Raw genomic sequence first — 129716 nt, 5'->3', positions numbered from 1 at the left:
CAAATAATGCACCAAAGGCCCAGCCACAGTCTTCCTGCCTACTGCCCAGAGAAAGACCGGGTGGGGTAAAGCAAACATACTGGCCTCTTATTCCCTAGATTGGCCACCTCATACGAGACCCTCACTCAGGCTTCAGCCCCGGACGTGCCCCAGAACCCTAGCTGACCTTGGCAGGAAGTCCTCATGACCCCATAGGGAACTCCCACCCAGAGTTCAGCCAGTCAGAGGTCTACAGGAGCCTCATTCCTGATAGGTGGGCCTGCCCGGAAGTCTGTTCTCAGACCACCCTGTTCCCTCAACAGAAGCCGGGTCCTTTGTCCCTCTGCCCGCTGCTCCAGGAGCTCCCCGCACAGTGGCAATAGCCCGCCACCCGCTCTGCCTTGCCCCCAGCCCCAGGCAGCAAGGGGGTTAATCCTACTGGCTCCTGAGCAGGTGGGTCCCAATAGAATTGGCTTCAAGTGCAGCTGCCCTGGGTGCCCCATTCGTGCCCAGATCCCGTTGCTGACCCAGGTCAGGGAGCATCGTCACAGGAGCGAGAGATCACTCGGGAGTCGGACGGAAATGAGAACACTTCACACGGTTCGGCCATTTATTGCCTTCATGGGTCAGGAAAAGAAGGGGAAGAGGTGGCGTGAAAGAGGGGTGCCCTGGCCAACTTTCTCCTCCCAGAGCTGGCCCAAAAGGAGCAGGGGAGGGGGGCTGAGGACTGAAGAGCAGAACCGCCATGGGCCCCACCCCGACCTTCCTCCAGCACCCCTGCTGGCCTGAGAGGTGGGAGAGGCAGCGTCCACCCTCTCTAATCACACCTGGGGTGGGTCCTGGCTGTAGGGCCTGAAGGTGAGGAGGATGGGCTTGTCGGGCATCAGGATGAGGTTGAATGTGGTGCCCACATCACTGAGATGTTGCATTTCAACTCTGAAGTTCTCCAGAATCTGAGAAAGAGGGGTGGTGGGCTTAGGGGAGAGGTGGGGAGGGGCTGTCTCCCCCGGGGCCAGGCTCATTCACCTGTAGGTGTCACCTGTCGTGAGTGACTGGAGGAACTCACCGCCAGCTCCTGTTTGGCCCTGCACAGCGCCTGAAAATGCACTAGTACCTCGTCCCCTCGATCAGCCTTATAGCTTCAACGAAACCTTGTCCCCCCCACCCCCGTACCCGTCCCATCCCGCTTGGGGGAGAACAGATGGCCAGGGGACACCGATGGGCCATAAGAAGATTAGCCCGAAACTGTCAGGGAGGAGGAAGGCAAATAATGGGAGACAGATGTCCCCAGCCCTGTACTCCCTGGGCTCTGGGCAGAGATGAGAGTAGGAGGGTCACTGCCTTCATTAGGGCCATGGCCAGCCCAGGGTGGGCAGATGCCCCCAGCCGGACTCACATGGATGAGGAAGAGGGTCATCTCGAGCTCAGCGATCCGCCGGCCCACACACTGCCGCACACCCCAGCCAAAGCCCAGGTTCCGGAAGTGGATGAGTTCCTTGTCGTTACTCAGCCATCGGGTTGGGTCAAACTTGCCCGGATTGAGGAAGAAGGTGGGGTCTTGGCCCAAGGCATAGGTGGACACCTGCACCAACGTCTGGGGACAAGGTGGGCAGAGGCCTGAGAGGCTTCATCTACTCCCAGCCGGGAGCATTAACTCAGCTTCCCCACCCCCGCTCCCCAGCCAGGCTGCCCAGTGTTCCAGCACGGGACCCTGCCCACCGTGTGATGTTGAAAAAGTTCCCACCCCCTCCCCTGAGCCTCACCCATCAGACGGGCAGGACTGAAGACTCAAGGCCAGGGATGGCTCAAGGGATTGTCCAGCCCTTTCCTCAACCCCAGAGGGCTCCCGAGACCCAGTGGGGCCTCCCTCCTAACCCTGGGCTCCAGCAACATTCCAGGGACCATCACCCACTATGCCCAGTACTCCTGCCCTTCATTCCTACTTGGACTGCTGCACCAGCCAGCTCCAGGAAGAAAGAGGGGACAGAAACCCTCGTCGCCACCCATCTGTGTGCAGCTGCAGTCTGTCCCCAGCCTCCTCTGTCTGACTGGCAGAGCCGCCAGCCCCCCCTGCTGCACCCACCTTGGCAGGAATCATGTAATTTCGAAGAACCAAGTCATTTTCAAGGTATCTCTGCAGGGTCACGGAGATGGGGTGGAGTCTGCCGGAGGAAGGCATTCAGAAGCTGATGCCCCAGGGCACCCGGGTGGCTCAGTCAGTTAAGCGTCCAACTCTTGATTTCGGCTCAGGTCACGATCTCACGGTTCATGACTTCGAACCCCACGTCGGGCTCCACGCTGTCAGCTGTCAGCGCGGAGCCTGCTTGGGATCTCCCTCTCGCTCTCTGCCCCTCCCCCGCTTGCGCTCATTCTCTCTCTCTCTCTCTCTCTCTCAAAATAAATAAATCAACCTTAAAACAACAGAAAAGGAAGCCGATGCCCTGAGGCCTGGACGGAGCCTGTACACCCAGCAAGGCATCTCAGCCCCAGTGCCCCGGGGGGATCTGGGGACGGGATGTACTCTTCTCTCCTCCCTCGCCATTCCCAGCTGTCTCCCCGGACTTCTCACTTCCTACCAACGCCCTCCCTTCGGCCCTGCCCAGGGATGTGGGGGACGAGGTGGGTGGGCCTGGGAGGGTTGGGCTTGCCTCAGTGTCTCCTTGATGCTGGCTTTGAGGAGCGGGACGTGCTGCAACATCATGCTGATGTCTCCCCGGGCCTGGCGCCGGGCAGCCCGGACCTCCTCCCGCAGCATCTCCTGCACCTTCAGGCTGCGTGCCATCTCGTACAAGTGCCACTGCAATGTCATGGACGTCTGGCAGGGAGTGTGCGGTGTGGAAGACAAGGAGGACCCGTCACTCCTGAGGCATCTAAACCCATGCTAAATTCTCACTTCCAAGGATCTTTGCCCACTCTCATCCCTGCATCCAGAGGCCACCGTCCACGAAAGCAAAACACGGTTTGATAGGCAAACGTCCAGAGCGCCTGCCTCACCCCCCAGGCAGGAATGTTTGGGGCAGCAGTTGTCCCTGCCCTCGTCCCCGATGTCACCAGCGCCCACCTGTTTCCCCAGCCAGCAGAGTCACCCATACAGCTGGTGCCTTCTTCCAGAGGACTCCAGAGGCCTTTGGAAGCCAAATCCTACTACTGTAAGGGCTGTACTCCCCAACGACTGCCATCCCACCCCTCTCCCGTTAGACCTTCCCCAAACATTAGCCCTTGCCTGTGGGAACAGAAAAGAAAGTGAGGCCCAAAGATACTGAAACCAGAGCCACCAGACCCGTTTTCCATCCGTGTTGCAATTAGCAATGCGGTCTATCCTGGGATGGACCAGCCCATCTCAGTATTAGCCGGAGGCAGTGACCAGTAGCCCTTCACTGAAGCGTGAGTGACACTCGTCAAGCCCCACAGTCCAAGATTCTTCACGGGGGGGACCCCAGGCTGAAGCAGCCCTCCCTCCTGGGGCCAGGACATGCTGCTATCTGACCAAGGGTCATATTTTGGTCTCCTCCTTCCTCCCAGGAGGAGCACTCCGGAAAAAATGTCATGAGTCCACTTCCCAGCTCCAAATCCTCACCTGGCCCCAGAAGCTTTTGCCTGACCCGTGAGGCTCCCCCCAACACTTGCCTACCGCTCCCAGGCCCCCTGCCCCCTAATGTTCTAGCTACACACAGCTCCCGAAGCCCAGAAATCTTCCTCATGCTGTTTGCTCATTCTAGAATTACCGCCCCCACCCCCGCCACCCCCCCCGCCAAACCTAGGAGGCAACGATGTACTCCTTTAAGGCTCAGATCAAATGTGTGTAATGGGTCTTATCGCCTCCAAGGCCTGACACAAACTAGGTACTTGAGAGATATTGAATACGATAGTCAACTAAGTTACCAACTGTGTGACCTTGAGTAAGTTACTTAACCTCTCTGTGCGCCAGTTTCCTCATCTAAAACAGAGGGATAATAGTAACATACCTCATAGTGTTGTTTGTGAATACTAAATGAGTTAATACATGTGAAAAGCTTAGGAGCCTGCCTGCCATCTAGGACAGGCTTAATTTTTAAATTTTTTTTAATACTTATTTTATTTTTGAGAGAGAGAAAGAGACAGAGCATGAGCTGGGGAGGGGAGGGGCAGAGAGAGGGGGAGACGGAATCCAAAGCAGGCTCCGGGCTCTGAGCTGCCAGCACGGAGTCCGACATGGGGCTCGAACTCGCTGTGAGATCATGACCTGAGCTGAAGTGGGACGCTCAACCGACTGCGCCACCCAGGCGCCCCTAGGACAGGCTTAAAAGATGTTACCCAAGAATAGGTAAGCGGTTTTGTCTTCTACATAACTGACAATGAACTAGGTTTAAAATATGCTCAAAGGCTCGGCTGCATCCTGTCCCAGAGACCAACAATCTGCTGTTAGAGGCAAACAGAAATCCGATACGAGGAAAGAAAGTTACTAACCCGAGGGCTTTGGCACGTGTCTCCCTAGTCCTGAAATTTCTGTTTCTCCCTCCTCCCAGCAGCAGCCTTCAAGACACAAGCTGAATGTCGGCTCCTCTATGGGGCGCTGTCCCTGTCCTACAAGGCCACTGTTTTCTCTCCCTCCTCTGGGCACCGGCAGTGCTCGGCACATGCCTGGTCGGCGGACCCTACAACACGGCGTGGTGGTCATCGGCGCCCACGCAGCCTCCTCGTCGTGGAACGAGCCAAATTCACAGGCTGAAGTCCTGACCCCCCAGTACCTCACCGTGGGACACTGAGGGCCGTGGGGCCTTTCAAGAGCGAACTAGGGTGAAATGAGGTCACGTGGGTGGGGCCTAATCTAACAGGACTGCTGTGCTTCTAAGAAGAGGAGGTTAGGCCACAGACACACGTGCGCATGCGTGCACAGACCCTGTGAAGACACAGGGAGAGGACAGCTATCTACAAGCCAAGTAGAGGCCGCAGAAGAAACCAACCCAGCCACCTGGCTCTTGGACTTCTAGCTCCAACTGTGAGAAGATAAATTTCTGTGTTTTAAGCCACCCGGTCTGTGGTACTTTGTTCTAACAGCCCCGGCACGCTGATATGCCCTTCCTTCCCGGGCCCTTTGGGACATTTGGGGTCTATAGCATTCACCTTTATAGTCTCGATGCCTGAATCACAACTAACACTCCATAAACACTAAATAATGAGCCCTCACCATCACAGCGGCCTGGGAAGCTTCAAGATAGTGGTAAAAGGGACCGCACACAGGCCAGAGACATGTTGACAGTCAAGAAGTTTCTGGGGTATTGTACCGCCTGTGCAGAGGGCCTGAGGGAGACACCGCAGAGCATGCCTCCAGACACAGGGGGGCACCATGGGGGACTGACGTCTGGAAGGTGGAGGATGTTCTACTGGCTCCCAGATCTTCTGCGGTCCTGCCTGCCTTCCTGAATCGAGCGAGCTGTGTCCTCCACCTTTGATTGGAGCAGCCCTCCCTCCCTCAAGGGCTCCAGGCACGAACCTGGGCCCGCCACCTATGCCCGGTTGCTCTGTTCTCACAGGCCAAGCAAACCTGGCAGATCAGCCTCAAGTTATGCACCGTGGGTGACCATGTGACCTGGCCCTTCCTCATCCTAGAGGATTAGGATTTAAGAAATGCAGCCGGAGAAAGGGAGGTCCACCCCACGTGGGTAGGGTTTCAGGCAACGAGGCGGATTGGTGGGGAAGGGGCACGGGGCACAGGAAGGGACAGGATGTGCCTTCGGCCACCTCACCGTGTCCACACCCCCTGCCAACATCTCTGTTATGTTGGCCTTGACATCCTCAAAGAGCAGCTTGTGACTTCTTAGGAGGCGTTGGAGGATGCAGGGGTGATTGCTGAAATCTCTCTTGTGCCTCAGGTCCCAGTAGAAGCTCTGGGTGTATGCCTCCGCTGTGCAGGAGGAGAAAGGAAGAGTGAGCTCTCTGCAGGTGGGAGGGCAGGGGAGGGCAGGCACCAAGGGCCTGGGGGTTCAAGAGCCCAGCTTGCTCGGCTGCCACTTTACTGAGCACACACTCTCTGCTAAGCCCTTCATATCCATTTAATTCTTGACCACAGCTCCAGGGGGGGAGGTGAGATCATCCCCATTTTACAGATTAGGAAACAGAAGCCCTAAAGGGGAGTGGCTTGCCCAAGGTCACGAGAGTGTCGGGGGTGGGGGGGCAGAGCTGGGATATGGTTCTAGGTCTGAGGTCCACACCACACCCCCATCTGCCTTCTCCACCCTACCTTACCAATCTCGCTCACCAAAGTCCTAATATGTCACCAAGCACAGCTGTGTCTGGAGCACCAGTCCTTAACTCTCGGGAGATCCTGGACTCTTGGGAAGAATATGATGTCTTTGATCCTCTTTCTAACCATCTCCAACAGCCAGCCTTTAGGCCACCATGGACAGGAGTTCCGGGGCCTTCCTGCCCCTCTCCCTGCCCACCAGAGAGCAGAGATTTCTTACCTTTCCCTGCCCCCCCACCCGCCCCATCTCAGGCCTGGGTTTCCCACCCTCTGGGGTAGACAGGGCTCTCCTGGCCCCCAGACATGGCTAACCAGCCTTCACCTTTATTGAAAATCACATCCCACGCAGCCACATGGTCCCTCCAGGTCTTGGTCTTGAATAGACGGAACAGGTCTGGGGGGAAGCTGAGCATGGGGACACTGGTGTGGAACATCTGGTAGACAGCGTCGATGAACCGCTGGGCGTCAGGGTCCACCACCTCCTCCAGCATCCCCAGGCGCTCCCCGAACATGACGTTGGTGATGGCTGCAGGGGGAGGCAGAAAAGCCCCTTTCAACCTGGCCATCTGAGGGTGTCAGCCCCCAGGAACCCCACCCCCGCCAACCCAGAGGATCTCCTGCACCCAACCTCAGGCTCCTTCAGTAAAGAAACTGAGGCCTGAGTCCCAAACAGTGGAAATGGCAGGACTGAGGGAAAGCTACCCTCCGGGAGCCACTCGGGTCCTTCAGAGGGGCGAGTAGAAGACCCTGCAAAGGGTGGCAGGAAGCAGTCTCCAGCAGGGAAAGTGCCCAGGCGGGGCTGAAACTGCGCCTCCCACCCTCCAACAGCACCCCAAGCAGCCTCTGGGCTTTCCTCCTGGGAAGGGAGATCAATTTCTCATCTGGAAGTGACCAAATTGGCTATCTCCTGAAACAGGTCATATGGGAAAGTGGATTGGCCATCCAAGACCCACTCTGGCTGGACCTAAAAACTCCCAACCGCCCCAAGTGTTTCCTGCCTACTTGGTCAGGAATTTGAATGTTGACTTCATACCAAACTCTGGACACCCCGAATCTCCTGCAATGACCACATGATCGCCATCAAGCCACAGGCCTTTGCATGCACCATTCCCTCTTCCCATACTGCCTGACTCCTTACCCCATCTATAAAACTCCTACATATCCTCAAATACCCCATTTAGATTAACCACCCAACTGTCCCTTCTCCTCCCAGACCTCGAAGGTCAGTGTCCCAGGAGAGAGAGAGGTAGAGGATGAGTCTAGCAGTTCATCCCAGAAGCCAATCCCAATGCTTCTTCAGGATCTGTGCTGGGTCTCAAGGTAGGAGGCTGGGTTCTCCCACCCACAGGACCACTGCCAGGCAGTCTCCTTACACTCAAAGGCAAAGCGAAACAGGTCGTCACTGATGTCCCCTGAGAACTTTCCGGAGCCCTGCAGCTTGATGCGCCTGTGCAGGACTTTCACAAAGTCCTGAGACACTGGGTCCAGCAGGGGAATGAAGTTCTTTATGGCCTCTGGAGACATCACCTCCTGGTTCAGGGCCAGTCGGTCTTTCTTCCAAGCTCCTGACTTCCTGAGAAAACACAGGCCCTCAGGCCCTGATGGTCACAAACCCCAGGCCTGGCAGACACAGAGGGGGCTGACTCGACTTTTCCAGGAGGGTGAGCCACAGCTCAGAGCCCAGCACTCACTTCCACCCCCATCACTCTGGGCCTCCCATCTCCCAGCTTCTGCCTGGCATGGAGGCAGGAAGAAAGAGGGTGGGGGAGAACAAAACCCCGACCTCCCCCCACCGCCTCTACCCGCTGCTGCTGTGGCCAAGAACTCCTATTCTTAGAACCTCAAAGTAACTTTCAAATCCTCTAGTGTTTGCCTCAGAGCCACACATGCTTTCCTCTTGGCTGATGCTCACCTCCTGCCATTCAAGTGCCCCTCGACTTCACCTTTTCTGGCCCCTGCACAGACACAACTGGCCAATCTCTCCTCCTCTGCACCCCCGATATGTCCCACCAGCGCCACTGGTGGGGGATCTCAGGTGCCCTGAATTGGGTCAATGATAGACCTCAGCTTACGGCCCATACTTGGAAAGAGATCCACACAAAGCCCTTTTAGTAGTTTGAGGGCTTCGCTTGTTTATAAGGATATTATTACAAACTCACCAGGCAACACGAAAACTAGGAACTTGACAGTAACTTACATAGGCCGACCTGGTCCTCCCACTTCCTGCCTCCCTGGCCAAGGGGATCACCCTGACTCCTCTGCTTGTTTTTGTATATAGTTTGATCTATAATTATTCTAAAAATGTATACTTGATGAATGGATAAAGATGTGGTATATATATACAATGGAGTATTACTCAGCAATCAAAAAGAATGAAATCTTGCCATTTGCAACTATGTGGATGGAACTAGCAGGTATTAGGTTAAGCGAAATTAGAGAAAAGACAGGTATCATATGACCTCACTCATATGAGGAATCTAAGGTACAAAATAGATGAACATAAGGGAAGGGAAGCAAAAATAATATAAAAACAAGGAGGGAGACAAAACATAAGAGGCTCTTAAATACAGAGAACAAACTAAGGGTTGCTAAGGGGTTGTGGGGAGGGGGATGGGCTAAAATGGGTAAGGGGCGTTACGGAAGACACTTGCTGGGGTGAGCACTGGGTGTCATACATAGGGGATGAATCACTGGAATCTACTCCTGAAACCATTATTGCACTATATGCTAACTAACTTGGATGTAAATTAAAAAATAAAAAAATAAATTTAAAAAAGGGGCGGTGCCTGGGTGGCTCAGTCAGTGGAGCATTGGACTTCAGCTCAGGTCACGATCTCACAGTTCATGGGTTCGAGCCCCACGTCGGACTCTGTGCTGACAGCTCAGAGCCTGCAGCCTGCTTCGGATTCTGTGTCTCCCTTTCTCTGCCCCTCCCCTGCTCACGCTCTGTCTCTGTCTCTCAAAAATAAATAAATGTTAATAATAATAATAATAAATGTATTCTTGTTTTCAGCATTTTAAAAAAAAATTTTAATATTTATTTTTAAGAGAGAGAGAGAGACAGACAGACAGAGTACAAGCCGGGGAGGGGCAGAGAGAGAGGGAGACACAGCACCTGAAGCGGGCTCCAGGCTCTGAGCTGTCAGCACAGAGCCCGAGGTGGGGCTCAACTCACGGACCGCGAGATCTTGACCTGAGCCAAAGTCGGTGCTTAGCCGACTAAGCCACCCGAGTGCCCCTGTTTTTAACTTTTTTAAAGAACTGTCATGACTTGCTTTTTTCCCTCAGTTTTACACTTCTAAGTATCATCTGGATGGTTGCGGGCCACTGAGTCCATTCACTTTGACTGGCGTGTGCCACCACTCACTCATTCTCGCTCCTGTCGGGCATTTAGGTGGTTTCCTGGGCTTTGCCGTTATGACCAGCCCTGCTCAAACACTCTAGCTCACGTCCCCTGGGGACCCGTGCTTTGGCGTCTATTCCTGAGCGCAGACCTGCTGTCTTGTAGGCGTGTGAACACTCAGCCACAGGAGGCGATGCCCAACCGTTTTCCAAAGTGGCGGCACCAGCTTTCACTCCCACGAGCAAGCCACGAGAACTCTCATCTCTCTGTATCCTCAGCAACACTTGACATGGTCACATGTCAACGTTTGATGAGCGATTTGGTGGACAACTGTGTCCGTTACACTTACATACACCGACTTGTCCGCGATTCTCACTGCCCCTTTAGACTCACGGTGGCGGGGCCCTGCCCTCCTTGTCACTGTACCCCAGAGCCCGGCACACAGCAGGTGCTCAAAAAGATGGGTCTTAAAGCGTGAACCAATAAATGAGAACTGTTCTAGATCTTTATTTACTCATTACAATCTTCAGCCTGAGCACTTCCCTGAAGGCTGGCAGAGCAGTTCACCATCAGCGGCTTTATGGTGACAGGAAGATGCCAGGGATTTGCCCAGAGGCCCCATGCCACAGCTGCCCATCATCTCCCACCAGCTCCCCGGAGATGGCCCAGGACTCACTTCAACAGGACGCCGAGGGGTCTCTGGCAATGCTGGTGATAGGCCACCCACGGTGGGATGGAAAATCGTTCTGGAGTGGGACCCTCGAACTTAAAGAGAAGGGCCACATCTTCAGGGTCGATGATATAAACCGACTCCATGCTGCCCAGCTTCTCCCTGGGGGAACAGAGGGGACGAGCTAGGGTGGGTTCCCGGAGAGCCATGCAGACTCGGGGCAATCAGGATGGGGCCCAGCTCACATATAACCGCCTCGTGGCCAAGACTGCAGAGCAAACAGTCCTGGGAGTGGACCCCGATCCCACAGCACTCCTTGCTGTGTGACCCGAGGCAAGGCGCTCACCCCTTCTGAGTCCATTTCCTTCTTTATAAAATGGAGATATAGTACCTGTCTCACAGGGTTGCTGAAGGACAAGATGATACAGTCTATGGAAGTGACTCCAGTCAGGCATTGGATAAGTGACAGCTTTATGTTCCTCTTGCCATCACGGTAGCTGCTGCCTGGCCCCAGGACGAGCCTGCCCCCACCCAGGGTCTACCGTGGACCATCAGGTCCTCGCTCCCACGCCCTTCTTCCTGGGCGTCCAAAGCCTCAGCACCCTCCCTGCCTCGCACCCACCACAGAGCTCAGAAACAGCGTGGTCCTGTCACCACTGGAGGGACTCGGTGTAGCTTTCTAGGTAGTCCATAGGCCCGGCCAGCCAGTCCCTTCTAGGCTCTAGGATTGCAATTCTGGGAGTAGCTACCCTGCCTCTCCTCAGACTCCAACAAAGCACTTTGTCTCTATACAAACAAAACCCTGGTAAAATATCAGGCCTCGGGCATAGATACCTGTCACAAAGCACTTTACAGTCTCTATTAAAACACCACCACAGGGGCGCCTGGGTGGCTCAGTCGGTTAAGCGTCCGACTTCGGCTCAGGTCATGGTCTCACGGTCCGTGAGTTCGAGCCCCGCGTCGGGCTCTGTGCTGACCGCTCAGAGCCTGGAGCCTCTTTCAGATTCTGTGTCTCCCTCTCTCTCTGACCCACCCCCGTTCATGCTCTGTCTCTCTCTGTCTCAAAAATAAATAAACGTTAAAAAAAAAAAATTGAAAAAATAAATAAATAAAACACCACCACAAAAGACTCTTAAAGATAGAGAACAAACTGAGGGTTGATGGTGGGAGAGGCACCGGCTAGATGGGTGATGGGCATTAAGGGGGGCACTTGGGATGAGCACGTGATGAACCCCTCAAGTCTACTCCTGAAACCAATATTGCACTGCGTGCTGACTAACATTTAAATAAAAAATTGAAAAACATAAACCACAACTGTGGGGAAACAGCAGAAAAGTCCACTTCTTACTTGCATCTGCCTTTTGCCTAAGAAACTTAATTCAAGATGCCCTATAAGACAACATATAAAAACACACAGGTCCAAGCCAAGTTCTCTCCCCTCCCCCTTCCTCAAAGAGATGGGGGGAGGGGGGAGGAGGGGGAGAAAGAGGAAGAGGGGAGAGGGTGCGGTCCCTCATTAACCACTGACCCGTTGCACCCCAGCCTACCTTCCCAGGTCCCCTTGGGCTTTGTCGGTGGCCTCCCGGAAAATCCCCTCCGTGTTTTTCCAGCTACCAAGCGACCTCACACCACTAGCCCCATCCCCCCACCCAGCTCAGCAAAATCCTTGAACTGCCATTGTTATCAATTCCAACTCTGGGAATCTAGCCCGAGGCAGTGATCTGAAGCGTGACAATGATGCCTGATGGATAAGCCTCGTGTCTAATAGCAAAAAATCCCAGAGAGGGCTGGATGTCCACTTTAAAGAACTGGCTACCATCATAAGGCTTATCCACACTACGGACTACCGTGCTGCCTTTTAAAATTATATTAAAGAGAGAAAAGAGGAAAGAAGTCCTCCATATGTCGTTGTGGGACCCCAACAAACAGCATACATAATATATTCACATTCTTAATGTTACATAAATATTATCAAAATTGAGAGGCGCCTGGGTGGCTCAGTAGGTTGAGCGTCCGACTCTTGACTTCCACTTGGGTCATGATCCAAGTTGTGGGATCGAGCCCTGCATCTTTGGGCCCTCTGAATGCAGAACCTACTTGAGATTCTCTCTACTCTCTCTGCCTCTCTCCCCCTACATCGTGCACTCTCTCTCTCTCAAATAAAAAATATACATATTATCAAAATTGAGATTGTGCCTGATTGCAATTTTCCATTGTGCTTGTCTATATTTTCTGAATTGTTTATTCTCATTTATTCACAAATGTATCATTTCTGGGCCATAAGTTACAACATAACAGTGACACTGAACTAGAAGTCAGACAATTGGGGTTCCAAAGATAGCCCTGGCTTTGCCCTGACAAGCTGTGTGACCTTGGCAAGACGCAGGAATGACCTTCTCCTTCCTGGCTCAGTTTCTCCATCTGTAAAATGTGAATAGTAACATCAAATACAAGGATGCGTCGAGAGGCTCAGATGATAGTGACTCAGAAAACAGAAGGGGCTTGATAAAATACGAGTTCCTAGGTTCCTACCCGTTCCTACCCGAGGGAGAAGCAGCAGGGAAGGAGGAGGAGCCAAGGGAGCAGGAAGCAGGGAGTATGGAAATATGGAAAGATCTACCCGAAGGAAGGAGCCATCTTCTCCACGCTGGGCAATGGGGGGGGGGGGGGGGGGAGGAACCCTGACCCATGAGCAGCTGCACCCCTCCACAAACACGCCTGCCCTGCCTGCCCTCCCGTCCCGACCCCCCCTTCAAGACAGCCAACATATCCTATCAATGCCCTTTCCCCATCCTGACCCTTTCACTTAAAGGAAAATGCACCGTCCCTCCCGGAGTCCCCTCCCTGCCCCCAACCCGCACCTCCACCACCTCCAGTCTCTTAAGTATCTGCTCAGAACAGAGCCCAGGTGTACCTGGAAGGTGCGTAGCTAAATCAGAACAAGTGAGGCCTCCCACCAAGGGCAGCCCGCAGACCCCGTCCCTCGGAATAGGGGAAAGGGGGTGGGGAAGCACATTCAGAGGCTAAAAGACCAAAGGCCCCTTCTTTGAGGCAGAAATCAAGGCAGATGCCTGGGGAAAAGGAGCTGTGGCCCAGCAGAGGGGAAGGGACAAAATCAGCTGCTCCAGAGCCGCGCAGGGCTGAGGGGTGAGGCCGGCACCCCAGCAGGAGATCAGGGCAAGAATCCTTACCTCTCCAGCTTCAGTTTCCTCCCACAGTGGGATGACAAACTTACCTTCCAAGCTGTCTTAAGGACGGCGGAGGCAGGGAGGCAGTTAACAGGGCTTAGGCCCTGATCACCTCCCCCCAGTCAATTTCAAAGCGCGTAGGACCTGGGGCCTCAGGGCTGGGAACTGAACCCATTGTCTGGGAAGCCTTCTCCCTTCTCCTGCCACCAACCCCAGGCAAGGAACAAACAAGTCAGAAGTAGACCAGAGCCTGGAATGGAGGGCAGGACTTTTGGGGGAGGGGACCCCCCCCCCCACCGGCCGGCCTAAACCAGCGGTGCGATGTCTGGTATTTCCTGTTTCACATAACCTTGAGTTGCTGGCTGTTTTTTCCAGCCTATAAGCAGATTTATCATCCTAAATTTCTTGACTTTAAGTTCATGTTAATGGCTTTATGTTTGAGACCTCTCTCTTGAACAGTTTTTCCTAACGGAGCCCTGTTATACCTAGGATGGGCAGCCCTCTACCCTATCCCATGAGCCCCACAATCTGCCAGGCTTACCTGTAAATGGGGCCATACTTCTGGAAGTTCTGGAGTTGGTGATAGTGGATTTTCTGTGAGCCCATCTCCCTCCAGAAATTGTACAAGTTTAGCCAGCCGTTGTTTCCCGGGGAGGGGATCTCGCTGAAGGGGCGGGGAATCTGAGTGGAGATCCCAGCCCCCTCCCCAGTGGGCACCCTGGGATGCCCTGGACCCTCCCGTGCGGTGTTCAGGAGGGGCTGGCAGCCTTTGACCAGGACTGAGCGAAGAGGGAACCCCTTGGCCAGCATGCTGTCCCAGGGTGACTCTGGCCCTGGGCCCCTGCGGCCCAGCTTATAAGCAGCAAGTCAAGGCTAAACGAGCTGACAAAGCCGTCAGCCTCCCTCCTTGGCCTGTTGGCTCCAGCCCACATACAGCCCCTCCCAGACTTGGGGTGACTTGGGAAACTTGGGAGACTCAGTCTGGGATTTCTGCAGCCAGAAAGGCTTCCTGAAGCACAGGAAGACCCCTCTGCCTCTGTCCTCACTACAGCTCCAGCAGATCCCTGAAATGGTACAGGTTTGTGCCTTTCCTCTGCTGGGGTGTTGGGGCCTCCGGCTGAACCCTGCTGTAGGGACCCAGCCACTGGCAGACATCCCTCAGCATACACGGACAACCTGGGGCCCAGGAGGAGGAGGTCAGAGCCACCCTGCAGCTTTGGGCCAGCCTGCATCTTAGTTGCGGCCCCATTGCTGATTGAGAGAGAGAGAGAGAGAGAGAGAGAGAAAGAGAGGTAATTATAAACTGTTTTATGTATAGTTCGCTGATTTTTAAAATTCTACTTTTTCTGCTTGGAAAAAAAAAATCTATATTTTCTGAAAATGGCAGGTGTTATCATTATTTTTTTAATGTTTATTTATTTGGGGGAGAGAGAGAGCGTAAGCAAGGGAGGGGCAGAGAGAGAGAGGGAGAGAGAACCCAAGCAGGCTCTGCGTTGTCAGCACAGAGCGGGCCTCGAACCCACGAACCGTGAGATCATGACCTGAGCTGAAATCAAGAGTGGGTCGCTCAACCAACTGAGCCACCCAGGGGCCCCAGGACTTATCATTTATTTTTAAAGATACTATCTATAAAAAATAAACTAGGAGCGGGGCTCCCGGGGGCTCAGTTGTTTGAGCATCCGACCTCAGCTCAGGTCATGATCTCACAGATTGTGAGTTCAAGCCCAGCGTCAGGCTCTGTGCTGACAGTTCAGAGCCTGGAGCCTGCTTCAGATTCTGTGTCTCCCTCTCTCTCTGCTCCTCCCCTGCTCACACTCTGTCTCTCTCTCAAAAATAAATACATATATAAAAAAAAAATTTTTTTTTTTTTAATAAATAAATAAACTAGGGGCGCCTGGGTGGCTCAGTCAGTTAAGCATCCAACTTCGGTACAGGTCATGATCTCACAATTCACGAGTTCAAGGCCTGAGTCAGGCTCTGTGCTGACAGCTCAGGGCCTGGAGCCTGCTTCTGATTCTGTCTCCCTGTCTCTGCCCCTCCCCCACTTGTGCTCTGTCTCTGTCTCTCACGCTCTCTCTCTCTCTCAAAAAAATAAATAAAAACATTTAAAAATGTTTCTAAAATAAAAAAATAAACTAAGTTACAGTTGTGTTTGTTCCTTGTAGAACACTGAGGAAAAGGAGAAACAAGAAAAATTAGAATCTCCTGAGTCTTTAATGTTGAGTGAAAAAAGCCGGACCCAGAAGACTCCATGCTGTCGGACTCCACTCGAGTCAAGCACAAGAATCGGCTAAATGAACGTGTGGTGTTAGAAGTGGTTCTTTTGTGGGGTAATGACTGGGAGAAGGCATGAGAGAACTTTCTGGGGTGCTAGAAATGTTCTCTGTCCTGATCTGTGTGTTCACACATGTGAAAATTCACCTGAGCCATGAATTTGTGATATTTGCGTTTTAGGGAATATAAGTTACCGTGATAAAAATGTAAAGGAAAAAAAAAAAGTCGTCTTTTTCTAACAGATTCTTTTTCCTATAAAAAACAACAGGCCTTTACAAAGAGGACACAGCCTCACTAAGTAGGAGTTAAACCTGACTCAAGCTAGGTGCTGCTCCCTGCTCCTAAGGTGGAGGGAGAAGGAAGTCCCTGGGTCAAGGGACAGCGCATAGTCACTGGGGCACAGCATGGGCCACCCTGACCCCACACCGAGAATGGGGAGGAGTACTGGAAGCCTGGGCCCCCCAGAAACTGTGCGGGGCACTGCCACCTGGCAGGGAAGAGGCCGCAGTTCCCTCAGCGGGTCCCAGCAGTGGTGACAGCATCGCCACACCCAAACATCTGTCCGGCTGGCTCTGGTGGCAGCCGGAAGACTCTCACTGTAGTCGGGACTGCTGAATGTGGTCCTGGCTTTTATCAAAACCTGCTGGGTATCCAGGGTGGGGCTGCCCAGGCACAAATGCTCACAGATTGGGTTTTTTTGGAGATTCTCCAACTAAGGACTCCACACGCAAGGCAGAAACCGGAAACTCACTTTTCCAGCGTCCCTGGAATGCAGGGCACCCTGCCTGGGATGCAAGCAGATAGCTGGGGCTCCCCAGTCAGGCGTCCCCTCATGAAATTTTGGTTGAGCAGGTAGTGACACGAAGAGGGGAGGGCCACATGAAACCCGCTATGGCACGTGATGGCAGAGACCCTCAGCCAGGGCCAGCTGCAGCACGGGAGACCCGTGCGGGTCAGGGGGTGGCCACCGAGGCAGCTCTGGGATGGGATTCGGGTGACGTTCCTGACACCCGATTCTCCACCCTCCCCGAGAGTCTGTGAACTACGTAGTATCTCTTGATAAACTCTCCCCTAGGAAATATTAGCCGGAGTGAATTCTGTTCTTAAATTTTTTTTTTTTAACGTTTTTTAATTTATTTTTGAGACAGAGAGAGAGCATGAATGGGGAGGGGCAGGGAGAGAGGGAGACACAGAATCAGAAGCAGGCTCCAGGCTCTGAGCCATCAGCCCAGAGCCCGACACGGGGCTCGAACTCACGGACCATGAGATCGTGACCTGAGCCGAAGTCGGACGCTTAACCGACTGAGCCACCCAGGCGCCCCTGAATTCTGTTCTTGATAACTAGGAACTCTGAATGATACAATAATATACAATGATATTGCTAAAAGTCTGAAATCCACAGGTGGTGCCTTTAGAAGCGCAGGCGGGACTCTGCACCAGCGGAAGCTGCAGCCCACGGGTGGAATTTCTTCCCCTTCAGGGGCATCTCAGCTCTTAAGGCCCTTCAACTGGTTGAACCAGGTCCACCCAGATTGTCTAGGGTGATCTTCTTTACTTAAAGTCAACCGATTATGGATCTGAATCACATCTACAAACTGCCTTCACAGCAGCACCTACATTCGTGCTTGAATAACTGAGGACGGCAGCCTCACTAGGCTAACATCTGCAACTGACCATCATGTTACCACAAAGCTTATAGGGGAAAATAGCAGTCCTCTGCTCCGGCCCTCGCAACTTTTGATGCCATTTCCCAGAGGGGAATGGAACTCTCTTCTCAACACAGTCAAACTCATCGGGTCCGGGCTGGGTACTTGGTAAGCCCTCCTAATCTGGAGACTCGCATCCTCAAATTTCTGGACACGTTCTTGTACGGTTTATTTAAGAATTTCCCCCTCCATTTCCTCCCTTCTCTATTTCTGGAACTCCCGTTCATCATATAGGAACTTCCTGGATTTACCTGCTGCTGATTTTTTCTTTTCTCTTCCATGTCTTCTCATCCCACCTAATGAGAGATTCCCTGCTCTCGCTTCCAACCCCTCCACTGGATTATGGACACAATATGGACATAACAGAGTCTTAAAACTCTCTAAAGATATTAATCATACAGTTGTTGTTTAGTTGTTTGGGGTTTTTGTGTGTTTGGGGGTTTTTGTTTTCTTTTGCTCTCTGTATTGTCCCTGTTTCCTCTGGGTTCCTTTTTCTGTTTGTTTTGGACCCTGTCTTTCATGTTAGAAGTTTCCTGAAATGCCTACCAATTTGGGGCAGTCTGCTAGAAGTCCTGCAGAACCCAGAAGGCTGGCGAGTTTGGAGCGCGTTAGTGGCACTCGTCCCGCTGTGGCAGCCTCATCAGGAAGGACTCTGACAGATCTCCAAAGTCAGCGGCTACATGACTCTTCACTTAGGCTGGTCATTTGCCCTGAGGAACAATCTTCCACGTTTTCGGTATGGAACCTCTCACGTGCCTCGCCATGGCTGATGTCGCCAGAGAGCAAACCTCACCACACTCACCCAGAAGCCCTTCAGGGGGGTCTGTGCGCATAGCTATGGTCATCGGGTTTGCACAGTTTCGTGTCCTACTGCATTTGCACCAAAACTGGCATTCGTACTTTCCATGTATTATTCAATGCTCCTGAACTATCTCTTAGAAAAGCCACATCACACACTGTGATTGGGCTTATCTGTGCCTTACTCTTTTAAGTTCAAAACTCTAAGGTTCGAGGTCAACTTGGGTGGTCGGGTGGGACCAGACCGTGGTGGGGACAGGTGTATTGATTTGTTCCCACACCTGTAGCGTTCCACTCCTCTATTCCAGGCACTGGGCTAGGTGATGACACAGAGGGGAGGGACACACGGGCGCTGTCCTCATGGAGGGTACAGTCCAGGGGAGCAGCACGAAATCGAGGCCGCAGGGAGGCTTCCAGCCTCCGAGGAGAAGGATGAAGTTCAGGGGCCCCCAAGGGTGGGAGTGGGAGAAGATGAGAACCCCAGGAAGAGGACAAAGAAGGAGCATGTACAGAAGGCTGGCAAGAGGCAGGAGAGGGCCACATCTCCAGGGGAGAGCGGATAGGCTCAGCCAGAGCTGGCACTTCTCATTCCTGTCAGTTTTTGTGCCGTCTGTGTCCTGTACCCCGAACTGCCTTACTGAGGCCAGCTGAGGGCACCATCCACAGTCTGCTGGGCTCTTGTCCATCGTGCACTCTCCAAGGCAGCCGTCGAAGAATCATTCTAGAGAACAAATGACACATGGAACAGAGGGAGTTAGATCGCAGCTCGGAATGAAACCGGCCCGGACTAGGGCGCCACCTCTTACCGACTGAGACACGGATGCATCTCTGAGGGTCCACCTCTGTCCAATGAGTTGGACCCCCGATAGGGTCCAACTGGAAGTCGGGGGACACTGTCTTTGGAACCCTGCCCACAGGCCTTGCACTCCATGACTCCTGGGTGTGGACCTCCCCCAGGAGGAGCGCGTCCATGGGGAAAGGGCACCTGGACAGGGCCTGGATGGGGCAGCACCCTCCTCAGCTGATCTCAGGGTGCCTGGGCCAACTAAGGGGAACCTGCTCAGGTGGCGAGCAGCAGAGGGAAGAGAGCCCAGGTAGGAGATAGGGCCAGGAGAGCGGGGAGCAGGCCCAGAGCCTGGGTGGAGGGGACTGAGGGAGTGGGGAAAGGCCAGTGGGGACAAGAGGGAAATGGGCTCCACAGAAAGTTCCACACTATGCCTGGCAATGATGAGCAGGGCTCGGGACGACAGTGGGGAGAGACAGTTGCGAGAAGGAAAGTGACGCCCTAGGCACCGTGTCTCACCACACTGCACTCCTATAAGAGTGAAGAACTTGGCCCCCCGTGAGCAGGATATGGCCTTGTCCAACTACCTACAGCTCACTCCCCAGGCCACCCACATCCCTCGCATCCCAGTACCCTGGCCCACTGCTCCAGAATCTCCCACGGCCCCTGTCAACACACTGCCAAGGGGAAACAAACAAGACCAGTGCCCAACAGAAGTAGAGAGGTGTGCTCCCAGGCCCCCTGCCTCACAAGCATCTGGATTTGGGAACATTGAGAAGATCCTGGTTTTCCATTTCTACCCCTGGGCAAGCCCCATAACTTTCCACATGCGTGTCCTAGAACATATTGGACATTTCCTGTGTGCAGAGTACCTTACGTGCATTATTCCGCTTATTCGTCATCTCACCACGAGGTAGGTCCTAATAGTTTCCCTGTGTTAGAGATGAGGAAACCAAAGCGTAGACAGGATGGGTATCTGCCTGAAGTTACAACACTAACCAGAGGCACAGCTGAGATCAAAACCCAGGTGGTCCCTTGGGGAGCTCCGTCCTTGGGGAGGGACTCCCTTGGGGAGACTGGTCCCTTGGCTCCGTGACCTCAAGGTTGTGAGTTCAAGCCCCACATTGGGTGTGGAGCCTACTTTAAAAAAAATCCCAGGGGGTCCTTCTCCCAGACCTGGACTCTCAGTCCCCTTGCCATGCTGCTGAGAAGGCCTAAGGGAACCAAATGAAGGCAAATGATAAGCACTCTGTGACTCTGTGTCACTCTGTGCCTGTAGGCCAGTGACCAGTGCCCCTAAACTGAACAGGCTGAGACCTGTGAGAAAGGCCCTTAGGTATCATTTCTTTGGTCTCCCCTTATAGAGAGAAGAATACCGAGATCCAGAGAGGGGCAGAGACCTGCCCTGAGTCACTAGAACAAAGCAGAAACAGAGGCAGGCCTGAAGCCAGGCCTTGAGCCCACCCACCCAACCGCAAAGCTACAGGGACCCAAATCAAGAGTGGCCATTTGGAGAGGCATGGCTGGTTCCTACCCCCAGCCTGTGTGAGGCTAACTCAGCGATCACTGCAGACTTTCACATAGTAGGCACCTGGCTGATGACAGATGGGAAGTCCGGAGAGGAAGAGGAGGTTTGAGAAGGCCTTCATGCACTAGGCCTTGAAGAAACTCAAAACAAAAGAATTTCACCTTGAACCCCAGTCCTCGTCATTCCTCCTCAGCTGGCCCTGATCTGGAGCCAAGATTCAACATGGCTGACTCAGAAGGAGCCCTGGGTCTCTTGAGTGAGGTCTGTGGTCAGGCCACTCTGGACTCACTCCAAGATCTTGGCAAATCAGGTCACCACCCAACCCGGAATGTCAACTTCTCCCTGTCCCCACACAAGCTCTCTGGACTGCCTTGACAACCCCTACCACTATACCACACCACAAGGTCTATCCCAGCCAAGGCCAGCACCCCCCACATATCCCCACCCTGCACCCAACACCTTCCCAGATGACAAAAATCAATCATAATAGATTTCAACAAAACTACAGCCCATTGGATAAAAATGTATATGTCAGAAAGCACACACATGCCATGGAGAACATTTCATGACAACAATCTACGCTGTATCTTATATTTTACATTGGACAATATAACTTCTCTCCGTTTTTTTCAGAATCTTATCTGCTGGCAAACGAAAGATATATTTAAAACACACCAACAAGAGACAGAAAGTAGAGGGGATAATATCTACAAGGTATGAAGTTTCTTTTTGGGGTGATGAACATGAAAATGTTCTAGAATTGATTATGGTGGTTGTTGTATAACTCTGCAAATATACTAAAAAATGCTGGGTTATGCCTTTTAAGTGGATGAATTGTGTGGTATGTGAATTATATCTCAATAAAGCTGTTACCACACACACGCAAACTGTTGTCCTCCTGACCCCTTCTGTTACGTTTGGCAGCCCATAGATCACCCATGACAGTGAATGTTGTCCCTATACAGTCACTTGACCCAGGATTCACATAGTGTTGGACCATTTTCAACAAACTTAGAGCAGTAGGGGCGCCTGGGTGGCTCAGTCGACTGGGCGTCCGACTTCCACTCAGGTCATGACCTCACGGTTTGGTTTGTGAGTTCGAGCCCCGTGTTGGGCTCTGTGCTGACAGCTCAGAGCCTGGGGCCTCCTTTGGATTCTGTGTCTCCCTCTCTCTCTGCCTCTCCCCCACTCATGCTCTGTCTCTGTCTCAAAAATAAATAAAAACTTAAAAAAAAAAAACTTAGAGCAGTAGTTTTTTAGCAAAATAAATAAATAAATAAATAAAATACATATATCTACACGCACACACACACACACATGTGTATATACATATATATTTGCACTTATCAAGAGTGGTTACTGCTCTCCCAGGAGGAGGGACCACTGCCCCATCCAGGCATGAACTTTCTGATAAAGAGAGTTTAGAGGGAGCTGTTTTGCCTCACTGATGACCTTGAGCCTGGAATGACATCAGTCGGGGAAGGTCATGTCTCACAGGCAGCACTGGGGCAATGAGCTTCCACAAAAAAAAAAAAAAAGAACAGAACAGAAAAGAAAAGCAATCAACTTGTTTTCCTTCACAGAATTGCAGAACCAAGGTAAAATTCACGAATTCCTGACTTAGAGCCAAGTACTTTGAGTGGCCCCCACATTCCTCTATGAGGAAGGTTTTGCTGGAGGCTTCTGAGACAGAAGCTTCTTCTCTTTCCTGAACAAACTTCTAGAAGCACATCGTCTTCCCTGGACAAGCTGAATATGTTGTCTATTGCTGCTTAACCAACTGTTCCAAAACTGTGGCTTAAAACAACAAATGTTTGTTACCTCAGTTTCCATGGGCCGGGGATCCAGGAGTAGCTTCTGCTGGGTGGCTGCAGCTCAGGGTCTCTCACGAGGGGCTGCTGTCACCTGAGGTCCGGCCGGGGCTGAGGACCAACTGCCAAGCTCATTGGATTAAAGTGGCCCTGCTTCAAGACCTTTCAGTGGCCACTGGCAAGGGGCACGGTTCTCCCTGGCTGTTGGTCAGAGGCCTCCGTTGTCCACCTCGTGGGCCTCTTCCTGGGCTTTTAGGGCCTACTCACTTCTGCTTTTTTCTAGGTGTTGGAAGAGCACTCAAGGAGAAGGGAACTTGGCTCCACCTTTTAAAGGAAGTGTCAGGGCACTCGTGGGCATATTTGAATCTGCACGGAGGAAGCCTGCAGCCCCGGAGATGTTTGGCAACCATCCTGGAATTACAACGGGGGGTTTCATAGAAAGGTGTCGAGAAGCCAGACCTACTTTGAGACTTTCCAGGACGTAAGCTGATGAGTCCTCTTATACTTTCAGCCGGTTTGAGTTGGGGTTTCTGCTGTTTGGAATCGAATAGCTCCTGATGGCCTTGTAGAAACGGAGAAGACAGTACAGAGTCATAGGGTCCACAAGGGCAAGCACGCCCACGGCCTAGAAGGGACCCAGGATATTGCCCACCCACTCACAAGGCTGCCCTGAGCAGAGGGGCCGGCGGGCTCTTACCTAAGTGACAACTAGCCCAGGAGGAGGCTGATGAGGAGACTCGGTTCAGGAGAAACTCTGGGACAGTCACACAGACGGCATTTTCTCATTTTGCTTCCCTATGAGAATGCTTAAATGTCAGATTTTTGAGCTCAAACCAAAGCCCGGAAGACACACTAATCAGGCCCCAGAAATGAGACAGGTTCGTGCATTCAGGTTTGCATGGGTCTCACACCCTCCGCACTACACCAGGTCGCTCTGGACGTGCCTCCCTACGCCTTCGACCTCCGACTCAGACAAACACCCACAAGTAGCGGGAAAAGCGTCAACAATTTTAAGAGTCTGCCAAATATGTGGTCAAGTTTCATATCTACCCCCTACCAGCTCTGGGGCCCTTGGCAAATGCTCAGGCCCCTCATCTGCTCATGGAAAAATCAGCACCCACCTCACCCCCGACTTCTCTGATGGGTGAGGCTGGACCAGTGAGCGGGAGCCAGAGTCCTTCCTGGCTCTCTCGGGAGGGCTGGCCGGCGCTTACAAAGCCCACATCCCCTCCTCCCCCTCCTGCTTCCCGCATTCCGTAGCCTCCCTGTAGTCCTCAGAGTGGAGCTAGTACACATTTAGATCCATCTAGAATGTTGTCTGTGACCAAGATGGTGATTATATCGACTGGGATCAGATTCAGATGGATAAGCAGCAAATCCAAAGTACAGGCTTACCCAAGATAGGAGCATATTCTCTCCCACAGAAAGGGAGCCTCGAGGTACCACACAAGTCCAAGTACATCTCATTGGCTGCACCTGACCGCACGAGTGCACCTAGCTACGGGGAGGCTGGGAAATGCAGTTTTCCCTTTGGTGACAACATGGCCAGCTAGCAGTCTTGGTCACAGTAAGGCCAAGTCAGGAAAGAACGGGAAGGGAGCCTGGTCCTTCTACCCACTTTCTCCAAGAGTGAAGCCAAGAACCTGACCCTGTCTGACATCTGGGTCTATTGTTCAATCCCTGCAAAATCTGCAGGGAGCAAGAATGCTCCTGGAACCCCAGATGGCCCCCAGCGCGGGGTCTGAGACAGACTAGCTGACCAATACTCGCACTCCTGTGGAAGACACTTTTGTAAGGGGGCTCCCCGTCTCATGAGAAGCCCCTCTCCTCTGGAAAAGACCCTCAAAACAGAGGTGAGTCCCAAGTAACCCTCCCCTCTGGTCACAGATGACAGTTCTCCTTGAGTATCAGTTGACACAGACCGGGCCATTCATGAACATTCTGAAGTTCAAGTGAGGAAACAGCATCAGTCTTCCGATAGTGGCCAAATGCTGAGATAGAAGGCCATGTTCTGTCCACCCAGAGGGGAAAAAGCCAACAGGCAGGACGAAGCCAGAGCCAGAGCAACTCAGAGAATAGCACCACAGAGAACACTAGTCACAGCCGGGACTTGGCTCCTGTTCCCAGGGCCCTAGAGGCCCAGCTACTCCTCTGGCCTTCTGGTAAACCCCCAGTCTGCATCATCTAACTCCAGCTGGCTTTCTGTCACTTGCCATCAAGGACTGTGACTACCCCAGTCACCTTTCCCTTTCCAGCAGGGAAGAGCTCCGTGTCCGTACCACATTTAATTGTAGAATAGTATTAGCTAGAATTCTTGCAGTAGCAAGTGGCAAAAATCCAGCTCAAACAGGCTTCAACAAAAATAAATACACAAATAAATAAAAATTCATTGACATAAATTTGAAAAGTCAAGGTAAAAAGCTGGTGATCCAATAGTACTCCAGGGCTCATACACTCTCTAACTCTCTTCCTGTCTCTCACCTCTCCTTTCATGCATCCTGGCCACAGGCTAAATCAAGAGTTGGATGCTGAACCAACTGAGCCACCCAGACGCCCCAGTAATACACGTGTGCGTCGTGAAACGGGCAAAGGCTTTGGAGCCGGATGAATGTGGGTTCCAATCCAAGTGTGGCCTTGAGCAAGCTACTTGAGCCTTAACTTTCTTATCTTTAAAATGGGGAATCATATCTGCTTTTGGGATTGTTGCAAGGATTAAAATAATGAAACATTCAGAAGCAGGTCCACCTCGTGGGCCTCTTCCTGGGCTTTTATGGCCTACTCACTTCTGCTTCTTTCTAGGTGTTGGAAGAGCACATTCAGAAACTGTGTAGGTTCTCGGAGTAGCCAAGCTAACGTCACTGAATTTAATACCCCCCTCCCACTGTCTTGTGGCTTCGGTTAGGATATAAACACCACACATGAACACTATGCTTCTTTCCTTGTTTCTTTACTCATGCACAGCTCCAGGCTGCATCAGGCCACCCCGAGGTCAAGCCGCACCCTCCCCACTCCCTTCTCAGAGGGAGGGAGTTTCTTCTACATTCTCATGCCACGACCCGCACTCCAAACAAAGGGTCTGGGGTGGGGAGTAGGCAGGACCCAAACAGTTTGGAGAGAAACCAGCCCAGTGACAGGCCACAAGGTTGTGACATATCTAATTTTAAGTAGCATGGGGCGCCTGGGTGGCTCAGTCGGTTAAGCGTCCGACTTCGGCTCAGGTCATGATCTCGCGGTCCGTGAGTTCGAGCCCCGCGTCGGGCTCTGTGCTGACCACTCAGAGCCTGGAGCCTGTTTCAGATTCTGTGTCTCCCTCTCTCTCTGACCCTCCCCCGTTCATGCTCTGTCTCTCTCTGTCTCAAAAATAAAGAAACGTTAAAAAAAAAAATTTAAGTAGCAAAATGCAACTCAAAACTTTATTATTGTTAACACTAAATTCCTTTTGCTGTTCACTGTTCTTTATTCTCCTCACCCCCCCCTTTTTTTTTTTTTTTTTGGCCTTGGGAGGGGTCATGTGGCCATTTGTGGGTCATGAGATCTTCCCAGGAAGAAATGACAACATCTGTCCTCCCCACCCAGGCTGGCCATCACATAACCAGGGTTTATAAAGACTGAGTGTTTGTGCCCTGAAGGAAAGGGGATCCCACTTGGGGAACTTTTGGTGGATCCTGGGCTAGTCCTTCTAACCAGAGAGGATGAAATGAAGGAAAATATGGGACTGACTTGACAGAACTTTTGAGGTGGCAGTAAAGTAGGGTGGGGGTGGGAGGAAGACAGGACCCGGAAGCCAAGGGCCCAGAGCCCTTAGCAAAGGAGGGTTCCCAGTTTGGGGGTCCCTGCAAAAGGCACCTCTGAGGGCTGGCCCCAGATGCCTCTCATCACAACCCTCCTAGAAGAACTTATTCCTCTTGGGCTGAGGACTGGGCACATGGACTCCCCGTGGGTGAGCTCAAGCCTGAACCCTAATCTTCACTCAGCGACAGTGTGGCCCTTCCCTGCTCCTATAAGACCCCATGACCCCACAAGTCCAGAGGAGCCCCTGCACCCCAACTTAAGGGGTTGAGTAACACTTCCTGAAGAAGTAAAAGAAGACATAAAAAATAAAATTAAAAAAAAGGAAGTAAAAGAAGACACTATACCTCCCTCCCCCTGTCACCATCACTGTCTCCATCCTGTCCCCTGAGACTTTCCTGTGCCCCATCACCACCCCCACCCCCTCATCCTCACTGACGCCTGCCTCCTGCTTCACCCTAAGACAAAAAGCTGTTTGTAGGACCTCTGCAAGCCCTGGCATTTCTGTTTCTGACAGCTCTGCCCTATATCAGTGCAAACATATTAAAACATTAAAAACCTGCTGTAATATTTTTGAAAGGATATTTATAATTTTGCTCTTGAAACCATTTGGCTAGGAGTAACTGATTTAAATTACAATTGGGAATTCTCGTAAAACCCAGCCCACACATTCCTTCAAATGTAATAAAAATTTTATGCATACTAAATTTAACAATTAATGAGGTTGATATAATGTTACAGTTGGACATTTGATTAAGAATTTATTGATTTCAATTTTGCAGTATTCTTATTTTAGAGCCAATCTTTTTTTTTTTTTTTTTTTCCTGTCAAATATTCAAATGGTCCCTTTGGAGGCTCGGACCATGGGTTCCTCTGACGGGCAACATTGAAGTAACCTGGGCCGGCGGGTCTTCCCTAACTTCCACCCAAAGCATACAACCCTTCACATGCACACACACACACACACACACACACACACACACACGCCCTAAGGACAAACATCGCCTTGGCTGGACTGTGGAGGCAGGGTCCAGCTCCAGATCAGGAAGACAACGGAACCAATTAAGAGCAGGGCAGGAAGCAATGTCATGTCCCATCATGCCCTGTCATGTGAGAAAGGACTTCTTTACTGCCACCAGCGGCTGGAGCTGCTGAGGGCACAGAGGCTGACACAAGCCAGCCTCAGAGGGTGGCACAGGCACTTTGTCCCTCCTGAGGGTGGTGGGTACTGGAGGCAAACGAATTTGGGGACTACAGAGACAGGTGGATGCAGGGGCCAGAGGGCTGTGAGAAGCTTCTCCATGGCACCAGGGCAGCGCACCACCAGCAGGGCGGGAAATGTAGACACAGTGACACAGACAGAGGGTGATGAGATAGGGCAGAGAGCAAATGGCTGAGAAGAAGCCAGCATGAAGGCAGGGAGAAAAGTGGAAAGAGGGCTGGTTTGAGTGCCAGTACTCAGGGGAACAGAAGCAGGATCTCTTAGAATTGTGGGAGCCCTGGGACAGCAGCAGCAGCAGCCAGGTGTCAGGGCCAGCCCAGAGATGGGGGGCAGGGGCACCAATTCCTCTGAGAGTCCTTGCTTGTTAGGTCACCAAAGCCTTCTGGGGGCAGAGGGGACTGAAGGGGCATCTGTGCTTGGCAAGAACCTCCCGCAGCACCCCTGCCTCCCCTCGGAAGCGGAGGGAGGGGATGGGCTGAGGCAGAGAAAGGCCACTTCGGGCTCACTCCGCTGTCACCGGGCCGTGTCCAGGTATCCCCTGCATACCAGCCGCCGCCACCTTCGCCCCAGCCTGTCAGTGCCTCTGAAGTTACACTTTGTGCCACTAGGTGGAGCCAAAGCCCATGGCAAGGGCCTTGGGCTGGGCTGGGACACCCAAGCTGCCTGGGTTTACGACGATGATGGGCTCGGGAGGCAGAGGACCGAGAGAAAGGGGCTAAGTCTGGACCCTGCAGCGGGGCCAGCGAGGGGACGGGACAGCCAGCCCCAGCCCAGGGTGGACTTATTGGGGCTACAAAGTCTGCCTCAGCAGTAAAGGCTAAATAGTCCCAGAGCGGACAGGGAGGAGGGCGCACGTGAAGAAGGTGCCGCCCCCAGATAGGGTGATCTCGAGAGCGGGCACTGACCGGGTACACGCTTGGCTCTGCGTCAGGCACCCAGGTCGCCATCCCTTCCAGCACCCACAAGAGCGGAGGAGAGGCCCAGGATTCCGCGAACAAGCGCAGGTGACCCAGCATCGCAAAGTGTCCACTGCCGCGGCTGCAGGTGGAGGCGGGGCGGGGCTTGGGCCGAGAGGCTCCGCATTGGACGTGGGGGTTGCTGGGGCTCTCCGATTGGCTGGGGGTGAGGGGCGGAGCTGAGAGACAAAAAACCTGGATAAAGACTGCGTGGGGAAGGGCAACAGACCTGGCGCAGGTGTTGCGCGTTCCTTTTTTAGGCCAGGGCCCGAGCTGCAGAGCTGATCCGGCATCCGGGGTAAGCATTGGCCATGTTGTCCCCAGGCACAGGTGTGCCGCGGGAGACCAAGTTCCAGGCTCCCTCGGGTAGCCTTGGCAGCTCCATAACTCAGACTCCCCCTATTGGGGGGCCTCCGGGACAGCCTGAGTTCAGAACTCTTGCTGCCCCTTCCCGTGGTCTAACCTCCCACCAGCCAAACCAGGTCGGTGTCCAGACCTTCTCCAACCCACTCGCCCCCTCTCACCAACAGCCAAGCCCTCCCTTTACTTTCATCTTTCCTTTTAAATAAGTCTCTTCCCAGATTCCATCAGCGCTCAGCACAGGGCCTCCCCTCCCCCAGTAATGCCTCAGAAGATCCCCCCACCCTTGTGTGGTGGCCCCTTCAACAGGAGGAAAGCGGGGCAGGGAGCAACAAGGCCACGTGGTTGCCATGAGTGCCTTACCCATTTCACAGACAGGAACTGAACATCGACCATGTGCCAGACCCTGCCACGGGCACCAGGGATAGAGCGGTGAGCAAAACAGACATGGTCTCTGCTGCTCCCCACTTTCCACACCCAACTGTAGGAGGAAGAGGAAGAGACAGAATCTGAGGAAATGAACAAGTTATCCTCACGCTGGGGGTGTGGGTGATCACGTTTGGCTTCAACAGTCGAATGAGGAAGTTTGCAGAAATGTGTTGGGGTTAAAGGTAATCACACCTGCAAAAACTAAAAATGATCAATTAACGTCAATGTCAAGAAGCACCCCCCCCCTTGTAGCTTTTCCACTACAACAGGGTGCTGCTTCAAGCAAACCAATATGTGAACACCAACTCCAAGTGACTTCTACTTGGGAGGAAGGGGAAGTAATTAGTTGTTTGACTGTATCCAAGAATCAATCATAACGTTTCCTTCAATGACCGATTTCCTTTGAAATTTGAAGGAAGAAATTACCTATGTGGACACAACCAAGCGCCCCTCAGGACAGTGCAGCCAGCGTCCACTAGAGGGCAGCAGAGAGACGGAGATGCTAGAGAGAACTATGGATTAGATTAGTTCACAGCCACTCCAGAGGACACGAGTAGCTTAAAAAAAACAATACCAATAATAGTTCACGTTTATTGAGTGATTACTCTAAGGCATCCTAAGGGCTTTATAAAGAAATTACGTCATTTGATCCTTCCACCAACCCTATCAATGAGGGGGGGGGGTGCAATGGTGTTAGCCCCATTCTACAGATGAGGAAACAGAGAGGCTGAATAACTTGCCTAAGGACACACAGCCAGTAAATAAATGCCAGATATGAACCCTGAAGTGGAGCTATAGAGCCTGTGTGCCCACACTATGCAATTCTGCTTCCTGTGAAGATGGTGGGCAGGATGGAGAATGGAGGAGGCAGCTGGGGTCCCCGCAGACATAACTCCAGTTCCAGAAGCAGGCACCAGACAAGGGCTTTTAGCTAATCAAGGACCTCGAGTCATCTGTCGAGTAAGGTCGGAAAATCTGACCTTCCCACCATAGATACCCCACGTGCCTTGCTGGGGACATAGCCGTGGGGAGGTGGCTATATCCGCCCCATCACCACCTGAAACTGGACCCAGCCCTCCAGTGCCCACTGCCATGGCATACCCTGCCAACCGCTGTGGCTTCTCTGGCTTAGATGTGTGAAGTTGGCTTCAAGCCACCCCCTCCCTTGTCCCTTTGGCAGCCCCGCCCACCCTCAGCCTGGCTCAGGCCTCCTCACTGCAGTCAAGAAGGGGCTGCTCAGGGGCTGTGCCGGCTGTGGGAAGGTTGGGGTCCAACAAGGATGAAGAAGACATAGATGAGGGTCCCGCCCAGGAAGACCTTGAGGAGTTTTAGGCCAGAACCCAGTCCTTTCCTGGCCTTCTTCCCTACTGAGCTGCTGCTGTGTGCAGGTGCTGTGCTCACTGCACAGGCTGTAAGGGGTTCTTGCTGGGTGACCTTGAACCAGCCATGTATCCACTCTGCCTTCTGTGCATTCCTCTTCTACAAATTAAGAGGTTGGAGACCAGGGTTCTTAACTGGGGACTGACATTGCACGGGTGTGTCTGAGTACATCTTTCCAGATCCAGGTTTCTCAGCCTCAACACTGTTGATGTTTTGGCCTGAACCATCCTTTCTTGGGAGGGGGGCGGGGGGCGGCTGGGCATTGTAGGATGTTTAATAACAACATCCATGGCCTTTACACGCTAGATGCCAGTACCGTCCCCCTCCCAGTTGTGACAATAAAATAATGTCTCCAGGTGTTGCCAAATGTGCCCTGGGGGGCAACATTGCCCCTGGTTCGGAAACATTGTAGAAGAGCTGCAGGAAACCCCTGGGCTAGATGAGCTGCAAGTTCATGGGTGTCCCCTTCTGTATGATGAGGGGAGAGCAGGACTGTTAGATGAGGCAATGGGTAGAAAGTGCTCCGCCTGTCTTCTTCCTCATCCCTGACTTTCTGGGATGTTAAAGGGTCTGCTGCCCAAAGGGTGGGCTTTTTTTTTTTTTTAATGTTTATTTATTTTGAGAGAGAGAGAAAGAGCGCGCACGTGCGAGTGGGAGAGGGGCAGAGAAAGAGGGAGAGAGTCCACGCTGCCAGGGCAGAGCCCCACACAGGGCTCGATCGCACGACCCTGGGATCACGACCTGAGGCAAAACCAAGAGTCAGCCGCTCCACCCACTGAGCCACCCAGGCGCCCCTCGTGTTCTTTTTTTTTCTCCCCCAGGTTCTTTCTTAAAAGTGGCACCCCCTCAGGATCACCTGGGTGGCTCAGTCAGTTGAGCATCTGACTCGATTTCAGCTCAGGTCATGATCCCAGGGTCGTGGGATTGAACCCTGTGTGGGGCTCTGTGCTGACACTACAAAGCCCAGCCTGCTTGGGATTCTCTCTCCCCTTCTCTCTCTGCCCCTCCCCTCCCCTTGCACATGCATGTTGTCTCTAAAAAAGAAAAGAAAAGAAAAGAAAAGAAAAGAAAAGAAAAGAAAAGAAAAGAAAAGAAAAGAGAAAGAACCCGAAAAGGCCAGTTCTTACCCACAGTCCTAAGGGAGGGCAGCACTTCAGGCACCCTCTCTGAACCCACCCAGCCACATGGCCTTTCTGCCCTCCCCTTCTGCCGCGGCCAGGCTGGGAGGGGTGCAAGAAGGTGGCAAACTGCCATGGACCGTTTGGGAGGGGAAGCAGCGGGACCTCCTCTGGGCTCTGCTCTCTGTGCACCCTGCCAAGGCCGCCCACACCTACCGCCTCTCTGGGGCCCCTCGGTCCTGGCCTGGGAAAGCTGACTCCCCTGCACCCCAGTACCCACAGATACAGGCCCCAGCCATAAGCCTGACCTGTGTCCCCGTGAAAGCCCCAGGAAGAAAACAGGGCAAGGGCTAGAGCCAGCACTTGGCGCAGATGTTGGAAGCCTATAATGCTGCTTCCCAAGGCAAAGGGTACGTTCTTTGTCTTGTCTTGTCTCATCTCACTCGGCACTGCGGGAAGGGCCGGGAGGTCAGAGGTGAATTCAGCGGTGCACTGAGAAATGTCTGACAGCCAGCTCTCTGGGATGGGGTGAAGGGCCCCGATACGTGGCATTTGCTCGTTCCTAGCATGGCAGGTATCAAGGCACCAATGTGATGTTGCTGAACGCCAAGTTGGTCCACACCTTTGTAACGTGTGTGTCCACACGCGACACGATAGCCATAAATAACCTTAGTTAAAAATTTTTTTTTCTAATGTTTTATTTATTTTTTGAGAGCGAGAGACAGAGTGTGAGTGGGGAAGGGGCAGAGAGAGAGGGAGACGCAGAATCCGAAGCAGGCTCCAGGCTCCGAACTGTCAGCACAGAGCCTGACACGAGGCTCTAACCCACAAGAACTGTAAGATCATGACCTGAGCCAAAGTCTGACGCTTAACTGACGAGTCACCCGGGCGCCCCTAAATAACCTTAGTTTAGATATCAGGAAGATAATTGGGAAATGGTGAGTTTTTAGCATGCATTTCCCTTTTGAAGAGACTGGTTTTAATTGTGAGTTTGTAAAATGTAATTATTAACAATGGCCGAGCTTAACAACCCGTTCACAAAATTCCTAAAAATTTAGCCAGCTCTCGAAAGCCACTGCCACCCAGCTCCAGTCCCCCACTAGGAATCGAGTGTGGTCCGTGACCCCGAGATCATACTAGCTGAGTAAGGAAGGCAGGCCCACCCAGGGTGGGGTCGTCAGGGAGGGACAAAGGGACACAGTGGGGCCATGGAGAACCTGAGGAGGCACTGGCCCTACCCAGAGGTTCAAGGAAGCCTTCCTGGAGGAGGTGGTGCCACACGGAACCTGAGGGAAGATTTCAGAGGATCCCAGAGAGGGGTGGGAAGTGTGCCAGGCTGAAGGGAGTGCCAGGGAAAGACCAGGAGAGGAGAGAGTGCTTGGCATGGACCAGAAACCTGGGGGGGGGGGGGTGCTCTGTGCTGGTTCTGCTGTTGGCACCCCTGTCACTTGGGGCAAGTCCCTTCCCTTCTCCAGGCTTCTCCCTTCTGTCAGACTGGGGCTTTGAACCAGATGGCCTCCAGGCCTGTTGGCTGTCTGGAGCCCCCAGGGGTCTGTGGAGGGGCCTGGGCAGTGTGTGTGTGTGTGTGTGGGGGGGGTGTCTGGCCCACGGCCGACCCTGTGCACCCAAGCCATCCCCTCCCTTCCCCTCTGCCTTTCACCCCAGTTCCCCCAGGTGATGCCCGAAACTCCTGGTTTGGCTGCAGAAAGTAGCAATAATTACAGTCATTTACAGAAGAGTGTGCTCCTTCTAATTACCAAGCCATGCAATCCCAATTACACATCTAAGGAAGCATCTCGGGAGCCCCCTTCCCACGGCCAGCCTGTCAGCTGCAGCCCCAGGCCATCCAGAATTGGGGAGGCGGGCCGGCAGCTGCTGCCAGACCTCCCTCCATGTCTCCCTTCATGCCCGACCATGCAGGAAACACTGGCTCAGAGGCCTGCCCTGGAAGGGGTGTGGGGGGAAGGGCGTGGGAGGAAGGGAGGCAGCCCCCAAGACGCGGGGCTTGAGACCCAGGAAGGGACAGAGGCTCTCTCTGGCAACGCAGGAGGCCTCCATGTACACGGCAGGTGCGCGGGCCCGACCGCAGCATGAGTCAGAGCCGGAGCCAGCGAGAGGCCGTTTCACATTTAGGAAGCAGTGGCCACCCGACTAGATGCAGATTCTCTGGTCTCACGTCCGTCACCACCTACTGCAAAACCCCCTCAGAAACAGCCCTCAGCCTGCGTCACATGCCTCCTGTGACAGGGAACCCAGGACCCCAAGTCTGTCTTCTCCATGAGGGCTCCATTTATGAGAAAGAGAAGCCTACCCAGGGGGTCCCATCTCAGCCCTCTTGAGCTACTCTTCCCTATGTCCGTGGGTCCCAACGGCTGCTGCTGCCCACCGGTCCTCTCCCAGGCAGGTGTCTGGCCCCCAGACCTTGCCTGGCTCCTCAGCCAAACCACTTTCTGAGAGGACCCTGACTTGTGGCTTCCTGGAGCTTCCCTTGTACACGTGCTCCTGGGTGCCCACGGCCAGTCCCAGGGCTGACAACTCCTGAGGGGCTCCCATCCTGAGCCCCTGACCATCGCCTCCTACCCCCTCCCACAACCCGGCCATCCTGAGCAGCCCCCTGGCCCACCCCCACCCCATGCCCAACCCAACCCCATGAGCTTCCTCTGCCCTGTCCCCTTGACCTCCGGGCTTCAAAGCCTCAAACTCCAGCACTTCCTCCTCCCAAGTATATCCCAATTCCATCCCTCTTCAAGAACCCTGGTCCTGCCCCACTCAGGCCACCATCCTCTGTCACCTAGAACACCGCAAGACCCCTAGCTGGTCTCCCCGCTGAGTTCCACGAGGCAGCGGAGCCTGGAGATCGGGTGCAAGGCTTAGTGGGTTCCATTCTTGGCTCCTCAGCTCCAGGTCATGAGTGAGCTACTGAACATCTCTGTGCTACATTGTCGTCGTATTAGCACCTGCCTCCCAGGGTGCCTGGGAACGGTATGGTTCCCAAGGAATTCAGAGCGGCCGATAGGGGCTGGGGGCAAAGGGGATAAAACGAGGCAGAAAGGGGCACAGGAGCGAGGGCTCTGAGAACTTCTGTGTCCAACGAAGGCTCGTGAACTTGCTCCTGAGATGATTGGAGAGCCTTCAGGATAAAATCTTCCACCAATGTTGCATCCTAGCTGGTGCCCAAGGGACGTCCTACCTCCTCTCCCGCAGAGCTGAGAGTCTGCTCTGCCCCAGGGAGGGTCTGGCCGCAGCCCCCACAACGGGTCTAGAGCTCTGCCGGTCACAGGCCTGTCCTGTCACCAGGCTTCAGGCCTCTCTCACCACGAGGGGCCGGGACGAGACAACCAGGGGTCCGACTTGACTCCCAACCTGGGAGGGTGTGCCCGTGGCCAGCGAGTGCCACTTGTGCCGGCACGGCCCTAGGGGCAGGAGTCTGGGGACAGTATCCTCCCAGAGTTACTCACCGCCCCTCCTCTGACACATATCAGCCACCTACGAAACTCTTCTGTAAACATATTGTTAGCCTGTTTAATTCTCATGGCAGTTCCGGGAGTTGGGCGTGTTTATCCCATTTTACTACGGGTACACTGAGCAGTGGTGCTGTTACACACCCGTCGAGGGCCCGCTCGAATAGTTGGTGCTGGGGTAGGAGGGAGGCTGAGGGTTGCTCCTGAAGCCAGCGAGGCCTGGAGGAGAGCATGGAGGCCGGCAGGTGGGAGAGGGGTCACAGAGACTCAGAGGGGTTGCCCAGGGCTGAGGCCTGTCAGACACCAAGAAGAGGGGTAGGCAGAGAGAGGGCTCTCAAGCTGTGGTCTGGGGTAACCTCCCTGAGCCACTCTGATGATTGTACAGATCGAGAAACTGAGGTCTAGGCAGGAACAGAAACTTGCATAATAAGGTCACTCAGCCTGCCAGAGGCCAAGCTGGGACCTGTCTCTTGGCTGTGGCTCTACCCCTACCCAGTGTATCCTGAACTGGCCAGGGTTGGGGGGATGCTGGTGGGGAGGGAGGCCTGGCTGAGGCCGGGGTCCCAGGGCACACCCAGCTTGGCCTTGGGGACAACCGGGGATCCAGCCTCTCTTGAGGCCCCAGCAGCTCGCACTGGGCTGCCCAGCAGGCACTGATGAAATCTCTGGCCTTTCTGGACGGCCAGCAGAGGGTGGTGCTGACCCAGAGTGAAAGCTCCCAGGTGCCCAGCCACCTCCCCAACGACCATCCCCAGGTCCCAGAGCAGGTGTAGGGGAGGGGCAAACAGAGGGGGAACCGAGTTCCCAGGAGCAAGAAGAACTTGCAGGGCTGAAAATCAGGACCGATGCAGTCCCCTCCTCCTGCCTAAGGGTCCGGTTTGCCCAACTGAGCACTGGAGAAAATCGGCCCTTCTCCCCCTCCTTACATGCCCACGGCTTAGAGAACATTTTGGATATGCACCCAGCTCCATCCAACCTCTGCTCCCTGGAAAAGAGAATGCATCCTAGGCTGCAGCCCTACATAGAAAGTTGTTTTGCAAAGGAGGCTGGACTTAAGGAGGAACTTCCCAAGATCTCCACAGAGTGTCCCTGATGGATTCCAGGATTGTCCTTGTACCGAAAGCCTGCTCTGGGGGGCCAGGAAGATGGTCAGACTGCTGTGGGGCGAGAAGGGTCGGATGTCTCTGTACTGTCTCAGTTCCCCCTTAGGTGAAGGGAGACAATTTTCCCCAGGACAGCGAGAGTGGGGAGTGGGGTGATGAACCGTTCCGGGCCCCAGAAGAGATCCCAGCACAGGGCAGTTGGCCCATTGTGGGAGAGCTCCACGTCGCCGCTAACAGCCCAAGACCCTTCCCACTGGTGAGGTTTCCTATTCCCAGTCTTCTAGAATCTGGTCACAGCAGGAATCCCTGCTCTGACTGAGCGCTCACTATATCCCCTGAGGCCTCCTCTCAAAGTCCCAGATGTCCAGCTTCTAGGGACAAAAGTCCCGGGACAGGAGGCAATGCAGGGTCTGAGGCACTGAGGGTACTGAGATCCCCGGGGTCAGAAAGAACCACCGGCCCTGCCCCTGCCGAGACTTAAAATGCCCAGGAGGCTGGAGGCTGCCATCCAGGTGTTCTGTGCTTTGCTGTGCAAGTCGTACCCTCTCTGGTCCTCAGCACCCAGCCTGGCTGTGCTTTGTCGGGGACAGACCATATGGTCTTCCAGGGGCCCCTTCCAGCATCACGGCCCTAGAGATTCCCACCGATGCCCCCACATCCCCACATCCAGGCGAAGTCTGCGGGAAAGCCCCCCTGTAAAGGCCAGTTGTCCTACACTTAACCCTGCGGTCCTCACAAGCTGACGGGCTCCTCTGCCCAAGAAAGCAGACCAGGTGGGCAGGGAGCTGGGTGTCCCAGCGGGCACCCCGGAGACCGCGAAGCAAGGACAACGGAGATGGGGACACACAGGAGGGATAGCATCCTGGCAGGTGGCAGGCTGTACTGCCTAGAGGGGTGTGTGACTCACGGGATAGGAGGACAAAGGGGCATTTCCTCCCAAAGCCGAAACCAGACAGGGAGGAAAGAATACACATCCTGAAGCCTTTGTTCTCCCAGGTGCACTTCCAGGTCGGCCCTGCCATGAATCACTGTGACTCTCCTGCCCTGCTGCCTCATGCTATCGTCAGAGTCTGGGGCTCTCGATTCCACAGTCAGAATACCCCACCCCCTTCCACTGCCACGAGCACCCCGGGTCAGCCACCACCACCTCTGTCCTGGACCACGGTAAGAGCTTCTTCCAACCATTCCGCTCATGACTCTCCGCTCCCTTCGGGGGCTTTTTCATCCCTCAAATGGCAAAGGTGGGCCTCCTGAGGCCCCCATCCCCTCCCCAGCCACCGGGCTCTTCCTCAGCCCCTCCCACCGACGCCCCCTCTGTTCCCTCTGCCTGGAATCCCCCTCCCACTCATTTTTGCCTAATTGGTACCTACTCTTCAGGTTCAAGCTAAGTCATCTCCTAGAAGCTTTCCCTGCCCCCCCAACTAAGTCAAATCCCCCATGACGTGTGCCCCTGGCACCACACACCCCTCTCTAGCCCTTGTGGGAGCTGCGTGTATCTTATGAGGTTTACCACTAGGTCAAAACCGTGTCTAGTTTGCCCTCTGTCGTCTCCACAGCATGTGGCACGGGGCCAGGCCCTCGGTAAACAGGCGCTGAATGGATGGATGTCCTGTGGTGGGTCTGCAGCCCCTCACCTCCCACCCTGCCGGGCCCCAGCTCCTCCCTGTAACGCTTGTCATCTGCAGTCCGTGGAGCCTCCTACTGGTTGGGCTCTGTGCTAGAGACTGGGCAGCGCCCCCAGACCCCAAGACCAAGGCCAGACTGAAGACCCTTGCAAGTTCCCCAAAGGGCACCAAGGATAGCCCCCGTGACACTAATTGCCATGACCTAGTGACTCGGAGGAAGCCAGTCCTCCGGAACCCAGCCCCCCAACTGGAGGAGCCCGAACTAGAACCAGATGCCCAGAGACAGCCAGGGCCTAGCCCAAGGTCACACAGCAAGGCCGCCACAAAGCTATACCAAGAATCCAGGGCGCCAGCTCCAGCTTAGGGTTCTCCCCGCGCTATATAAATGTGGCTATTTTTAGGAAGCTAATTAGCAAGTCAAATATGACTCCTGCTAATAATAATACCACCTTTATGCTTTTCAGTCTCTGCATCACCTCATTTGCTCCTGCAGCAGCGGAAGGACCAAGCAGTGAAGTAGGAGGTGATCTCATCAGAAAGGTGTGGTCAGGAAGGAGGAAGTGACTGGTCCTTCAGCCTGTCCCACCAGCTCAGTTTAGCGATGCTCCCTGAGGCCACAATGTCCCAGAGGCTCCTACGTCTGTCTGTCTGTCTGTCTGTCCGGGGCCTGGCTCAGAGTGTCTCAGGTGGCCTGCTGTCCTTGTAGGGCCCCCAACTCCACCCACCCAGCTGAAGTCAGCTTCCCGCCCCTGGGAGTCCCCACTCCATGCTGGTTTCAGTCCCAAACCTGCCTCCTCATGCCTACTGGGCTTCAGGTGGCTTTGAGGGCTGGTATCCACTGGGTAGATTTTTTTTTTTTCCCTGCGAATCTGTAGCACATGTAAAGGATAGTTCTGGGAAAAGAGGCATGGGCAGCCTAGTTTGATAGCCTGGGCTGCCCCCCATCTCAGGACCCCAGCTAGAATGAAGGACAGCTTTGGGGTGCCCGGGTGGTTCAGTGGGTTATGCATCCAACTTCGGCTCAGGTCACGATCTCACAGTTCGTGAGTTCCAGCCCCACATTGCGCTCTCTTCTGTCAGCACAGAGACTGCTTCGGATCCTCTGTCCCTCTCTCCCTGCCCTTCAAGCGCGCTCTCTCTCTCTCAAAAATAAAATAAACATTTTTTAAAAAAGAATGGAGGACAGCCTTGTCCCAAGAAGGGATAGAAAGTCAGGTCCAACCTCTTGTCCTACAGCCCCATCTCCTGCCCGCTCCCTCCTCCCCTGCAGAAGCTCCTGGGACATCCGGTGGCACCAGACAGGGCTGGGCTCAAACATGATGTCAGATCCTCGATTGCTTCCTGTGACCTTCCTGGAGGAGAGGGGTGCGTCCCACTGGGATGCAGCCGGGCTATTCTGTCAGGAAATGGGTCGGGGCAGAGCCCCTGTTTCTCAAATGGGCAACTGAAGCACAGGCCAGAATGCTGTGCCCCTCACCTCCAGTAAGAGCCTGCACCGAGGGTGCCTGGGTGGCTCAGTCGGTTAAGCCCCTGACTCTTGATCTCACAGTTCCTGAGTTCCCGCCCTGTGTCAGGCTCCTCACTGACAGTGCTGAGCCTGCTTGGGAGTCTCTCTCTCTCCCTCTCTCTCTTTGCCTTCCCTTTGCTCTCATTCTTGCTCTCTCACACTCAAAATGAATAAACTCAGCATGCACTGAGCCCCCAGGGGCCCAGAACCCGCCCAGGAGGGTGGTGGGTGAGACAAGAGTACCCCTGGGCTGGTTTCCAGGACTCTCAGCTCACAGGACAAGGACCCTCTGTGGTAGGTCCTTCACCCAGACTCAGGCTGGGGAGCTCTGCCGTCAGGAGGGCTTCTCAGAAAGGGGGCACCGTGGGGCAGTGAGACAGGGCAGAGCAGGTGCAAAGGCGTGGAGGGGAGGATGGGCTCAGGGATCCCCGCTGAGATGAACGCCCGTGGCCTCGCAGGCCTCAGCTGGCTAGACTAGCCTGCAGGGGAAGACTCTGGGCTCCCGGCCCACCACAGTTTTGACACGAGTGGGCCCCCAGGTGTGGTAACTGTCCCGGGAACTGCCCCCTGGAGTCTCTTCACTGATAAGTCAGGCTCTGGCTCTCGGTCCCTGTGGGGCAGGCAGGGAGGGACTGCTTCCAGGAGGAAGACAAAGGCCATCCCAGTGAGAGAGAAGTAGAGGCCTCCTGGGGTGGCTCATGGGTGCCCAGGGGCGATGGGTGCCCCTCCCTCCCTCCATTGCCTGGGCACCCCCTTCACCCAGTCCCAGACCTGGTCCTCACCCACAGGAGGCCCCCCACCCCAGGGGCTCTCTTGGCACGGGTCAACGATGATGCGGACACAGAAAGAACAGAGCTATCAGTGAACAAAGGGAGAGGGGAAAAGGCGCTGCCTGTGCGGGAGTCGTTCCTGAGGTGGCGGCGGGCATCACGGGCTGCGTGTCTGAGGGAGGAAGCATGAGATCGCCTCTCCGCCAAGTGTAGAGTTCCTGACCAGAGACTCGGCCTCACGGCCGCAGCTCAGGACATACGTCAGCCTTCCCGGGAAATCCCTGTTACCCCCTGCCAGGGGCCTTTCTATCCTAATGGAAAAGGTCTCTGAATTGCCTCCGAACCCTGGTAGCAGGGACCCCCAATCCCCCTGGTCCCCTCTGGGATGGGAGGGGGAACGTACATTAGGGGACCCAGCAGGGGCCATGCTGAGCCCAAAGGCAGGCGGCAGCAACGTGGAGGGGGGTTTAGACACCGACAGCCTTGTGGCAGGGGCCGTGCCCCCTCCCCGAGGTGAGGGAGGCACCCGGCAGCGGGGCGGCAGGACAGGTGCAGGAGTCCCGAGGTCAGGCCTGTCACACAGCATCAGGGAAGGAGCGGCCAGTACCCAGGGAGGAGCCTCAGGGCAGCTGTAGCTTTTCAGCTGAGTGAGCGAGAAACATGGGCTAAAGTGGAGTTAGTGCCCCACTTTCCCGGCACGAGCTAGGGAGGGCTGCCCATCGCCCGCGGGGTCGGGGACTGCGTGGTCCGCAGAGTCAGAAGAGGCAGCGTGAGATCAGGGCTCAGAGAGGGGGGCGGGCGTGTGGCAGCAGACATCCCTCCCCCATCCCACATGAGGAGAATGAGGTTCACTAGGTAGGAAGGAAGGGATCCCTGATGTCCGGGGTGGGGGGGGACGCTCCTTAGACTGTGAGCTCAGCAAGGCACAGTGGCCTGCGCCTCCCTGGTCCAGTGGGGCTCAAGTTCTGGATGCAAACAGGGCAGGCACTGGACTCTGGAGCTAGGTCCTGGGAGTACCCCAAGAGTAGCTTCAAACTTAGACCCAGGCAGGAAGGGCTCCTGTCCTGGGCCCTGCACATTAGAGGAATCCACTCTGACCCTCCTCTGGTTTCACCCCCACAATCGAGGGGCAAAATGCCCATGAGCCAAGGGGACATGCCCACCCAAGGCCCATGCTCTTCCTCTGCATGCAGGACCCCAGAACTCCCTGCCCCACAGTCTGCGTGGGCCTGTCCCCTGGCCCTGCGGCTGGTATGCACACCCCAGGCCTAAGGGGTAGCCAAGGGCAGCTGTTGCCTGGTCTGTGAATGCAACATGGCTGGATGGCCTGGGGCAGCCTTGGGCAGTATCCAAAGTTGGAGCCAGGAGAGGAGTTGGGGGAGGGGATCTCCTCACCCTGCCACATTCCAGCACTGGACCCCAGGAGTCCAAGAGTTCTAAATTGCACTCTGACTTTCCAGGTTGTTCTCCGGGCATAATTATCCACGTAAGAGGCTAGAATGTATTCCACTTAGCAATTTGTTAGCTTGATGTATAACCTTTAAATATCTAGACATATATGGGCCTCCCCTTGTGCTTCTGTTCTGAGCCCCACAAATGTTAGGGGTGGGCCTTGCAGAGGCGCTTCCTGCAGGGCCCCCCCACCACATGGTCCCTCATGCTTGCTCTGAAGTTCATGGTCTCTTTCCTTCAGGATGCCGGGGAGGGACATGAACCCCAAACGCCCAGGCTAGACTATCAACTCCCTGACGCAGGGACCAAGTCTTAAAGCTCTACTCCATTTCATTCCAGAGCTGACTCAGTCCCAGCACCTAGCAGCTGACAGTGAGGGGCATCCCAGGAGCCTGGGGTCCTGGGGGAAAGGAGGTAGTACTAACTGAGCACCTTCTATGGGCCAGGCTCTGAAAGAATCTCCCCTAATCCTCAGGAATCTTCTGGGCACATTGTCATTGTTTACACACCTTTGTTGCAGAAGAGGAAAAGGTTCCAATTGCTTACAGACCTTGCCCGAGGTCACACAGAGCCTCACTCTGAGCCCCGAGTCTATACCCTTTGCTCTTAAGCAGGCAGAGACTAGTGGGAGGCATTTCTGGCTAGGGCATCTGCGGGAGGCTAGGGACCAGCAGAGAGCTGGCCTCTGGGTATCACAATGGGCAGGGGGGCGGGGGACAGATCGAGCCATCATGTGTGGACTCCAGGCTCTGGTCACTAGCCCCCTCAGGGGCCAATCCCGAGTCTCCAGTGGGGTCCTGGGGACTGAGCGTTGTCTGAGAAGCAGGTCATGTGCTAAGTACCCCCCTTGGAGCCTCTCTCAGGCCCTGAGTGCCTCTCACCAGAGGTGAGGACCCCTTTCACAGGTTCGTATGAGCCTCAGGAGCCCCAGGCATCTAGGAAACCAGCCACTGAGATAGGAGGGGAGATTAGACATTTATCCGGCCACATGGAGTGTTTGGCCCACCATGTGCAGGGGACAGATAACACCATGGCCAGGCCTCTCCTCTCCACACTCACCTCCATGTCAGTGACCTCCATGTCACAGCACGGTGGGGCCTTGGGTGAGTCACTGAGCCTCCCACAGCCTCAGCTTTCCCGCTTGTCAAGAAGGGAAAACAACAGTGTCCTCTCTTTGAGGCCTTTTCACACCAGGTGAGTAATAACCAGCTCTGGGCCTCGCACCTGCTCACACTGCATGTGTGTGTGCGTGTGCGTGTGTGTGTGTAGGGGGAGGGTCACACAATGAAGGTTAGTTCCTTTTCCCAGAAATTAACAGCAGTAGTTCCGATTTTCAGAAAAGAGGAAGTAGGTGGATTCCTGAGAACATTTTGACCAGAGGGGCAGACCCACCCCCCTGGCAAACCTCTAGCTCTACTGATTCAGTAGGTGAGGTCAGGTGTCCCACAAAGGGAGGGGGTGACCAGACTGGAGCTGTAAAGCCAGCACCTCTCCCCTGAATTCTTGTCTACCTGGACCTGCCTCCACCCGTCCATTCCCTCCTGGAACGTTTGGCCCCCTGCCCTGGAGAGGGTGGTGGGGTGGTGAGCTCCTGGGGGCCTGCCCCGGCAGGGGGCAGGAGGCAGACACAGGGCAGTGAGCATCTGTGGTCCGGTCACACTCAGCAATGACCCTGTGGCACCCAATGCTGCCGAGCAGTGCCCAGGCGCCCCCTGCCTGGCAGGCTGGGCTCCCCAGCTGGCCCTCAGTGCCTCTTGGCATCAAACCCTCTGTTTACGGCCTTCCCGTCCTCCGGGAGCCCTCTCTCGGCCTCACCTCCAGCTCTGCCCAGCAGCCCCTGAAGGCGTTGTTCCCCCTCTGCCTCCGTGGCTGCCTCCAGCCTCCCACCTCCCCTTGACCTCAGAGATCTGACTCCCGCCAGCGCTCCGCCAGGGTCACTGGCAACCTCTCTGTTGTTACTCTGGGGCACTTCCCTGCCACCCCAGATTCGCCTCCTCAGTGTTGTTCCACTCACGCCCAGACCTCTCACCTCGCTGGCCTCTCCTCCTGCAGGCCCCTTCTTGCGTCTCTCTTCTCCCGGTGCCACCTGCAAGTGGGCCCCCACCCCGAGCTCTGTCCCCGGGCTTTTCCTCTTTCTCCCGAGGAGACAGACCTCTCCCACCCCTAGCTTGTACTCCCCCTGCATCTTCGGGGCTCCAGCCCCCTGGTGCCTCTCCTGACCAGACCACATAATGCACATGCTTACATGATACCACTTCTGGCTGCCTCTCAGGATCTCCCCGAAACCTGCTCTCTCTCTCTCTCTCTCTCATTGACCCAGATGCTGAAGCCAAGCACACCTTTCACTTTCTCCCTCCAGATCTCATCCAGTCTCAAGGCATCAAGTGTCTTCTATGCTGTGGACACCCGAACACCCACACACACGCACCTGCCATCCCATGTCCAGACCTCTCTCTCCCCAGTTGCTCGCTCTGTGATCCGCTTGATGTCTAACACCTCGGATGTCCCAGGTCCTGCTCCTCTGCCTAGAATGCCCTTCCCCTGTGTGTCTGCAAGGCTCACTCCCTCACCACCTTTATGCCTTCTTTTAAATGTCACCTTCTTGGTGAGACTTGCCCTGGCCACCCCATTTAAAACTGCAAAAGAGGGGTGGGGGGCGCCAGGGTGGCTTACTCAGTTAAGCGTCCGAGCCTTGATTTTGGCTCAGGTCATGATCTTGTGGCTCGTGAGATAGAGCCCCATGTGGGGCTCTGCGCTGACATCACAGAGCCTGCTTGGGATTCTCTCTCTCCCTCTCTCTCTCTCTGCCTCTCCCCCCTCCTCAAAATAAATAAATAAACATTAAAAAGAAAAAAAAAAAAAACCTTCAGAAGCTTCCTTGGCCAGGACTGCCTGTCACCACCCTTGCCTTTATTTTATGTTTTCCGCCCTTCTAACAGACTATGTAATTTACATATCATGATGTTTATTGTCTTTCTCCACCAGCTAGAATGAAAGTTCCTTAAGGGCATAGATTTGTCTGTTTTGGGGATTGAGGCAAGCCCGGTTCCCAGAACAATGCCTGGCACGAAGTACCTAGTACAGCCACTCCATGATTTTGCTACACGAGTGTGTGAACAATGGGATCTTGGGCCCCTTCCACAGTGGCTACACCCCACTCGCCACCAGGGCTTGTTTCTACCTTCTTAAACATTTTCAAATCTACACCTGAGTCCTCATCCCCAAAGCCACTGCTTTCCCCCAGGCCCTATTGCTCCGATGTCTGGATTGTTACCACAGCCTTCTGACTCTCCCTCGCCTCCAGCTGGCCCCCTCCAGGCCACCGCTCTGAGAGGACGCGGCATGGGCTCAGGAGCCAGACTCTGGATTCTTTCTCTGCCTGTGCCGTTTACTGGCTGTGTGACTTTGGGCTGGTTCCCTAACCTCTCTGTGCTCTATTCCCTTATTTGTGAAATAAGGGTGATGATAATAGCACCCCCCCCCCTTGTGGGATGAGGAGTTGTTGAGAGGTTTAAATGATACAACATGGGTAAAGCGTGTTATAAATGTGGGTCATTGCTTTGCAGTTGCCAGATCTTGTTACCAGACAGAGCAGATCAGAACTTACTGAAAACTATCCCTCGGCTCCTGGTGGTTTCCAGTTTCTTCTCTGAAAGAGAGGGACCCTCCCAAGCGGGCCTCCATCTTGCTTGCCTGGCATTGTCCCCTCGTTCCAATCATGCGAAATTCCCCGTGTCTCCGGACCCGTCCGTCACGCTGCGTCCTGCCCCTGCCGGGACTTGAGCCACTTTCTCTGCCCTCCGCTGACTCGTACTTGCTTTTTCACTTGACAAAAACCCCAGAGCTTTTTTGCACCGTCACACACAGAGAGCTTCCACATTCTTTTCACAGCTTCATGGTAGTCCATCACGGGGACATGCCGTAGGCTCAGCCCGTCCCACGCTGATGGACAGACAAGGTGTTCCCAATCTGTTCCTACCACAACAGTGCAGCCGTGAATGCTCTTGTGCGCACGTCGCATGTGTGTGGGTGTCTCTGTGGGACAGAATCCCAGGAGTAGGATTGCTGGGCCAAGGGTGACGGGCTGCCCTCCTACCGCCTCGCTGACCTGGCGTGTGCCCCAGCAGAGCCTGGATCTGCACACAGGGCGGGACTCTGAACTCACGCTCCCCTCTGTACCAAGCTGCCGTTCCTCGGAACTAGGGCCCGAGCCTGCAGTGGGACTGATGGTCCCCTCTGCTTTCTGCCTCTGTCACGATCGGCCTCCTGGAGCCTGCAGGGAGGGATACTGGGGGGCCCAGCTGGGAGCACTGGGGAGGCCAGCCCCCAGACTCTGGAAGAACTCTTTGAGCCTTCATGCATACCAGGGGAGGGGGTACGGACTCCTGCCCAGGCCCCCCCACCCCGCCCCCGGGTGTCTTCTCTCCTGGCTGCTGCCTCTGACCTACCCATCAGCACACACAGTACCCTGCGTTGGCTCCCTCAGAGATAGGGCAGGAGTGGCAGCCGGTGAGCAGGCTGCAGGGCCTTCGAGGTTGTTCAGACCGAATGGCGGAGCTCCGAGACACTGGCATGAGGGCCACCCCAGAGAGCCAGCCCAGGCCATGCCACAGCTCAGCTGGCTCGTGAGGGCGGCCTCCCGCTGGCCCTCACTGAGGCAGAGCCCGGTCAGCTGCCATCTGCCGTGGGGTGGGGGCTGTCCTTGCCAGCTTCGTGCAGGAGGCCTCCTTGCACGGATGTGAGGGGCTCAGGAGGGTCCTAGCTCCCCGCCCCTCGGCTGAGGCCTCTGGGTCCTTGCAGAGCCTCCCTGCTCACCGTCTGCCTTCCTGTCCCCACGCATCCACTCCAGTCAGTCACATGGAAACACTTGAGTGCCCCACATAGGTCGTTCCGCCTCCTACCGCTGTGTCTCTGACCCAGCAGGTGCCCCTGTCTCCATCTTTGCCTAGCTAACGCCTGCTTCTCCACAAAGACAGAATCCAAGAACCACTTTGGTTTTAATGCCCCACCACCACCACCGCAACTCCGCGGTCCTCCGGCCCCCCCGGACTATTCATCCCAAAGACACCGATGACATCCTGATGTCTGTCCTCACAGCGCCACCAGCCTGGGCAGCTAAGCCAACCACGCAACCCCGGGGAGTTTTAGCCATGCGGAGCCCTTGGCCTTGCCAAAATCCCCCACCCGACTGTGCCACAACACAAGGGCAGCCCCAAGGAAAAGCCAGTCCCTTGTAGGCCCTATGTTAAAGATGTAGAACTTGCCCCTGAAGCCCCATAGGAATGCAGTGATGGGGAAGTGAGGCCTTCAGGAGGCCAGAGGAGGGGGAGGCACTTCAATGCCATCATCTTCTGGACTTCCCCATGTCCCCATAACTCGAGTTTCTTTACAAGCAGCCACAGGGACAGGCGTGGGGCCTGCCGGGGAACAAGATCAAAAGCTACCATCAACCTGTGTGAGCTGAGTTCCGAGATGAGGAAATGAAGGGACATGGGGGGAGGGGAGGCTTGAGAGCCACGGGGCTCCCTCCCAGCTCCCCTCTGAGCACCCAGGTCAGGCTGGTCCCACCTGTCTACACCCCATCGGCACTACCACCACTGCCTTCACCAGAGCCCTGAGCCTGCTGGTGGGAGGACCAAGGGCTGCGTCTACCCTGTCCCCACACACTTCAACACCTGGTCTGGCCAGGGACTTACCCTGGGGCCCCGTGAGTCACTGAGAATATGCAAGTGAGAGGGTGAGCACATTTCAGCTTAGTCCTATAAAGTATGAGTTCATGGAGCAAACATTCCCCAAATCGTGCTTTTGAGGCCAGCCACTGGAGGCTCCAAGCTCCACTACGTGCCAGCCAGGCCTTGCCTGTAGCTCACCCCTACCCGTGGAGGACCGACCCAGCCAGGCTCCAGCCTCCTCCCTCAGACTGTAGGACCTGGAAGGGACAGGAAAGCAGACTGAGGGAGGTGGCCATGGTTCATGGTGGGCCCATCCCCCCACCCCTAATCCCGGGGTCTCAGGGGGCAAGTCAGGCAGAACTGAAACTGGGCAGAGGACAAATGGGTCTAAGCAGGCCCCAGGGACCTCCACTGCTCACGCCTCACCCACATACACCTTGCCCAGGGTCCCTCCCCCCAGCCTGGGAAAATCTTTGAAGCTTGGCTTCCTCCTACCTGGGCCTCCCTTTCAGCCTCCTGCCACCTTCCCTTCCCTACCCCCAACCCCCTGCTACCCAGGCCTCACCCCATCCAAGCTAAAAGGACCACTAGCCTGCGGTCTAGGGGGCTGGAGGTCAGGGCTCTGGGTTTCCCTCGGCCGCCGCCTTCTAGGGTGACCTTTGGCAAATCATTCCCCACTGTGAGCCTCAGTTTCCTCATCTGGCTTGGGCTGCCGGCACATGACCTGGAGATGAGGACTCAACAACACAAAGGAACTGGCTGTACGGGTAGATGTGAGGCAAGGATGGGACTTCTCAGACGGCAGCCCTGAGGCACTGGGCACCGCGACCATCACCCTTTCCAGAGACGTGATGCTGGGAGGGGGCAAAGGCAGGGAGCGGCGCCCCTCTGAAGCCTTCCCTGCTTGTCCTGCACACATAGGGCCCCGTTACCCTTCCTTCATTCCACTCGTCACCAGGGCCACTATTTTAGGTCTGTGTCCCCTTGCTCTGGCACAGCAGCCCGAGCCTCCATGCCCTTGCACCCCGGGCCCCAGGCACATCAAGTTGGTGCTCAACAAAATATGTAGTGAAAGAATAAAGGCACGGAAAATCACCAACAAGTGTTGGTGAGGAGGTGAAGAATTGGAACCACACGTCACTGGTGGGAATATAAAATGATTGAACGTCCATGGAGAGCAGTGTGACAGCTCCCCAGAAGCTAAAGAGAAAATTACCATATAATTCTAAAATCCCACCCCAGGGAGATAGATACCCAAAAGGACTGAAAACATAGGGCGCCTGGGTGGCTCAGTCGGTTAAGCATCCGACTTTGGCTCAAGTCACAGTCTCACAGTTCCGTGGGTTCTAGCCCCGTGGGCTCTGTGCTGTCATCGGGCGGCCCGTTATGGATCCTCTGTCCCCGTCTCCGTCTCTGCCCGTCTCCGTCTCTGCCCTTCCCCGGCTCACCTGTGCACACGCTGTCTCAAAAGTAAATAAACATTAAAAAAAAATTTTAAACACATGTCCACAGGAAAATTTGTGCGCCTATGTTCGTACAGCACGGTTCACAGTAGCCAGAAGGTGGAAACAAACCAGGTGTCCGTGAACTGATGAGTTGGGTAAAAAAAAAGTGGGGCACACGAGGGGGTATTATTCGGCCAGGAAAGGATGCGAAATACTGATGCATACTATAGCGTGGGTGAACCCCGAAAACATCAGCACGGGTGAAAGAAAACCAGACCCAAAAGCCACATCTTATATGACTCCATTTACGTAAAGGGTTTGCAACGGGTAAATCCCTAGAGACAGAAAGTAAATTAGTAGGGAAAGGGGCAAGAAGTGCGATGGCTAATGGACGGTCTCTTTTGGGGTGATGGAATGTTCTGTAACTAGATGGTGGGGATGGCCACACAACATTGTGAATACACAAGATTGTACACTTTAAGATGTGATTTTTGGGGCGCCTGGGTGGCTCAGTTAAGTGTCCGGCTTCAGCTCAGATCACTATCTCTCAGTTCGTGAGTTCGAGCCCCACGTCAGGTCCTGTGCTGACAGCTCAGAGCCTGCAGCCTGCTTCGGAATCTGTGTCTCCCTCTCTCCCTACCCCTTGCTCACTCACACGCTGTCTCTCTGTCTCTCAAAAATAAGTAAACATTAAAAAAAAAAAAAGATGTGATTTTTATCTCAGTTAAAAAAAAGAAAGCAAAGTACCTCCCTAGGGATGAGTCGGAAGGCCAAACCTGTCTGGCCAGCTGGTTTGTGTCTGAAAACACCACCCCACGGGAGCCACTCTTTGCCCTGGGAAGGCGCAACCTGCTCACCCCACCCCCACCCCCACGGCCACTCAGTCTGGGAGGAGGAGGTGAGAGCGCCCCAGGGGACCCAGTGGGCCTCGTAGTGGGATAGAGCCCTCCCCTTGTGCGCGCAGTTTCAAGACAGGTGTCCCCCACGACAAAGGGACTTGAGGTCTGGCTACAGGCTTCTGACGCAGCTCCTGTCCTCTCCTTCAAGGACACCAGCAGGAGGACAGAGCCAGAGGACTGGGCACCCCCACAAAGTCCTCTCCTTTGGCACGCATTCCAGCAGTGTATGGCCCCGCAATTGGGAAGTTCTTCCTTTGGTCAGACTGTGGTACCCAGCTTGGAGACAGCCGTGGGCAGAGGTTTCCACAGAGGCAGGCTGATTCAACCTTACTCAGCTTCAGGCCCCCACAGGGGTCCTCGCCCCCCCGTGTCACTCTGCCATAATGGAGCAAGTTGTCGGCTCCCTCGAGCCCTGTGAACAGCTGCTTCCTGAGATGGTTCTGGTGGGAACCACTGAAAGGGGAAGGTTGACGCCCTCTCCACCCACCTGTGGCGGCCCCCAGCCAAGGTAGAGGGGCCCCCGCCCCCACCCTTGGAGGGTAAGTTGGCAGGCGGCCCTCCCTTCTCTGAGCCTCTTGGAGCAGAGATGGTGGTCCCATCATCTTCCTCTGATGGCCAAGCATCAGGTCCAAGCGGATTATGTGTGAGAGGTCCTGGTGCCCTGGGGCTGCCTCTGCCCCAGACCTGACCTTGTTCAGTTGGCCAGAGTGACCCCATCCATCTGCTCGCCTCTGCTATGCACATCCTGTGTCAACCACAAGCCCAGCAAAGAACAGTTTAATGAATAGCTACGGAATGAGTTCGAGCGAGATCAAATGAACTGGTCTGAAACCCCAGTTTTTTTTTTCTTTTTTTTTTTTTTTAAGTTTACTCATTTTTGAGAGAGAAAGTGTGAGTCAGAGAGGGGCAGAGATCCAGGGAGACAGAGAATCCCAAGCAAGCTCCATGCTGTTAGCGCAGAGCCTGACGCAGGACTTGAACCCACAAACTGTGAGATCATGACCTGAATGGAAATCAAGAGTCATATGCTTAACCAACTGAGCCACCCAGGCGCCCCTGAAACCCCAGTTTCCTAAGACAAAAACTAGATGTGTGTTTTTGCCATGATGAGTTAGTAAATTACTTACCTTCTCTTTCAGTCCCTTTAACAATAAAATAGAGACAATAACAGTATCGACCTCATAGGGCTGCTGAGAAAATTAAGATAATTATGTAAAACTTCTAGAATAGTCTCAAGCATATGTGTGATAGATGGTATATAGCCACCACCGTAACTGTTTGTCCCCATGGCCTTTCCCGAGGGAGCCCAGCCAGGGCACTGGCTGACCAATGCCCCTCTCTGGCGAAGAGGGAAGGGGGAGATAAGTGACACCCTTGGAAAGATTTCTGAGCTCCTCCTGGGTCAGTCCCAGACCCTGGAGGGACTTTACCTCCTGCTCCAGCAGTGAAAGGTGCCCCTTCCCTAGTGCCCAACCGGGGATCCTCCTGCCTCCACACAGAGCCTGTACTTAATAGGTGATCAGTAAGTGGTCTGCTCTGAACAGAGACAGGCTCTGGGGACCACTGGAGCCCTGAAGCCAGGACAGGAAGGTCCTTGGTGACTCCAGGGGCTTCCTGCCTGCCCCACGTCCCTTCCCCCTCTCCCCCTCCATGGGATCACTTTGACCCTGGGAGACCAGGGAAGTTAGGCATTCCAGGAAAGCCCTGATCCGCCCAGGAAACCCAAGTACCTGGTGGGGCCTCATCTGGCCCATTGTCCTAAAGGGACGGAAACCAAGTCCTCGGTCACCATGACCCTCCCTCCAGGGACATCCAGCCCCCAGCTCTCCATGGGTGGGGTACGTATTCAGTCAGCCTTCCTCCCTGTAGCCTCCTGACCCTGGTGCTTCCTATGGTTCAGTTATCCTCTGTCCCCAGCTCCCAGGTGGGTCAGAGGGCATCTCAGCAGAACCACAGGGAAGGAGCATAAATGGGGCTGGGGACCCTCTGGGCCAGTGCATCATTAACTCCACGTTGCATCCTTGTGTCCCTCTCTCCTCGGCTCACCTCCAGGGCGGTCTCTCCCTGTCTCTCTGCAAGTGACATCGGCCCAGTGATCCCTACTAGATTCCCCAGATACTAGTGGGGATCCCAGACTATGTCTTCAAGCCCCCAGTTGCCAGCACCAGGGAAGCAGGGACAGCTGGAAATGAGACGCGGGTTTGCCTTAAGCCTGTAGACACACGAGAAAATAGCTTCATGCCCCTCCCCAAGTATGTGGATGGGACCCAGGGAGGGCAGGTCCTGTGGGTGTGCACATGCGTGCACAGATGAGCGTGCCTGCATGAGTGTACACGTGAGCAGGTAATGTGTGTGGTCCTGTGTGCCTGCATGGTATATGTATACGTGCTTATCCTTTGTGAGTAAACCTAACAGAACGAGTCACAGAGAGAATCAGGAGGGACGCGAAAAGAGAGAGACCGGTAGAAAAGGAATGGGACTGAGACAGAAATGCACAGAGATAGAGGCCCCGCAATTCCATCTTCCCCGGCGTGGGCTGCCGGGGCACAGCGCTCTCCTCTCATTACACTGCTTGGGGCAGGTGTCCAGAGGAGGTGAGCAGGCAGCAGGTGGAGTTCAGGGAAGGGACGCATCAGGGCTGGGATGGCAACAGTTCCACACCCCGTCATTCACAGAGCCAGTCTGGGCCTTTTTCAAGGGCTGTGGTTTCTCAAACTGAGAAAGAGGCAGTGGGACCCGTGGCAGGACCAGTCCCAAGGATGCTATCCGGGGTACAGAAGAGCTCCAGATGCCTGTGGGCTCTTGAGGGAGCTAGGGGAGGGGAACACCTATGACATGCCCCAGGGCCAAAGACAGATGTCCTAAGACTGACACTGCATGGTGGCCAATGTTCACACTGAGGAGGGCCCCCATCTGCTGGGAAATGAAGGCGTTGGCTGCAGATAAGGAAACCTCAAGGGTCTAAAAACTTCCCCCAACACCTTGGCCAAGAAGCATCTAGATCACACCCACCCCTGCTTCCTTGGGGGCACATGCCATGTAGGGGTGGGAAGAGGCAAAAGTCCTGGGTTCTAGGCTAGGCTGTCAGAAACTATGCATCTCTGGGCAAGAAGCTCTCCTCCCAGGCATCACTCCTCCCCCCACCTGCTGTCTTCTATGAGGGACAATAAGGCCCACACTGGCACTCTGCTTCCAAGGGCTTTGGCCAGCCTACCAAAGGCTTTGGTAGCCTTCCAAGGGCTTTGGCCAGCCTACTTGGTGGGGCAAGAAAGGACTTTGGTAATAAGGATATAGGAAGGTATAGGAAGATCTGCTCTATCAACTCAGCATTTCCCCAAGAGTCACCCCTCAGAAAAGGAAAACATGACTTCCACTGCCCTCACTTCCTGCAGCTGTGACCCCGCTCAGCTCAGAGTGGGGAAACAGTCATGGGCCAACAGTGTCATCTGCATACTCACTCTTGCCACCAGGAAGGCCCTCCCCAGAGTAGGTTCCCAAACCCCCCTCTTCAGACTCAGAGCAAAATGTGCTCCCAACAGTGATCATCTGATCTCAGAGTGGGGGGTGGAGGGAGGATGGGTCCCAGCAGCGGGGTCAAGATATGGAGGTTCTAGTCCCAGCTCTGGGAGTCACTCCAGGTTGCCTTGAGTACCTCCTTTCTCTGGGCATCGGTGGAGAATCCTGCCTGTCCACCTGCAGCCTTATGAGCAGGCAGGAACCCAGGCAGATCGTATCTAGAAGGTACTAGCGTTTCCCACAAATTATAGATGTGGGTGGCCTAAACTGCGGGGATGGGCCCTGGCATTGAGAGCCCCTGGGCTCCACACATGGAATGGAGAGAATGGCAACATGGGCTGCCAGATGTAAGAGGGACAGCCCCCTCCCCGTGGGGCAGGACAGAGCGGGCTAGAGGACCCATGCATGGGGGATGGGAGCCAGCAGACCTACCCTACTGCCTTCCGGCTTGTGCCTGACCCCACCGCCTCATCTTGTTCAATCAGCCCTTCCAAACAGCTCATCCTCTGCCATGTGCTATAGCCTCTCACACCATTTGGTTGTGCACTTCCTGATTCTACTGTCTGGAACGCCCTCACCCTGCCTCTGTGTGTGGCCGACATCCCCTCAAGAAGGGGGAAATGGACAGAACACAGGGTGTCGGGGCCCAGTCTGCTTGGGAGGGCGGAGCCGCAGGCAGACCCTCAGCAGGTCTGACAGTGGGAGCATTGAGCTCAGGGTCCCCAGGGACCAGGATGGGACTGAGGCTGAGGAGACGTGGGTCGGTAGCTGGGGCAGACTGTGCAGACATTCTGGGCTGTGGGGGAGCTGGCGGGCTCAGGGCCTGGCTCGGTGCAGGCGGCTGTGGGGGAGGCTGAAACTGCAGACTATTTTTAGGCTCCTGCTGGATGGAGAAACAAGGATGCTCCAGGCTATAGCCCTTGTGTGCTGGGGAAAGACGGAAGTGGCCCCGTTTGCACCTGGAGCTCAAAAGCTTCCTATTTTGTCCCTAGAGACGAGGGGCTGGGGCCAGGAAGTAGACTGGAAGCATCTCCAGCACCCCAGAGAGGCAAATGCTCGTAAGAGGTGATTTCCATATCATTTGCACTGCCCTGCTTCCTCATCCGAAGGAACCGAAAGTTCCGCTTCAGAGGACCAGTGGCAGAGAAGAGCCGTCACCCAAGACCACCACTAGCTGCTCCTTCTGGGTTTCGAGAGAGTCCAGCCAAGGTGATACATGCCCTAAAATTGCAAAGCACAAATGGGGATTTGAGCACCTTGCTGGAGCCGTTGGAGAGGCTCAGGGTAGCAAATGCGCTCTGATTAATTGGTGGTGGCCTGAAGAACCATGTTAACAAGGAGTCATTCATTCATTCCACAAATAATGATTGAACCCCTGCTACGTGCCAGACACTAATCTAGGTGCTGGAGATTTAGCTGTGAACAACAACAACAAAAAAGACACAATTCCCTGCCCTCATACAGCAGGTATTCTAACAGTAGTGCTGTCCAATAGAAATATCTGGGAGCCACACAGATAATTTTCAATTTTCTGGCAGCCACATTAAATAGAAGTTAAGAGAAACAGGTGAGATTAACTTTTACAATATGTATTGTTTAACCCAAGGTGTCCAAAGCATTTTCATTTCCAAGTGTAATCAATGTAACAAAGTATTAAAAAGACCATTTTTTCTCATATCGCACCTTTGAAATCCATTATGTCTTTTGTACTTACAGCCCCTCTCAATTCAGATGAGTCACATTTCAAGTGCTCAGTAGCTTTTGAAGAATATAGTTCCAGAGGAAATTCTCCCTCTGAGCTCAGGAGAAAGAAATGCCGCCATTGATTAGTGATGTCTGCTACGGGCGTGGGTAGGCCCCATGAGCTGCATAAAATTGCAGTCCACATGCTATAGCCTGTGTTCACCTCCACCTAAGCCCTCTGAGCCCACTTACTATGCCTGACCTACTAAACCTCCAGTGTGGGAGTCCAGAACTTCACGTGCAGGTCAAGCAGTTCTGGCATGGGCACTATCCAAGTACTTCCTGGGTGTGGTTCTGTGTTTTTTCCTCTCCTGTGGGCTGGCCTGTGGCCACTGGTGACCCTGGGAATGTGCGTTTTGTTTTTGTTTTTTTTTTTTCCCAAGGCCTCTTCCTCCCAGAGTTAACCAATATCAACATAAAAGTGTTTCCTGAGACTGGGTTAGCCATTTCAGTCCCAGTCCACCCGCCCACCCCCGCAGACCTCCTGGCCAGAACCCCAGCTGGGAGGAACCCGACCCAGACGCTCCACTTGTTTTCCAGACAATGAGAGACTAAAATTGGGCCGCGGGGGCAGATGGAAATTGCTGGGGATGGGAGAGGAGGTGAGCTTTGGGTGACATGGGTAGGGAGACCCCCATTAAGCCCCCATCACCCTTATCATCATTATAGTCCTCAACACCCACCCTCTGCTCAAAATCCTTTAATGGCTCCCTAGAACCCTCAGGGTGAAGATCAAAGGCCTTAGCTCTCAGGAGCTGGCACCAACAGTCATTCCGCCCCTGTTCCAGATACTCTCTCCTCTTTTATCTTGTTCATGGATTCAACAAGATGTGTTGCAGTCACTGTCCTAGGTGCTAGAGATGCCACTGTGACCCAAACTGACAAAAGTCTCCCGGCCTTCCTGGAGCTCACACTGCTCTAGCCAAGCCCACGACACTCCAGGCCCTTGCACACCCCAGGCTTTCACAAATCTTCCATTCTTCAGTGACTTCTCTACCCTAGGGAGTGCTACTCATCCCCTAAGGCCCACTCAAAACTTTCCCTGACCCCCACCCCACCATAGGTTGGGTACCTTCTTCCTAGGACCATCACTTGCACTTCCACCCTCCAGCCCCACTTCTGCCTCCCCTATCAGGCTGGGAGGGTCTCAGGGGCAGGTGCTATGCCTTCCATAGCCAGGACCCCAGGGTCTGATTCCAGCTGCACTCACCCGAAGGCTCCATCTGCCCCCTCCCCAACCCGCAGCTCAGGACCCAGCAGGCCTAGGCATTAGTGGTGCTGGTTGAGAGGATGGTTCAGGACTCCTCTGAAGTCGTTCTGAAATCCCTGCCTGAGATCGCCCTACTCCTGGCATTCGAGGGGAGAGATTCACAAGAGCAAAATCACAGTGTTTCCAGCAAAGGTGGGTAGGGGACTGAGGGTGATGAGGATAGAGAAGACAGGGGTGTGTGGGGCTGTAAATAGAGAGTCAAGGACATCAAGCAGCAGAGAAACTAGAAGGCAGTGATCTTTCCCCAAGGGAGACAGGAGGGGAGGGGGGCAGGGAGGCAGACACCCTGCTTCCGCCTTGCCTCCGCCTCCAGGGTAAACCTTAATGGCCCTGTAGTTATAAACGAGTCCCCCATTCCCTTCCCCAGGGGAGCTGAGCCTAGGTCTTTCACAGTCTCAACTCCCTATTTTGCCAGATCCCCTCTTCCCCTCTGGCGGCAGGAGGCGATGCACAGGAAAGAAGACAGAAAGACAGGCCTGGCTCCTGGCCCCAGCCCCTGGCCCCCAAGAGGCTGATGCTGGTGCCATGATATCAGGTGGATCTCCATGCTTCCAGGCCCAGCCGAATGGTCCTGATGGTCCACTGCCATCCAAGGCCCACTGTGCTTCTTGCCCATTGGGAGAAAACAGGACAAGAGGCTTGTGCCCCGCATGCCCCTCCCTGCCGGCTCATTTACATGGGATTTACACGGGCTCATTTCATGCCTCGATGCACACGGCTTCCTCCTTCCCTGGCCTCTGCCGGCACCTCTGTGGAGACAAAGGAGTGTGTTCTGTCCCTCAAGTCTTCTCCCCAAGGCCCATCCGGGCACCTAGAGCACCGCCACAGGAAAGAGGGATCCTACTGAAGTCCAAGAGGGCAGAAACCTCATTGGAGGTCACTCAGCAATCCAGGCAGGGCCAGGACTTGAACCCACACTTTCTCTACTTCCTGCTCCTGGAACCCACTCCTTCCTCCCTTTCCTCCACCGTGGGGTAGGTGGGCTTGCTGAGGGGGAAGCCCTGCCTCTACCTTTGCTTGGATGTGAGCTGGGAAAACAGACAAGGCCAAGATATAGACCCTGAGCTCCCTCCAAGACCGAGTTAATTGGTCTTAGAACCCAGAACTGTGTGCAAGAAAGGGCCCCACAGAAGCGCCGGCCCAGCCCCTTCTTCTTACACATAAGAAGAATGAGTCTCAGGGAAGGCAAGGTCTGCCCAGGACCACGAGGGTGACGGCAGACCCACGTCTCTACACCCAGCCCAGAGCTCTTCCAGATCCCCCCAAACTCCCAGACTCCTGGCCCGAGCACCTGCTGTTGCCTTGGTCATTCTGGGAAGGCTGGGTATGGGGAGGAAAGAACCAGGCAGAATCTTCAGTGGGGGACTGGCCCAGGAAAGCACAGGGGAGGCTGACAGGGAGGGGGTGCCATGGGTGAGGGTGATTCCAGTTCTGCGGGTGTCCGCCAGAGCCACCCAGAGCCTGGGCTCAGACTCAGAGAGGGGAACTGCCCCAAATCTGCCACATTCCTCTTGCCAGCAGTTACTGTTCAGGAAAATCTCCCAGCAAACCCCAAAAGGTCTGGGTCCCGGCCACGGGGGTAGGCCAGAAAGGAACAAAGGGGAGGAGAGGCCTCTGGGGGATTGCAAGGCTCCTCTCCGCGTCCCTCCATCTAGCGCAGCCCCATTCCTGGTCCTGCCCTAGCCCACTACCTCCCTGAACAGCCTCCTAACTCCCCTCCCTGCCACTAACCCCATCCCTTCTCATGTACCCTTCTGAGTTCTGAAACCTACGCGCTTTACCTTGGAGGGAGCTCAAGTTTCTAAGGCACAGACCCCACCCCAGCCCTGGTCACTGCCCTGGGGGTTGAAAAGCCAAACTCTGGGGCTAGCACATAAACCCCACACCCCGCCACCAGTGTCCCCTTGCTCGCCAGCCTTCCCCTCTGCACATATGCCCTGCCTGGCAGGCCAGCCTGGAGGAAGTACCTCGTCCCCACTCAGGCACCACCTGCCGCCACCCTCCGGCTTCCTGCACACACACTTCTATCACCACACATTTATCCCATCGGGTCTCATTTGATCAGCTCTCCCTCCCAGCGTGGGCCCCCTGAAGGCAGGAAGGCCTGAGGCGGTTTCTAGCCTGGCTAGGCCAGGCCTCTCAGGGGAAGTGGTGGGAGGTAGAGGCAGGGGGGTGGAGATGGGGGTGGGGTGGGGTGGGGAGAAAGGCCAGCTCCCCAGGTATGAACAGAGGAGCTGGCGTGCAGAAGCCGCCTGGCTTCCCGTCAACAGCTTTGCAGGCAGCACACCACGGCCCAGGAGATGTGGGTGCACACCCCACCCCTGTCTCTCGCTAGCTAGGTCTCTAAGGGCAGAAACAGCGAGTGTGTGTGATGAGGAGGTGGCGAGTCATAAACAGGAGCCCCCCACCCTTGTCCCCCAACCGGGATGGCTTTACAAGCAAGAAGCAGGCACAGGTAAATAAATAGCTTGTTTATTAGTAATATGTTACATTATTAAAGTGCATTGAGAAGAGATGCAGGGGCCAAAGCTGGAAGGCCGCCGGCCCCAGGCCCTGCCCTGGGCTGGCCAGACACAGCCAGAGAAGGGCCCAGCTCTCTGTTGAAATCCACGGACAGGGCTGGGGGCAGAGCCGTGCACCTGGAGAGCTTGGCCCAGGCTGTCCCCACCGGAATTCACAGTTTAGCCTAAGTTATAACATGTCCTGAGCTGAAGGTGGGAGACTAGGAGCATGGAAGCACAGCCCCTGGGGAAGGGGGCTGAGGGGAGGGGAGGGGGCCCCCCCGCCCCCCAGCCCCCAATGCCAAGGGCAGAGTCCTGGAACCTCCCCCTGAGGACCCGGCTCCTCCTTCTATATGAATGTGGTGAACCTAGGGCTCAGTTTCTCCTTCATTTTCCCCTGTCTCCCTCACCCGACCCCCTCCCATAACCGCCCCACACTGGGGACTGGGACCATGCCCCCCTCAGACTGGGATCCCAGGGCAGAGCCAGCTCATGCCACTCTCCTCGAACCCATGCCTGTCCCTAGACTCTTATCCCATCCCCGGAGCCTCAGACTGGGACCCCCCCCACCCCAGCCCATTCCTTTCCCCAGTCCCTCCCTGTCCCACCCCACCCCCAGCATGTAGTTTTGGTATTTTCATACAGATGCAGTCAGAATTAGCTATACATGAAATAAGCCTAACATAAAAATAGAGCTTTTTCCGTCCTTCTGTCCGGAAAGCAAACATCCTTCAATAAACATGCAAGACGGCTGCCTAGTGAGACCCAGGGCTGGTGAGGGAGCCGTAGAAGGCAGCCCTGGGCCTACAAGAACAGCAGCTACCCCCAGCCATGGCAGGAGGGAGGAGGAGGGGGCAGTTTGCGTATAGAGAGTCCGATGGACTCGGGCCTCAGCCCCAAGGTCCAGAGCCTGGGGCCCAGCTTCCCTTTCCAAATCCCGTTCTGGCCCGTGGACTCTTGGGCTGGGAACATCACTGCATTTAGTCAAGTCTGAGGAGGAGTTTTTGAAAAGTAATCTCCAGAAGGTAAAATCTTAGGTCACCAATGCCCCAGCTTCACAGTCAGCGCCTTCACTCTGTGGCCCCCGCCACCCGTGCCCGCTCAGGCCCGGCAGCCGCCTGCGGCTGGCCATCTCCAGGCCTGGTGTCCTTCATCAGGTTATGCAGTCCCCCTGGAAGAAGCATCGGGCAAGGAGCTCGCCGGGCCCAGCCGGCTCTGGACGGGAAACTTTTCTAGTACCTCTGAGGCTGCAGGAGCCTGTGCCATGCCCAGCCCCAGGGGACCTTAGTGGACCAGCAGGCCGAGAGTGAGCGTGGGCAGGACGCCCAGCCAGAGGGAGGCGGCCAGGGCCCGGGCCCGACCCAGCAGGTGCTCGGCCATGGCGCCGTCATCGGGCAGCAACTCCCAGTGCTGAGCCTCACGGAGGTAGGAGCCCTCCTGGGCCTCGCAGTGGTAGTGGCCATACTGGCGGGCTGTGAGGTTCTCGATGAACAGGATGCAGTTGGGGCTCTGATGGCCCGGCTCGCAGCTCTGCTCCACGTTCTCCTCGTGGCGCCATGAGTAGGTGGCATGACGGGACTCCATGGGGCAGCTCAGGTAGTAACGAGAGTTCCGAGCCAGGGAAACCTTCTGCAGTGGGGCCCTGTCTGGAGCGGGATGGGGGAGGCAGCCGTGAGGAGAGGCCAAGGGCTCCCAGGGCAGACTGTATCCTCCTCTGCTGGCTGGGCCTCCAGGGCCAAGGCTTCTAAATGAACACAGTGCCAATCTCCTCCCCACTCTCCCCTGCCCCCTCTCAACAACCACCCTCCCATACGACAGGGCCCCCTCTCCAGGACTGTCCTGCCCCATCTGCCTGGGGCCCCCAGGGCCAGGCCATGTCTCTCTCAGACAGGGCTGTGCCACCCTCAGCAGATTGGGGCCCAGCAGGGCCAGATCAGGTACCTGGCTTTGGGTTGGGGCATTCTTTGTGTGGCTCAGCTGGATTAATGGACTGCAGCACCGGCCTGGAGTTGGAAGGGGAAGAGAAAGCTGAGTGGACAGGAGGCCTCGGGTCTGGCCCCCCATCCCTGTCCTCGTTCCCCACCACCCCCCCCCCCCCACTCAGAGGAGGTTGTGGCCCAGCACCGAAGCCTCCTGCAGCCCACTGATGCAACCCCCACTCCTATGTCCACCTCCTCCCAGGAACAAGGGGTCCTGGCCAACGTACCCTTGGGAGCTGTAGATGGAGACACAGCGGCCCTGGTCCCAGCCACAGTAGGGGTCTCGGGCCATGAGGCAGCCATGACAGCCCCCGCCGTAGACCTCACACAGGTCCAGGGGCACCTGGCTCACCTCCCACTGGGAGCTCACATACAGCTTCCGCTAGAAGAAGAACACAACTCGGGTCAGGCCAGGGCCCCCAGCCCCAACAGAGTTCTAAGTCCCCAGGCTACCCTCCAGGCTCTGAGCCCTGGGGCCCAGAGGCTCTTAAAAGGACACGCAAATCACATGCAAAGGAGCTCTGTCCTCAGCTGGCCATCGCTGGGTAGCTCCATAGGATACAGTGGGGTGGGGAGGCTCACCCGCTCAGCGTCCAGCGACATGGCCTGGATGGCGGCCGGGTGGTGAAAGGGCTGGATCTCCATGATGTTGAAGGCAAGGCTGCGTTCCCGCTCCCCCGACTCCACCACCTTGTGGATGGTGCCCCTGTCTGTGGGCGAGGGGCAGAGGGTCAGCGGGCCGGTGGGCAGGAGATCCCCAGAGCCAGGCAGCCTCCCTCTAGGCTGCGCCAACCGGGATAGTCGGTGGAGGAGGGCTGGGAAGTCATGGCTCAGGCGAGGGTCACAGGACTGGGCTGGGGTGAAGCGGGGAGAGGGTGACTGGGAGCCTGAGGGCAGCTCTGAAAGCTTCCAAATCTGGGCCACAGAGGCCATCCCAGGAGGCCCAAGGCTCTACCAGTCCACAGGGGCACAGAGCCGACTGTCCTATAGGCACAGCCCCGAGAGCCTAAATCCCGTGGGTGGGAGCCCATGCGCATTAGCATTTCGGTTGTTGAATCCTCCACACCCTTAAGAGGTGGGTATTATCCTCCCAGTTCAAAAAGGAGGAAATGAGGCTCAGAAAGGCTGAGCAACTTGCTCAAGGTCACACAGGTGGTGACCAGAACCCAGAGGCATCAGAACCCCACCCCTCAGCTCCTTCTATGATTCCCCTGTTTCCTGGACTCTTTGGGGATGTTTTCTTTAAATAAACTTTTCATTTCGGAGTAATTTTAGCTTTACAGAAAAGCTGCAAAAATAGTACAGACTTCCCGAATACCCTTCACCCAGTTTCCCCTAACGTTACCGTCTTATGTAATTGTGGTACATTTGTCACAATGGAGCAATCGACACTGAGACATTACTATTACCTCAACTACAGACTTTATTTGGATTTCTTGGGTTTTTCCACTAATGTCCTTTGTCCGTTCCAGGATCCAATCCAGGACTCCACATTGTATTTAATCTTAGGGGATTTTTTTTTTTAATTTTTATAAAATCTTAGATCTAAAAAGGGCCAGGCCGCCTGCCTCTGAGGCCACGCTCTCTCCATTCATACCTGTCAGGGACTAATGGGCATCCTGACCCTCGGGCCCTCCCGTTCCCACCTCACCCGCTGTCCCAGTTTCTAGAATAGCCTACCTCCCCCATTCCTCCCTCCCAATTTCCCAGGGCATCACTTGCCCCAAAAAAGCAGTCAGATGATGGGATGATTGCTTGCCTAGGATTCTCCTTTATGTGTCTATGGCCCCCCTCCGCAGGCTCTGAGATGTGGCCAGACGCTCCTCTGTCCTGACAAGCCCCCAGTCTTGCCACTGCCTTTGCACACACTGCCTGCTGCAGCCCCATAACTGCCTCCCACAGCTTCTCCCAAATGGGTGAGCCTCCTGCTCTCTGCAGAGGGCTCAGAAAGTTCTATTTCTCATCTGGCCCTAATCCTTCCTGCTGCAGGATCCAACATGGCATCTCTCCAATGGCCCTCACACCAAGACCTCATCACTCACGTGCGCTCACCTCCCAGGTCTGCAGGAAGGGAGCCCACAGCCAACCTGGCTTTCCTGGTCCTGGCTCCTGCTCCCATGCCTGTGTTGTGTGACCCTTCCTATCCGACACCCCAATGCCCTGCCATCGCCTGGCTGACCACAGCGGCTAGGCCAGCTGCCGAGCAGAGCAAGGACAGGGGCCCATGGGTGCAGCCAGGATGAATGGAGGAGTAAAGAAGTGGGGTCTCAGGACCCAGAAGCCGGACCCCTTGGGGAATTCCTTTCCTGGAGGCCTCTAGGAGTCAAACAACCAATAAGGCCACCATGGCCCTGAGAAGGCCACAGAGTGAAACAATAGCAGGAAGCCACATTGAGGGGGAGATGTGAATAACTGAGGGGTGGGTGCCTGAGGCCCTGACTGCTAGGCTCCTGGGGGGAGACACTGCCCTTTCTCACAGCACCACCACTCAGTCTCAAGGAAAGCCTGTGGTCCCACCAACACTGATCTCCATGCTTTCTCCCAGCAGCCCCCTTTGCCCACAGCCTGGGAGCAAGAAGCTACCAAAAACTCAGCTCAGAGCTGGCTCAGCAGAAAACTGCCCCCCGGGGAAGCCCCCTCTGTGGTCCTCTGCAAAGCCTCCGCTGTCTGGAAGCCCCTCCTCACGGCTCACTAAATTCTTGGCATCCCACATCAAATGTTTCCTCTCACCTGCATGGTCCCCAAGACAAGGAGAGAGTTTGATTTCCTCCTTCTGCCTAGCAGAGGCCCACAGGATCCCAGTGACCAGGTCCTTCCTCCTGACTTTCCATTTCTCTTCCTACCCCCTTCCCCGGGTCAGACATCTGGACCAAAGTTACACCCAGCTTTACTCGGTCTTGCTACATTTCTGCCTCTGAATCCCCACGCTTGTTCTCCTCCCATCCTAGGATACCCTCTCCTCTTCCCTTTGCCCCCACCTCCCCTCCAGAGCCACACACACTGACACCTGACAGCTCCTGGTCACTCAATTCTTCCTTCCAAGTATAAAGTTCCAACCAGATGCCAGTGATATCATTCCCTATACGTTTCATATCCGTTTTTACAAAGCAGGCCAGAAGGTCCTGGGGTAGCCCCTCACCTGTGGTTAGGTAAAGCACGTGGAAGGTCTCCCCATGGCTGGCCTGCATGCGGTGGACAACCACTTTCTGGTAGTGGTACTTTGAGTGGAACAGTGGCGTCTTCAAAGGCCCCATGGGCTCTACTCTCTGTGCCACCTCAGGGTGACTGTCAGCCACCTGGAAGGTCTCCGTGGGTATGGGCTGCCGGTCTGGGAGACACTGGGCAAGGAGAACAGGTCCAGGTTAGTCAAGTGGCTGGGGGGGCGGGGCTGGGGCCTGGGCCACGGTGGGCGTCACAGCTTACCTTGCCAGGCCGAGGGTTGGGAAGGCTCGAATGGTAGCCCTTGAGTGAGGAAGTACGAAAGACCTTGTCAATGTCACCAAGGGAGTACACACAGACAGCTGAGTAGTTCCTGGGGGGACACAGAGACCGCCTCACTGGAGGGCCCAGGACCCACCCACCCTCATTCACCCAGGCCAGCCCAGCAAGCCCGGGGCCTGAGAGTTATGAAACACCAGAGAAGGAAGGAGGAAACGAGAGAGGAAGGGGGAAGGGAGAGAAGGAAGTTTAACCAAATTTCTCTCTGTCACAATCTAATCGCCCAACCTATGGTCTGTCACAGAATCACTGAGTTCAGAGGCTAACCCCAGGGCAGGAGAAATCCCAACATACGCATTCCTGTTGGGTGATTCGCCAACCTCTCTGGACACAGCTAAAGCACACTGATGCCCAACAGGGCCACAGGCCCGTCCCCTTCCCAGCCTGGCTGGGTCTACCTGCCCAGGGGCAACAGAGCAAGGTTTTGGCCTCCCCACCCTGTCCCCCAACTCTCCTCAAAATCGCCTGACACCTTTGCCTGCCTTGTTTTCAATCAATGAGAGTGATTAAGAGGTGTGAATTATCAGGCGCAGGCAATGCCTGAGCAGGTGTGATAGCACCCAGCACCTAAGAGGCCTCAGCAGCCTCTTCCCAGCGCCCAGCACCCACTCTGAGCACATAGCTGGTGGACACACAGGCACAGGCGCAGTCACGAGCACGCACATGGCATGTGCGCGCACACCCGTCGTATACAGACTCACAAACACACCAGTGCACGCACCTCCCTGAGCACTGGCTATCCCCCACCCCATGCCCAGCAACGGCCCTGTCCCTTGAACCTGGAGTCCCCACTCGTGCCACATCAGCCTTCTCCTCAGCAGAGCCCAAGCCTCTTAACCAACGCCAGCTCCAGCCCCAGCCCCAGCCCCAGCATGAAGGTCACTCACCAAGGGTTGGAGAAAACACCATAGACTCTCGTGTCCCTCCACTGGCCATTAGGGTCAGGGAGCAGAAAGACGTCCTGCAGCCTGTTGAAGTTCTTGTTGGTGGTGACATCACTGCACACCAGCATGGCTTTCAGGAAGGTGTTCCACTTGGAGACCGACAGTGAACTCTCGCCGCCCTGGTCCCCCTGAAAGGGTGAGGAAGAGGAGGCCCTCAGCACCTGCCCACGCTGCTGCACACACCCGAGGCACCTGCCACCAGGAATGCCAGCGCCCAGGCTTCAGAGGAGGAAAGAGAGCTCTGAAAGGGGCCAGGACCTGCCAGGGGACAAGGCACAGGTGCCTCTCCTCTCAGGCCAGGTCCTTGGGCCAGGCTGCAGCCGATCCAGGGCACAGGGCCAGCAACGGGGACCTGCAGGGTAAGGGTGCCTGGTCCCCATAAGAACAGATTGGCACCTTCACACAGGTGAAACAAACACGTGTAAACACACGTTCATACTCACGAACACACTCAAACACATCCGGCATGAATACAGACATTTGCACACCACCACACATGCACGAGACCCCCTCTTTGCCCACGTACAGATGCACGGGCCTTCTCGTGCACACACATTTGCTCCCACAATCCCACTCCCAGACTCACTTGCACATTTCACGCACTCCTTTATGGAAACACGTGTGCACACCTGACCCAGGCATGTATTCCCTTGCTCCTGTTCAGGCTCAGACACACACTCTTGCCCACTTGGCCACACACTCACCCTGCATAGCTGGGCCACACGGGACACATTGAGAGGAGCCTCAGGGTTCTTGTCGGGATTGTCCTCTCGGAAGAAGTAGTAGATCTTGTCATCATAGGCCTGGTCTTGGTGCACAATGGTAGCCTTGATGAACTGGGGGTCTGCCAGAGACACAGATGAATGGATGTGAGGCTGGGAGCCTGCCCAGAGGACCCATCCCGACTCTGTGCGCGCGCGCGCACACACACACACACACACACACACACACACACACCTAGTCTCTACAAACAAACCCAGAGCAAATCAGACCTAGACTAAAACTCAGAACATCAGGTCCAACAGCCCAAGGGGCCTGAGACTCTGCACCCCCACCCCACACTTGTTTTGCCCTCTTCCACAAAGATGTCATCGGCCCAGGAGCAATGACTTCATGCCTAGGGACTGGGGGGAGGTCCCTGGGGGCCCCTATGTCACTTCTGCCTAATTGGCAGAGCCCTAATGAGAAGGAGGAGGTGTGGCCCTGACATGAGCTCAGCAGAGGGATATGCTATGGCTCTTGGGGACCCCGTGCTGGGTCTGCAGCTTCCTCTGTTTTGCTCCCAATGTGTTGGGCCCACCCTGCCTCCACACCATTGTCTCTGTTGATCCCCTGCTCCCTTAAAGACAACCTCCTCAGCTCTGGGTACCTGCCCCCCGTTTCTTGAGCAGGCTGTGGCCCAGCAGCCCTTGGGGAGCCCTCCTATGGAAACTGAGGGCTCTCCATCTGCTGCCCTGGGCATTCACACCCCTTCAGCCCCCACAGCCCAGCCACAACCCGACTCACTCTGCATAACGGTATCACTGGTATACAGCTCAATCTCGCCCTGGATGCGGCGGAACCGAGGGATCTTCCCGTTGAACTCCTGCTTCCGGATTGTGGAGTACACTTCGTCCCCTGGGCATGGTGGGAGGGGCATGGGTAAGGGCAGACAGCTCCTAGAAGTCCCTCCTCCAAACCTGGGCCACTGGACACAGAGCTGACCACCCTCCCCCAGCCCAAGGCAGCTGCCCTACCATCAAACAGAACCAGCGAGTTCTCATCTGGGCTGAAGGGGGCATAGCCTCTCTTTTCGCCAAGCGACTCCACGGTGCCGTTCACCTGGGGGAGATGAAGGAGGGTCAGACAGCACATGATGCCATGGCCACCGCTTCCTGTGGGCGCCAGCTTCCCAGCCACGATCCCCATCCTCCCAGGGATTTGATACAAAGTGAGGCCAGCCTCAGAGTCCCCCCCCGCCCCAGCTCCTTCCCAACGTGGTGGGGGCAGAAGCCCACCCAGACGAGGGTGAGCTGACCAGGTGCACGGGGAGGGGCCTTCTCACCAGGCTCCAACAGCTGGGGCGCCGGGCATTGGTGCCACAGATGAGCAGCCCCTCACCCTTCCTCTCCAAGAGCGTGATGTAGTTCTCACAGTCCTGCCCAGGCAAAAGGGAAAGAGAGATGTTGGCTGGAGGCCTGGCAGGCCCAGCACTAGGACCCTCAGTCTTGGGGCAGGAGGCTTCGGATCTGAGCAGAGGAGGTGCCACTGACTCCAATGCCCCAAGAACAGCAAGGACACAGGGGCCTTGGTGAAGAAGCATGTCTCCCTTCAGAATTGGGAATCCTGGGGCAGGGCTACCTCTCTCCTCCCAGACTGTGGCTCCTGAGGCAGGGCCATGCCTCCTTCCCCAGACTCTCAGGGACTCCTGTCCCTTTTCCAAGGGGGTCAGCCTCCCCTCTGTACTCTTCTCCCTCACTCACCCGCTTGTCCAGGCAGGACCCCTTCGTGGAGCCAATGTTCACCTGGAGGGGAGGGGAAAGCATTAGGCCATTCTGCCAAGGCAACATGCCTGTGTGTGCTTTCTATGCATCCTCAGGACGAGCTCGTTTTATAGATGAGCAACTAGGGTGAGTGATTTACCCAAGATCACACAGGCTATTTGCCCTGATACCCGATCCAAAGCCCAGAGCTCACAGGCCAGCCCAGAGATCTCAGAAGATAGGGGCCATAGGGTTCTGGAGCCCTGGAGTCCTGACTGGGTCTCCCCCATCAGCACTACTCACTTGGCCTGGGAGGTTAGCTCCAGGCTTTTCTCCACACTACCCCAACACCCACACCAATCTGGACTACCTTTAGGGAGCCTCTCGCAGGGACCATATATGGAACATAATGGGGGGGAGACCTGTTCAGGAAGAGATGCTAGCTCCCCCGGATTCCCTGAGGCCCCTCACCAAGGACAGAGGGGAGATGAGAGAAATGGGGCGGGGAGGGAAGGAGGAAGGGGCTCAGCTCTGTCCCTGGAGCCAGCAGAGGGGTCCAGGCAGAGGGGTCTAGGCTCACCGTGCGCATGGAGGCATTCTTGCCCTCGGGGAAGTCGAAGAAATAGACCTTGCCACGTCCACCCACCCACACGGAGGAGCTGCCGGGCTCGTGGAAAAGCACCGTGTGAGGTTCAGCCAGGCCAAAGTCCACCCAGTCCTGCCCTGCGCGGCCTGAAGGGGAGGCAATTGGCAGAAACATTGAGGCTGGGCCCTGGACAGGAAGAACCCCAACCCTCCCCACCCTGCCAGGCGTATCAGCACCTGCATGGCAGCTAGTGTTTGGGTCTGGGCTGGGGCAGTACCAGGACTCAGAGCCACGAGTGGGAGAAGTGAGGGATCCCCTGCTGGGGTCCAGCAACCAGCTGTCCTCACCTCAAAGCCAAGGCCCCTGTCCTACAATATGTGTAACCTCAGGATGAGGGCAGGATTTAGGGACCCCTGGGGAGAAAAAAACACCGCCCACACTCACCACGCACATACACAGGCACACGCACACACAGTCGGCTCTTCCTGGGAAGCTGGGCTCTGGCAGGAGGAACCAGGGCTCCCCGTCTCTGCCGCCAGGACAGAGCAAGCAGCCACCTCCTTCCCCTGCAGGTAGCTGGGCCTCTAAGCAACCCACTTAGAGTCAAGGTTCCCAGGGATCACTTTGGTCAGAGCCCGAACCCCTCCTTTGGGAAGCCCTCTGCAACTCCTTCCCGCCCACCCAGCCCCTTAGTGAGCCGGTCAACTTAGATCAGAGCTAGAAAGGAATCTGAATGTCCACTCCTTCCCATGTTTACAGATGGGAAAATGGAAGTCCAGAAAGAGGCAGCCCAAGGTCACACGGTCGGTAGCAGGCGCTGAACTAGAGCCCACGCTGCTGCCCCCAACTGGGCTCTGTGGCCTGGCCTGCTCTGGTCTGGTTTCACAGGGCTGCCAGCTCACCCTGGTGGGGAGAGATCAGCCCTCTCTCCCCAGCAACTCCGGGACAGGGAGCCCTTCACAGGGCACAGTAAGCAGAAGGGCTGACCGGGACACTTTTGCCCAAAAAAGAAACTGTCTGTAGCCACTGCCTCCAGGGAGGAGACGTCTCATCTCCGGTGACATTGCTGAGGTTGTCCTGGTTGCAAGGCTAAATTACAGGGATGGGACAGCCTGTGGCTGTGCCCCCAGCAATCAGCCACAGCTAGCATCTCCCCACCTCTGACCAGCTCTAGGCCTCACCCCAGAGCGCGGCCTGACCACTGTTTATTCAGCTGCAGCAATTTCAGGAGCAGCCAGCTTACCCAAGACCCTGAAGCAGGATGCACCACAGCCCCACAGGAGAGGACAGCCATTTCCCTGAGTCTGTCCCCACCCCCGTGCGTTCTTGCTGCCAACCAGCCATTCCTACCGATTCTGCCTTCAAGGGGGGTGCACCCTGTGACCCATACCTTCGTTCCCTTTCCCTAAGCTACCTCCCTGCTCGGTCAAATCATCCCTGGAAGTGGGATATTCTCTGTCTTCACCTCAGCTGTGGTCTGGCTCACAGCACAGAGGCGGAAACTCGGCCCCTGGGGGGCACACTAGTCCAAGGTCACACCAGGAGGGAAGACAAGCTGCCTTATCCAGACAGTATTGGCTGGGGCGGGGGGGTGGGGGGGGTACATTCAGAGAGATGCAACACCGTGGGCCACAGAGAAGTGCTGAGCTCACAGCTCTCAGGTTCCCCTGGCTCTCCTGGGGCACCCCACACACAGCCAGAGCAGCTCAGCACATCAGGCCTCATCGTACCCCAGGCTCACCCCTTCATCCCCAGCTGTGCAGGGCAGGGCTGAGACCCCGGCTCTGCACTGGGTTGTGGGGACGTGGTGCTGGCCAAGGCTCATGGCTGGCAGGTCTCAGCCCCCGGGCTCCCCCGCCTTTTCAGTTGGGGTAAAATTAAAGTGCTGGGGTCAGCTCTCTGGCTCCCCTTTTACCGGCAGCCAGCCAGAGATCCAGACGGTCTGCAGCCACCGCGCCCCCCCCCCCCGCCCCCACTTCCCTAGCCAGCTATGGCCAGGGAAGGCTGCTTGTCTGCGTCTGGAGACAGGCTGGGCCCTGAGAGTCCAAGCCCCTGGAATCCTACCCCTCAAGCCACATTGGCCTCAGAGGAGGGGACTGCAAGGCCAATCACAGCTCTAGTGGTTGGGAAAGAGGCACCCGAGTGGCCCCTGAGGGACAGCTCTTGTCTGGGGGTCACGGTCCTGCCGTGGGGAATTTAGTCTGATGGGGGAAAGAAAGCCCTGCCCTGGGGAGTCAAGCCTGATGGGAGATGCATGGCCCAGCCCTGGAAAGCAAGGCCTGAGGGGGAGATCCGGCCCTACACCAAAATCCAGCCACAGAAGTGAGATGGCCACACCAAAGCAAGCCTCCCCAGATCTCATGCAAAACTGTTCTGGGACAGAACTCAGGACTGCTCACGAAGTACTTTTGAGGACACAATGGGAGGGAGGGTGAGGGCTGCCCGCAGCTGGGTGCAGCACCAGGCCCAGGGCAGTCCTGCACAGATCTGCAAGCCTGCGTCCCATTCCCTTTAAATCCTGGCTGCAGTAGCCGGGGTTGGGGGGAAGCAAGGGACTACTCGCCCCATTTTGCAGAAGAACAAACAGGGGCTGGCAGCATTGCCTCCCTTGACCCCCTGGCTCCTACCCCTCCCCAGTCTGCGCCTGGCGATGTGTATGGGGAGGACGGCACCAGCTCGAGGCCTTGGCCCATTCTCCACCCCTGCCCCAGCCTGGCTCCCGCACTGCCCGAGGCCCTCAAAGGGCCTGATTGTGCCCGGGAAGTGTCTGAGCGGCAGCAGCTCGATGAATACATGAAAGGAAGCTTTGTTCAGGTCACAGGAGCGGGGGCTGGGGGCTCAGGGGCAGGAGGGCTGCCTGGAAGTGAAGGCAGCACTAAGCCTTCACAGCCAGGACCCATGGCCCGATGGCACCATCACAGAGAGCTGGGTCAAGGAGGGGGCGGCATTCAAGGCTCCGCCCATGCAGGGGTTGAGCAAGCCCAGAGGTTGCCCCTAAAAAGACCCAGCCAAGTGAGCAAGTGTCACATCCTTAAATGCATCTTTTTGCTTCCCAGTGAATCCATAGGGCTGGGGGAGGCAGATCAAAGCTACATGGGTCAGGAACAGGCAGGAAGAGAATTCCAGACAAGGGAACCAGCTGAGCAAAGGTGGGGAGGCTGACTGAATGGGGGGTACATAGACCAAAAGGTCCAGAACGTGATGTGGAGGGGAGGTATGGAAGCCCAAGGATACTGCCCATCAGTCTCCACTGCTGCCTTCTCCTCCCTTGGAGCAGGGCTAGGGTTGCAGGGCCAAGCTGGGGAAACCTCCCCTCCTCCAGCATCCCCCACCTCCTTTCTCTCCCTGCCTGACCAGCCCCCTCTGCTTCCCATCCTGGATGTCTAAAAGGAGCACCGTCTGGCACCGTGTCTCCCCCCTCACTCCCCGGCCTGACGCATTAGTGGCTGACTAAGTGGTAGCTAAAAGCTCCCAGAATAACCAGGGGTTCAGGCAGGGGAGGGGGCTAGGGGCACATGGAGAGGGCATGGCCCCAAAGGTGGGCCAGGCACCCACCCCATCCTTTCTCCTTCTGGACCCTCAGAAAGCCCCCTGAGTCCCCTCCCTCCTCACAGTGGCAGGAGCTGCAAGGCCCAGCCCCGGCCAGAAAGGAGGGTCAAGGAGATAGCTGGGGGTGGGAGACAAGATGCTGTTGGCAAGAATCAGACCTGACTGCTCTTGGAGCCACCACCCTCCTACCGCAGTCCCAGTGGCCCATGGGCTGGGGCAAGTCCGGGGTTCACACGCGCTGAGTTTTCCTAAAGTAGGCTGGCCTGGAGAGGTACTGCTCCTCCTCTCCTTCACTCTGTGTGTTGTCACCATCTGGTCCCCACTGTCCCCATATCCTCATTGCCTATGAAAGACGGGGGCAGCCCAAGGGGACGGTAGAATTGGGGCTGGAATGTATGGGATGTTGCTGTCCATGAAGGGAGCAACAAGGCAGGGACAGCCTTCCAACCTGACCCACTGACCCAAAGGGCCTTGAATGCTAACCTCAGGGAGCCTTTTGAAAGTGGGCATTGAGGCAGGCTCTGAGAATGGCAGGAATGTGGGCACGCAGCAGGGAATGCCTGAGTCAGGCAGCCTGGGGGGCCAGGGCACGGAGCAGGAGCCAGGCCAACCTCTGACTGGGGACCCAGCCACATCCTCCCACGACGGCACCCCACCCTGCATTGTCAGGCCCACCTCACACCCTCGCATACCACACACACGTGGCTGAGAAAGAGGAGGGAGTCCTCCTCCCCACATGCAGTCCAAGAATTAGCATGCAGCCTCTCCACCCTTTGCAACCCATACCCCACAGGTCAAGGTGGAAGAGAGAGGATCTGAACAATCACTGGGCTGAGAGGGCACAGAGGCCAGACACATGGCAAGGAGGGCAGAGGTAGGGCCAGGCTACAGCCCAGGGCTTCCGGTGCCCATCACCAGCTCCAGCCCTCCAGGACCACAGCCCGGACCTCCCTGAGAGCCTCTTGATTTACAAAACACTGTATATTGCTTCTTCCTACTTCCCTGGGTCATTTCCTGCTCCCCATCCTTCCCTCCCTGACCACCAGGTGAAAACTTGCTAACCTGATAACTGAAGGGAATCACCCACTCGCCCACTTTCCAGGTGAGCCCTGATCTCTCGGGAGCCTTTAGTAATCCAGGCCTCAAACCCTAAGGAGTGACTAATGGGGAAACTCAGCACTGCGTCAGATCAGCGGAGGGAAACTCTTCCACTGGGATGAGTGCAAATGAACAAGTGTTTCATCTCTGTTTCTCCAGATATGGCCAGGAATGAGGGCAGGAGAAGCCGTTCCTATCCACAAGCCCAGTTTCCAGGGTGGCCCCAGCCCATGCCAAGGAGCAGTGATGGTTGCTCTTGGAGATCTGGTAACACAGGACAGAGCAACGTTCCAGACAGCTGCCTGGCAGGCCCTTGAGGTGGTACTTAGCTCATGGCGGAGTGACAGGTCTGCCTGTCTTCATCAGCCATAGGAACAGTGAACTGTGTGCTGGGCTGAAGAGGCACATCCTCCCACCCACCAAGGTCAGCTGTGGTGGGGAGGGGAACATATCTCACGTGTGGGCTCAGCCCTGGCTCCAAGAAGCCTGTGCTCCCTTTGGAAGCCAGGTGGCTGATTGTGACCAGGGCCTTCCTGAGTTCAGTTTCCTTCTCTGTGAATTGAAGAGGTTGATACCTGCTACCATCTAGGTTTTATGACCCACTCATGGTTCTCAGGACAAATCACAAAACAGTCAGGGTTGAGTTCACAGGTCCTTTTGGGGAAGGTGGGATTATGAGTCCTGGAAAGGTCAGAGACAGCTTTTGGATGGAGGTGGGGGTAGCAGAAGAAGCCAACCTCACCTTCTGCCTCCATCAACTAGCCTGCCAAATTCCCCAACCACCCTGCAACGAAGGCAAGTCAAGTGTATGCACCCCCATTTTTTTAGTTACTTTTTTATTTGAGAGAGAGAGAGTGGAGAGGAGCAGGGGGGGGGGGTGCAGAATCCCAAGCAGGCTCCATGTTGAGCATGGAGCCTGATGAGGGGCTCGATATCATGACCTGAGCTGACAAAATCAAGAGTCAGGCACTCAACCCACTGAGCCACCCAGGTGCCCCTGTACCATTTTATAGACAGGAAAACTAAGGCCCCTCCAAGCCGGCAAGGGCCATGTGCTCTCTGCACCATGCCGCTGTGCTCGAAGGGCCAGAGGCTTGGCTGGTGGGGAGACCAGCTGGGGCCAAGGCTTCAGGGGAAAGGGCAGTGTGGACAGCAAGCTGTGGGGGCGCCAGTCTGACACCAAAGCCTACGTGGAGCAGGGAGGAAGTTCCAAAGCCAGGGAAGTCAGGAAACCCAGGATGAACATCATGTCCTGTCCACCTTCCGCCTGCTCTTCAGCCCAGCAGGTTCCAAAAGCCCCAGAGTAAGGCTGAGGTCAACTATCCTTCAAAGGAGAGGATGGGCAGAGGCATAGGGCCTGCCCTTGGGCCCAGAGCCAGGGCAGAGGTGGGGGAGAGGGCAGAGATGGCTACATCACCCTAGCAGAGGGAGGCAGACACGATGGGAAGACTTGAGAAACAGAAGTTTCCCCAGCTTACTCTTAGCCTGGGCCAGTCGGGAGGGTGGGAGTGGGCAAAGAGCAAGGGCAGGCACCCAACAGAGCCAGTAAGGGAGAGCTGGCAGGGGCCGGCTGCCAGGGCTGCATTTCATCAGAAATCAGAATGTCAAAGGAGGAGAATGACAGTGATGGCAACAGTGATTTTCCTACCACCAAACTGTTCCACTGCATTTATTATGTGCCAGGCACTATTCTTAAGTGATTTGTAGATAAATTAGCTCACTTGGTCATCACTGAACTCTTAGAAGGTGGGATCTCTTACTACCCCCATTTTATAATGAGCTCAGCGAGACACAGAACTTGAGTAACCCACCCAGGATCACACAGCTGTTAAGTGATGGAGGTTGACTCTCAGGCAGCTTGATTCCGGAATCTGTGCTTAAAGCACTGCGCTCCATAGAAGGGCCCTTGGAAGCTTCCAGGCCAGTGCCTCCCACACAAAAGAGAAGACTGGGGGGCAGAGAGGGTGGAGCCTGGTCAGAGGCCTCTTGACCCATGAAGGCCTGACCGCGATGCCCCAAAGAGAGTGTAAGAGCGTGGGCGTGCAGGCCCGAGGCACCAGGGATTAGGGGTGTGGGGTGGGGTGGTAGGGATCTGGGGGTGCAGCACAGCACTGAGTGCTGACCAGCATGACTAATTAGGAAGATAAATCTCTTGAGATCTCTACCCAAAATAGAAAGCACTGTCGAGCCTGAGGCAGACCACAGTGAAGGGCAGGATATGCTCATGAACCCTTCTTTATTATCTGTCCAGCCAGGTTCCTACCCAACCAGCACCAACCAAAAACACTCGCCTCCGCCCCTGACCCCTCAGGTCAAAAACCCACCATGACTCTCAACTGCCTACCCAGCAGGGCCCTCCCCCTCTACCTGGCAGTCAAGGCCCATCTCTGCTCATCTCTGCCAAGGCTCTTTCCCTCCTCCGCACCTTTGCTTGTGCTCTCCTTTACCTTGATTGCCCTTTCCCCTTCTGTCTGTGCACATGGTCTTTCCTGTCCTTGAACACCTGGTCTCAACCTCCCTGGCTTTAGGAAGTGTTCCCTACTGCTCCAGCCCTCACTGCTCTGTCCTCCCTCTGACCTTGTGCTATATACCATCTGGCACACACCATCTTCTCTCGGATCACCTGTCTGGTGGGATTTCACCTGGACTGTGGGGTCCTGAAGGTGAAGTCCAGGCTTCCTCTCGCTCTGTGGGCCCCGGGCCAAGCCAAGGCCAGGGCTGGGCAAGTAGGGACAGTTTAGATAGTAGGGAGGGGCAGACTGGGGTAGTAGGCCACGTCGGAGGAACTAACATCTTGGATGAAGCTCCTGAGCCACTGGCAGCGTGCTTAGTTTATCACAGTGACCTTCCTTCCTCACCAGGCTGGCTCAGAGCCCTGGGCCCAGCAGATAAACAACATGAGTGGTTCTCTGCGCCCCACCTTGCCCCCACCACATACACCTGCCCTTCGCTCTCAGTCTGGATCTTCCTCTCACCCCACACTGACCTGTCCTGCTCTCATCTCCTGTCACAGTCCGTGGCTACACCTACAGGCTCCAGATCTCCCAGGTGCCCTCCTAACCAGGCAGCAGGCCCACCTCTCCAGGCACCTGTGTGCTCCCCAAGGGCAAACCCAGGCCTTCTCCTGCTCTCTCCCCTAGAGAAGCTGCACAGACCTAGGCACGGGGGCAGGTGCTGGCTGCCTCCACAGTGAGGGCTGCCCCTGAGGGTGTTAGCACAGAGCCCGAGCCCCTGACTAGAAGCAAGGGGTGCAGGAGGCAGGGTAGGATCAGCCTAATCCCAGGCTGCCGTGACAGTTAAACCCAGATTAGCCCGTGACACAGATCAACCTGCCCTCAAGACCTGAGGCCCAGCTGCCCTGAGGAAAAGACCAGAGGAGGCACATCAAGCTGGCCCAATCTAAAGTCCTGAAGGGAAGATGGTCATGGCCAGTGGGGCTCCTGGGAGCAGAAAGCACTGGGGCCGGAAGAGTCTGGGCTCAGCCGAGCTGGCCGAGGAGCAAAGTGCTCAGTGAGCCCCAAGCCTGGGGAAAGAGCATGTAGACAGACAGACAAGTGAAGGGAGGCCAATAGCTGAGGCCAAGAGCAGGCTTGGGCAGAAGATACAGTCCTGGTCCCAGCTCTGCCTATGTCATTGGGTGACCTTGGGCCAGTCTCTGTCATCTCTGGCCTCAGTTTCCCCATCTGTGGAACACGTCAGGGAACGTGTGGATCTCTGACATTTGTCTTCTGATGTCCTAAGCTCTGCCCCATCAGGCTGTGTGGGTTGGAGTCATTCAAGAAGTTTCCTTGGAGGAAGTGAGACAGAAATGACAGAAAGGAAGAGAATGGGGTGCTGGGACAGACGACAAGCAGGGCAGTGGCCCTGAGGCAGGAAAACATGGGTGCTGGGGAGCGGTGAGGAAAGATGTGTGGGAGACAAGGTAGGCATGGGGCCCGGCCACCACGCAGCACTGGGGAAAGCAGTTTCTCTGTCACTGTGTATTCGAGGTGAACTGTTCAGCGCATTAACGTGAAGGGATGGAGGGGCCTCACGGGGACAGACAGACGTGTCCAAAAAAGGAAACTAAGAGAAGGGGAAGCTTTCCGGCCCCCGAGCTGCCAACAGAGCAGAGGAAGTATGGTCAGTCTCTTGTGACATAGCCAGACGCCTATAGTGGCTGACATAAGGGACACGGGGCTGGGTGTGGAAGACAGGACATCAGCTAGGGCCTCAGCTGTCAACTGTAGGGCCACCCACTCCCACCACTGCCCTCTGCGGGCTGCTGGACCCCTTCCCCTGGCTGAAGCCTCAGCTTACCACCTGCACATTAGGGGTCCTGACCCGACTCTCCACAAAGAAGGGTACCCAGTTCTCCCTGCTTCTCCTGGGTGCCCAGAATTCTGCCCCACACCTGCCACGTCCCCTATGCCCAATGACCTACCCCTGCTAAGGTGACCTTCTCCTGGAAGGGAAAGCTGGTCAGAGGAAGGGCATGCTGCCCTCAGCAACAGGGCCTAGATCTTCCCCACAGGGAGAGTCTCTGGTGAGGAACAGGCTGTCTCATCGGCAGAACCTGGGCAGTCAGGAGTTAGGCAGAAAGCTCTGGTCTCCCTGGACCCAGCCTTGGCTTCCCATCAGGGAGCTAGGACACTCGGGAGGCCTTCCCTGCCAGATCCCTCTTCCTGCTGGCTGTGTAAGGTCAAATGGCTCACTTTAGATGTCCCCTCCTGCAAGAAACCTTCCTGGAGCCCCCAAGCCCTGGCTAACTCACGTCTCCCTCCTGGAGACACCCACTCAGCTCTTCTCCTCTCCCTGGTCCTAGTTGCAAGTTTGTGAAATTATGTCACACCAGGTACTTCCTCCTGTCCCTCCCCTCCGAAGCTGGCTTCTACTTCTCCTGGCATCCCAACTTACCACCTCTCCGGGGAAGCCCTCCTTGATTGGGCAGACTGGGTTAGGTACCTCCTCAACCCCCATAGTTGCCCTTTGTTACAGGCCCTGCCACATTTTATTGTAACTGAAGGCTGACCTGCCTGTCTGCCTCCCCATCTACCCTGAGAAATCTACAAACTTGTCTACTTTCTCATCCCTGGGTCCCTAAGCCCTGCTCTGGGACCAATACAAGGTTGGCCCCAGCAAATGTCAAATATGCTAAATTACTATGTCCACCCTGGAGACCACAAACCAATGAGCCACTTCCTCCAGCTGATTCACAGCCTTCAGCTCACAAGAGAAAAAGATAGGAAAGAACACAGAACTCAAGGATTTCCCCTGACTTCCCAGGTTTCAATTTCTCCTCACCGCTAAGGTTTGAACTGGCCACCACAGCCTCTGCCCATCCCAGAGAATTCGTGCTCTGATAAATATAAGCTCCTCCCTCCTTCTGCCCACTTTGGACATTTGAGGAAACTGAGGCTCAGAAAAAGGCATGTACGTGCCCAAGGTCACACAAAAAACCAGGTCAGAGCTAGGACCAGAGTCAGGCTCCTGACCTCCCATCTCTTTTCTCCAAGCCGTATAGTCTTAAGCCCGTGCCAGCATCCACTCCACCCCAGCCTACTCTCAGAATCTTCACTATCCAGGACAGAGGGGCCACACAGCTTGGCAGGACGCTCCCGGTGACATCACCGTGCATCTCTCCCAGCTCTCCCAGCTTAGGAAACCCCCCTCTCCTCCTGGGAATTGCCCCCCTTCCCTGGTTCTGCAGAGGGAGTTCACCTTGAAGGTGATGAGCACATCTAAGTCCCCAAGGGGGCAAGGATTTCCACTGGAAATGCTGATGCTTGGGGAGCCCCAGCTGTGACCTCATCTCCTGGAGGAGGTGACAACAACCCCCTGCCCTGGGGAGTCGCCCCATAATGGCTCCCCCAGCAGCCACCAAGTCAACAATAACATCCTGTTGTTTAATTGGACAAGGGAGAGCCCAGAACCAGCTGGGCAGGTGGAGACTGGAGACTGGGCACTGTTTCTCTCGTTTCATGCTGGCTCACCTCTGATCTTGGGGGTCAGGACCTTCCTCGGCTTCTCCATCTCCTCCAAGCAGGATGGAACAGGAGAGGGGTGCACAGCTTACATAAGCATGCCAACACAATCTCCTCTAGCCCCTGCTTGCAGGGAGGTAAGGCTCACACCTGGCATCTGTGACCAGTTCATGTGTCAGTGATGCCCTCCGAGGACAATCTCCAGAGCCCTTCCTGATCTGGCAAGCTCTGAGGGTCAGAGACAGATGCAGAGTTCAAGGGAACCCAGCAGGTCAGTGCTGACACAGTCCTCTCTCTCCTGGCCAGGCCTTCATCAGGCTGAAGAGGCATCAGCCTTCCCAATAAGTGCAGGCTGGGAATCTCTCAGAACTCCCTGATTCTAATCTTTCCCTGAGGCTTAGGAGACCAAGCAACAAAAAATAAATGACAGAGAAGAACCCTCCGTATCCACTCCAGTCCTTGCACCTATCCTGGCTTAAAACTAAAACTCTAGTCTATGCTTCATTAAAAAAACTGGCTCCAGAACTACCATTATCTTTGATCTAGTCATTCATGGAAGTCAATTCCCACACCACCCCAACCCCTGCAAGACAGGGACCTGGCCTACAGCAAAGGCTGGAGGGCCCTCTTCTCAGCCTACTCCCCTGTTTGCCCTGCCCAAACCCATTCCTGTCCGACTGCCATGTGTCACCCCACAGGAAATAGGAGACAGCTGTCAGCCAGGCATACCATCACCAGCTGGTGGGCCTGGGGGATAGGCGGATGGCAGGGTCCGTCTGGCCAGTGGGGCGCCTGGCACTGGTGCAGATGAGCAAAGACTGCCTTTGGACAAGATAGGTGAGGGGGTGGCAGATCCCAGTAGGGATCAATAGTGCATTATGAAGCAGAGGGCACGGCCAATGCGGGCCTCTGTGGTACAGTTGTGAACTGCGCGCAGGGGAGAGGTGGAGCTGGGCTGGGAGCTTTGCAAGTGGGTAAGAGGACTGAAAGCAGCTTTAAATAGCCCCAGGGTGGGGACTAAGTGCCCAAGATGTGGAGGTTCACATTAAGTGCTAAGATGTGGCTGCGCATTAAGTATAGGGGGAGGGGTCTTAGGAAGACTTGGGGCTAGGAACAAGCAGAGCCAAATGCAAGGGGTTGGGTGCAGGGGGGAGATTCCAGAACACTCAGATATGGCCATTTGCCCTTTTCAGAGTGCCCAAATGCTGTGCCGTCCAGGACAGCCAAGGGGACGGAGTCAAGGCAGGGATGCTGGCAATGCAGAGAAAGCCTGGGCTGGAGCTCATATGACTGAGGGGTGGGCAGGTGTCCACCATGAATAGGCGACCAGAGGTCCAGCTGCCTGCTCTACTCCTACCAGAAATACCTCTGGCTGGGTAGCAGAACTGGCCCCCAGAGTCCCTCCTTTATGGCCAAAAAATTGCCTAAATCCTCCTCCCCTCCCTAACTCAGAAATAGCACTGGTCCTGTGCCAGATCAGAGCCCCCAGTTTGCACTGTGAGCTCACACACTGCGGAGTGACCTTGGGCAAGTCACATTCCCCCCGCTGCAGCTGCAGATCAGGCTACTTGTTTTGTGTGTGGGATTTTTTCCTCTCTCTGCTAAGAATACCTGCCCCAGATAATGCTCAGGCTCTGGCAATTCCTGCAAACCGCCTCAGGCATCAAAGGGCCCCCAGCAGGGCCAGACCAGACCAGTCCCCCAGTCCCCCAGCCCCCACTACGAGTCCACCACCACCACAGGGAGTCTGCAGTGCCGCCAAATTTGGAGGACAGAGCCCTGTCGGTCTAGGGGCGGGGAAGCATTTGTGTGCAATGCAGGGGAGGGGAGCTCAGTTCCTGGCAGCAGAAAGACTCAAACCCCACCTAAGCCGGCTTTCTGACCCATTGTACAGGGGTCTAAAGTGAGGCGCCCCTGGGGGAGACTCTGGTCCCCCAGTTCACATATCTATCGAGGCCTAAAAGCTGCACTCCCTCCCCAGATCCGCCACCTGGGGGTCCTAACGTCCGTGCCCCACCCAACGGGCACTGCCCCCCAAGCTGGCGCCGATTCCTGATGACAACTGCCACGTGCAGACAAGGGGGGAGCGGCCGGTCCTGGCATTGCAGAGGCAGCGCCCGGGTGCCCCAAGCCTCCGCACCGCACCTTGTCCCGGCTCGCCACTGGGTGTCCACCCCTTTACCCGGCCCGCGCTCGGGGCCGGGGCGGGGGCGGGGGCAGGCAGCGGGGTCTTTGTTCCCGCAGCCGGAGCGCAGCGGCGGCGGCAAGGGGTCCGCGCCCCCCTTGCCGGCCCAGCCTGCGCTGCGTGCGACAGCGGAGCCCGCAGCTCAAGAAGAGGAGACCTGGGTGGAGGTCCCGGCCGAAGAAAAGGTCCTGTACAGAGGTCCTAGCGCTGGAGGACCGAGAATGCCTCTCGGCCGAGAGAGGGGCCCTCTTCCTCCCCTGCGCCCCGGCGCTGCGGTTCCCGACTGGGGGCGGACTTGGAGCGACTTAGCCGGGGCTCCGGCCCCCGCCGCTCGCTCGCCGCAGCGTTACAGCCGCTCCAGCGTGCCAGCGCGCACACTCACACACTCACCCAGACCCACACGCTCCCCGCGGGGACAGCCCGGGACCCGCAGCGCAGCGCACGCACTCCCTCCGGTGCCGCACACTCTGCACCCACCCCGCGCGGCGTCCGTTCCCTTTCCCCACCGGCCGCGCGGCGCCACCTACCTTTCCAGACAGCGGAGATGCGGGGTCCGCTCCTCGGGTGGCCTTGGGTGGCGGCGGCAGTCCAGAGCAGCAGCAGCAGCTGCAGCAGGAGCCAAGACCGAGCCAGCCGGCCGGGAACGCGGGCGCGCGGGGCGCCGAGGGAGGCGCATCCGGGCGGAGGCGGTGTCATCCCGCAGCCCGGGAGCGACAGCGGCGAGCAGCCGAGACTGAGCCAGCGCCCGATCGCAGGCTGCTCCCAGTGCAAGGAGGCGGAGTCAAATTCCTGACCCTCCCTCCCCGCTTCCCCACCCCGCAGCCTTTCTCGCCTCCCTGCTGCCCAAGGGGGGCGCAGTGCCCGCAGCTAGGGAACCTTCGCCACCCTCTCGGGGCAACTCCAAAGGGAGAACCCGGACCGCCAGGGACAAGACAGACGTGGACTTCTCTGATCGGTGGCAGGCCCTGTACCCTCTCTGGGCCTGAAATCCACTCCCCCATACCCCATGAAAGGGTTGGCCTAGAAGTCGGGAAGCATCTCTCCTAGGGCATGGACCAGGTAACTGCACTAATGGCCAGCTAAGTGGTTTGGCCCCTGAAAGCTGTGGTTCTCAGAGGACAGGCTAGCTTGAGTGTACACGGTTCCCTCGGAGACTATATGGAGGAGCAAGATGCTTTCCCCTGGGGGAAAACAGGCAGAGGAGTAGATGATCTGTGGGGAGCACTCAGCACCCCATCATTGCTCTGCGTGAGAACGTGGAATTTTCATCTTGGCCTGACTCCCTCCCCTCTCCCTTCTCCTCCCTTTCCCAACCAGCAGCCTTCTGGGCTGCCTCCCCCCAGCCAGCTGGTGTATGCTCAGAAAATCCAAACTCATTTCCATGTGAGTGGAGGGGGATGTAATTAAGAAGTCCCCTTTCCCAAGTAGAGAGAGGGGAGCCTCCTGCATTCCCAGGACTCCTTGTCCTGGAGGCAGGGTCAGACCAGCTTTAGGGAGTCTCTGCCCCCAAAGCATATAGAGCTCAGCCAAGCAGGCAACCTGATGACTGAGTGATGATGCCCGGCAGGATCCAGACCCAGTCCCTCTGCAGTTGGGTGGACAGTCCAGGCAGTTCTGCCATCAGCTCATCCTCTTAGAGCCACGTGGCTGCCCTCTATAAGGGGGTCTCCTCTCCTCGGGCCAGAGAGCGCCCAGACTCTCCACCTCTGCTGTGCCTGAGGGAACCAGGGATGGGAATCCCACTTACCCAGGACTTACTGGATACCTCTCCCCAGGCAGGCTGGGTAGGGAGGACGTAGGAGGTAAGGACTGGGGAGAGGAGGCAGGGTGAGGAGGACGTAGCAGAGGTACACATGGGCCTCTAGGACCCACACGCCTAGCTGGACTTGATTTATACGCTTCAGATACCATCGAAGACGGATATAGGCTGCCCAGGCCTCAGCCCCAGCTCCAGCCTTTTGCCTTGTGCCATGGCCAGAAGAGTTTTCTTACCAGGAAGTTTTGCTGTACCATTCCATACTTTGTTTCCAGCTATCCCCTTCCTTCTTCCCTAAGGGCCCCAAGATACCCGAACAGGCCAAAAGGTGAAACCAGGATGCCTCTAGAGACCGGGCAGGACTAGGTTCCTGAGTAGGGCCAACAGCTTCCTGATGCCCAGAGTACAGTGCCCCAAAAAAGAGGGAGGCTATGAGCAAAGAGCCCCTCCCCAGGCCACACCCAAGCCCGTGGCCCTGAACCCAGCAGCATGTCCTTGCCCAGGCTCGTCTCCAGGACATACTCTCTCTCCAGCCCAGGGCCTCATCTGCTGAACTGTATGGCCTCCAAAGTCTATCCTCTCTGCAAAGATAAAGAAAATTAAGAAATCACCTGTGCCTGCCTTTAAGCACTGAGAAGTCAGACTTAACGATCATATTGCCCATGTGCTAGGCAACTCACAACACACAACCCACTTCCACCTACCTTATCCCCACCAGTTTTACATTCTCTCCCTCACCGAGGGAGGGGGCACAACCCCATATTAGAGGACACTGAGGCACAGGGAGGGGGAGGGATTTGCCCAAGGTCAGCTGGTAGAGCCAAGGTGGACCTGGGTTTTCTGACTGCAACAAGCAGTGGCTGGCGCTGAGGTTACTATGTGCTACGCATGTTTCAGAGCCCCACTTTAACTCAGTCCATCTTCAGTCTTGTAAGTAGGTGCTATTGTTTGGCTTCCTTTGCAAACAAACAAACAAACAAACAAACAAACAGAAACCAAGGTACAGAGAGGGAATGTGATGTACCCAAGGTCACACAGCTAGATAGAGAAGGGCTGGGATAGAAGCTCAGGTCATCTCCCTGGGGCCCACACCCTTATCTTCTTTTTTTTTTTTTTTTTTAACCTTTGTTTATTTTTGAGACAGAGAGAGACAGAGCATGAATGGGGGAGGGTCAGAGAGAGGGAGATACAGAATCTGAAACAGGCTCCAGGCTCCGAGCTGTCAGCACAGAGCCCGACGTGGGGCTCGAACTCACGGACCGCGAGATCATGACCTGAGCCGAAGTCAGACGCTTAACCGACTGAGCCACCCAGGCGCCCCCCACACCCTTATCTTCTACATCATCATGCTCCACTCTCAGTGCACTGCACCCTGTTGCTGCTGCCTGCTGTGTGTAGCTGGGATCTGGATCCAGATGATCCTCGGAAAGACGCAGACAGGGCCCAGGTTACCAGGTGCCAGGCTCGGGCTCAGCCTCCCAAGCAACAGGGCAGCAGATGGAAACTGGGGTAGATGCCAGGGAATTTTCTTTTTCCAGGCTGGGGTGGGGATGAGGGGGTAATGCTGAAGATTGTTCCACCTCATGCCCTAGGGTGGGCCTCTGGCTGGGCTTCTCCATGCCTGGCTTAGCACCTGCTACACCAACGGGCACCCCTGAGCCAGCCAATCTAGGGGCAAAGGGCCAGATGGCAGCCCACTCCTGGTTGGCTACAGGCATCCAGGGAGGTAAGGACTGGGCCCGTGATTGGGGCAGTAGCTCTACAGGAGAAAGCAACTACACTGTGGGTATAGTGGGAGCAGGTACCCAGGGTGTGCAAAGCAGAGGACTGGTGTTTGGGTGCGGACTTTGGTGTGCCTCAGGCAGCACGGGGAAATCAAATGAGGATGGCACAGGTGGTGACAAGAGCCTGCCTGCCTCAGTGGAGGCCAAGGCTAGCTTTGGGGCCTGGACCAAGGGTGGGGGCATAATCTCCACTCACAGCAAATGGTGGGAAATGAAGGAGCAGAGGAAGCCACAGATGTGACTGCAGACAGATCTGAGGGGAAGTGCATTCCTATTGCCCTCTTTCCCATGGCTCCCCACATGGGGGAGTCCGGAGAGAAAGCTGGGTGAAAGAAATGGTGCAGGGGCTCCTATTTGGAGAAAAAGACCTTGAAGGGGTCTTCCCTGTGGGGAGCTGAGGCACAGCCAAATCCGGAAGACCCCTTAGGGAGTCAGAGAAATGGACACACACACCGACCTGAAGTTCATGGCCCCATAGCAGCATCGGGACCCCTCCCCAGACTTCCAAGCAAAGCCTTGCAGGGCCCTATCAGAGCATTCCTTCTCTCTCCAAGCTTTCTCTGATCCCCTCCTCAGTCCTGATTCCATGGGTCTTCAAAGGAGTGACCTGCTTCTAACAAGAAGCCCGTCGTAGGTATAAGGCACCCAAGCCCACAACAGCCCCTTCGTGCTAGACCCACCATGTTAGGAGGTCTCATGTCCACTCACAACAGCAGCTCTAACTGCACCCCCTCCACTAGCACGGGGCAGAGACCAGGGAAATTCTGAGAACAGTGAAGCGGAAGGGGGGTGGGGTGGGGCTGGGGAACACCAGGAGGGCACACGCTCCATCTACAGAGCAGTTGCTACTTAGCCCCAGGCTATAGGGGCCATGGGAAAGTACACCCAAGATGACAGGCAGTCTCACTTTTCACTGGAAGCTGAAAACTGAGTTTATGTTGAAACTATCAGTTTTAAAACAGTGGCAAAAAAAAAAAAAAAAAAAAAAAACCCAAAAAACAAAAACCAAAAAACTCAAGTAAAACGTTTATGACCACCCAGGCCATGTCTGGAAATTCCAACTTACTGTGTGCTCACTGTATGCAGGCCCATGACTATCTCATGGGCACAGGCATAGACACAACAGCGGCTGCCTCCCCTGTACTTGGCTCAACCTCCAAAGACCACATCAGGGCTTAGGTATGGACCACATGATTGTACACACAGGACACCCTCCTTGGCTTGCGCGGGCTCCGGTACCACATCTCCCCCTCCCCTCAGAGCTCTGTCTGCCCCTAAAACTCTCCCCACCTATCCAAGCCTGTCTCTTCCTTCTAGGCCAGCTCAGAGCCACGGTCTCCCAGGCGGCTGCTCAGACGGAGAACTTCACACAACTGCTGCCACCCTTCCTAGGCTGAGGGTCAGCGCTTTCCTGAAGCATCCCATTCCTGCATCTCTGTTCTCCGACCTAGTTATTCCAGATACATTTTTATTTGTTTGGCCCTACCCTAAATTGTTAAGATTGGGGTCTGGCTTGCCAAGGGGAGAGACAAAAGCAAAAATCCACAGGGGGCTTATTCAGTGATGGACAGGAGACTGGCAGATAAGAGCTAGCCCTTTTCTCCTTCCATCAGGACACTCAGCTCACCTAAAAACATGTCAGGTCCTCCCATGGCTTGCAGGGGCAACCCAGAGTCTTATCCCCCAAACTCTACACGCCAGGCCCTGGGCTTGTGGGGCAGGAGTGCCACCTGGTGGCCACTTTGGAACAGAGGGGAGTCTTAGCATAGACTGTGGGTAGATACAGACTCCCAAGCCTTTCTGGAGACAAACTCCTCCTTCCACCCCACCACACCCCCACCCCCATCTTTGAGCCTCTATTCTCAGTGCCCAAGGCCTGTGGCACAGCAGAATCTCGTGGGAGTCATGTGGAACCCATCCTGCCTAAAAAAGTCTCCTGACTAGATGTGGCTGAGGTCAGAGCAGGTCCCAGCATGGCCAGTGACCCAAGTAAGGCCCTGCCCTAGCCCAGGCCTCCATTTCTTTGTTTACAAAATGATAAAGAGAAACTATCCTTCTGGTCTATCTCCAATCTAGACCAGAGACACACCAAACTTTCTCATTCTTTCTGTGTTTCCTTGTTTGTAGATTGAAACAGATACGCTTTTAAAATTATCTCTGCAGGACAGGTGTCCCAGGCCCTCCCAGCTCTGATGTGTCACCCGAGCCTGCTGGGGCCACCTGCATGAAAAGAAAGACATGCAGACATGTGATCTCCCACAAACAGTTCACGTTCTTTTGTAGATACAATGATCTAAGAATCCTAATTCTTGACTCTCGGAGGTCATTCAGTCCAACCTGGGAGCCCCTCACAGCAGCCTAGATGGCAGTCATGCAGCCTCTTACATACCCCCAGTGATGATGAGCTCACTTCCAAGGCATCTTACTCAGCTCTCATTAAGCCATCTCCCCTGGGAGAAGACTCCTGCCCAGTGGTCCTAAATCTGTCCTCTGAGGCCACACAGACCATGTCTAATCTTTCTTTCTGGGATACAGCCAGGGGATTTCAATAGGGAATTTCAGCAGAGGTCATGCCCTTCTAAATCTACTCTTTTTTCACGGCAAATAACCCCAATTCCAACTAGGTCCCTCAGGGGCTTTGCTTGTTCTCTGTGATCCTTGTTGATTCCTAGGACGTCAGCAGTCAGGCATTTGACAAACTTCTACAGAGAAGCTCTTAGGTGCTGGGCAGCTCGGTTTGTGTCCATCTCCTTCATTTACTTTTTTTTTTTTTTTTTTTTAAAGTAAGCTCTACGCCCAACGTAGGGCTTGAACTCACAACCCCAAGATCAGGAGTTGCATGCTCTCTTGGGGCGCCTGGGTGGCTCAGTCAGTTAAGCATCTGACTTCAGCTCAGGTAATGATCTTACAGTTCATGGGTTCAGGCCCTGCATCAGGCTCTTTGCTGACAGCTCAGAGCCTGGAGCCTGCTTTGGATTCTGTGTCTCCCTCTCTGCCCCTCCCCCACTCATGTTTGCGCGCTCTCGCTCTCTCTCAAATAAACATAAACAAAAACTTTTTTTTTAATTAAAAAAAAGAGTTGCATGTTCTCCTGACTGAGCCACCTGGGCACCCCTGTGTCCATCTCCTTCAAAAATAGCACCCTGGTGGCAGATCAGAACACAACATTTAGAAGAGAGGCTGAGCAGTAAAGAGTTGGAAGACTTATTTCCCTCCTGACTACAGCCCCGCAAAGGCACTGCCTCATGGGGCTGAGATACCAGGCTGCTAAATCCTATCGTTCTTAGCCCATGGCCATCCTTGGGCCAATTCCCACCCATCAGCAGTGGCCTTCTGGAACACTGGTTGAGAAAGACTGAGTCTGAATCTGGGCTTAGGAGGGGGGGAAAATGAGAACCCATCCTTCATGAGAACAATTGGTTTTCTAGTCCCCACCACAGGACCTCAGGTTGTCCCTATTCCTGTCCCTCTTGTTAGGGTTGTCCCTGACTCCATCAGTCATCTAGAACACTCACCAGTCCAGCTCTGAGTGCCCTTCCATCTCTGCTTTACACCCTGTCAACATCTACCTCTACAAACTGAGAGGAAATGTCAAACAGGACACGAGCGGGCTCCAAGAGGTTAGGCTGTCTGTGGAGAAGACCTAACTCTCAGCCCGTCTGACTCAGAAGATTGATTCCCCTCGAAGACCCAAGCTGCCGCTTCCTGGAGGGATGTGCCTCCGAGTGGCTTCCAGCTCTGGCAGCCAGGCCCCACGTGTGCACACTGACGGAATCGTGCTGATACAATCCCACCCCAGTCCTAGAAAGGGCCAGTTTCCCAGCACAGCCACATCCTGTTACACGAGGAAGCCCTCATCAGTAGATGGGGTAGTATCTACCTCTCTGGGTTGTTAGGAGGTTCAGCCGAGATGGCATATGCGTGTACCCAGCTCAATGACTGGCACAGACAGGGTTAATAGACGAGTACTACCCTACTGCACTGCTGTCAGCCACTTTGCCAAGGTACAGCAGGGCAGTGCCTGGGTCTCTGTACAAGGCATTGCAAGCATACAGGGAGCTGAATGCTGTCGCCGGCAACTGCAGAGCCTGAAGGAGCCAGACAGGGCGGGCCCAGGGACACAGGGGCAGAGCCAAGCCGACCTAACCCCCACCCAGGCCCACAGGGGGCTCGGGGAGGCTGGGTAAGCACACGGAGGCCTAAATAACCCCCCAACGTTCTCACCAAACATTCAATGCCACGGCCCGTGGCAGAAGTGACAAGAGGCCAGCTCAGGGTAGGGCTCTGAGAGCTTGGTCTGGGGCCCAGGCCAGATGGGGCTGAGGCGAGGAGCAGAACCGGGGCCCATGTGCCCAGCAAGCTGTGCCAGCCCAGCCCATGCCAGCCCAGCCAAATTTGAGTTATATCAGGAGAAGGGATCTGCTCAGAAAACTCACCCATCTCTGCATATTTACATATTCTATTTTGGGGTCTTTTCCTTTTTTTTTCCCTTAGCTTCCTAGAAAAGTTCTCGTGATCAATTCCAACTTCACCTCTGCTGAACTGCAAAAGCTCACTCTCAGTCCCATCTCCCCCCAACTGCCAACTATCTCCCCTCCAGCTACCCTCCTGCAGGCAAGGTTCTCCAGAGTTCTCTGCCCTCTCTGCCTCTGCTGCCCCCACCTATTCAAGCCTCAACCCCTGCCACTGTTTTCTGGTCCCACTATAACGTTTCCGCAAGGTCACCATGGCTCAAGTCAGCAAGTCCAAGGTCAGCCCTGGCTGCTAAGGTCTCTCCACAGAGCTCACAAAACTGACCGTGCCTTCTTTGTCCAGTTCCATTCCGGCAGCTTTGATGACTCATGGTCTCACCTTCCCAGAAGCAGCGGAGACTGCCCCCTTCCGTGTTCCATGGTCATCAGTCACCATCCCTATGAAGTCTAACTCCTTAGTGGGTGTCCCTTGGCTGCTACCCATCCCTGAAAAGTTGAATTCCCTTTTCACAGGACACAAGCAGAGTCTTCAACCCAAGACTCCCTGATCATTATCTCTAACTTAAGAAACACCCACTGTTCTACAAGACACCCCCACCTGGCTGTCCCATGGCACCGTGAGCCCGACCTGTCCCAAACTGGCCCTGCATTCCAAAGCCAACCCCCGATCTCTTATTCTGGCCGCACCACCATCTACCCGCTCACGCCCCACCACCTTCTCCGTCTCCCTCGTCCCCACATCTAGTCTGTCTTTCACATCTCACATCCCTCCCCTCCACCCAGCCCCCCTGCTGCGGCTCTAGTCCCCACGTGCGTGCGTCCCATCTGCAGGCAGCAAGCCGCCGAGCCGCCGAGCTGGTCTCCCACTGCCAATCTCACTTCCCACAAATCCAGCCTCCACACAGCTGTCAGGTTACCTCACACGAATTTGGTCCCCGCCCCCCACCCCCCCCCCCCACCCCCCAACTGGCCTGCCTAAAGCCATCCAAAGGGTGCTCTCTGCCTTTAGGATAAAGCCCAAGCTCCTCTACCTGGTCAGCCCCTGCACCGCCTCCCACCCCTCTGCACCCACCAGCCAGGAGCAGCAGTGGGAAGTGCACCAGCTTTGGTGCAAGACAGACCTGAGTTCCTGAGGCCAACTTGTCCAATGCCTAACTGCGATTGTGGACGGATGACCTCACCTCTCAAGTCCCTGTGTCCTCACCCGAAAACCGGGGCTAATTAAGTAACGCTCACCTTTCCCAAGAGGCCATGTGAATGCTAAGTCCTCAAATGGCTCTCCACCCGCCCCCCTTCCACACGGCCAGACTGCCAGGTGAGCCCACGGTCAGTGCTTAGTGGATCACAGCTTCCTCACTGGCCTCCCTGCCTCAAGCCTAACCCACTCTCCACCTGTTCACACACAGCAGCCAGTGACCTATCTACAATGCAAACCTCACTCTCCCTGGACTCAAAATCTCCTGTGACTCCCAGTGTTCTTAAGGGAAGTCCAAACTCTTTATACATGGCTTAAAAGGATCCAGCCTCTGCCTACCTCAAAAATCCACCCTGCCACACAGGGCTACAGGAGCTGTATTCTCCCTGCTTCTGGCCCTCTCAGCACGTACACTTTCCTGCCCAACTCCTCCTCCCCCTCAGCTCTCAAGTCAGACACCACTCTCTCCAAGAAGCTCTCCCTCACTCACACACCCCCACCCTAACCCTTTCTATGGGGACCCTTTCTCCCCTTTCTATGGGGACCTGCCTCGTCTGCCTGTCATCAGCCTTTAGTGTAAACATGTTTTTCTGTCTTCCCAATGACGTGGCTCTGTGACAGCAAGGACCCCATCAGGTTTACCTGGCACAGAGCAGAGGCTGAACGAATGTTTTTTGGGAGAGTAAAGGGAACAATGGTGAGGAAAGGAGTCCTTGCCCCGTGGAAAGCCCCAGGCTCTGTGTGGGCGCTTATCAGACTCAACATATATTATTTAAAACATGGCCACAGGAAGTAAAGCCAACTTGCCAAGACCTCGGAGGAAAGAGCTGACAAAGAAGGGAAGGGGAAATCGTGGAAACGGTTCAATTCTTGGAAACAGTGCAACTGGTATTTGGGGGGTCAGTTCCAGGGACAGGGCAGGGTTACTCAAATGTCCCCCAGCATGATGGTGTGGGAGAGTTGAGCCCCAGTGCTTGTGATGGCAGTCCCCAGGGGCAGGGTATGAGTGGCCACAGAATGGAACCTAGCTCTAGGCAGGCAGTGTCATGGGGAGAAGGGCTGTGTCAGCAAGTGGTCCCATGTGGCTGGAAATGACCTCTGTTTCTACCACAAACAAGCCAGAGATGTTGGGTGAAAAGACAGAGAGCTTCCTTCTTGGTCTTTGTTCCCACCCACAAGGAGGCAGCTGGGCTCCAGGTAGACCACTGAGGCCCAAAAGAGGCCCAGCACCAAGAAGCCTGGTAAGTTCCAAGCCTTTGCAGCAAATGCAAACACCTCTCAACATTAATTCTAGGATGAAGAGGGAAATGTGGCGAGACTTCAGTTTCTGGAGGAGGGACAGAACACTATGCTACTCAGGCCATATCTAGAACAGGGGGTCCTCCTGAGCGCCTCCTCTTAAGAGCATCACTGATAAGGAAGTCATTCATGGAGAACAGGATGTGCGAGGCACCAAAACCAGCACAGGCCAAAGGGGCAAGTGAATTGTCACCCCCTCCCCAACTAAAGCCACGCTAACAGAGCAGAGAGGGCAGCAGGCTTGTCTGTGTGCTCCCTCGGGGCAGAGATGGGACCAAAGGACAGAAGAGGCAGTCCTTATCAGTGGTAGACCTCTTGTCCCAGGAAGTGACAAGCAGAGGCTGAATGACCAGGACGGTGGATGCTGTGGGCAGGACGTCTGCCTAAGGCACAGGGCAGGCGCAGACCTGAGCTCCTTTCCACTGAAACACCATCTGAGGGGAAGGATCTTTTCCTGACAAAGTATTCAAAGCACACGAAACCCACTCGCTCAACTTGGACGTGTCTGCGACGCAGTAGGAAACACTGTGCCAAGGGGAACGAGAGCTCGGGCAGATGGAGCGGCAGCTTGGGGGTTGGTGCCCTCTCTTCAAGATGAAAGCTGAGCCCTGTTCGTGTTGGTGTTGTTGTTTAGTATTGTTATTTAACTGCTCTTGTATTTACGCCTTGAGGACAGAGGAGAGGGCCCTGCCTCCTGGCACAGCTCTGAGGCCCAGAGTCTGGCGTGGTTACAGAATAGGCATCAAAGACTCCCTGGCGAGAGGAGGCCAGGGGAGGAATACGGAATCTTGTGGGAGCCTGTGGGAAGGCGAGCTGCCCTACCGGCTCACAGTAAAAGGACACCTGGCCACTCCTCAGACTGGGGTCATCTCAGAAGAGCAGGCCTCTTCTGGCCACAGCCGCCACACAGCAGCCACCATGGACCTGGGTGGCGGCTCTGCCCCAGCCTTGGGCATGTCCTGAGGCTGCCACACCCCAACGTACCAAAGGTCCTGGGGCTATCACTGGAAACTTCTCCAAAAAAGAGAATGTGGGCATCACACAGCATCCCGTGATGTGGGTCTAAAATTCTCCACCCAGGGCTCAGAAGCAGGGGCAGGCCACAATCCCTGATCCCACGGCGCCAAGACCCACACACCACGCTTGCCCCATTGCCTCCACCAGCTCAGATCAGCCAGAACGGCCAAGCAATGGACAAGGCGGAAGGTCGACCATCAGATGTATTGGGGAGAGGAGAGATGGGGCACCTTCAGGAGTGCCTCCCACGGGCAGCCGCCTTGGCAGTTTGCTGGGGGGTCAGGAGGAGCAGGAGTTCACGGGGCTCCTCCGGCAAAGATGAGCTCCAGGGCCGCTTGGATGTCGCCGCCAGTGGCCTGCAGGGCCCGCAGGCTCAGCTCATCGTCCTGGATGCCCATGTCGCGCAGCTGCTGCAGCTGGGGCTGCCACTGGCTCTGCAGAAAGACAGGACAAGCGGAAGCCGTTAGCTGGGATCCTCAGTAGACTTGCCGGGGTCTGCTCTTTCAGGGGGAGGGACGAAGGTCGGTTCCTAAGGCAAAGTCGCTGATGTGAAGTTCCGCAGAACGCAGGGCTTCTAGGAAGACTACCAGAGGGCCTTGAGAGTTTAGAGAACAAACGAGAAGTTTTCCCAATTAAAAAAGGAAAAATTTAACATAAGGATCAAAAAAGAAGGCACAGATTACTCACTATCTAAATTTTAAAAAATTAAATTACTTTCTTTCTCCTGCTCTATGTATAGACAGACAGACACATACACACAGATGGGGGGAGGGGGTACATTTTTAAATTAGTTTTGTTTTTGAGTGTGATGCATAGTGAAAAGTTTCCCTCTATCCACTCCCATACCCACCCCAGAGAACCTATTTTACTTATCTTTGAGAAAATACAAATATATATTCCCGTAGCTACTCTTTTCTTAGACCCTGTTCTACCCTCAGCACCTGCCTTTTTTCCAACATAATTAACGTAGCCTGATGATCTCTCTTTGCCACTAGAGAGCTTTTTAATAACTGTACAATATTCCAACTCATACATGTCTTGAAATGTACCATAACTGAGCTGTTTCCAACCCTTTGCCACTACAAACGATGCCACGGTGACGGCCTCTGTACAAATGTCGTTTTCTATATGCACACACATAACTCCAGGAGAAATTCCAAGAAATGGGGCTGGAAGGAATCATGGCGTTAATCAGCACTTCCTTTCCATGAAGAGCCTGTTCCTGTCCTTTGCCCATTTTTCTATGGAGTTGTTGGTCCTAAATTACTAGAATTCTACACTCCAGTGAAGTTTTGCCTGGTATGTGTTACAGACTTTTTCCCTGTTTGTTGTTGGCCTTTGGTCTTTGCTTCTGGTTTGGTGTGGTTTCCTATGCAGAAATCTTCACTGTTACAAACTCAAAATGTATTACTCTTTATGTAACGGCTCCTGGATTTGACTCTCAGCTACAAAAGGCCCTCTCCACTATAAGGGTTTAAAGAAATTAACCCACATTTCCTTTCTTTCTTTTTTTTTTTAAATCTTTTTTTTTTTAAGTTTTTTTAATGTTTATTTTTGACAGAGAGAGAGAGAGACAGAGCATGAGCAGGGGAGGGGCAGAGAGAGAGGGAGACACAGAATCCGAAGCAGGCTCCAGGCTTTGAGCTGTCAGCACAGAGCCCAACGCGGGGCTTGAACTCACGAGCTGTGAGATCATGACCTAGGCCGAAGACGGATGCTCAACCGACTGAACCACCCAGGTGCCCCCCACATTTTCTTTTAGTACTTTCAAAGCTTTATCAATATCTCTACTTCATGAAGGAGGAAGTGCACAACTTAAGGAAGACAATGTGCTCACTCGTGGGAAGAAGGCAGTGGGGATGAAATGCAAATTCAGAGAGGCGGGCAGGCAGTGAGGTGTAGAGGGTCTTTCAAAAACCACACAAACCAACTTGGTTGGTCAGGTGGAGCCAGTGAAAGTTCTTGAGCTGGAGAGCAGAGTGAACAGGCATCTAGCTGGGGAAGATGAAGGAATGGAAAAGACAAACTGTCCACGGACCCTGCTCCTATTCCCCTCACTGTCCACTGGGACCACACAGGTTTAGAGGAAACCACGAGAGCTTGAACCCTGTCTTTCCCACTTGACGGCTATATGACCCTGGACCAATTCCAGAAATGACATTCACCCCCAGGCTCAGGAAACAGAGTGGAAACACAGTGAAGGAAACAAAGGAAACAAAGTGTTTGGAAACAGAGTGAAGGAAACAAAGCAAAGGAAACAGAGTGAAGCAGACAGCTCATGCGCAGAGATATGCAATAAAACGTTGGCTCCTACGGTCTTCCACTTAGTTGCTCGAGTGACCTTTCCATGAAGCAGAGCAGCCATGGTGTCATTCCCTGCTGAAACCTTCCTTGGCTCCCTGGTGACTACAGGATCAAGTCTGGTCTCCTTCCTCAAACACTCAGGGCTGTCACACTCAGGGTCCTGCTCCCCTGTTCTCTGGCTCCGTCTGAGGATCTTCTCCATGAGGACACTGCCTTCTGGCCTTGCAGGCTCCGGGATGTCACATGTACCTCCACACATTTGCTCCAACAGGTGGCTGCCTCTACCTGGACACCATCCTCCCAAATACCCCTTTCCTGTCTGGCTAACCTCTAACCAATTCTTTGATAATCAGTTCAAACGCCCCTTCCTCAGAAAAGTTCTGCCTGACCCAGGCCCTCACTTGAAGCCTGGGCCGGGCTTCTCGCTCTACTGCTCCCGTTTCAATCTCCTGATACCCCTCCATGGCAGAGATGATGATGGCTCACCTCTGCCCCAGGAGCTGGACCCAGATCTGGTATTTCAGTACTCAATACTCAGTCAATGCTCACGGAATGAATGAATGACTCTTTGACTAAAACGGCCATTAAGTGTCCCAGCCACACAGTCAGTGGAGTCAGGCCAGGGCCACAGGGTGCAGGAGTGGAAGCCACAGGGAAAACTGCCCTTGCTGGGAGCATCCTCTCCTGTCACACTGCCAGGCACCAGCTGTTCCTAGAGCGAAGAAGGCCCTCCAGAGAGTAGAAAGAAGCTCCGTATTCAAAGTAACCAGGCAGGCGCATGGATACTGGAGTGGGGAAAACTGACCTGAAGGCTGGGCTGCCCAGAGGCCTGCAGAGCATGCTGTAGGGCTTGGCTGAAGAGATCGTTGGTGATGGGTGTCCCTGACTGGACACCAGAGGACATTGGTGAGGTCCCTGAGGAATGGCCCTAGAGACAAATCAGTGGTTAGTGCCACCCTCAGAGCCACCTCAATCTTCCAGTACATACACGAGACCGTCACGGCACCCCATCGTGGGTGCCTGGGGTACCCAACTACTGCCTCCCAATAGACACCTACGTGGGACAACCACACAGGGGTGCCTAAAAGCTCGCAGAGGCCAGAAAAGATTCCATCCTCTTCTGCCCAGGGAAATGGAACTGAGCCTCTGACCTAGCCTAGGACCACAGCATTGGGAGAGATGGCCTTGGCAGCTAGAGTGACCATTACCAGGAACGCTTAAGCCGGTGATGGCTGAGACCTGTCAAGGATGAGGAAGGGCACACTATGCGAGGGGAGGTTCTGAACGACGAGGGGAGGAATTCTGGACTATACTGCACCCCGGATGCTAAGCCCTAAAGGCAAGTCAGGGAGAGGGTGACCAGGCTGCAGTGAGAACCCCACCAGGGTTCCAGGAAGACTTCAGCTCAAACCAGATCTAGCACCAGGGTCAGCAAAGGTAAACTCACTGTACTGCTGGGGAGCTTCTCCCCTGGGGGCCCGGCCCCCATCTTCATACCTGGGTGCCAGGAGTCGGCGTGTGAGAGCTGCTCTCCGGAGTGCTGGCCAGGGCCAGGGCAGTGGCCAGCTCGCTCTGGGTAATGGGCCGGGGGCCAGCAGCTCCACTGTACCCCAGGGAGGCTGGGCGGGAGCTGGGTGTGCTGCTAGAAGGCGTGGACCTGGAGGTCTGGAGAAGGGAGGTGCCCAGGATCAGGGAAGTGGCACTGAGACATTCCCAAATGAACCCCGCCCCCGCGGCAGGAACAGAAGGAGCCTCCCCAAGCTGCCAGGTTCAGAAAGGAATAGTATGACATAGATTGGCCACCATAGGGGTTAAGACCACCCCCTGGCTTGGGTGTGCCAAGTCCCAGGGAGAGGCGCATCCCTGGCACCATCTCCTCTAAATGGCAAGCAGCCAGGCCACTTACTGGGTGAAAGTCGTCCTCATCGTCAGAGAGCCCTTCAAACAGGAAGCCACCTGGAGGAGGGAGAACAGATTTCGGGAGGAAGAACAGAAAGGCACAGGCGTAGCTCCAGAATCTCAGTTCAGATACTCTCCAAATTCACATTTTCATCTCTCCCCTTGGAAAATTACAGGACAGATGCACTCCCTGACTCAAACCGAGAGTTCCCGAGGAACGCCCTCTGCCAGAGCTATACATAGCTGCTGAGTAAAGCAAATCCCTGGGCCACTGCCGGCTCCCGAGGGGGCCTACGTTACGCTTTCTGGGGCCTACCTGGCATGTCCCGGTACGAGCTGGAGGGCATGCTCCTCGAAGAGGAGTCAGCTCCTGGCAGTGGGGTGCTACCCGCCACCGAGTGCAGAACCAGGACGATGGCATTGACCAGGGCTGGGTGAGCAGGCACCAACCTGGGATAGAGGCAGGAAGAAACACAAGGGTGACTAAGAAGGAAAGAGACCCCTCAGCATGCCAGCAGTTCTGGGTGCCCCTCAAAACAGCTGCATTCCCTTGCCTGACTTGAAATTCCTTGGCACCTCCCACCGGTTGGCTCTATTCTCCTGCCCTGCCCTCAGCAGCAATGGCAAGGCCGCCAGTCCTAGGGTCCACTGCCAATGCTTCACCTTCCCCTCTGGCAAGGCATGATAGGACATGCACAGCCAAGGAGGCTCAGGGGTCTCTCTCTAGTCTCATCTCCGTCACTACTTTCCTGGATGACCTCTGTCAGGTGCCTTCTCTTCCCAGGGTGGAGCTGTTTTCTTCACTTGCAAAATAAGGTCTATAACCTGTACTGTCCCTTCTAGTTCTAAAATTTTAGGGATCAGTGCTCCTGCATCTTTCCCCATCTTAAAATATTTTAAAGGCTCAGGGCACCTGGGTGGCTCCGTTGGTTAAGCATCCGACTTCGGCTCAGGTCATGATCTCGTGGATCGTGAGTTCAAGCCCTGCATCAGGCTCTCTACTGTCAGCATGGGGCCCGCTTTGGATCCTCTGCCTCCCTCTCTTTGCCCCTCCCCTGCTTGTGCATGTGTGTGTTCGCTCTCTCACTCTCTCAAAAAAAAAAGTATATATATATATATATGTGTGTGTGTATATATATACACACACACACATATATATATATATACTTTTATATATATATATATATTTACATTTATATATATTTTTACATATATATATATATTTTAAAAGCTCTCCAATGTCTACCGAATGAGCACTGAACTGAGCCCGGCTGCAAAGCCACCTCCCTCAGAACCCTGCTTCAACTCTGCATCTCCACGTGTCCTGTCCCCGGGCTTCGTCGGTCTACTGGGAGCCCCTGCTCTTTCTCACCTGCTGACATACTTAACAGGTAGACTTTGGGAGAGATGGGGTTGGGCTCTAAGAGCAGAATCTGGGGTGACGATTAGGTTTCTGACCCAACCATGAGGACCCTTTAATAAGATGGGTAGACTTACGTATCAAGCATGCTGGGATCAGCGAAGACAGAGAAGAGGTCCTTGTCCTGGAGAACGCCTGAAGGAGAACAGGGCTCACCTCAGAGACTGTTCCTAGTCTAGGAGGGTATGAAGAGGCTTTAGGCCTCAGAGCAACCAGCTCAACAGGGACACAGGACCACAGAGCAGCTCTCATGAGAAGGGGAGGAAACAAAACACCGAGAAGCACAACCCAAGTGTTCTCCACCGTGTTCCCCACTCACCACCTCCCTCTGCACTTAGGTCACATGCTGCATACCGACACATCAGCCTCTCTTCCCCATATATCTGGGTTCCTCCCTTGGCCACCAAAGTGTGTAGGAAGTCTTCCCTCCTGGGGGCGAAATGCTGCCCCCATGTGGTAGGTTTACCATCTCATTTATGATGTTAGCTAGGCCAGGATTTCTCAGCAGCACTGACCGCTCTTGGAGGGCTGGGTGTATGTAACACATCTTGGTTACCCCTCACCCCAACAAGACCAGTGGTTCTTCACAAGATGGTAATTGCCTCTCCCTGTTTCTCCTTCTCCAACAACTCCTGTTTCCTCAAGCTCAGTCCTGCACTTACCGAGGGCAATGGGGTCACTGCTGAGACCTGGGGTGGCCACAATGATCTGATCCAGAGATTCCTTATTGCTGAGCATCTTAAAGACCTGCAGGAGAAATGGGGGTGGGGGCAGGGGCGCTGAGCACTCAACCAGCTCAATCCACTCAGCAAACACCTGCACGCTGCTGAAGTGCTTCCTCCCTCTGTGTGCTTGCATGCACACCACCACAGTGGAACAATAGCCCCAGGAAACACATGAACTTTTTTCTCTAAGATTGTAGCTTACTGGAGGGGAAACAAACAATTTTTAAAGAAAGCAAGACCACGGTAAACCTTCAATCTCTAGTCCTGTCCCTCATCTGTAGCTCTAATGCTTCCAAAATAAAAGCTCTCTTTGTAAGCCCAATGGCAAACGTTCTTCTAGGTCCCAAAAGCCCTTTTCAATCTCTGTAAAATTATCATTTCATATGCATATATGTCGGGAAGTGTGCAGCTCTATTAATTCTGCTTATCAACTCTCCTACAGAAAGACATCAGCACATTTGCCCAGTGAGGAAATCCAGGTAAGGAGCAGTGGGCAGGCAGTTCAGCAAAAGTCAAAGAATGACGCCCGGCAGAAACAGCATGTGGATCCATTGGCTGTAACTATATTCATTCCATGAGGCCAATCCAATATCAGGAGAGGTAGTATTATTCTCACGAGAGGAAATCAACAAGACCTAGCTGAGAGAGCCTGTTTGGGGGGTGACAGGGCTCTACTGAGACCCACAGACACGACAAAAACTCCCCAAGGAACTCTTAGTAGCCATGGTAACAGGCTTCCAGCTCCCACTCGACACCACTCACCAGCGTTCACACCCTCTCCTGCCATCCTGGCAAGAGTCTGGGGCAAGGGGCCTCGGCACACACTCACCGCCTCCCTGTAGGAGGAGCTGCTGTGCAGGGCAGTGTGCAGCACCCGGAACTCCCTCAGGGCAGCCACTCTGTCCACAGGCTCTGGGGACAAGACACTCAGTTACCTACAACCCGGCCCTGTCCCTGCGGCAGATGCAGAGCATCATCCAGCGTGTTCCCTCAGAACACAAAGAACATGAGTGCCCATTCAGAAAAACCCACTGATGCCACCACAGATGGGAGAACCACACCCTCTTTGGAGCAGCTCCAGTACACAAGGCAAACAAATTCAAGTTCAGGTGGCAGTGGTGGATCTCAGCACCTGAAAGAGACCGCTCTGATCAATATCCCACTGCGGGAGTTCTAGACTTGTTACATTTGAAAAGGAGGAATGTATAGCCAACTCTGTAGACTTTTAGACAGCGATTTAAAATAAGAACCAAAAGCCATCTGAACAATATGGAGCAATGCTGACACAATATGTTAAGAGAAAGAAATAGAACACGAAGTTGTACATATGTTCTCTAGTAAAACTCCGTAAAATGTGTCAGTGTGCACGTGGTCCAAGGCTGGAAGGGGACAAAGGGGAGAAGAGAACTTAGGGAGGGTGGCAGGATCAAGGCTAATTGTTTTCTCTGTCATATTTTCTTTTAGGCTTCTATATTATTTTTAATCTTAAAATATACATATATATATAAGAACCAAGAAAAAACACTGTACCCCTTAACTTTGTTATCACCTACACCCAACAGCAAGCGTTTCACTGGGACTCAAAGCTCCTTCCTGATCTTTGGACACTATGATTTGTATATATGGGAAAGTTTAGCCGTTGGCTTAGTTTTAATTGGTAAAGCAGATGTTTTCTAGGAGAAGGTATTCTAAGCTTCAGTGAGACTGTGTGCAAAATCATGGGAGAATAAAAGAATGAGGTGCTTTGATGGAATCCCAAGTCATTTTTTTTTGTGGCCAGGGCTCACGGTACATGTCCCTGCTCAAACAGCAGGCTAAGTAAGATCCTGAAGAGATCCGTAACCTGCCACAGAGAACCATCAAAGGGATCCAGGTGGGAAGGGAGGGACTGACAGGTTCTCCTCCTACAGGCGCTAATCTAGTGGGAGACCCAGAAATGTGCTTCCTTTTATAAGAGCACTCAAAAATAAAATATCCAAAATGCCACCGCGAAACCGTTTCTTTTCAGATCTAAGTTTATTTTCACCCCGCAATAAAACATGCACGTGTTTCAAAGATAAAACTCCAGGCCAAAGGGAGGAGGAAAAGGACTCTTAATATCTGAATCCAGTCATCAGCTAAGAGCTGTGGTTGTCTCTGTAACATCTCTGAGCTAATCTCTACCTCACTCTTTGGAAGTGGGAAGCAGCCAGCCCAGTGGAAAGAATGTGGGCTCTAGAGCCAGGAAAACCTGATTCACATCCCAGATCTTGCATTAATTTTCTAAGTAGGTGACCTTGAATAAATACCTTTTCTAACTTTCCTTTTCTTCATCTATCAAATGCTAATGCTGTTACCTGGCCTGCAGGTCTAATGATTAAATGGGATATCAAAGACAAACAATCTGGCTTGAAGAAGCAACAAATGTTACTTTCCTTCTGTCAGTGCCCTCCAGCCAAAGACGAGAGGGGCACACCTGCAGTGGACCAAGTTGGGCTCACTGCTCTGTACAAAGGGAAGGATGCACACCACGAGAATTGGGGGTATCGCAATACGATGATGTTACAGAAGATTTATAGGATTTGGGATTCAGCTGCGGGATGGGGGGGGGCGGTTTCAAGAAGTAGGGTTTTGTTCTGGATTGAACGCTGTCAGGAAGTGGGGGTGATTTTATGATTGGATAGCTAATAATTCTTAGCTAGAAGGAAAGAAAACTAGAGCGAGGCCAACGCTGTAACTGGTAAAGAAGCAACAGCCACTCATAATAGCCAGGATGGAGGGATATTTGGTCACTTCTGTGATGTGAACAACGCTCAGGGCTTTGTCTCTGTTCAGAAATGAGAGGGATCTTATTTTTGTCTTGATCCATTATAGTCTCAGAGTGAGTGGCCTTACAGGTGTTGGCGATCTGTTGAAATTGCTCATGTTTCAAGGCCTAGCCAAGGGCCAGGCCAACTCTTGAATGTCAGAGACTGCCTTTCTCTTTCTCACCTCCCATCAGTGGACAAGAGATCTTTTGTCCTTGATGTTTAGAATTGAAAAGAGGGGATATTTCAGACTGATAACCAATCACAGCAGTCATGAACATTTCAAAAATATGTCAGATGGGCAGTTTAACAAACCTCTTTTACATAGCTTAGCTTTATCCCTGGGGACACTTTTAAAACACAGATGCAAAACTGAAATTATGAATGCCAAGCAGCACCGTTTATTAATAAATCAAAAGGGCATTCGAGGTTTTGTGAGTGTTCTCCAAGAGCTACTTTAGTACTGTTCAAATATTTTCAAGCTTCAGGAAAATAAACTACCAGTACAGCAGAAGTGAGCTATCCAGGGCCACTTGTGGGAAGATTTGCTACAGCATTAGGAGAGCACAGGGAGTTTCAGCTTTTTTCTAGTAAGAACAACAACAAAGAGATCCAAAGTTCACTGAGAAATAAACTGTTAATCTAAACAAGTTTAAAGAGACACACGCTCCCTACCCCACTAGAATACAATGGGTAATGAACTTAAAGTGTAGAGAAACAAGTCCCCTTCTGTTAGTGGTGTTGGCAGCAAGTAGATTAAAACTGTACTCTACTGGGGCGCCTGGGCGGCTCAGTCAGTTAAGCGTCTGACTTCGGCTCAGGTCATGATCTCCCAGTCCGTGGGTTTGAGCCCCGCGTCGGGCTCTGTGCTGACAGCTCCGAGTCTGGACCCTGCTTTGGATTCTGTCTCCCTCTCTCTCTGCCCCTCCCCTGCTCGTGCTCTGTCTCTCTCTCTCTCTCAAAAATAAAGGAACATTAAAAAAAAAAAAATCAAAACTGCACTCTATTACCAATGGGACTAATCCACTAGGTAATAATAGATATCCTCCATCACTATCTCGGTAACTCACTTCTTTGTTCCACCCAGGCCAGGCCTCAAGAGCACACAGACCCTTTCGGTGTAGACATTACAGAAACTCTGCTTGTCTAAGGGCCCTTACTCACCTGGTTTCTGATCAGGCTCGGGCCAGGACTTGCGCAGAACATGGACTGTGGACCCAGGTTGGATGCCGTAGAAGTCAAGGGTCTGGTCATCTTTAAGCTTCCGGCCACAGTAGATCAGATCTAAAAAGAGAACTGTCCATTTATATTTTATTCTTCAAAACAGTGTAGATAGTTTCTGCCCCTAAGAAACTTATCTTGATCGGATAGCTGGAGAAGGATACGTGCTTTAAAAAGTACTCTTTATTAATAAATACATTTTAGTAACAAATTATTAGCAAGTACAAACTCATAAAATACAGAATCTATGCGCAGGTAGGCTCTAGAGCTTAACATCATGCTGACTGATATTTAAATGAATGGGAAAATGCAACAACAAAAAAGGATGAACCCAGTGTTTTTATGACTAAGAACATACTTTTTGCCAGTTGGACACCTCAGCTATTATAAATTACGTTTATGATATAATTTAGCATTACATTTAAATTCCCTCTTCCTCCACCTAGAATACCCTTACCATCTTCCTTTCCTTTATTTACTGCCTTCCCTCTAACCAACCAACCAAGCAAAAACACAAATCCTTCTAATTATCCTTTAAAACCCATCTCAAATGCCATATACTGGGGCCCTCCCCCAACAAGCTGCTCCTTCCCTAGCACACCCCAAATTCTTGCTCTTTCAGGGAAGGAATTTAACAATGTCATGGTTAAGGAGCTCTGTGATAAAGGAACTCAGTATAATGCGCAACTGAAATGGCAACCAATAGTTTTATTTCATGGTTTGTGTTTCTATTCACCCAACTACCATTAACTTCCCCGGACCATTAACATTAATGAGGCAACAAATCCCAAACTCTTAATTTACCCTTGTAATTCCCGAAGTATCCTCCCCAGAAAGAGAGCAGAGCAGCAGCCCAACCCGTTTCAGAGACTCACCAATCAGCTCAGGGTCTGGAACAGACTCCTGGAGTTTTCCAGCAATGAGTTGCTTCAGAAATGAAATACTATAGCCCCCCAGTGAGTATTCACCCAGCTCTGACTCCGGCAACTGAAGAACAGACTTTGGGGCAAGTGGCTGGTCGGCCAGCTTCACCGCCAGATGCCAATCTGAGAGAGACATCCTCTCTCTTTCGCGCTCTCTCTTTCTCCCTGTAAAGGAACAGAGCCTTAGTGGTTAAAGGACAGACTGCCACCCTACACCACCCCCACCCCACCAAGGGGCTGAATGAAAGATAATTCATTGTGACACTGTTGGAAAAACACAGGGTGCAACATCAGGAAGCCAGAACTAGAATCTGGGGTCCTTTCTATACCCATCCTATAATAAACAGCAAAAAAACTTCAGCTCGCTAGGCCTTGGTTTCTTTATCTTTAAAGTGGACATAAAAATGGAATGTCGTGAGGTTCAAATGAGATCATCCAACCGCCTCCCTTACGTACACTCCTTATTTCCAATTTTCTTCATCAACTCTTGCTTGAACTGCAATAGCTTTATAACAAGCCCCTGCCTCTTGCCTCTCTTCCTATCAAATATCCATGCTGCCACCCAACTCATCACTATTTTTTTTCAATTCAGTATAGCTAACAGTGTTATATTATTTTCAGGTGTACAGTCTAGTGATTCAATAATTGTGTACATTACTCGGTGCTCATCATGCCAAATGTACTCAATCTCCATCACTATTTCACCCATCCCCCCCACCCACCTCTGTTCTGGTAACCATCTGTTTGTTCTCCATAGTTAATCATCACTTTAAAACACAGATCTTATCAAAACATTCCTCTGCTTAGGACTCCTCCAACGACTCCAAACCACTTCTGTGAATAAGTCTATAACTCCACAGCCTGGCTTATGACAACATTTGTTTTGTTTTATGTTTTGTTTTGTTTTATGACAACATTCTTTCTGTTCCCTCTGCCAGCCTTCCTCCCCAACAGAGCCCTGCCCTGCCCTAACCTCCCCCCAGCACTTAAGTCCACCCCCAGGAAGCCTCCAGTCTTAACAAACGGCTCCCACTTTATATCTCTGTTCATCTGCTAACTCTGCATGTATAATTCCTCCTCCTCCCTCTGGCCTCTTAGCAAACTACCAAGATCAACTCAAATACAACCTTCTCTGTCCCCTCCTTCCTCTGTTGTTCCCACATACCCTCAGGGCAAAGGGTTACAAATATCTATATACTTGTCAAACCCCAGTCCCCAACGCCTTCCTGAAGGCCCCTGATAGCAAAGACTAGAATTTTTGCCTTTATTGTCCCAACGCTTGGCAGATGTGGGTCCCCAGAAAATGAATCAGAAACTCTGAGGGTGGAAGAATCCTCCAAGGCAAGCCCTCGTTATAATCATTATTGCTTCCAAAGAGGCCTCTAGTAGGGAAGCTAAAAAAAAAAAAAAAAAAAGGCCGTGTGGCTTTGAAGCTGCACAGCAGACCCCAAGGCATCCTCAAGGTACCGATCTCCAGGTTTATGAGAAGGAAGGAAATAAATAGGTCTTTTTATATACCATATCATTTTATCCTCACAACTGTTCCTTGAGGCAGGCATTACCAACTAAACATTGAAGACAAGGGAACCGTGACTCAGAAAGGTGAAGTCACTGGCCCAAGGTTACAGACAGCTAATGGTGGGGCAGGAGCACGATCTCTTAGGTGACGACCCCACCACTCCCACGGAACCAGCTAACTAATGGACACATGTCGAGCCCGCGCGACCCGGGGCCCAGAGCCCTCACCCGTCCCGCGGAAGGAACCCGGCCGCAGAGCCGCCGGTGTAAACACACTCCGGTCCTCTCGCCGGAAACCGGAAACCCTGCGCTGCATTCTGGGAATTGCAGTTTCTGCTTGCGGCCCCGTCCCTTCTAAATCCCCTGTCTGCTGGTGGCGCTAATTGCAAAGCTTCCGGTTCTGGGGTGGGCGTGGCTTCCGAGCTCCTTGAAATTTCCCGCGCGGGGCACAGCTGCGGCTTTCGCGGGTGAAAGGCCTGGTTCCTGTCTGCGTTCCAGGGCGCGAGTTGCGGGAGGTGGGCCTGGCGCCGTCCCCGGGAGCATGCAGAGTCCTCCGGCAGCGCTGGGTTGTTACTGCGCCGCCAGAGGGAAGGCCCCTCCCGGAGCCCCTCCTGCTCCGACGCTCGCCACCCGCCTTCCCTTAGCGGCCTCTTCAGACACACCCAGTGGTACCTTGCGGCCCTCCCCTGGAAAACCGAGGGCTCTCGGATGAAGGCATCCTCTTTTGCGCTTCTCGCAGCCAGTCTACCAATGAGGCAAAAGCAGGAACGGAAGGACGACTCCCTGTAAACGTGGGTCCGCTGTTAAGTCGGAATCCTTGCTTCACCATGCAGTGGTGAGGTTTATATAACAGTCATTCATAGAATCAATTTGGAGAGGGGAATTTCCACTGAACTGTAATAGAGAAACTGCATATTTTAAATGCATGGTTAGAATTGGTTTGCGTTTGCACAGAAATTAGAATTAGCGCTAAAATGTTGAAGAAAGTTACTTTTTTTTTTTTAAAAAATCTTAGAGCGAGAGAGAGCGAGGGAAGGGAAGAGAGAATCTTGGGCTCGGCTCGGAGCCCGAGGCAGGACTTGATCCTGTGACCCTGGGATCATGACCTGCGCTGAAATCAATAGTCGGGTGCTCAACCTGCTTAGCCACCCAGGCGCCGCAAGAGGGGCCACTTCTAATTGGATTCTATTCGAGAATTAATTCAAGGACTAAGGAAAGCAAAAGAACAGGCGAATATAAGTGAATGAGGTTGATCATAGCAGCTGAAGTCTGATCTGGTGTGCACAAACGTAGAAGTGTAATTCTAGAACATTCTAATGTAAGCCTGGGACTGGGGCAGCAACTGAGCGGGATAGCTTGTCTGAGGAGAGCAAACCACAGGGTCTGGAAGGGCCTAACATTGCAGGCAGGGACCCCTCTGCTTTTCTGATATGTTATGTGGGAGATTTTCAGAAAGTCTGTCAGTCTGTTTTCAGGCTGACGGCCACATTCCTTATGGCTGTTGCCCTACCCATCCTACCCATCTTTAGATATAACTCCTCAGAAATCCCGCCTAACTAGCCAGCTCTCTTTAGGCTCCTACCTCTCCTGTCTCCTAAGGTATCTGTACCTGAACCACATATTTTAGTGTTTTATTAAGTTTTGTTCGATACTATGTTGTAACTGCCTGCAGAAGACAGGGACCCTGTCTTCATTTTGTTTTCCTCAAAGTGGAGCTGAATATACTCGGTGCTCAAGAATTTGTTTTGATTGATTTCATGATAATTTCCATAGAGAAATGAACAATGACTGTCTTACCCACATTTTATCTTCAACAGTGGACCAAGGCCTGGCACATAGTAGGTGATAACAAATAGATACTGAATGAGTAATACAGGCCAAAGCTATTTACCAAATGTGGTTGTCTTGCTGTGGCTTGTTCCTCCCAGTAAAGGAGATAATCTGCTCTGAGTTCTGAATCATTACAATGTTCAGAAACACTGTAGTGATAAATTATTTTAAAAAAAATTTTTTAATGTCTATTCATTTTTGAGAGACAGAGACAGAGTGAGCAGGGGAGGGGCAGAGAAAGAGGGAGACATAGAATTGAAGGAGGCTCCAGGCTCTGAGCTGTCAGCACGGAGCCCGATGCAAGGCTCGAACTCACGAACTGTGAGATAGTGACCTGAGCCGAAGTCAGACACTTAACCGACTGAGCCATCCAGGCACCCCTGTAATGATAAATTATTAAATGAACAAATGAAGGAAGGAATAACCTAGGACCAAACAGGTTCTTTGGGAGCCCGTTTGGCAGGTAGATGCTGTGCTCAGAAGTAAGGGTCAGATTCTAGATAAAATTAGAAGCCTGGACACAAGATAAAGATGGAAGACCAGACATGTAGTAAAAAGGAAAGTGTCCTGACCCAGTCCTTCAGCCAACCCATATTTGAAGACATTAATACCCTCGCTAGTTTTCTCTGAGAAAGTGGTGGACGAGTGTTCATTAAGCCTTCAGGAAATTATTTGGCCCAAACGTTAACTATTGGAAAACAAACTGAGTATGCACCTTTGCATTTTTTAAATTAATTAATTTTTTAAGAGAGAGAGGGAGAGAGAATCTTAAGCTCTACACCTAGCACAGAGCCTGATGTGGGGATCATGACCTGAGCTGAAGTCAAGAGTCGGACACTTGACTGATTGAGCCACCCAGGCACCCCACATTTGCATTTTTTGTATTTATTTTGAGAGAGAAAGTGCGAGCCGGGGAGGGACAGAGGGAGAGAGAGAAAGAATCCCAAGCAGGCTCCATGCTTAACGTGGAGCCCCACATGGGGCTGCATTTTTAAAATAACTTTTTTCTGTTTATAATATTCATATGGGGATTTCTGGCAAGATAACAAATGAAATCATCTGTAAATACTCCCACTACAAATAAATGTGTAAAATAGTACACTTACTAAAAATCACATAGCTGTGATCACAGGAGAAGTGGAAAATCCTCAGACACCAGAAATGAAGGGGCAACTGGAAACAAGGCAATGAACTTGAAAGCTGATGAGCAGCTCTCCAAAGAGAGTGGTGGTCCTGGGAACCTTGCTTGGAGAGTTTTGTTTTAACACCGAAAGACTGAGCCCCTCAGAGATAGAAACTGACACCACGGCATGAAATTGAAACCTTTAAAAATTTTGCACCCTATGTCAAAGGGCAAACTAAAAAATGAAACAAAAAACCATGCATCAGCACTAAGAAAAGACAGGAAAAGTTCTCTCTGCTTGACTCTGAGGGCAGGATAGTAAAAGACGAGCTGATGTGTGAAAGAATAGTCTTACCTTAGTATTTGAAACCCCAAGTCTATAATTTGTGCACGTTTGTGGTCAGCCTTTCCCAAAAACATCCAAAATGGGTGGTAGGGTCTGCATTTTAATATACAGTAACAGTAGTATATGATGTCCAGTGAATAGAAGATATATAGTATATAATGCCTCAGAAACTGAGGCACTATTAAGAGACTCAAGATTCTGGTGGCAAAGAGAAACTTTGTAGCTGGGTGGCTGACTTAAGTCGATGAGGCTGAGCTCTACTATTTAATGAGGAGGGGAAAGGCAAATAACATTTCATTTGAGTATCTACAACTAAAAAATTTTAATCTAGTTTATTCTTTTACAAAAAGTAGCAAAGCCCAGATCTATAGGAATGAAAAATATAAAGACTACAGAAATGGAGCCTCCTGGGTGGCTCAGTCGGTTGGGTGTCCAACTTTCGGCTCAGGTCATGATCTCGCAGGTCGTGAGTTGGAGCCCCACATTGGGCTGTGTGCTGACAGCTCAGAGCCTGGAGCCTGCTTCAGATTCTGTGTCTCCCTCTCTCTGCCCCTCTCCCACTCATTCTCTCTCTCTCTCTCTCTCTCTCTCTCTCTCTCTCTCAAAAGTAAGTAAACATTAAAAAAAATTTTTTTTAAAGACTACAGAAATGAAAATAAAATCAGGTTGCTCAAAGTTTTATCTTGATTAAGTATTACCTCAAGTTTTGTTAAGTCCACTTTATTTAGAAAGAATTTGTATACAATAAAACCTACCCTTAAAACAAATGGTCCTGGGGCTGGTTGTAAAGCAAATATAAATCCTCTTTGGAGCAACACTACCAAAACCCATGCCATCCAACAAGAAAGAAGAAAGCTAAGCTGAAGATTTCACACAAAGAATTAGCAGACATTCATGGAAATGAGCCATTGGAAGAAAGAGCAGAAGAACAAAAAGAGTCACAACAACAAAAACTTCAGATATTAGGAAGTCAATTTTAGAAAGGGACATAAGAGGTGCTTGGGTGGCTCAGTTGGTTGACTGTTAGTTTTGGCTCAAGTCATGATCTCAGGGTCGTGGGATCAAGCCCCATGTCGAGCTCTGCACTAAGCACAGAGTCTGCTTGGGATTCTCTCTCTCTCTCTCTCTCTCTCTCTCTCTCTCTCTCTCTCTCTCCCTCCCTCTCTCTCTCTCTCTCTCTTTCTCTCTTCCTCCCTCCCTCTGCCCCCTTCCCTGCTTGCTCTCTATTTTAAAAAATAAAAAGGGAAATAAAATAAGCAAGATAACCCACAGCTACATGGTCAACTAACTTCCGACAAAGCAGGAAAGAATTTCCAATGGAAAAAAGACAGTCTCTTCAACAAATAGTGTTGGGAAAACTGGGCAGCAACGTGCTGAAGAATGAAACTGGACCACTTTCTTACACCATACGCAAAAATAAATTCAGAACGGATGAAAGACCTAAATGTGAGACCGGAAACCATCAAAATCCTGGAGGAGAACACAGGCAGCAACCTCTTGGGCCTCAGCCGTAGCAACTTTTTGCTAGACTCATCATCAGAAGGAAACAAGCAAAAATGAACTGTTGAGACTTCAAGATAAAAAGCTTCTGCACAGCAAAGGAAACAACCAACAAAACTAAAGGTCAGCCTACAGAATGGGAGAAGATAATTGCAGATGACATATGAGATAAAAGGTTAGAATCCAAAATCTGTAAAGAACTTATCAAATTCAACACCCAAAAAACAATCCATTTAAGAAATGGGCAGAGGACATAAAATAAACAAGATAAAATTTATTAAAGACGTTAAAGAAGATATCAAGGCTTTAAGAAAGAATAAGACATGAAAAAAGAACAGACATATTTGAGAAGAACTTTGAGAAATAACTATTGTCGCTGAAATTAATTCCTTGTCAAGAATGTGTATTGTGCAGGGTACCTCAGGGGCTCAGTCAGTTAAGCATTAGACTCATGATTTCAGCTCATAGTCTCAAGATTCATGAGCTCAAGCCCCGAGTTGGGCTCTGTGCTGACAGCACGGAGCCTCTGTGGGATTCTCTCTTCTTCCCCTCTCTCTCTGCCCCTCCTGTTCATTCTTGCTCTCTCTCAAAATAAATAAATAAACTTTAAAAAAGAATGTGCTTTGCGAATATCCTTCCATTCGGTGGCTTGCTTTTTTACACACTTAAGGGTGTTTTTAAGAATTTTTTAAAAGTCCAATTTATGGGGGCTCCTGGGTGCCTCAGTCGGTTAAGCATCTGACTCTAGGTTTCAGCTCAGGTCATGATCTCATTGTTTCATGAGTTCGAGCCCCACATAAGGCTCTGTGCTGACAATGCAAAGCCTTCTTGGGATTCTCTCTCTCCCTCTCTGCCCTTCCCCTGCTCACACTGTCTCTCCTCTCAAATATAAATAAATAAACTTTAAAAAACCTTTTTAAAAATCCAATTTATGGAATTTTATTTTGTTGGAGAGTGCTTTTTATGTCCCATTTAAGAAATCTTAGCCCTAATTTTGAAGCTATTTTCCTTTTATCTTCTGTAACTTTTATCTTTCATATTAAGTCTGTGATTAATTTCAAATTAGTTTTTAGGTGGAAAATGAGATAGGAATCAAGGTTTTTATTTTCCATATGAGTATCAATTGATCCAGCACTACTCTTTTTTTTTTTAATCCTGTCCCCACTGAATTTCAGTGGCAGCTTTGTCATAAATAAAGTGACTGTTTTGTATGGGTCAATTTCTGACTGTATTCCGTCTCACTGATGTGTTTTCCTCTCCCTGTGCCAATACCACATGACTTGATTTCTGCAGTTTCTGAATAGGTCTTGATATCTGGTAGCATACATCCTCGAGATTTGTATTTGTTTTGTCTTAAGATGGATCTATTATTAACTTGAATAGTTCCCTGTATGCTCAAGTTGTCTTTGAGAACATGACTTTTTTTTTTTTTTTTTTTTTGAGAGACTGAGAGAGAGGGAGGGGCAGAAGGAATGGGAAACAGAGAATCTTAAGTAGGCTTGGTGCCCAGCATGGAGCCCAATGCAGGACTTGATCTCCCACAACTGTGATGAGATCATGACCTGAGACCAAATCAAGAATCAGATGCTTAACTGACAGAGCCACCCAGGTGCCCCGACTTTTTCATTTTTATTTAAAAGTTTTTCTTAAGTAGGCTTCACACCCAGTGTGGAGCCCAGTGTGGGACTTGAACTCAGGATCATGAGTGAGATCAGGACGTGAGCTGAGATCAGGAGTTGGATGCCTAACTGACTGAGCCACCTAGATGCTCATTTTTATTTTAAAACAATTTGAAGTTTACAATGAAGTTGCAAAAATAATACAAAATAACTTGCTTTCAACCTTCACCTAAAGCCCCAATTGTTAACATTTTACATTTACCTTTTCATTCTTTTTCATCCTCTCTAGATATATATTCTCCCACCTACATCCTAAGCCATTTGAAGGCAAGTTGCAGATATGATGCCCCATTACTCTTAAATGTTTCAGAGGGTATTTCCAGAAAACAAAGACATGCTTTCCTACATAGCCACAATACAACCCATCAGAATCAAGAAATTAATACAGTACTACCATCTAGAATTAATCCACAGATGTAATTCAAATTTCAACTGCTCCAGGTAGATGGAGGCTGATCACCTCATTGCTGTTTTCATAAATTATGTGGGAAATGTTGACAGTGTGTCCTGTCAGTCATTAATCCAAACAGCCTTGGTTTATTTTAGTAGAGAATTGTATTTAGAATCCAAGTTTAGATGCTAGGTGTGTTTATTGCCACTGGGATGTCATTATTTCTAGTCCCTCTCAGTGGACATATATGAATGTTTACACACGCAAACCTACTTGTCTCTATTTCATATATGTATATGTGTGTGTATACGATATGTAAATAAAAATTATGGGGTTTTTTTCATCACTTTAAAATTAATTATTTTTAAAATTTACATCCAAGTTAGTTAGCATATAGTACAATAATGATTTCAGGAGTGGTTTCCAGTGATTCATCCCCTATGAATAATAACCAGTGCTTATCCCAACAAGTGTCTTTCTTAATGCCTCTTACCCATTTAGCCCATCCCCCCTCCCACAACCCCTTCAGTGACCCTCTGTTCTCCATATTTATGAGTCTCTTCTGTTTTGTCCCCCTCCCTGTTTTTATATTATTTTTGTTTCCCTTCCCTTATGTTCATCTGTTGTGTCTCTTAAAGTCCTCATATGAGTGAAGTCATATGATGTTTGTCTTTAACTGACTAATTTCACTTAGCGTAATACCCTTCAGTTCCATCCACGTAGTTGCAAAAGGCAAGATTTCATTCTTTTTGATTGCCGAGTAATACTCCATTGTATATATATACCACATCTTCTTTATCCATTCATCTGCGGATGGACATTTGGGCTCTTTCCATACTTTGGCTATTGTTGATAGTGCTGCTATAAACATTTAGGTGCACGTACCCCTTCCAAACAGCACACCTCTATCCCTTGGATAAATACCTAGTAGTGCAATTGCTGGGTCATAGGGTAGTTCTATTTTTAATTTTTTGAAGAACTTCCATACTGTTTTCCAGAGTGGCTGTACCAGATTGCATTCCCACTAGCAGTGCAAAAGATACCATCTTTCTCCACATCCTTGCCAACATCTATTATTGCCTGAGTTATTAATTTTAGTCATTCTGACTGGTGTGAGGTGGTATCTCATTGTGGTTTCAATTTGTATTTCCCTGATGGTGAGTGATGCTGAGCATTTTTTCATATGTCTGTTAGCCATCTGGATGTCTTCTTTGGAGAAGTGTCTATTCATGTCTTTTGCCCATTTCTTCACTGGATTATTTGTTTTTTGGGTGTTGAGTTTGATAAGTTCTTTATAGATTTTGGATACCAACACTTTATCTGATGTCGTTTGCAAATATCTTCTCCCATTCCATCAGGTGCCTTTTAGTTTTGCTGATTGTTTCCTTCACTAGGCAGAAGATTTTTATTTTGATGAGATCCCAGTAGTTCATTTTTGCTTGTCTCCCTTGCCTCCGGAGACGTGTTGAGTAAGAAGTTGCTGTGGCCGAGGTCAAAGAGGCTTTTGCCTGCTTTCTCCTCGAGGATTTTGATGGCTTCCTGTCTTACATTTAGGTCTTTCATCCATTTTGAATTTTTTTGTGTGTATGGTGTAAGAAAGTGGTCCAAGTTCAATTTTCTGCATGTCGCTGTCCAGTTTTCCCAGCACCATTTGCTGAGGAGACTGTCTATTCCATTGGATATTCTTTCCTGCTTTGTCGAAGATTAGTTGGCCATACGTTTGTGGGTCCATTTCTGGGTTCTCTATTCTGTTCCATTGATCTGAGTGTCTGTTTTTGTGCCAGTACCTTGCTGTCTTGATGATTACAGCTTTGTAATACAGCTTGAAGTCCTGGATTATGATGCCTCCAGCTTTGGTTTTCTTTTTCAGGATTGCTTGGCTGTTTAGGGTCTTTTCTGGTTCCATACAAATTTTAGGATTGTTTGTTCTAGCTCTGTGAAGAATGCTGGTGTTATTTTGATAGGGATTGCATTGAACATGTAGATTGCTTTGGGTAGTATCGACATTTTAACAGTATTTGTTCTTCCACTCCAGGAACATGGAATATTTTCTTTTTTTGTGTGTCTTCTTCAATTTCTTTCATAAGCTTTCTATAGTTTTCAATGTATAGATTTTTCACCTCTTTGGTTAGGTTTATTCCTAGGCATTTTATGGTTTTTGGTGCAATTGTAAATGGGATAGATTCCTTGATTTCTCTTTCTGTTGTTTCATTATTGGTATATAGGAATGCAACTGATTTCTGTGCATTGGTTTTATATCCTGCGACTTTGCTGAATTCATGAATCAGTTCTAGCAGTTTTTTGGTAGAATCTTTTGGGTTTTCCCAAAAGAGTATCATGTCATCTGCAAAGAGTGAAAGTTTGACCTCTTCTTGGCTGATCTGGATGTGTTTTATTACTTTGCATTGTCTGACTGCTGAGCTAGGACTTCCAATACTATGTTGAATAACAGTGGCAAAAGTGGACATCCCTGTCTGTTCCTGACCTTAGGGGGAAAGCTGTCAGTTTTTCCCCATTGAGGATGATATTAGCAGTGGGTCTTTCATACATGGCTTTTATGATCTTCAAGTATGATCCTTCTATCCCTACTTTCTTGAGGGTTTTTATCAAGAAAGGATGCTTTATTTTGTCAAATGCTTTCTCTGCATCTATTGAGAGGATCATGTGGTTCTTGTTCTTTCTTTTACTGATGTGATGTATCACATTGTTTTGCAGATAGTGAACCAGCCCTGCATCCCAGGTATAAATCCCACTTGGTTGTGGTGAAGAATTATTTTAATGTATTGTTGGACCCAGTTCGCTAGTATCTTGTTGAGGATTTTTACATCTATGTTCATCAGGGAAATTGGTCTGTAGTTCTCCTTTTTAGTGATCTTTGTCTGGTTTTAGAATCAAGGTAATGCTGGCTTCATAGAATGAGTTTGGAAGTTTTCCTTCCATTTCTGTTTTTTTTTGTTTGTTTGTTTGTTTTGTTTTTTTTTTTTTTTTTTTTTTTTGAACAGCTTCAAAAGAATAGGTGTTAACTCTTCTTTAAGTGTTTGGTAAAATTCCCCTGGAAAGCCATCCAGCCCTGGACTCTGGTTTTTTGGGGAGATTTTTGATTACTAATTCGATTTCTTTACTAGTTATGGGTCTGTTCAAATTTTCTATTTCTTCTTGTTTCAGTTGTGGTAGTTTATGTTTCTAGGAATTTGTCCATTTCTTCCATATTGCCCATTTTATTGGCATATAATTACTCAATATTCTCTTATTGTTTGTATTTCTGCTGTGTTGATTGTGATCTCTTTCATTCTTGATTTTATTTATTTGGGTCCTTTCCTTTTTCCTTTTGATCAAACTGGCTAGGGGGTTATCAGTTTTTTTAAATTCTTTCAGTGAACCAGCTCCTGGTTTCATTGATCTGTTCTACAGTTTTTGTTTGTTTGTTTGTTAGTTTTGGAATTTTTTGTTGTTTTTTTGTTTGGTTGGTTTTGATAGCATTGATTTCTGCTCTAATCTTTATTATTTCCTGTCTTCTGCTGGTTTGGGGTTTTTTTTAATTAATTTTTTTTTAAACGTTTATTTATTTTTGAGACAGAAAGAGACAGAGCATGAACGGGGGAGGGGCAGAGAGAGGGAGACACAGAATCCGAAACAGGCTCCAGGCTCTGAGCCATCAGCCCAGAGCCCGACGCGGGGCTCGAACTCACGGACCGCGAGATCATGACCTGAGCTGAAGTCAGACGTTTAACCGACTGAGCCACCCAGGCGCCCCTGGTTTGGGGTTTTATTTGCTGTTCTTTTTCCAGTTTAAGGTGTAAGGTTAGGTTGTGTATCTGAGACCTTTCTTACTTAGGAAGGCCTGGATTGCTATAGACTTCCCTCTTATGACTGCTTTTGCTGTGTCCCTGAGGTTTTGGGCTGTGGTGTTATCATTTTCATTGGCTTCCAGGTACTTTTTAATTCCTCTTTAACTTCTTGGTTAGCCCATTCATTCTTTAGTAGGATGTTCTTTACTCTCCAAGTATTTGTTATCTTTCCACATTTTTTTCTTGTGGTTGATTTCGAGTTTCATAGTGTTGTGGGTATGCATGGTATGATACCGATCTTTTTGTACTTGCTGTAGGCTGATTTATGTCCCAGTATGTGATCTATTCTGGAGAATGTTCCATGTGCACTCAAGAAGAATGTGTATCCTGCTGCTTTAGCATGTAATGTTCTGTATATATCTGTTAAGTCCATCATGTCCAGTGTGTCATTCAAAGCCATTGTTTCCTTGTTGATTTTCTGTTTAGATCTGTCCATTGCTGCAAGTGGGGTGTTGAAGTCTCCTATTTTATGGTATTATTATCAATGAGCTTCTATATGTTTGTGATTAATTGACTTATGTATTTGGGTGCTTTCAGGTTGGGAGCATAAATGTTTACAATTGTTAGATCTTTTTGGTGGATAGACCCCTTAATTATGATATAATTCCCTCCTTCATCTCTTGTTAAAGTCTTTATTTTAAAATCTATATTGTCTGATATAAGTATGGCTATTCCAGCTTTCTTTTGGTGACCATTAGCATGATAGATGGTTCTGCATCCCCTTACTTTCAATCTGAAGGTGCCCTTAGGTCTAAAGTGGGTCTCTTGTAAATAGCATACAGATGGATTTTGTTTTCTTATCCATTCTGTTACCCTGTGTCTTTTGATTGGAGCATTTAGTCCATTGACGTTTAGAGTGAGTACTGAAAGATATGAATTTATTGCCATTATGTTGCCTGTAGAGTTGGAGTTTCTGGTGGTGTTCTCTGGTCCTTTCTAGTCTTTGTTGCTTTTGGTCTTTTGGTTTCAGTTTTGGGTTGTTTTGTTGTTGTTGTTGTTGTTGTTGTTGTTGTTGTTTGTTTCGTCTTTACCCCCCTCAGAGAGTCCCCCTTAAAATTTCTTGCAGGGCTGGTTTAGTGGTCACAAACTTCTTTAGTTTTTGTTTGTCTAGGAAACTTTTTATCTCTCCTATCTTGAATGACAGTCTTGCTGGATAAACAATTCTTGGCTGCATGTTTTTCCGATTCAGTACATTGAATATATCCTGTCACTTCTTTCTGGCCTGCAAGTTTCTGTGGATAGTTAGGTCTGCTGCAAGCCTGATCTGTCTTCCCTTGTAGGTTAAGGACTTTTTTCCCTTGTTGCTTTCGTGATTCTTTCCTTACCTGAGTATTTTGTGAATTTGACTGTGATAGGCCTTGTTGATGGTCAGTTTTTGTTGAATCTAATGGGAGTTCTCTGTGCTTCCTGAATTTTGATGTCTGTGTCTTTCCCCAGGTTAGGAAAGTTTTCCACTATGATTTACTCACATAAACCTTCTACCCCATTTTCTTCTCTTCATCTTCTGGGACCCTATGATTCTGATGTTTATTCCCTTTTAATGAGTCACTAAGTTTTCTAATTCTCATATCGTGCTCTTTTGCCTTAGTCTCTCTCTTTTTTTTTCTGCTTTATTAGTCTCCATATGTTTGTCCTCTATAGAGCTGATTCGATGCTCTGCTTCATCTATCCTTGCCTCCATGTCAGCCATTCGAGATTGCAGTTCAGTTATAGCATTTTTTATTTCATCCTGACCAGTTTTTACTTCTTTTATCTCCACAGAAAGGAATTCTAATGTATTTTCAACCCCAGCTAGTATTATTATCGTGATTCTAAATTCTGGTTCAGACACCTTGCTTGTATCTATGCTGATTAAATCCCTGGCTGTCATTTCTTCCTGTTCTTTCTTTTGGGGTGAATTAATTTCGTTTCATCATTTTGAAGGAAAAAAAAGGAATTAATAAAGTATAAAAACATTAAAAATTAAGAACAACACAGAAAAATCAAATAAAGGATGCTAAATCCTAGGTGAATTTTGGTCTGGTTGTTGAAAGAAACTTGATAGAATAGAGAAAAAAGGGAAAGAAAAGGAAAAAAAAAAGAAAAATGCTTAAAAATTTGAAAAAATGAATACAATAGAATAAAATGAAATGATGAAAGTAGAATAGAATTTAAAAATTTTACAAAATGAAAAATATAGTAGAAAAATTAAGGAAAAATCTTTTTTATAAAAACGGAAAATAAAAATAATTTTTTTCTCTTTCTGTATTCAAGAATAAGAAAAGAAAAGGGAAAAAAAATTGAATAGATGGACCAGTGAACAGAATGAAATACGATTGAATTGCATCCAGTTTCCCCTAGAAGTGAAACTATTAAGCACTTTATAGTCTGTAAGCTAAGCAGACAGAGAGATTTGTGGTATTCCTCAAGAGCACCATTTGCCCAGTTGAGCGGGGCTTAGTGTAACAGCTCTGTTCTCCACTAGATGGCGCTGCTTAGCTTACTGGGGAGGATTGTTGTGGCACCTGTAGGTGTGTATGTGCATTTGCGGGAGGGGGTGAAAATGGCATCACGCAGCTACCCAGTCTCTAATTTCAGAACTCTGTGTTCTCCCCAACCAGCAATCAAGCACTCTTCCTTTGTCTCCATCTTCTGTCCACTCCCTACTTTTACACTGTCCATGACCAAGCTGTCAGGCTGCCAGGCAGCACCTCCCTCCCAAATTTTACCTCAGATGGGTCTGTGTTTCCCAACCCCTCACTTCTGAGGGAATGCAGCTTTGACCTGCTCAGACCCTCTGGGAGAGGGTCTCATGGAACAATGGCCAGGAGCCGGCCTGCCCCCAGGAACATTCACCTGACCATGCTGCTGCCAATGTCCAGAGACTAAGGCCAGGTGCAGCCTGCCACAGAAAAAGTTCACACAATCATGTAGCATCAGCGGTTCAGGGATTATGGTGAATCACCTCTGGGGTCCACTGGGACCTTTGCCTATGGCGAGGCCACACAACTTCTACCAAATGTCCTCTGAGCAGGGGAACCGCCTCTTCCTGTGTGGCCCCAGGACCCACGGACCTCACTCTCTGCTCCTTGGGATTCACCCTTCCCACAAGAGCACTGCCAGGTATCAAGCTGTGGAGTTTCAGACTCCGCTCCCCCTATTTATAGAGTCTTAAAGGAATTTAAAACCTCTCCTTTCTCCTTTCTCCCTCTTTTGTTCAGTCCCTTGCAGCTGTTTCTACTCTTCCTCTTTTTTCCAGCTGCTTTTGGGGGTGGTGCTTTTCCCGTACTCTCTCCTCATCTCCATCCTCTCTCCACAAGCAAAAATAGCTCCCTGTGCTCCGTGGCTTCTCTCTCCTCCAGTTCACCTCTCCACACCACATACCTGCCAAGTTCTGTGGGTCAAGTTGTGCAGATTGTTGTGTTAATCCTCCAATCAGTTTTCTAGGTGTGCAAGGTGGTTTGGTGTTGATCTGGCTGCGTTTCAGGAATGAGAAATACAAAAAAAAAATCCATGCCGTTTTGCCGTCTTGGCCCCCTCCCCGAGAAAAGTGTTCAAATTATTACTTATTGTATAACAAACACACCCCAAAGTTAAAACTATTTTTTGTCTCACACACTCTTGTGAGCTGACTAGGCTCTGCTGGGCAATTTTAGCTGTGGTTGGATTGATCAAAAAACTTGATTAGCTGAATATTCAAAGTGGCTCATTCACACCACTGGTGGCTGATACTAGCTGCAGGCTAGGAATTTAGTTGGGGCTGTCAACTGGAGTAACTACATGTGCCCTTTCCATGTGGCCTGAACTTAGTATAATGGCTGGGCGCTAAGAGGGAGTGGCCCAAGTTGCTCAGGTAAAAGCTGTCTAAATTATATATGTTTTAACACCAATACTTCTGGAGCACCTGGGTGGCTCAGTAGGTTAAGCATCCAGCTTTGGGTCAGGTCATGATCTCAAGGTTCATGAGCTTAAGGCCTGCATCAGGCTCTGTGCTGACAGCTCAGAGCCTGGAGCCTACTTCAAATTCTGTGTCTCCTTCTCTGCCCCTCCCCTTTCCTCCCTCCCTCTTTTTCTCTCTCCCTCTCTCTCTCCCTCTCTCTCTCTCTCTCCCTCTCTCTCTCTCTCTCTTTCCCTCCCTCAAAATAAATAAAATTTAAAAACTTTTAAAAAATTGTTTTAATAAAAAATGATTATCGACAGATTTCTCATCAGAAATTTTGGAGGGCAGAAGGCTGATATATTCAAAGTGCTAAAAGATGGGAATGCAAGCTGGTGTAGCCACTCTGTAAAACAGTATGGAGGTTCCTCAAAAAACTAAAAATAGAACTACCCTATGACTTAGCAATTGCACTACTAGGCATTTATCCAAGGGATACAGGTGTGCTGTTTCGAAGGGACACATGCACCCCCATGTTTATAGCAGCACTATCAACAATAGCCAAAGTATGGAAAGAGCCCAAATGTCCATCCACAGATGAATGGATAAAGAAGATGTGGTATATATATACACAATGGAGTATTACTCGGCAATCAATAAGAATGAAATCTTGCCTTTTGCAACTACGTGGATGGAACTGGAGGGTACTACGCTAAGTGAAATTAGTCAGTTAAAGACAAGCATCATATGACTTCACTCATATGAGGACTTTAAGGGACACAACAGATGAACATAAGGGAAGAGAAACAAAAATAATACAAAAACAGGGAGGGGGACAAAACAGAAGAGACTCATAAATATGGAGAACAAACTGAGGGTTACTGGAGGGGTTGTGGGAGGGGGGATGGGCTAAATGGGTAAGGGGCATTAAGGAATCTACTTCTGAAATCATTGTTGCACTATATGCTAACTAATTTGGATGTAAATAAAAAATAAAAATAAAAAATAAAACAAATTAAAAATTTTTTTTAAAAGTAGGAAATCTGGGAGCTTAAGTGCAAAAATAAAAATAAAAAAAAAACAAAGTGCTAAAAGAAAAAAAACACCATCAGTCAAGAATCTTATATCCACAATTGCTTCTCAGCCTTTTGGCTAAGATCAAGTGAAGAATCTTATATCCAGTAAAAACTATCCTTCAAAGGTGAGGGGAAACTTAAAACATTCCCAGATTTAAAAAAAAAGCTGAAGGAGTTCATTACCACTAGACCTGCTGTTTAAGAAATGCTCAAGGGAGTCCTGCATGGTGGAATGAAGGGACACTAGACAGTAATATGAAGCCATATGAAAAAAGAAACATCTCAATAAAGGTTAATACGAAGGCAAATATAAAAGCCAATACTGTGGTAACAATGGTTTGTAAGTCTACTTTTTGTTTTATACATGATTTAAGAGAGTAAATTTTATTTTATTTTATTCTATTCTATTTTAGAGAGAGAGAGAGGGAGTGCAAGCAGGGAGAGGGGCCGAGAGAGAGAATCCCAAGCAGGCTCCACACTCAGCCTAGAGCCCAACTTGGGGTTTGATCCCACAACCCCAGGATCTTGACCTGAGCTGAAATCAGAGTCAGACCGATTGAGCCACCCAGGTGCCCCAAAAGTAATTTTTTTTTAAATATGACACTAAAAGATGTATTATAACTTTGGTTTGTAACTCTACTTGTTTTCTACATAATTTAAAATGCACTAGTCTTTAAAAGAACTATTAATTTAGTTTTAGGGCACAGAATAGATAAAGATACATGTAACACCAATAAGAGGTAGGGATAGAGCTATAAAGGAGTAATGTTTTTTATGTTGTTGAAGTTAAGCTGGGTTAAATTCAAATTAGAAGTTTATAACTTTAGGATATTAAATGTAATCCCTGTGGGGTTCACACACACACACACACACACACACACACACACACAAGCTATAGAATATTTAAAAAAGAAATGAGAAAGAAATTTAAACATTCCATTGCAAAAAATCAACTACACTCAAAGGAGTAAAGCAATAGATAAAGGGGAAAAATGGGGCACCTGGGTGGCTCAGATGGTTGAGCATCTAACTTCAGCTCAGGTCATGATCTTGCAGTTTGGGAGTTTAAGCCCCATATCAGACTTGCTGCTGTCAGTGCAGAGCCCACTTCGGATCCTCTGCCCCCCCTCTTTCTTCCCCTCCCCAGCCTGCACTCTCTCTCTTCTCAAAAATAAATAAACATTTTTTATGTAAAGGGGAAAAAGTAATAAAGCATACAGAAAACAAATAGTAAAATGACAGAAGTAAGCCCCTCTTAATCAGTAATTACTTTAAATGTAAATGGGTTCAATTCGCCAATCAAAAGACAGAGACTGGCAGAATGGATAAAAATACATGATCAGACTATATTCTGTCTACAAGAGATTCACTTGAGATCCAAAGACAAACTGGTTGAAAGTGAAAGAGAGCAGGGGTGGCTCTAACTAACATCAGACAAAATAGACTTTAAATCAAAAACAGGTATAAGAGACAGAGAAGGACATTACATAGTAATAAAACATTCAATACAGCAAGAAGATACAAAAGTTACAAACACTTAGCACCTAATGACAGTCCATCAAAATATATGAAGCAAAACCCAACAAATTCAAAGGGAGAAATAGCTCCATATTAGTAATTGGGGATTTCAATACCTGACTCACCACAATGGATAGAACAACCGACAGAAAATGAGTAAAGAAATAAAGGACTTAACACAATAAACCAACTAGAGCTAATAGACATACACAGAAAGCTCCACCCAACAGCAGCAGCATATATTTTTCTCAAGTGCACATGGGACATTTTCAGGATAGACCATATGTTAGGCCACAAACTAAGTTTCAATAAAGTTACAAAGGTAGATACCATACAAAGCAGCATTTCTGATCACAACAGGATGAAGTTAGAAATTAATAACATACAGAAAACTAGAAAATATACAAAATTATGGAAACTAAACACATTTTTAAACAACCAGTGGATCAAAGAAGAAATCACAAAGGAAATTAGAAAACAGGAATGAATGAAAATTAAAAAACATACCAAAACTTAAGGGACACAGCAAAAGTAGTTCCAGCGGGGAAATTTATAGCTATGAATGCTTATGTTAAAAAACAAAGATCTCAGATCAGCAATCTACTTTGCAAATTAAGGGACTCGAAAAAGAAGAACAAACTAAACTCAAAGCTAACAGAAGGAAGGAAATAATAAAGATTAGAGCAGAGATAAATGAAATACAGAAGAGAAAAGTCAATGAAACCAGAAGTTGGTTCTTTGAAAAATCAACAAAATTGACAAACCTTTAGCTAGAGACTAAGAAAAAAAGAGAAAACAAATTACTCAAATCAGAAATGAAAGTGAGGAGGGGTGCCTGGTGGCTCAGTCAGTTAAGCATCGGATTTTGGCTCAGGTCATTATCTCATATTTGTGAGTTCAAGCCCTGCATTGGGCTCTTTGCTGTCAGCACAGAACCTGCTTTAAATCCTCTGTTTCCCTCTCACTATGCCCTTCCCTACTTTCTCTCTCTCTTTCTGTCTCAAAAATAAATAAACATTAAAAAAAAAACAGAGGATGCATCTGACTTCAGCTCATGTCATGATTTCATGGTTCATGGGTTTGAGCCCTGCTTCAGATTCTGCTTTGGATTCTGTGTATGTCTCTCTGCCCCTCCCCTGCTCACATTCTGTCTCTCTCTCTCTCTCCTCAAAAATAAATAAACATTAAAAAAATTTTTAAAACATTTAGAAATGAAAGTGGGCACATTATCACTGATTCTACAGAAATAAAAAACTGTAAGAGAGTACTGTAAGCCATTGTATGCTAAAAATTGGATAACATTGATGAAATGGACAAAATCGACCAAAACTAAATCATGAAGACATAGAATATCCGAATAGACCTATAACTAGTAAGGGGACTGAATCAATAATCAAAAATCTCCCAATATCTGACAACTTATTGGTGCTGTGAAGTTTTGAATAGCACACTTTGCTTTAAAAACAAAAAAACAAAAAAAAAACAAAAAAAAAAACTACCAACAAAGAAAAGCCCTAAACTTAATGGCCTCAGTAGTGAATTCCACAAAACACTTAAAGAACTAATACTAATCCTCAAACTTTTCCAGAAAACTGAAAAGGAGGGAACACTTCCTAACTCAGTTTAGAAGGGCAGCTTTATCCTGTTACCAAAACCAGACAAAGACACTACAAGAAAACTGTAGACCAATATGTGTTACGAGCACTGATGTGAAAATCCTCAACAAAATACTAGCAAACAATTCAGTAGTATATTAAAAGGATTATACACCATGACCAAGTGCGATTTATTCCTGGAAAGCAAAGATAGTTCAACATACAAAAAAAATTATTAATGTAATTTACACCACATCAACAAAAGGAAGGGGGAAAAACACATTAGCATTTCAGTATAGAAGTTGAAATGACAATTGACAATATTTTACACTCTTTCAAGATAAAAACACTTAACAAACTAGCAATAGAAGGAAACTACCTCAACAAAATAAAAGAGGCCTTTTGGTGGGGTAGAGGTGAGGGTTAAATAGGTGATAGGCATTAAGGAAGGTACTTGTTGGAATGAGCACTGGGTGTTATATGTAAGTCATGAATCACTGGGTTCTACTCCTGAAGCCAAGACTACACTGTATGTTAACTAACTTGAGAATGAATGAATGAATGAATGAATGAATACCAGGCCTTTTAATTATATCCCCCTCCACTCACATTGAAATGAGTTTGGATTTTCTGAGACTACATCAGCTGGCTGGGGGGAGGCAGCCCAGAAGGCTGCTGGTTTGGAAAGGGAAGCAGAGAGGGACAGAACGAGGTGGAGATGAAAATTCTGTGTTCTCCCAGCAGAGCAATGATGGGGTGCTGAGTGCTGAGTGAGGATCATGGACCGACCCTCTGCCCCTCTCCTCAAGCGAAAGCATCTTGCCCTTGCTTATAGGCTCAGAAGCCATGTCCCCTCAAGCCAGCCTGTCCTCTGAGAACCACAGCTTTCAGGGTCCAAATCACTTAGCTGGCCATTAGTGAGTTGCCTGGCACTAGACTTGTCCGTGCCCTGGGAGAGGTCCTCCTCTACTTCTAGGCCAAACCTTTCACGGGGTGGAGAGGAGTGGATCTGAGGCCAGAGAGGGGACAGGGCCTGCCACCACTCACAGAAGTCCACAGTCTGTCTTGCACGCCTCCACCGGGGGTTCTCTTCGTGGAGTTGCAGGTGAGCGGGCGCTGAAGGTTCCCCGGAGACGGGCACCGCTCGTTTAGGGTGAAAAAGGCTGCGAGGGGCGTGGTGGGGTCAGGCGTTTGACTCTACCTCCTCGCGCGGTGACCAGCCTGCGCGGGACACCGGTTTGTCCTGGCTGCTGTTGCTCCAAGTACCGGGGATGACACCACCTCTGCTCAGATGCGCATCGCCCAGACTCTGCTCCCTTGCCTCCCGGCCAGCGGTCTAGGTCCCGGCCTCTGCTGCGGCTGCTGCTGTTCAGGTCGGCCGCCGCCGCCCAAGGCCACCCGAGGAGCGGCCCCCGCATCTCCGCTCTCTGCAAAGGTAGGTGGCCCCGCGCGGCTGGTGCGGCTCAGGATCAGACGCGGCGCGGGGCGGGTGTGGAGAGTGCGGCAGCGGAGGGGGTGCGCGCGCGGCTCTGCGGGTCCCGGGCTGTCCCCGCGGGGAGCGTGTGGGTCTAGCGGAGTGTGTGAGTGTGCGCTCTGGCACGCTGGAGCGGCTGTAAATGGCTCCAAGTCAGTCCCCAGCAGGGAACCGCAGGGTCGCCGGGGCGCAGGGGAGAGAGGGCCCCTCTCTCCACCGGGGCGCAGGGGAGAGAGGGCCCCTCTCTCCACCGAGAGGCGTTTTATTGCCCGTCTCAGTGCTTGAGCTGTCTTCACTGTTTCCTGTGCTCCTCACAGTGAGCCCGGAGGCTGAGTGTCATTTCTGGAACTTGTCATAAAGCCAGTACGTGGGAAGGACAGCGTTCAAACTCCTGTGGTTCTCTATAAACCTTGTGGCCATGGTGCACAGTGAGGAGAACAGGAGCAGGACCCGTGGACAGCTTGTCTTTTCCGTTCCATCTTCCCCAGCTGGAAGCCTTTCACTCTGCTCTCCAGCTCAAGAGCTTTCACTGGCTCCAGCTGGCCTGTAAAGGAGTCCGCGTGGGTTTGGGTGGTTTTTGAAAAACCCTGCACACCTCACCCTTGCCTGCCGGCCTCTCTGAATTTGTGTTTCATCCCCACTGCCTTCTCCTTCCCATGTGCGAGGCCCTACACTGGAAGGAAGCCTTGAAATGTCAGTTTTAGAGTCCATACTGACTAGACTGCCTTAGGTCCCTTCAGACCTAAAGTGGACCCCTTGCCTTTAGCCACTGTTGGAATGCGTGGGAGAGAGTCTCCCAGTTTCAGCTGCTGTTCTGAAAATGGCCAGGGCTTTCCAGTGAATACCTGTTGACTATTTATACAAATTCCTATTCTCAGATCTATTAGATGTTATTACCATGCAAGTCTTGTGATTACCAATAGTTTGTCCTCACCAACTTGTATTTTGGAGTTGATGGGAATACTGTTATCTCGTATATTATTCTTGTAATGATGCCATGAAAAAAATATCACAGATTGAGTAGCTTAAACAATAGAAATTTATTTCTCCCAGTTCTCAAGCCTGGAAAGTCCAAGATCAAGGTCCAGCAGGGTTTGGTTTCTAGTGAGTACTCACTTTCTGGTTTGTAGATGGCTGCTGTGTCCTCACCTGGCCTTTCATTGGTGTGTGTTCATCTCTCTCTCTTTTCCTCTTATAAGGCCACCCATCCTATTGTATTAGGGACTCCTGACTTCATTTAAAGTTAATTACCTCCTAAAAGCTCTACCTCCAGATAATGTCATATTGGAGTTTAGGATTTGATGTATAAATTTAGGGGGCAAACAGTTCATAGCATTTAGTATTGTTATAAATATTGTCTTTGGAAAAATTTTTAAAAAGTTGGGGGGAGGGGGCACCTGGGTGGCTCAGTCGGTTGAGTGTCCAACTTCAGCTCAGGTCACGATCTCATGGTTCATGGGTTTGAGCCCCGCGTCGGGCTCTGGGCTGACAGCTCAGAGCCTGGAGTCTGCTTCATATTCTGTGTCTCCCTCTCTCTCTGCTTCCCCCCCCCCCATTCATGCTCTGTCTCTCTCTGCCTCTCAAAAATAAATGTAATTAAAAAAAACTTATAAATATTGTCTTTGGGTTTTTGGGTTTGACCCTAGTTACTCTGGTGTTTATTCAATTCTATTCTATTCTATTCTATTCTATTCTATTCTATTTCATTTCATTTCATTTCATTTCATTTCATTTATTTTTTGAGAGAGAACACGCATGCACATGCAAGGAGGGACGGATAGAAGGAGAGGGAGAGAGAGAATCTTAAGCGAGTTCCATACCCAGCTAAGAGCCCAATGCAGGCCTCAATCTCATGACCCTGGGATCATGACCTGAGCAGAAATCAAGAGTCGGATGCTCAACTGTCTGAGCCACCCAGGCAACCCAGTTGTTCTGTTTTTAATTGGGGATCTAGAGAGATTAAAAAGCCTGTCACCCATTATGCTAAGTGAAATAAGCCAGTCACAACAAGACAAATATATGATTTCACTTATATGAAGTGCCTAGAGTAGTTAAAATCATAGAGACAGAGAGTATAAGGGTGCAAGCTAGTTATAGAGTGTTTACAAAGTACTGGTTCCCATACCTAGGTAGAATTTATTTTGCATGTAAAAGGAGCTAGTCACTTTATAATAGTCAAAAGGTAAGGCAACCCAAGTGTCCATCAATAGGTGAATGGCTAAACAAAATGTGGTATGTACATATAATGGAATATTATTCAGCCTTAACAAGGAGGGAAATTCTGACATATACTACAACATGGATGAACCTTGAGGACACTATGCTATTGAAATAATCCAGTCACAAAAAGACTGTCTCATTCCCCTTACGTGAGGTACCTAAAATAGCCACATTCATGAAGACAGAAAGTACACTCTGGAAAACAGTGTGGAGGTTCCTCAAAAAATTAGAAATAGAGCTACCCTATGACCCAGCAATAGCACTGCTAGGAATTTACCCAAGGGATACAAGAGTGTGGATGCATAGGGGCATTTGTACCCCAATGTTCATAGCAGCGCTTTCAACAATAGCCAAATTATGCAAAGAGCCTAAATGTCTATCAACTGATGAATGGATAAAGAATATGTGGTTTATATATTCAGTGGAATACTACTTGGCAGTGAGAAAGAATGAAATCATGCCATTTGCAGCAATATGGATAGAACTGGAAGGTATTATGCTGAGTGAAATAAGTCAGTCAGAAAAGGACAGATATCATATGTTTTCATTCATATGTGGATCTTGAGAAACTGAACAGAAGACCATGGGGGAAAGGAAGGGGAAAAAATAGTTACAAACAGAAAGGGAGGGCGGCAAACCACAAGAGACTATTAAATACAGAAAACAAACTAAGGATGGATGAGGGGGTGTGGGAGAGGGAAAATGGGTGATGGGCATTGAGGAGGGCACTTGTTGGGATGAGCACTGGGTACGATATGTAAGGCAATTTGACAATAAATTATATTCGTTAAAAAAAGAAATACATAAATAAATAAAAATAAATAAATAAAAGAAAGTAAAATGGTGGCTGCCAGGGCCTGGGGAGGGCAGGGAGAATGGAGAGTTATTGTTTTTTTTAATTTTTGTTATTTTTTAATGTTTGTATTTCTTTTTGAGATGGAGAGACAGAGCATGAGTGGGGGAGGGGCAAAGAGAGGGAGAGACACAGAATCCAAGGCGGGCTCCAGGCTCTGAGCTGTCAGCACAGAGCCCGACATGGGGCTCGAACTCACAGAGTGTGAGATCATGACCTGAGCTGAAGTCAGACGCTTAACCGACTGAGCCACCCAGGTGCCCCGAGTTATTGTTTAATGTGTACAGAGTTTCGGTTTGGGAAGGTTACATTCTAGACATGGAGGGTGGTGGTAGTTGCACAATAATATGAATGTACTTGATGTCACTGACTGCACCCTTAAAAAAAGTTAAAATGGTAAATTTCATGTTATATATATTTTACCACAATTTTAAAAAACAAAGAAGACCCCCATCACCACCAACCCACCCAAAACAGGAACGCATCAAAATTTGAACGATCCCACCCATCAATCATTGGGTTGGAACTCCTCCACCCCTGCACTTGACAGGAGACTAGTCTATGAATTGAGATTATGAGCTCACTGAAATGACTATAAAATATAAAAACAAGTATTACCGGATATGTGGGGCTCTTTCTTCCTGTGGAGCCTGAAATAAATAAGACTATGGCTTAGTCTTAACGTTTATGGCTGAAAGTTAATTTCACAAGTGTTCAAGGGCCTGTTTTATGCAAGGCATTATGCCAGGAGCTGTGGTGGATGTGCAAATGAAGCATATTCAAGAAACTCATAGTCTGGAAAGGATATATCCATGTATAAATTTTTTCATGAGTAATTCAAATATGAGATAAAACATGACACATTCCCCTTTCTGTGCCCTTAAAGCACCCTGTACTTCTCTCAATTATTGTTTGTGTTTCCCGGTATTGTCATTAACTTCAAGCTTTTTTTTCTTGCACTGTGGGAGATCGTGTTCATGGCCCAATTCTCCACCCCTGTATCCATGCTCTTTACCATGCAACCATGCAATTCCTGCCTACCATCAGTAGAGTGACCTGCCTGCCCTTTGATTCTAGTTTCCACCATTTGACTTGCTTTGGCCAGTGGAATGCTAGCAGCTCTGATGGAAGCAAAGGCTTTATGTGGACTTGAACATTGGGAGCTACCCTTTTTACACCTCTGCCATCACCATGAGAACATGCCTGGGCTGTCCTAAGGAGGATGATAAGCACATGTTGCAGAGAGCTGAATCTCCTGAACTGCCCTAGCAGAGACCTAACAGACAGCCTAGGTGGCTGTTA

At 52.1% G+C, this 129716-nt stretch overlaps 3 protein-coding genes and 1 long non-coding RNA gene across 5 annotated transcripts; all 4 read right to left on the bottom strand.

The window, feature by feature from the left end:
• Positions 1-575: 575 nt before the first annotated feature.
• On the bottom strand, positions 576-14250 carry LOC102964439 (cholesterol side-chain cleavage enzyme, mitochondrial). 2 transcript variants are annotated; one of them, XM_007084587.2, is made up of 9 exons: positions 13945-14250; positions 10222-10377; positions 7576-7775; positions 6525-6728; positions 5706-5863; positions 2628-2794; positions 2063-2141; positions 1376-1573; positions 576-932 (listed from the first exon to the last, which is right to left on the bottom strand). In XM_007084587.2, the coding sequence occupies exons 1-9, from the start codon at positions 14211-14213 to the stop codon at positions 801-803; spliced, it is 1563 nt and encodes a 520-aa protein (XP_007084649.1). In that variant the 5' UTR covers positions 14214-14250; the 3' UTR covers positions 576-800. The 2 variants fall into 2 exon arrangements, with proteins under 2 accessions (XP_007084649.1, XP_015394155.1); XM_015538669.2 differs by lacking the exon at positions 13945-14250 and adding an exon at positions 13451-13678.
• A 3728-nt stretch (positions 14251-17978) lies between these two features.
• Positions 17979-28327, bottom strand: LOC122239425. The gene is made up of 4 exons (XR_006218507.1): positions 28221-28327; positions 23002-23099; positions 22315-22866; positions 17979-18902 (listed from the first exon to the last, which is right to left on the bottom strand). It is a non-coding gene; the product is annotated as an uncharacterized LOC122239425 (long non-coding RNA).
• Positions 28328-58477: 30150 nt separating this feature from the next.
• On the bottom strand, positions 58478-81532 carry SEMA7A (semaphorin 7A (John Milton Hagen blood group)). Its single transcript, XM_042988400.1, has 14 exons — positions 81314-81532; positions 67986-68137; positions 67406-67447; positions 66988-67080; positions 66680-66764; positions 66450-66560; positions 65648-65787; positions 64887-65071; positions 63925-64033; positions 63641-63839; positions 61084-61211; positions 60729-60883; positions 60464-60525; positions 58478-60168 (listed from the first exon to the last, which is right to left on the bottom strand). Exons 1-14 carry the CDS (start codon positions 81480-81482, stop codon positions 59807-59809), a joined length of 1992 nt encoding a protein of 663 aa, XP_042844334.1. The 5' UTR covers positions 81483-81532; the 3' UTR covers positions 58478-59806.
• A 10962-nt stretch (positions 81533-92494) lies between these two features.
• UBL7 (ubiquitin like 7) lies at positions 92495-105426 on the bottom strand. Its single transcript, XM_007084589.3, has 11 exons — positions 105334-105426; positions 103540-103752; positions 102608-102727; positions 99487-99569; positions 98595-98679; positions 98010-98067; positions 96829-96962; positions 96520-96569; positions 96111-96278; positions 95419-95541; positions 92495-92743 (listed from the first exon to the last, which is right to left on the bottom strand). The coding sequence occupies exons 1-11, from the start codon at positions 105419-105421 to the stop codon at positions 92606-92608; spliced, it is 1260 nt and encodes a 419-aa protein (XP_007084651.2). The 5' UTR covers positions 105422-105426; the 3' UTR covers positions 92495-92605.
• Between the last annotated feature and the right edge of the window lie 24290 nt (positions 105427-129716).

The sequence above is a fragment of the Panthera tigris genome, chromosome B3 (genome assembly GCF_018350195.1).
Source record: "Panthera tigris isolate Pti1 chromosome B3, P.tigris_Pti1_mat1.1, whole genome shotgun sequence".
NCBI lineage: Eukaryota > Metazoa > Chordata > Mammalia > Carnivora > Felidae > Panthera > Panthera tigris.
Note: the sequence above shows the minus strand (reverse complement) of the source record. Positions and strands in the feature narration are given on the sequence as shown.

Coding starts and splice junctions, on each gene's coding strand:
- SEMA7A (XM_042988400.1), bottom strand. CDS start 81,482: ATGACACCGCCTCCGCCCGGATGCGCCTCCCTCGGCGCCCCGCGCGCC. Junction 64,034..64,886: donor GGTGTTTTCTCCAACCCTTG/GTGAGTGACCTT, acceptor GTGTCCCCCCAG/GAACTACTCAGCTGTCTGTG. Junction 60,884..61,083: donor TGTCGCTGGACGCTGAGCGG/GTGAGCCTCCCC, acceptor TTCTTCTTCTAG/CGGAAGCTGTATGTGAGCTC.
- UBL7 (XM_007084589.3), bottom strand. CDS start 105,421: ATGCAGCGCAGGGTTTCCGGTTTCCGGCGAGAGGACCGGAGTGTGTTT. Junction 96,279..96,519: donor ATGAGGACGACTTTCACCCA/GTAAGTGGCCTG, acceptor TCCCTTCTCCAG/ACCTCCAGGTCCACGCCTTC. Junction 95,542..96,110: donor CGCCGACTCCTGGCACCCAG/GTATGAAGATGG, acceptor ATTTGTCTCTAG/GGCCATTCCTCAGGGACCTC.
- LOC102964439 (XM_007084587.2), bottom strand. CDS start 14,213: ATGCTGGCCAAGGGGTTCCCTCTTCGCTCAGTCCTGGTCAAAGGCTGC. Junction 10,378..13,944: donor AAGTATGGCCCCATTTACAG/GTAAGCCTGGCA, acceptor CTGTTCCCCCAG/GGAGAAGCTGGGCAGCATGG. Junction 2,795..5,705: donor TGGCAGGGGGTGTGGACACG/GTGAGGTGGCCG, acceptor ACTCCCTGCCAG/ACGTCCATGACATTGCAGTG.